This window comes from Hypanus sabinus, chromosome 15 (assembly GCF_030144855.1).
Source record: "Hypanus sabinus isolate sHypSab1 chromosome 15, sHypSab1.hap1, whole genome shotgun sequence".
Lineage (NCBI taxonomy): Eukaryota > Metazoa > Chordata > Chondrichthyes > Myliobatiformes > Dasyatidae > Hypanus > Hypanus sabinus.
The window spans coordinates 35332196-35476374 of record NC_082720.1 but is presented as its reverse complement, the minus strand read 5'-3'; the positions used below and the strand labels follow the sequence as shown (position 1 = coordinate 35476374).

Genomic DNA, 144179 nt, shown 5'->3' with positions numbered 1-144179 from the left:
ATTTTATGTATTATTTTTTTCTCTCTCTGCAAGATTATGTATTGCATTGAACTGCTTCTGCTAAGCTAACAAATTTTATGTCACGTGCCAGTGATAATAAACCTGATTCTGATTCTGACTCTGGCTTCAAGAGGAACTGGCAAAACTGAAATTAATGGACACTAAGGAGAAAATCCTCCTATCCTTTGATTCATACCTTGCATAAAGGATGTTGTTGGAAATCAATCATTCTAACACTTCACTGGAGCACTCCACCAGATAGGAACTAAGAGTTCAAGCAGGCAGCTGAGCATCTCCATCTCAAGGACAATTAGCATCGGCAATCAGTGCAGTCTTTGGCAGAGATAATCACTCACAGGAAATTAAGTAAATGGAGATAAATCATGCTTGTCATTTTCAGATCACTTAAATCACATATACTTTTTAGCAACACAGTCTTCCCTCAAGGCTTCCAGCTTAATTTGAGACTCCTACAGGTGTTTTGACAGTAAGCAGCCTTCTTCTGAGCAGTGTCTAAAGCATGGTTGATCCCAGCCACTATGGATACTTTTCAGAGATTGTCTGCCTGACATCAGTGGTCGCATAACCAGGGCGTGTATTGCCATCCGCCACCTGCTCCCATGGCTTCACATGACCCTGATCAGAGAGGCCAAGCAGGTGCTACAGCTTGCCCAAGGGTAACTTGTCGGCTAGGGGAGGGAAGGAGTGCCTTACACCTCCTTTAGTAGAGATATATCTCCACCCCCACCACCCAATCAGTAATTCTTTCAAATACAATAGCAAATTGTTATTTCTGTTCTCATCCATTATTTTTTTGTCATTACCACTTTGATGTTTGCTTTACATTGCATATCTATCATTGATGGATAACAGCTGTATTACAAAATTTGGTGACAAGACTCTTACACTTTAACCAATGCAGTAGGAAATGGTTTTGATTATGGGCTTCAGAAAGAGCCAGATAAGGAACACACACTAGTCCTTAGAGGGATCAGAAGCAGAAAAGGTGAACAACTTCAAGTTCCTGGGCCCAATGTATCAATGCAGTTACAAAGAAGGCATGGCAGCAGCTATATTTCATTAGGAGTTTGGGGAGAATGTCACTAAAGACATTTACAAATTTCTACAGAAGTACTGTGGAGAGCATTCTAATTGGTTGCATCACCAGTTGATATGGGGGGAGGGGTGGCACACTGCGCAGGATCAAAATAAGCCGGAGTAAGTTGTACACTCAGTCAGCTCCATCATGGACACTAGCCTCCATAAACATCCAGGACATCTTCAAGGAGCTGTGTCTCAAAAAGGCAGCATCCATCTTTAAGGACCCCCCTCACCCAGAACATACCCTCTTCTCATTGCTACCATCAGGAAGGAGGTACAGAAGCCTGAAGGTACACAGTCAGTAATTCAGGAACAGATTTTTCCCCTCTGCCATTTGATTTCTAAACAGACATTGAACTCTTGAACATTACCTCACCACTCTTATTCTCTTTTTTACACAACTCCACATAACAACAAATTTCCTGACATGCCAGTGATAATAAACCTGATTCTGATTCAGGGATGTACTATGTTCAGTAATTATTGTTGAGGATCAAACTGAAAGGTAATAGAACCACTGGATTCAACACTTGCCCCACAAAATATTTAAACTAAAGTTCTGATTAATCAGGCTATATTGGTGAGATATTTTAATTTTCCCACCCGTTAAGGAGCCAAAACTGGTAATCTTTTAAACTTACCACTCCAGTATTTACTATGGTTGAGAGTGCAGGTACCCTGCTCCCACATCAATACACCACAGCACAGACCTGAAACACAATTAGGTGAGTAGACTACACCATTAATCATTTTTTAAAATAGTGTTACTAAGGACTTTTAAAATCTATATATGGTTTCACTGTTTCATTAATCATGTACTTTGATGATTAGAACATTCAGCACAGAAAGAGACTTTTCAGCACAGACAGCTGTGCCAGAACCTTCTCCTCCCATTCTTCAGCTAACCAGGATCAACATAACCCACCACTCCATTCTGTCTTGTCTGTATATCTTCCCCATTAATGCGTTTCATTATCTTTCTCAAATTTCCCTATGCTAGAGAGTTCCACGTTTGCACTACCCTCTCTAGAGAAATAATTTTCTGCTGAATTCCCCAAGTAGAATTATTGCTGAGTGTTTTAGTTTGATGATTTCCAATGTTGCTTTTCTCCAAAAGTGAAAGTATTCTTCTTCTTTGGTTAATGACTGTAAGATATTCTTCTACAATAATCAAATGTCTTGTTTATGTATAGATTTCATAAATTCTATTATATTTCTTTACTTTCCTGTAAATGCCTGCAAGAAAATGAATCTGAAGATAGTAGATGGTGACATATACATACTTTGATAATAAATTTACTTAGAAAATATATAATTATTGTCACACCAGAATATTTTGAAAAATAGGTCAAATTTATTTAACCATTTTAAATTAAATTCAATAACACAGATAATGAACTGACTAAACGTTTGTCGCAGCACATCCCACATTCTCTCAAAAGCTCACCAATGGCAGTACTTTTTGAGGAGACTGAAGGGAGCTGGACTACGCACAACAATACTCACGAACTTCTACGCATGCGCAGTAGAGAGCATCCTAACCTGCTGCATCACTGCATAGAAACTGCACAGTGGCGGACAGAAGGGCTTTACAACGGGCAGACAAAACCGTCCAACACATCACCAGCACCAGCCTACATGCCACCAAGAACATACAGTATATACAGAAGGGTGCTGGAAGAAGATCAGGGAGAAGGTTACGTGGTATCCATGCCAGAACCACAAGACTTAAAACAGCTACTTTCCCCAAGCAGTAAGGCTGATCAACACCTCCACACACCCTACCACCACTAATATATCATTTCCTTATGTACAGACATTCAATCAATCTATGTATAAGCTATCTTATATATTTATATTTATTGTTTTTCTTATTATTGCGTTTCTTGTGCTGCTTGGGTTCCAGAGTATCAATTACCTCATTTTCCTTTGCACTTGTGTAGTAGAAATTACATTAAGCAATCTTGAATCTTGAATGCCAAAATTTTCATCAAATACTTCAAAATCACAATGACAAGATTATACTCCACTTTCCTAGAACTCTGACTACCAGAGTAATAATGTCACAATAATTAATCATTTTTATCCAAATGTCCCTTACTATGTTTAAGCACATAAAGCTTCCAAGCTAGGACTATGAGCAGTGACATCAGTATCTGGCAAACAGTACAGCTCAGAACATAGCTTACTGCTTAGTCAAAATATTTAAAAGTTCCTGGCTAATTTTATCATAATTAATAATTTCTAGAGCTGTTTTCAAAACTATTTGGCTCCCACTAGCCATTGAGGGAGGAGCAACATCAAGTTGCTTTGTTCAGTGCCATTTATTTTCACTTGCAGTGAATTAGCTTATCTGGAATTCTCTGGCAGAAAATCTGGAAGCAGATTCGTGAAAGCAAACTGGACAGATACTCAGGGGAGAAAACGTTTCATACTCTTGAGAAAGAAGCGGGCAATAGAACTAATTAGACAGCCCTTACAACGAGGCAGTCCACGCATGGTGGAATCAATGGCTTTACAGAACATACAACATGAAAATAGAACCTTTTGCCCACCAAAACCACCCTGGCACTCAGGCACACATTGACAGTGATCTGTTTTAACCTACCACTCATCCACGTACTAAGAGTAATTTTCAGTGGCCACTTAATACACCAAGCCATGTCTTTGAGAGGTGGGACGAAGCTGAAACACTGAGTGCCAGAGACCAGGAATGAATTCAGGTTATTGCAGCTGGGAAGCAGCAACTCCTGGCTACGTCATTCTGCTACCCTCCTTTCATGTTGATTCCATGCTGGAATTAGAGTTTTCACTGAAAACCATGTCCTCGTTCAGTTTTGAACTTGCTCGCTTACATATCATTACATTTGGGAGGCCATTCAGCCCATCAGGTCCATTGCAACAAAGCAGTGCTGTCATCGGAATTGTGCTTCTCTTTCTCTCTATACTTAATCCCTCACAAGCCATTGTCTCTATTTACCTAGGCCAACGGTCTTTTGCATAGCCACTTAGCCCAGCAGCTAGTTTCTAGGGTGCAAGAGGAAACCAGGGTCACAGGAGAGTGCACAGAAATCAACACAGACAGCACTTCAGATCAAGTACAGGCCAAAGTCCCTGGAGCTGCAAGACAACAGCATCAACTGCAAGTACCACAGTGCCCTTCAAGCTCTTTTGAGTTAGTAGTGGAGAGGAGGTCACTAAAAATAACTTATCCATGATAGACAATCTGACACATCCTCTCCAGGACCTACTGAATAAGCAGTGGAGCACCTTTTCAAACAAACTCATTCAGCTCTGCTGTCACAAAGATCACTACAAAAAAATCCTTCCTACCAAATGCAATAAACGTATAGAACAGTTCATCTCTGTGTGTCAGGAGAACACATATCATAGGACAATAGTCTCTGTTTTATTATTTCATACATTATTATTGCACATTGGTACGTTATTATTGTGTGTATTATTATTCTGTATATTATTAATTAAGTCTGCACACATCTAAGTGTGTTTTTAAATGTTGCTGCTGTAATGAAAGAACTTCCCACTCGGGATCAATAAAGTACTTAAGATTATTATTATTATTATTATCATCATCATCATCATCATGTCTCCTACAATTGTTGAGTTACAATGCAGCTTCCTTCATCTTATTTTAAACAATTGATGTAATTATTGTTATGATGCAAGAAGGTTGAGTCAAAAGAAAGACTGGGACCTCAAGTAGACAACAACCCCTACACCCCGCACTCTCTACCATTCAACAGTACCACCACATTTTCTTCCCTTATCTCCAAATATCCCAATGCCTTCAGCTTCCAAAAACAAACCAGGGATTCTGACTTGAGTATATTGGGGACTCCAACTTTTTTTAAGAATTTAAGAATTTGAAAGATTCTTAAATCTTCATGTAAAGAAACTTCTCATCTTAATTGTAAATATCTAGGGAGAAAAAGTTTCTCAGATTCCAGCCTTCTAAGAATATCATAGGGTACTTTCAGAGTGATATCTAAATATAGGAGCAGGGAATAGAAATATTGAACATATAAAATATAGAGCTTATGAGGTTTAATCATCAACACACATTTCAGCTTTCAACTTTAGGATCTACACATCAATATTTTACATTGTATTTTCTAAAATGTTCAAAATCTACTGATATGGTGGATAGATAAATGTTGAAATGTAGTTTTCAGATTTAGTACAAATGCTTAAAATCCATGATAGATACCGGCATGAATGGTAGGACAACCAAAGCACCCTTCTGACTTTGAATGACCATTCAGGAAAATCAGGGTCTACTACAATTTAGTTACAGTATTGCCATATGGATAAATTTGGATAATTATTTGAAAATTCTCTCTCCAAGATAAGATTTTTGCAACATTTAACTTTCATATAAAAGTGCAAGAGGACAGCAACCGGGAGATTCATCAAGAGTGCCTCAGTAATAAGGAGTGATGAGATAGGTTGGTCTTACTTTCCTAGGAATGGAAAAGATCAAGAGGGATTTACAAATTTATGGGAAGCATAGATAGGATATATTGTAGTAAGTGTTCCCCTGTAGCAAAGACGTCTATAAGCAAGGAGCATGGATTTACGATAAGTAGTAAGACATTTAGAAGGGAAACAAGGAGGAATTTTTTTCACATAGAGAAGGCTGGAATACACTGGTGATGGAGGCAGAGGCTCACACAATATTTAATTTGTATCAAGATGAATGCTCCAAAACAGAAAAGGATATGGATCAACTGCTGGTAAAAGGGATCAGTATAGATGGGTAATTTGTGGTCGGCATGGACAGGAGGGGCCAAAGAGCCTATTACTATACTGTATGACTCTATAACTCAAAGAAACTTCATTGAAAGCAGGGAAATTATACAGTCCAAGCAAAGTTCAGGAGAAGTTAAGAAACTCATGTACTATGAAGATCTATACATGGAACAGTATCCTCAGAGGCCATATAATACAAATGCCTCAGATACACAATCACAGGCAAGTTAAACCAGAAAATAGATACATGTAGCTTCTCAAGGAAATCAGCGGGTGAGTAGCTATCTGTTTTCCTGTTTAATTTCAATTGCTATTACGGCAATAGGAACATCCGGCATGCACAGTCACCAAGAAATCAATACATAAACACCACGCAATTTGGCAGTAAAGAAGTACCCCCTACTATGCCGCTGAATGGGATTGTAAAGGGGTGCCTATTTAAAACTCAGACAAGGAAGGAAACCAGAGATCCATGAGTCACACTGTCAAAGAGAGATGTGGGAATATAATCCTAATACACATTTAAGGTTGACAGAAATAGATTTCTAATCAGCACGGGATTCAAAAGTTATGAGGAAAGGGCAGGGAAGTGGGCATAAGGAATATCAGATTAGCCATCAACCTCATGAATGGTACGTGTGGATTACAATTTGATTATATTTCTTCATTGACATACTTTTAGTTATATTTACATACTAATAGGCTAGAATGCCACCTGGACCTTAGTACAAATTCTTAGTTCACCTGTTGAATAGCATACAAAATTTAATTTGCATACATGAAATAATAGGGAAACTTAAGGCAAATTATTTGAGTTTTCACAATTGAAATGTGTTTTTAAGCATCAGACATGTGTTTCTGAACAGTATAATGTTCACAGATATTTCAATTACTTTGCATATTTACATCTTACTGGACTCATTTTGCAACTGAGGTACTACAGATACTTTATAATTGCTCTGCATACTGCCCATTGATTTTGGTCAAGAAGTAAAAAGGTAAAATTATTTACAATTTTATGCAGAATAAATCAGATGTTTACCTGAAAACATAGATAAATGCAGAGGTGACATAGGTGTGGTTGCAGGTCCCTCTGGTGAAATAAAGGAGACAAGATCATAATGACAGATCATTGAGATGGAAAGGATACAACTTGAAATGCTTTGAAAGAGCCAAATAGGAATTTATGATTCGTAATCTATGTTCTGACACACTATCTACTGTGGTCCACAAGGCATAGGAGGTGATAAGTACTTAGACTGTAGAAATTACAAAAGCACACAAAGACAATAGCTTTGGTTTTTCAAGTATATAACTGGATGTGATGGTAGGGATTTAGATGGGAATGGTAAAGGAGCTGTGGGTGGGAATGGATATCATCAGCTTTCATATGAAAACAGACTCCGTATCTGTCCTATCTCTAGGAGCAGTTGGCAGATTGAAAGAAGTATAACAGTAGATCCTTGGGGAGCTCTAAAGGTAGAAAGAGACCATCCTAACCATAACAGAATTGGTAAGACACAAATCAAGCTGTGGCATAGAAGCCAATTTATGTTTGAATGCATCAGAGATCTAAAAAGAAGTTAATTCATCCTCACTATAAAATAGTAGAGCACAGAATTCAGAAAACAAGAAGATTTTGGATATATTTAATATATATTTTACAAACCATATTATAGAAGTGCATTAATCCAGTTCACAAGATTGTTTTTGTGACACGTATCTCAGTCAATCTTTTCTCACAATTGTCTATCAATTATCAGTGTCAATTTTCTTTTAAGAAAAGCACTTAAAAGCTTAAAGACCTTTTAAATTATCATCACTATCAATGTGAGTCCCATTCCAGAATTCTTAAAGTTAGATCATGCCTCTTTGAGCTGTTTTGAGAAAATGCATTCCACTTAATATACCCAAGGGAATAATGGAGCGACAATTACTCATGCTATAGGATGCCAAAAAACAACTATCGCATTCCATTGAGTACTCTTGTTTACCCTCACATGTAATCTTAACACAAGTGACCTCATTTTAAAACAATACTAAAACAGGATATAGAATTAGCCTTGTCAGGAGACAGCAAATGAACAAGATGACTGAGTAAGACTAAAGGGGTCAAGGCATTTCCTTTAACATAAATTAGACTTTTCTGTGCATATCAGACAGTCTGTATGCATGCCAAGCTCCAGTTAATATCAAATACTTCCACCAAAGCACACAGTCTCATTAAGCGTTTGAAAAAAAAAATCTCCGTTCAACTGGAAGATTTAAAATCTTACTTTTGATAAAATTTTGATCATGTACACTGATTTCAGCTGTCATTCATTACATAGTCCATTTTACATCTGAGTCAGCAGGTTCAAGCTCCGTTCTAACATATAAATGGTAGAATATAGGCTGATACCATGAGATTGTTGCAGTATTCAGAATGGTGTCTTTTAGATGAGGCAGTAAACCATGGCTTTGTCTACTTTCTTAACTCCTGAACCCCTGCGACCATTTTGAAGAGATGAGGAATCATTCACTATTTACACCTTCATTATTTCTAAAACAGATTATTTCATTAACGTTATTATTTTTTGAGAGGTTATTGGGCACAAAATGCCGCCACCTTGGTTACATTATAACTATTACTATTCTTGTTTATTACTTGTTGGTTTTAAAATGGTTTCGAAACTTGTGTAAGTGGTGGTAAAGATGAATGTGAACACAATATGTTATCCTCCTTATTACTTAAAAGTAAGAAGATTCACTTCCAAAGTTTTCCAGGAAATAGTTAGAATAAACTAAATTCAAATAATGGTAATACTTTTAAATGACTGATCTGTTACTACTTGTATACACACTGTGCTTAATGGATTGAAGCTCCATAACCAGCAGAACCCATTTCAACCTATCTGACACAAAACAGTACATTGAACTTATACAAACTGTTAAAAGTATCCTAACTAATTGCATCTGATGTGGCAGTTCAAATGCACAAGAAGTAAGAAACTGCAGAGTGCAATGGATTCTGCCCAAAGCACCATAGCATATCCCTCCCCACCCTTGGCAGTGTCTACAGGAGGGGCTGCCTCAAGAATGCAACTTCTATCATCAAAGATTCAGAAGGTACAGAAGTTCCACACCACCAATTTCAAGAACAGCTACTCTCCTTCAACCACTTGGTTCATGACCCAACCAGCAAAACCTCAATCATCACAGCTTAGCAACTCTATGACTACCTGGGTAACTTATTTTGCTAGTTGTGTATTTTCTTATAAAAGTAGTGTCTATGATAAGTGTTTGATTTTCTTGTGAACGCTGTTATATACAGTGTGCCTGTGATGTGGCTACAAGTGCATTTTCCATTGAACTGTGCATATGTGTGCTTGTGCATATGACAATAAACTGGGCAAGGAGCTCTCTGGGAATTAATGACCACTATTCTAGCAGTACATTCAAGTGTAGCTGCTAAGCAAAATTAATTTCTCCGCTTATTGTCCATAAGACCAGAAGGAGCAGAATTAGGCCATATGGCCCATCGAGACTGCTCTGCCATTTCAGCGTGGTTGATTGATTTGTTCTCTCGGCCCCAATCTCCTGCCTTCCCCCCACCTATCCCTTCAGGCCTGACCAATCAAGAATCTATCAACCTCTGCCTTAAACCTACATAAAGACCTGGCCTCCACGGATGCCTGTGGCAACAGATTTCACAGATTCACCACTCTCTGGCTAAAGAAATTCCTCCTAATCTCCATTCTAAAAGGACACCCTCTATTTTGAGGGTTTGAGACATTCCACTCTATTGAGACCTTCGACATTTGATAGGCCACCCTCATTCTTCTAAATTCCAGTTAATACAGACCCAGAGCTATCAAACACTTTTCATATGACAAGCTATTTAATCTTGGATTCATTTTTGTGAACCTCCTTTGAACCATCTCAAATTTCAGCACATTTTTCTAAGATAATGGGCCCAAGACTGCATACAATACTCCAAATGAGGCCTTATCAATGCTTTATAAAGTCTCAAAATTACATCTTTGCTTTTATATTCTAGTCCGCTTGAAATGAATGCTAACTTCACATTTGCCTTTCGCACCAGAGACTCGACCTGCAAATTCACCTTCAGGGACTCCTGCACAAGGACTCCCAAATCATTTTGCACCTCAGATTTTTGTATTTTCTCTCCATTTAGAAAATAGTCAACCCTTTCATTTCTGGTTGGCAGCTGATGCACCATCAATAACTCTCCGAGACATGAGGCAAGATATAGGCTTTTATTGGCTGGAAGAAAGAACAAGCAGCAATTGACCACCACACTACATCCTGGAGACTAAGCCCGGGCTCAGGCTCCAAACGTATTTACACTGGGGTCCGTGGGAGGAGCCACAGTCAGTGGGAGGAACCACAGGAACAGTGAGCGGTGGGGGGGGGGGGGGATGTCCAGACAGGTATATGTAGTTCACCACAGCAGCCAACCAGAAAAAGCTCCCTTTATTGCCACTCTTTGCTTCCTGCCAATCAGCCACAGCTCTATCCATGCTGGAATCTTTCCTGTAATTCCTTGGGCTCTTAGCTTGTTAAGCTGTCTCATTTGTGGTAGCTGGTCAAAGGTATTCTGTTGATCAAAGTATACATCAACCAATTCTCCTTTGTCTGTCCTGCTTGTTATTTTTTCAAAGAATCCCAACAGATCTGTCAGGCAAGATTTTCACTTAAGGAAACCATGCTGACTATGGCCTGTTTTATCATGTGCCTCCAGTACCCCGAAACCACATCCTTAACAATTGACTCCAGCATCTTCCCAACCACTGACGTCAGATAACTGGCCTATAATCTCCTTTTTTCTGTCTCTCCCTTCTTGAAGAGCGGAGTAACGTTTGCAATTTTCCAGTCTTCAGAACCGTTCCAGCATCTAGTGATTCTTGAAAGATCATTTCTAATGCCTCCACAGTCTCTTCTGCCATCTCTTTCAGAATCATGGGGTGTACACCAACTGGTCCTGTTGACTTACCTACCTTCAACCTCACATTTTCCCAACAGCCTTCACTCTAGTAAAGGCAACTACACACACTTCATGACCCCTGACACTTGCTGCTTTGGTGGACGTTGTGTACTTGCATTTTCAAAAGACTTTTGACAAGGTGAAACACATGACATTTCTTACCAATATAAGAACCCATGGAATTACAGGAAAGATACTAGCTTGAATAGAGCATTGGCTTATTGGCGGGAGGCAAAGAGAGGGAATAAAGGGAGCCTTTTCTGATTGGCTGCCTGTGACTTGGAACTGGTTCTTTTTATGTTGTACGTCAATGATTTGTTTGATGGAATTGATGGCTTTGTGGCCAGGTTGGTGGGTGATATGAAATTGGTGGAAGGGAAAGTAGTGTTGAGGAAGCAGGGAGGCTGCGGACTTGGACAGATTAGGAGAATAGGCAAAGAAGCAACAGATGGATTATGGTGTGAGGAAAAGTACAGTCATGCACATTGGTAGAAGGAATAAAAGATTAGACTATATTCTAAATGGGGAGAAAATTCAAAAATCTGAGGTGCAAGAGTCTTGGGCATCCTTGTGCAGGATTCTCTAAAGGTTGACTTATAGGTTGAGTCTGTGGTGAGCAAAGCAAATGCAATGTTAGCATTCATTTTGAGAGGACTAGAATATAAATCAAGCATGTAATGCTTTTTATGCACTGGTGAGGCCTCACTTGGAGTATTTTGAGCAGTTTTGGGCACCTTATCTGAGAAAGGATGTGCTAGCATTGGAGATTGTTCAAAAACAGGTCATGAAAATGATTCCTGGATTGAAAGGCTTATCAAATGAGGAGCAATTGATTGTGGAAGCCAGGTCATTGAGTGCATTTGATAGATTGTTGATAAGTCAGAGCATAAAAAGTTACAGGGAGAAGATAGGAGAATGGAGTGAGAGGGCAATGGATCGGCCATAATTAATAGACAGAGCAGAGTTATTGGGCTGAACGGTCAAATTCTGCTCCAATGTCTTATGGTCTTGTTAAGTTTCCTTTTTTTGTGATGTGTTGCTGTAAGTTAAACGTAATACAAAAGTATTAAATTTACCAGAACAAGATGCACTAGCAGAAAATGGGTTTTCTATAGTAGATATTAAATGACATTCAAAGCTCATTCCTTTAGAATTCACATTTCATATCAAAGTGGGCATAATTTTAAAATGGTTGGAGGGAAGTGGAAGGTGTACGTCAGAAGTAGATTCTTTACTCAGAGAGTGGTGGGTACGTAGAAAGTCCTGCTGGTAAAGGCAGATACGTTAGGGGAATTTAAGAGACTCTTAGATAGGCACATAGACGATAACAAAATTGAAGGTTATATGGGAGGGAAGGATTAGATTGATGTTAAAGTAGGTTAAAATGTCAGCATAATATCATGTGAAAAAGGGCCTGGACTGTATTGTAATGTTCCATGTTCAGATGTCACCACTAATAAAACAAGTGCTACAGACTGAAAAGCAAGAACGTGAGCCAAAAAAATTCTGAAGGCTCTTATTTTCCTTAACGACAGCAGGTATGAATTGTAGCATGTATGTGATTGGTAAATCACCATTTCCAGATATTATTGCGAATGGAAACAGTCTCGCCAAGGCCTCCAGCAAAAACAAACACACTTGGAAGGAGAGATCCGCCAAAAGCAGAACTTCCTGGTTGTCTAACATTTTAATTCCGATCCCCATGCCTGTTCCAACATGACCGTCCATGGCCTCCTCGTGTGCCAAGATGAGGTCACCCTCAGGGTGGAGGAGCAACAGCTTATATTCTGTCCCGGTAGCCTCCAAGCTGATGGCATAAATGTTGATTTCTCCTTTTGGCAAAAAGTATCTTTCCCTCCCCCTACTATCTCCTTCTATTCCCTGTTCTTGCCTTTTACCTCCTCTCATTTCCCCTGGATTCCCTCCTACTTCCCTTTCTCCTATGGTCCACTATCCTTTCCTGTCAGATTCATCCCTTTCCAGCCCTTGGCCGTTCCCACTCACGTGGCTTCACCGATCACCTTCTAGCTAGCCACCCCCCTTGTTTTTATTCTGGTGTCTTCTCCCTTCCACTTCAGTCCTGAAGAAACGACTCAGCCCAAAATGTTGATTGTTTGATGTTTCCTGACCTGCTGTGTTCCTCCAGCATTCCGTCTGTGTTGCTTTAGATTTCCAGCATCTAGGGATTTTTCATGTTTATGTTTAGTGAACACTGCCCTGAGGAATTGCTTCATTAGGTTTATAGCAACCAACACGAACTCAAAATAATTGACTTTCAATGACTATAGCAATTTTTCTTTGTGCAAAGTATAACTCAAGTCAATGGAAGGATTTTCACTTCATTTTACCTGACTTCAGTTTTCCTAGGATACCATACATACCATACAGGACCAGACGATGCCTGATAAGAAAGCCATCATCCTTAACGTACTCCTGAAATTCTGTACTTTTGTCAATGATGATGCATTGTTGTAATGAGATATGACAGGTACAGTGTATATGACGACAGGATACAAACTGAGCATTAGTGAAGGGATTAAATTTGAGTATCTGTGGAAAGGTTAAAGGTGAGCAGGTGCTGTAGCAAAACTGGAATGATTTGGACAGAGGGTATATCTGGATGAGTTAGCAAAGCCTAAAACTTGTCAGCTCCCATTTCCATAAATGTTCACAAATGAAGTGAAAGAACCATACAACCTTTGTTTAGGTTCATGAGAATTTTTTGGTGAATTGTTAACTTTCAACTACGTCATTAACAAAATTGAGAACTACATTTTGAAATTTCTGGTTTATTCTTTCCTCACGAAGGCACGCGGAAAATTTCGGAGTGTTCAAAGATTAGAAAACAGCGCCCTCTAATAAGTGCTGGTTACATGACCAAATCCTCCCGAAACCAAATAGTTAGCATTGAAAAGTTTTGGAAAATTCTGAACTTTGGGTAAAATTTCCCCTCCAACACAGTTTGAATGTAGCCAGATCAGCATTAGTGTGAAACCTAACAAGAGGTTAAATTCAAAGTAAAAAAAAATGGAATGAAGCAACATATCTACTTAAAAGAATAATGTCCCACTTCTGTGCCACAGAACAATGCAACACATCGTTAGCTTGGCAGTGCCAAATGAAAACATCATGATTCCAAACTGATGTGAAATTTGTACATTTTATGAAATGCGTCATAAATACTTCCCACCCATTTCGAGAAGCTTTTCCTTCTATAGAGAAATGTGAATCACTGAGTTAAAATTCCTGCATCTTTGAGCAAAACAAAACAGCAGTGCATATGATCCTAATCAGCTTGGAGTTGTACCTGTGCCATTTCAAAATTGTTTCAAGGAGCTGGAATTAGTCAACAGCTCTCAAAAAAAAAAAAAAAAAATTTAAGAGCATTCAAGACCATACATGTTGTGCTGGTACAATATGTATTAGTTTAACAACTGAGGAAACATGACCTCACTCAATAAACATGAGTGGAATGCTGATCCCCAAGTGCATCCAATTTTTCTAGAGTAATAGCAACATAGCCAAAATCTTTAGGTCACTGTTTTTGTTATCCTTCTTCAACCAAATATACTTTCAACAAAATCAACCAATGCATGTCATGTTCCTAGAAAATAATGAATCTTTAAATCACAGAACTTGTTTGAAAATATAAGTTTACATGACGAATAACTCCAAAACACTTTGGTGCAAAAGTAAGACTTCAGTTGTAGTTAAATCATAATGTGTGTAAATCTATTCCTTCCCCCAAAACCATGAAATTTAGAATCACTTTGCAAAATAGGCCTCAATTTAAATAAACACATTACTTATTTTCAAATGATCCAGCACAACGTTTTTGTTTTACAATAGAAAGGCTACAGATTTTGAATTGCAGTAACTCCTTGTCGAGAAAGTATTATAAAATAAAACTTTAAATGATAACACAGAACTACAGGAAGTGCTTACATACATGACATTAACATAATACATCTCATTTATTAATTGAGAAAATATATAAAATATCTCATCTATGAATGGTTTTAAACAACATCTGTAAAATAAATAGTTAAATACATTTGAATCTCAGTATCCTAAACTGTAGTTCTTTACAATGGATATTTATGCCTGTGACTTTCTGAATAATCCCAGACAGCTGTTTTGATTTGGGGGAACATTAGAGTATATCCCTTCAAATAGGAAATTAAGTGAACAGAATAGATGTGTTACTGTGCCAAATTTGAGTAATGTTATTAAATAACACCATGAACAATGTCAATAGCTTACATCACTATCTGCATCTTCCAGTCCATGTAGTTCACCACCCTGACATGATATTGCCATTACTCCATTATAAATTGCTCTAATTCTTAGAACTCTTAATCAGCTGCAGTAATTCAACAATATGGTTCACTAAGATCTTAAGGACAAATGAGAATTCCTGCAACACCCACATCCTAAAAGCAGAACAACTGCTACATCTGCCCCTACTCCTCCTCCCCACTACCATTCAGGGCCCCAATCAGTGAGGTGAGGCAACACTTCACCTGTGAGTCCGTTGGAGTCATTTACCATATCCAATGCTCCCGGTGGGACCGCCTGTATATCGGTGAGACCTGACGTAGATTGGGAGACCGCTTCGCTGATCACCTACCTTTCCACCAGAAAAAGTAGGATCTCCCAGTTGCTACCCATTTTAATTCTACTTCCCATTACCATTCTGACATGTCAGGCCATGACCTCCTCTAATGCAATGATGAGGGCACATTCAGGTTGAAGGAGCAACACCTTATATTCCATCTGAGTAGCCTCCAACCTGATGGCATGAAGATCAATTAATCAATTTTCCAGTAATTCCACCCCCCCTACCCATCTCCCATTCCTGATTCCCTCTCTCACCTTATCTCCTTACCTGCCCATCAACTCTCTCTTGTGCTCCTCATCTTCCCTTTCTTCTCTGGTCTTATACTGACTGCTATCAAATTCCCTCTTCCCCAGTCTCACCTATCAACTTCCCAGCTCTTTCCTTCACCCCTCCCCCCTCCCCGTTTCCCCTGTCACCTACCACCTTGTACTTCTTCCTCCCCTACCCCCCCCCCCGACTTCTCATCGTTTTTTTCCAGTCCTGATGAAGGGTCTCAGACTGAAACGTTGACTGCTTACTCTTTTCCGTAGGTGCTGCCTGGCCTGCTGAGTTCCTCCTGCAATTTGTGTGTGTGTTGCCTGGATTTCCAACATCTGTAGATATTCTCTTATTAGTGAGATCTATTTTACAACTATGTCTCACATTCTTAGCTTCAATGCATTTAAACTGCAATGTTCGCTGCGAATACTGTTCTTAAATGTCATTCCACTGAAAATGATTTGAATCTAGGATACAAGTGTAAAAGATGACTGCCTTCCTCACTTCTGTTTAACTGTTATACTTGACATTCCTCTCATTTAAAAGGTAGGAATGACAGCCAATAATCTACTTCAGTGCATTAAAAAAAAATCTGTTGCCATTGAGAACAAATAAATAATTGCACATTGCACATCCTGAAATTTGTTAAGGAGATGCAAGCCAGATAAAGTGGAGATGTCTGCAATTCATTTTTGTAGACCTTGCTGTTCAGCTGTACACTACATTTCACTTGGAAATTTTTCTTTCACTTGCACAACCGTGACATTGACGCTTCAATTATCTATTAAAAGAGAAGTGAGTTATTTTTGGCATAGAGAACATCCAGTTAAAACACAGAAATTAGGGTCAGCACATGTTCAGGATTGGTCCTTAATGCATTCACAAAATAAAGAAGTGATTGTATGTCAAAGAACAGTGGGACTAAACTGTCAGTTTACTTGGAGGTAGAGAAAGTGCTTGAATGTTGAACACTCCATTTTCAGTGCAATTCATATTCCACTGTTAAGGGTGGTTAGCAAATGTGATATTCCTATATAATTTACTTAAATCCTGTATTCATCTCCAACATATTCCAAGGAGGCATTCCTCAAGATGCATTTTCAATTATATATTAATTTTTCCACCAGTTCTAGTGTAAGCAACAAGAAAAACTGCTTTATGATTCATACATGTTACACATCTGCTCCACCCAAAGAAAGAACTTTCAGACAAGTGTCAACTAATTATTAAACATGCTAGTGGTTGTGACACAAAAGCAGGCCAAGCAGCATCTGTAGGGAGAAGCACTGTCGACGTCTGAGGAGAGTCAGTCAACACTGACGAAGCGTCTCAGCCCGAAACGTCGACAGCGCTTCTCCCTATAGATGCTGCCTGGCCTGCTGCGTTCCACCAGCATTTTGTGTGTGTTGCTAACATCAATCTAATCTTTTCCTCCAGCATAGCCATTTTCTACCATCCATGTCTATCTAAGAGTTCCTTAAATGCTCCAAGTGCATCTACCTCTACCGCCACCCCTGGCAGGATAACCCATACACTACCACTTTCTGTGTATAGAACTTACCTCTGAACTTGCCTTCATCCAGTCACCTTAAAATTATATCCCCTTATATTAGCCATTTCTGTGCTGGGGGAGAAAAATCTCTTGGTATCCACTCTATCTATGCCTCTTACCATCTTGTACACCTCTATCAGGTTACTTCTCATCCTCTTTTGCTCCAAAGAAGGAAGACCTAGCTCACTCAATCTACCTTCATAAGACATACCCTCCAGTCTAGACAGCTTATTACTCAAGCTAAACAAAAGAAATGCGTGGATTAAAATTTAATGGAAAATGTCAAAGGATTAGCATTGGATTTCAAAGGTAACTGCTGAAATAACGCTCCTATTGATTTTTGATCTGGAAGATTTAAATAAGAAAAGAAAATGCATTAATTTAGTTCAAACCCCTCATCCTAAACTATTTTGTAACTTTTCTGGAAAATTGTTTTGAGTAGCACATTCTCAAAACAACTTTATCTGGTTTACATCATGATTTGTATAACTGGAGAGCTGAAAATGTCCATTCCTACTTCATCTGTAAAACAACCATGCTACACGTTAACCATTTCCTAGCCAATTAATTCACAGAAAAAGAAGCAAGGCTGTATACCATATTTAAAATTCAGAAGAAGATAGATTGCTAACAGCCCTATTTAAACATTATTACAGAGATGACATTGAGGAAATTAAAACATACACTCTTCCTTGGGTAAACAATTTCTGTATATTTCTTTCTTGGCCTGATAGAGAAAGAAATATTTCCTTTTAGAAATGTTTCAACATATAAACACTTATAACTCATTCTGAAATCAATCAATAGTTTAATCTGTAGCCAACATCAGAGGCCAATTTGGGAATAGCATTTGCAAATGATGTAAAAATGCATGTGAAGGCCAAAAAGCAGATGCTTTATTCCATAATCACTCATTTGAACTTTTGAGTGGAAAGAATTTGTTTTATCTTTTGAGAAAGTGCAAATGCATTTATTTCTTCCAGTTTCTTGCTTTAACAAGCTGACACATATATTTGGTTAGGATTGTTGTTAATAGGTCAAGTAACTAACTTGATATTCACCCAAATCTCTTTTCTTCATGCAAGAATCAATATGAGTGACATCGGTTAAACAGAAACTTCCCACTTCTAAAGATCATCTCTTTACATTGTGCAACTTACTGAATTGATAGAAATGTCAGTGAGTGGAGTTAATCACTAGTTATGTATCCAAGGTGAATTTCATGATAAAAATTATAATATTCCTATCAAGATGTCTGCTTCCAGCCATTAGTTCAGAATCATTTAAAAAACAAAATGTTTTCTTACAGCTCCTTCATAACTTCCTGGTGCCCCCAAATATTTAAAGCAAATGAAGTATTCATAAAGTGTATATAGGCAGCAAACCCCACATAATTCATTTTCAACAATATGAAATGAGTAAAACTCAGAGTGAGCTCGTGGCCAGCCAGGAAGAGATGCCATGTGATCATTTTTATCTGGTGAGGTAGGGATGTGTTCCTATTTTCCAAGGATCATGTAATATTTTGACCCCAGCAAATGGCCCAAGAAGTGGCCTGCAGAACTCTTTCAAACTTATCCCTGATAGTTCAGAACCGAGCTGCCCGTAGGGGAGCTGATTGCTGCTACTGTCATATAGAAGGTCCAGAAACCTAAAGTCCCATTTAAGGAAAAACTACTTTCTGAAACCATGAAGTCCTTAAATCTACATGCACAAACCTAACCCTACCTCAGAAATGGAATACTAAAGACATCTTCTTGCTCTTCTGTCCACTTGTCTTCAATTGCTTTTATTCATTTTTGCAGTCTGTTTTCATTTTTCACTTTATGGTATAATTTACATTTTGTGTGTGGTTTCTGCCTACGTGCCTGCAATGCTGCTGCATGTAAGGTTTTCATTATACTGTGCCTCATCTTGTTTGTGCACATGACAATAAACTCAATTAGATATGACTTAGAATGTCAAGAATGTTCTGTTGTGCTTCTGAGTATATAGCTTACCTCTTCCTCCTGACACCAGTACGTCATCCTGACTCCATCCTGACAAAGCCGAGCACGTACCAAGCTGTAGGCGGTGACAGTCTCTGCCTGTTACGTCTAGTCTGGAAATTGGTAGGGGAATAATGAGGGGAATGGGAAATCAGAAAGGGAACGACGTCAGACAAAAGATGGTGCCGGTTTTGTAGACCACTGCAACTTCTTCCAGTTCATCCTCGAGGCAGCTTATTCTTCTTTTCTCATGTCTTTCTTATCTTTAGAAGGTGGGTGGGGTCCTGATGCTGACTGAAGCTTTGTTGGAGACTGAAGCATCAAAACAGCAGGTGGTGTGCCCTGCTGTCGGAAGAAGGTGTGTATGTGTGAGGGTGAGAGTGTGTGAGAGAGGAAGAGAGAGAGAAAAGAGTGACGTGGAAGATTGTAATATTAGAACAGCAAACTGCTGGTCTCTGCTCTCATTGTTGCAGGACTGACCTCTCTCACTCGCCGGTGAGAAGGAGCCTGCCTGAGATACCAAGGTGCTAGGCTATGGGCTAACACGAGGAAATCTGCAGATGCTGGAAATTCAAACAACAACACACACAAAATGCTGGTGGAACACAGCAGGCCAGGCAGCATCTATAGGGAGAAGCACTGTCGACGTTTCGGGCCGAGACCCTTCGTCAGGAAAGATAGTAAGAGATTTGAAAGTAGTGGGGGGAGGGGGAAATGCAAAATGATAGAAGACCAGAGGGGGTGGGATGAAGCTAAGAGCTGGAAAGGTGATTGGCGAAAATGATAAAGAGCTGGAGAAGGGAAAGGATCATGGGACGGGAGGCCTCAGGAGAAAGAAAGGGGGAGGGGGGAGCACGAGAGGGAGATGAAGAACAGGCAAACAACTAAATATGTCAGGGATGGGGTAAGAAGGGGAGGAGGGACATTAACAGAAGTTAGAGAAGTCAATGTTCATGCCATCAGGTTGGAGGTTACCCAGCCGGTATATAAGGTGTTGTTCCTCCAACCTGAGTTATGGGCTGTAGTTTTTGACAGACTCTTAGTCAAGGTCTCTTTGGGGGTCTTTGCTACTGGTGAGAGGAAGGTACTTTTGCTGGTGCAAGTGGGGGAGGGGTGGGTGATACTACCACTGCTGTTTGTGTGTGGAGGGAGGGGGGCATTGTGATTCCAACATTTCTGTCATTTATTCTTCGGGGTCCTTTGTTTTTTGGATGTCTGTGGAGAGTAAGAATTTCGGGTTATATACTGCATGCATTCTCTGATATTAAATTGAACCATTAAGCCACTGAACTTAAGGAAAACATGTTAGACAGATAAACAGATGTCAGTAGGGACACAGAATAGGAAATAAGAATGGGAAAGAATATAGTAGTGTGAGAGGCAAAAATTAATGTGGATGAGATGAGATTTGAGAGGGAGGAGAGAATTCAGAAGTGGTCTTTTTTTTAGCATATGGAAAACGTTCTTTTACAATTTGATGCCTGAATTGAAGGTGATGTGAAATTGGTACTCATTGTTAATGCCAGACAAACGTATCATCACCGAGTCAAAGATGACCCATGAGGTATCTCAAGGAGCACACACATCCAGACATTTGTCATTATGGCATTGCAAATTGTGGGCAACTTAATACAATGTGTTTTCTGTAATTACTTTGTAAACATATTGCAAGAAAGTCAAAGAGAAACTGCACATGCTGGGAATCTGGAAAAAAAAGCAAAAATTCCTGGAAATACCCTCTTATTCCAGCTAGGCAAGAATAGTTTCCTTTTGTCCTTTCTTCCACCCCCATCTATCGTCATATTCAATACACTACCCTTTTATAATGTTCCCAACCTTCAACAAAGTTTTGCACTGGACCACGTCTACCCTTTCACTCACTATTACCATTCTAAAGTGACCTGTCCCTTCTCATTTTCCTAGACCATACTTCCATCTCCTCTAATCATGCCTATTCCCATAGTACTTTTCCTTGCAATTGCAGGGTGCAACTCCTGACTTTGTTACCTCATCCCTTCTCACTATCCAAGTATACAAGAGTCCTTGCGCTTCTTCAAATTTAGTGCACAGCATTTAATGCTTACTATACAGTTTAGTGCACAGCATTTAATATTCACTATATGGTCAGCTGTCATCCAAACACTGAATGAGTGACCACTGTATAGAACGTCTCTGTATAATTATCACGGGTAACCTTGAGCTTCCAGTCACTTATCACATTATTCTCTCTAGTTAGCCTTCAAACAGATGGCATGAACATCAATTACTCCAACTTCTGGTATTTTATTCCCTGTCCCTCTTCCTTCTTCATTTCCCCTCTCTGGCCCTTTACCTTTCCTCCTCACCAACCTATCACTTCCCTCTACTGCTCCTCCTCCTTTCCTTTTCTCAATGATCTACTCTCCTCTTCTATCAGATTTCTTCTTCTCCAGTTCTTTGCCCTTTTCACTTATCATTTCCCAAATTCTTTCCTCATTCCCCCCTCCTCCACCCACTTGGCTTTATCTTTCACCTTCTATCTGATCCTCATTCCCCTTCCCACTTTGTATTGTGGCTCTGTAACTCCAGCAACTGCACAATCTCTTGTATATATCACATTAATCCTTTGCCTCCTACACTGCTCCAATAGTCCAATATTACAGTATATTTTGTCATATTTCATATTTTGTTTGGACACATTGCAGCCCATGAGATTCAATACTGAGTATCAAATAAACAGCTTCTCAGTTGTATGGAACTGACCAGTTCTGATGTAAATGTCATCTGCCTTAGCCCAGGTTTTAGTCACTGCCTGATATGATGGGTATTTCCAGCATCCTCGTGTTCTGCCACCCACTATTCCCACATGTTCTTTCTCCCGATGCGGCCTCCTCTACAGCGTAAATTAGGGGGCCGCTTCGTTGAGCATCTCCGCTCCTTCTGCCAAGAGCGGAAATTCCTAGTGGTCAAACATTCTAATTCCAGACAGACCGACAGACATACTTTATTGATCCCGAGGGAAATTGGGTTTTGTTACAGTCGCACCAACCAAGAACAGTGTAGAATTATAGCAATATAAAACCATAAATAAGTAAATAATATTAAATAAATTATGCAAAATGGAAATAAGTCCAGGACCAGCCTATTGGCTCGGGGTGTCTGACACTCCGAGGGAGGAGTTGTAAAGTTTGATGGCCACAGGCAGGAATGACTTCCTATGCCGCTCAGTGTTACATCTCAGTGGAATGAGTCTCTGGCTGAATGTACTGCTGTGCCTAACCAGTACATTATGGGGTGGATGGGAGACATTGTCCAAAATGGCATGCAACTTGGACAGCATCCTCTTTTCAGACATCACCATCAGAGAGTTCAGTTCCACCCCCATAACATCCATTCCCATTCTGACATGTTGGTCCATGGCCTCCTATTGTGCCACAATGACACCACCCTCAGGGTGGAGGAGCAACACCTTATATTCCATCTGGGTAGCCTCTAACCTAATGGCCTAATGAATATCAATTTCTCCTTTTGGGGAAAAAAGTTTCCCTCCCCGTCCCCTCTTCTTCTGCTCCCTACTCTGGTCTCTTCCTCTCCTCACCTATCACCTCCCCCTGGGTCCCCTCCTCCTTCCCTTTCTCCCATGGTCCACTCTCCTCACCTGTCAGATTCCTTCCTCTCCAGCACTTTGCCTTTCCTACCCACCTGGCTTCACCTGCCACCTTCTAGCTATCCTCCTCCTCCTCTCCCATCCTTTTTATTCTGGCATATTGCCCCTTCCTTTCCAGTCCTGAAAAGGGTCCTGGCCCAAGCGTTGACTGCTTAATCAACTGCATAGCTGCGGCCTGACCTACTGTGTTCGTCCAGCATTGTGTGTTGTGGCATGGACTCTGTAGACCAAAAGCCCTATTTCCCTGCTCTATTTTTTCTGTGAGTCTACGGTTTAAAAGCTCTTCATGTTCCCTCTCACATCTGCAAAGTATGCTGTTAAGTTAATTACCACAAATTAATATAAAACACACTGGTAAGTTTAATTGGCCACTGAAAATCAGGTAATGCTAAAAATAAACCAACGGAGAGTTGATTGTCATGAGAGTTAAGAGGTTGTGGATCTACACTGAAATGAGGAGAGAGGAAATGAGAAAAATGGGATTGCCCTGCTGGGAATCTGCTCTTGTTTCTACCATTATCTTCATGAAGGGGCAATTGACAGAGGCCAATTAAACTACCAGCATGCTTTGGGGATGTCAGAGGCAACAGGAGAAGCTTGAAAACCATAGACTCATAGAAACAGTCCACAGAGTCATGCTGACCCTTATGTCCAAACATCGAGCGTTAAAGTTCCAGCTTAGGAACCCGTCAAAACCAGAAAAGTACAAAAGAAGTGTATTTTAAGTTGCAGAAAGGTCATGGAATACAGCATAAACCAAATGGCCAAACGATCTGTGTCATAACAGTAACTACGAGCCCACTTGCTGACTATAGTCCACGAATGGCAACTGATTCTTTCAGCTAATCCAGAAGGCTGATAGTGACAGCCTATGAGGCCAAAGTACAAAGAAGAGATTTCAGTTGTACAAATTTGAAAAATGAGGGAGAGTAATGTCAAAATGTTTCCTTATTTAATTGTTCTTATAGGAAATTTAACAGGGAACTTTGAGGGCATTTTTGGCAACAATGGCCAGACTGCAACTGTTATAGAGCCAGCTGTCTTTACAGCTCTCCTCTTTCACAGTGGTCAGCGCTAACTTATTAATTCATCTGCTGAGAAGAGCTGTGCTGGACACCATCTAAAACAGTGATAATGGAAATAATGTGGCTCATACTTTTGTGCAAACTGGAGTGGTTTCTCATGGGATCAGTGTCAGATTGTAAGATGGCTCCAGCAACCAACAGCAGCATTTTGCAGATAACTCACCAAACTACTAGATACTCCAGTAGTAGATAAAACTCTTCTGAACTGTGGCCACTGCAGTCTGCAATTTCCCTTTTAAGGATGTTCTCCTGAACTGACTAAACTCTCTGGTGCTTTTGCCATCTCCTGGGGGATTCAGCGAACTCAACTCTTGAGAGTGGCCATTGATGGGGGTGGACGCTGCATCGAAGCCTGATGGTGGAAGGCAAAGCCAGGCCAATTCCGTAACTGCACACTGATTAAAGTGTCGAGCAAGATTAAAATTGTTGAGGACAAGAACAGAAAATGAACAGGTGTTCAGCGCCTTCTGCCTGTGTTTGACTGGTCTTCCTCTTGTTACTACCACCAGACAGGAGGGGCAGGAGTCTTCGGTCCCACACCACAGGTTCAGGACCAGATGTTGCCCTGCTTTTATTGGGATCCTGGACGGGCTTCACTCATCTCGATGCTGAACAAGCTCTGCAGCTGTGGACTCACTTTCGGAGTCTCTGGAGTTCTTGTTAATGTGTTTTTCCTCAGTTTATTTTCGTATTTTCAGTTTGTTCAAGGTGTCAAGGCCGAGGCCAAAGGATAAACCAGTGTTCAGCTCAGGACCGGCTTCACTCACCTCAGTGCTGAACTGCCTCCGTGTCTACGGCCTGCAGCCATTTGGTTCTTGAAACAGCTTCTCTCACCACTGCGCTGAAATGGCTCTGTGGCTGTGGACTAATTTCTCTGCGGTTAATGTCCTGTGTGTTATTTGTTTACTTTTTTTATTGGTTGCACGATTTTTTCTTTTTTTTTGCACATCAAGTGTTTGACAGTCTTTGTTGAGTTTTTTACCTGGGCACTGTTGTGTTTGTTTTGTAGCAGTCTACAAGAAGACAAATCTCAAGGTTTTATGAAGAATACATACTTTGATAATAAATGTACTTTGAACTTCTGAGTGCAGCACTTTCTTGCTTTCAACAAGTAACACGTTGGCTTTCCTGGAAAAAGGAGCCCTGGATTGTTGAATTCTACAGTACAGAAGCATCACAAACATTCCTTGGGAGCCTGTAACTTTAGGTTTTACCACCTTTGCATGCCTACAGATGGTACTTTTGACATGATTCTTCCCCTGAACTTGGAATGTAGTATCAAAAGCATCTGTGACCCAATCTATCCTATTAATGTCTATTTAAAAACCTGCAAAACATCTTATTGTAGAATTTTTATTGGCATAGAAATTCATACTTTTGCCAGTGGAAACTGACCAAGCAGCTGTAAAAATCAGCCTTCACTGAGATCAGATCATTTGACTTTTTAAGAGACACAACATTGATGAGCTACTCTAGACTTTAATGTATTGGAAGGAATATTAAAATCAATTGGAAACCCCCAACATTTCCATGTCACTTCATCATGAATAAACCAAACTACATTAAGTGGCACCTCATGCTAAAATTTCCCCCAGTCATTTAACTAGTGTATTTTCAAACAAAATACAAAAACTGATAAATTGAGATACGTTTTGCTGATCCGCATGAACAAATGATCATGCCAGTGGGTGATGATCATTTCCCCTATTTAAAATTGACAGAAGATGGTTTAAATCCAGTTTCTTCTATGTTTGTTGATGGCCACTGTTGATTGGGGTTAACCATGGATGGTGTGTCCTAGATGTTGAAGTTGATACACAAATCAGGGCAGATTTTTCCTCAGCATTTACTCCTGAGGCCTTCCTCATGACTGGGTGTAGCCGCAAGGCAGCCGAGGTTTGAGATCAGTTATCCTTCTCCTAGATGAGCTGCCTCATCTGCCCGAAGCAATTCGTTTCAAAGCGCCAGTAATCCACTCTTTGCCGCTCTTTCCATCAGTAGAAATGGTTCTGTCTGGCGTAATAACAAAGCCACACATGGAGGCCAGGAGCTGGATTTGGTTGTCAGAGGCTATTTGAGATGCATGCCATAAGGAGCATTTAATAGGTAGTGAGAGCTTGTCCCTACTACACACACTCCTACACTGGCTATGACAACCTTAAGGAACCTTCTAAATTTACTTCCTGCTAATCTCCAATCTACAATTTCTTAGACATTAAATCAGCAGCCACAAGGAACTCTTGTTGAGGCATAGCTTAGGGAAGGCAAGAGCAGGAATTGTATCTCTAATGGTTCCTTTGAAACTCTGGCATCAATAACGGAGGCGAAGATATTCTCCTTCCTCCAAGGGAAATAAAGCATCCATCCATCATCAACTGTGGGACAAAGTTGCCAGGTATTACATGAAAAGAAATTGCTCTAATTTCTCAAAAATATTGAACCACACCAAAATGTGACATCGGTTATCTTCACTCCTGGCTGTCTCAGTTACTGCATCAAATAGACCAGGAGAGAGTTGATAAGTGGTCTCGTGTTAGAAAAAGGTGAATGGATGAAGAGCTACCAACTGAAAGGCTGAAATCAATAGGAAGAGGAGAGTATGTTTCCATTAGTAGGAGAATCCAAGATCTGAGTGCATAGTATAGTATCAGAATAAAGGGACCTCTCTTTAGAGCAGAGATAAGAAGGAATTTCTTAAACCACAGGGTCATGAATCTGTGGAATTTGTTGACACTGTGGAGGCCAAGTGATTAAACATATTTAAGGCAGAGGTTGATAGGTTCTTCACTGGTATGATGATTAAGGGTTAGAGGGAGAAAGCCATAACATTGGATTTAAAACAAAAATCAGCCACAAAAGCAGACCCAATGGACCAAATAGCCTAATTCTGCCTCTATACCTTACCATGGAATTGAGGTCATACCATAAAGTGGATGGCACAGCTACAGATGAAGAGGAGGATTCAGTTGCAGACTGCAAGCTCAAGATCCCAAAGGTTAAAGGAATTAATTGGAAAAACCTTGATGTACTGGGCAGTTTTCCAGCGAAAATGCAATAAAGCACTGAGAGCTATGCTTTTTTAAGTCATCTGAAGGCCTTATTCAGAAGATGGAGGTAATTTGACCCAACACAGTCAGATCCATCAACTCTATTATGTTACCTACTGATGTAAGAACCCACTAATATAATCTCCACAGCAGTAGAATTTGGGTACAAAATTTCATTTAGCTATTGCTGCAGCTCATGTTTCTGGCAATGGAAGCCCGCTATCGCCTAGGGGTTCATTGTTGACAAGTGTTTTTTGAACTCTCGGTTAAAATAAGGTGCAGAGGTATTCGTTACCCAGTCACTCTGCCAGACCAGTGCCCAAGAATGTTCTACAGCTAACTGGGCCAGACCACAGCAGTCTATACGGAAATTGTACAGACTGCAAGCCAAGACCTGTCTATACAGATTTGCTTGAAGTTATCCACAAAAGTTATACTACATGTCTCCAACATCAATCTCCCACAAAAGTGATTTTCAACAGGCTTCAGTGTATTTGCATGGGTGGGTAGTATAAATATTGAACTTTTATCAATTAACACTGACAGATGAAAATACATCTCATGAATTTGTTGCCAATCTCATGCTGGTTTAGTTTTCTGGTGAAATGAGGGAAAAACTGCAGATATATGATGAGTATAATGGCAGGGCTGGGTTAATTTTTGCTCGTCTCAGCCTTCAGAAGAAAGGTTTTTGCTGGATGCTGCCTTGCCCCTCCTTTGATACCATTCACATCCTGGTGTGAAGTTATATTTGTAGCTCGGCAGCTGACGCAGCTGACTGATAAAGGCCAAAGCACAAGAGGAAATGCTCTTTGAATCGCCCCTGTGAATATATGTTGTGACATTCTCAAAGGTCCTCGGTGGTGCCTTCCTTCCTATTTCCCTCCACCGTCCAGCTCAGAAGACAGTCTATTTTCAAAACCAAATTTCTCTGAAGCAAACAAAAATGCAAGACCAGCAAAGTATTTTATGAAAACAAGTGTTAAGTAATGCAAGAGGCCAACTAACTGTCTGAAAGACACCAACAAGCACAATATTGTCTCTTTAAATAACAGCAGTGAGAGTGCGCTGCACTGTGTGTACGTTCAGCAAATAGTAAATGAAAGTGGGATAAAAGCGTTAAAATGTAAAATGTTTGCAAGATGTGCAGAATCTGGGTTTCAATATTATCACCAGTGTGTGCTCCTGCTACTGACAAAACCACCTTTACCAACAGGGCAGACAGTATTACCTTCTTACTTCATAGGGAGTTTGAAAGGCCAGTTAGTGCCTGATAAATGTATGTCCAAGAGTCTCATCCAAAGTACCTCAAACTGAGTTTGGTAAGAAATTAAACTATATGTATTACACAGAGTTTCTTTGACACTTCAAATGATCAGGCTACGTCACAACCGTCAGTTCCCTGTATTATTGTGTATAGCAGATACTATATTGGCCTGGCACATGAATTAATATAAATGTGGCAGAGCCACATACAATGTATCTTTATTCACACGCTTATTTATATCCTAATTGCACTAAGAGTATGTCCATCTTCAGAGTAGAATTAAATAAATTTGTTGTTAATTTCTTTCATCCCTTCACGTACTAAAGTTAACTTGCAATGGCTGAAATTATTTATCTGTACATGTTTTGGCTTTTTCAGCAATTTTAAGTAATCTACAATTAAACTGACATAGTTTGTTAATTAAAGGCATTTCTCAAGCCATAAATATGCATGTTTCAATATCTGTGTGAATATCTGTCACAAGTATGTGGAGAAATCTAAATAAGTATTGACTGTTTGTAGTTAAGAATCTATTACTGTATAATATTCATAAATTTCTCCATCCTTTAATGTGTCCAGTTACATCATGGAGTTAGAAAATAACATTTTTCTTAAAAAAAACAAACTATAAATCATGAGCATTCTTAACCATCCTTCACATGTAGAGAAAAACACTAACAGGCATATTGAAATATAACTCAAGACTATCTATTTGGAACAATTAACTCAACTTATATTCAAATAAAAATACGAGAAAATCTGCAGATGCTGGAAATCCAAAGCAACAGATACAAAATGTTGGACAACTCTGGAGGTCAGGCAGCATCTATGGAAAAGAGTAAACAGTCGATGGTTTGGGCCAAGACCCTTCAGCAGGATTCATGAATGGTCTCAGCCCAAAATGTCGACATTCTATGCTTTTCCATAAATGCTGCCTGGCCTGCTGAGTTCCTCCAGCATTTTGTGTGTATTGCATTTCATTAAAAACACTAACCTTTCACATATTTGCAATGAGTAATGTCAATACAAAGCGACATAGAAACTCAAGTTTATCTGAAATTGCCAAACATCGACCGATTAAAGATCACTATATCTAAAATGCAGTAAGTCATGATGGAACGTTTGTGCTTGGGAGCATAATTTGCTCATCAAGTTTCACAACTCTCAACAAGCCTGGAGGCTTGGTAGCCAGCACAACTGGAGAATGTTGTCATTATATGCTTCTTGCCTTTATTTAATGGTCATTTATGCATTAAGTTCATGCATGAATTGAGGAATCCCAATTTAGACAGTCAACAGTGTAATGGTTGGGCAGCAAATTGGCTGTTAACTGAATGCCAAGAGTTCATTGGAATGTTCTAATGTATTTTGTGCTTTCAGTAGTGGAATCAATATAAAATAGACAGAGGAGAGTGGAAGTTAGCAATAAAGGAAGCTATTTGGGCAGTGATTTTAAGGGTGACATTTATTAAAATGTATAATATTTTACATGAGCTGTGGCTCAGTTCATAACACTCTTGCCTCCAAGTCAGTAGGATGCAGATTCAAGCACTGAGCATGAAAATCCAGGTGAAAATATTGTGAAATAATGAGTCAGTACAATACTATTGGACAAAATCACTTCTTTTCAATAGAATAATTTCATGGAACACTTGAATATTACCACATCCCTGGCCAAAATTTATCCCACAAGTAAACCATTATTGTGTGCAAATTGTACTTTCAGAAACATGGCAACCAATGTACTTCAGTGGTCTTAAAGCAGCCAGGGACATCCTGAGTGCGACTTGGAAAAGCACTTTGATTCTGACACTTTGGGGGAAAGAAAGGGCTTTAACACCAGATTAATGCAGTTATAATTGAGAATGGATGTGGAACAACTTCCAAAGCCAACAGTTGTTATAAAGCAGAGTATGTCCTTCTGAGTTCTAACCAGCGGAGGAGTCTGTTAGGTTTTGTGACAGATTTGAGTTTGTGTTAATAGTGTTGGTGACTCTGACCAGGCTGTAGGAGAGAGCTGGTGGGCCACATGTTGTATACCACAGATCTGTAAACTGCAGTTATTCACCAAGGCTACTTTGAAAGATCTTCCAAATCCATAACCACCTTGAAAGGGAAGGACAGTAGGTGCAAAGAAACACAAGTGCAAGTTCCCTTCCAAGTCACACAGTGTTGCAATTTGGAATATATCAGTGTTTTTGACCCAGTGACTTTAGTAATGCATTCAAATTTTCCAAACCTTTCTAACCACAGTGTGGAATAATTTGAGCAGAAAAACTGTAATATTTCAAGGAGGCAATTTGTCATCTTCTCAAGGGTAATATGAGTTGGACAATAAATGCCTTGAGTAATCAAAAAATAAAAATATTTTCATTATATGTTTTAATGAATACATTTGGCATTAAAGATATGTTATTAATATACAATCTTCTACCCCCTATCCCTACAAGAACAATTAGAAGGCTACTAATTTAACTAATAATTAAACTGATGACATAAAAATCATGACATTTCTTCATACTATTTGCAGTAATCTCTACCTGCAGTGTCAAACCTTCTGACACTTTACAGATTATTCTGAAGTTTTATCGAACAAAGCTGCCAGACTTCACTAAGAATGGCTTTCTCTGCAAGAAACACAACACACTGATTCAACCAGTCACTATGGCCTTTCTGTGGGTGGAAGCCACAAAATGAAGTTGGGACGAGGCAATTTTCCACTGAAACCTGGAAGAAAATCAAAATTTAGTTCCCACTCTCAGCTTCTATGGTGCTTGATTTTTGCTGGCAATCACATGGGAGTCAGCCAACAGTCTGCTTCCTTACCAGAAATGACTACAGGTCAAAAATGCAGAGAGAAACTTTGAACAAAAATAAAGACAACTAAGCCATGCAACGTAGTGAAATAGTTCAAGTTTTATTTATTGTGGTCACATTAATTATTTAAACATTTACATAATTGGATTATACAGCCTTTACATGCAGCATACCTCATGGCGACTGGCAGTGGAAAAGTACAGGAAGAGTCTGGCCTTTGGAAGTTGACGCTTCCCTTACAATATAATCTCCACTCATAAGCATGGCCTTTTATACGGATTGATGCAAATTCAAAAATGTATCCCCCTTCAAAAAAAAGTCACATTGCTACGATAGAAAGAAATCATCCGAAAGCCATGTAGATGGAATGCTGATGAATCAGTGTAAAACTTGTGTGAAAGTATTTGGATTCCTGAAAAGGAATTCAGGTATCATCTTTGATACTATCACGAGGAGCTTCCACACCTACCGCTCGTTCAATTAGATTATGAATAACTGATGTGGAGATACAGTAGGCCAAAATACTGTTTCTGTCCTACATCTCTCCACGAATGACATTCCTCCAAGTGATGCACATTTTGTAAGGTTAAATGTGGTAGGATTAAACATCCCAATAAAATTTCAGAGATTCTGTGAAATTTTATAAGTATATTTATTGTCATATATTGTTTCCCTTGTAGAAATATTACAATTTTACAGAATAGCAATGATATTAGAAACATAAAAAGCATAGAAAACCTACTGCACAATACAGGCTCTGCGGGCCACAAGGCTGTGTCGAGCATGTCCTTACCTTAGAAATTACCTAAGATTACCCATAACCCTCTGTTTTTCTGAGCTCCATGTACCTGACCAGGAGCCGCCACGACCACCGTCACCGGCAGCCCATTCCACACACTCACCACTCTCTGCGTAAAAAAACTTACCCTGACATCTCCTCTGTACCTACTTCCAAGCACCTTAAAACTGTGCCCTCTCATGTGGCCATTTCAGCCCTGGGATAAAGCCTCTGACTATCCACACGATCAATGCCTCTCATCACCTTATACCCCTCTATCAGGTCACCTCTCATCCTCCGTCACTCCAAGGAATAATGGCCGAGTTCACTCAAGCTATTCTCATAAGGCATGCTCCCTAATCCAGGCAACATCCTTATAAGTCCCCTTTGACCCTCTCTATGGTTTCCACATCCTTCCTGTAGTGAGACAACCAGAACTGAGCACAGTACTCCAAGAGGGGTCTGACCAGGATCCCATATAGCTGCAACATAGGCTCCTAAACTCAATCCCATGATTGATGAAGGCCAATGCACCGTATGCCTTCTTAACCACAGAGTCAACCTGCGTAGCAAAGGAAAATAAAGTTGATGGAGGGAACCACTGCATCTGAAAGAATCTTTCACTTGATGAAAATATTTAGAATTTAGAATTTATTTAAATCTTACATCCATCCCACAACATGAGGGAGTAAAACTCTTTGTTTCCCTTGTTTGACTTAAACTCCACTTTTCGACATGATACCAGTCATCCTCAAATTTCCCAAGGCCTTAAAATGTATCTTTGAACATAAAGCCCTCTGGCGCAGAGAATTCCAAACACTGCAGCCTAACCAGAGAAAATTCTCATCTTATTCTCCAATGCCTGAAACCATGTACCATAGCTTCAGACTTTCCACCAGCAGATAATTTGTAAAATCTATGCATGAGTAGAAATCCTAAATCATTTCCATTTATGGAACAAATTGAAGAATAATATTGAGAAATAAGACCTTGTTAAAGTTTTGGTCTTGTGCACCTTGTCTCCAAATTATGATTAATATGACAGAACAAATCACTATGTCATTGCTACCAATATGTGCCCACACATCCTATGAATCTTCTAGAGCTTACTTCACTTCTCATTTAAATAAGCCACAAACGTTCCCCGTCTGATGAAACAAATACATTTACATTTAGTTGGCAACTTATTCAGTCGCCAAATAGTACATATAGTTCCATGCAGTCCACTGAATTCACACTTAATGAAGCTGCAGGCGACATCTACTGCTAATATTTATACAAGAACACAAGTCCCAAGATTACCATGGTAATTTCTTTAATTAGATATAAATTTTGTTCATTTTAACAATTTCAGGAAGCAAAGGATCAAAACTCCTATCAAACTCCAAATTTTGCCAACAAATAATGCAGTATAATTTCTGATTTTCTTTTGTTTAATAAGTGCACAAACTTAAAAAATGTAAATGGTAATGTAAAGGAGGGGAGTTCAGAAGGGAAAGATAAGCTGTACAGCAATTTTCATCTGTGCTTAATCATTGCAGCCCTTAACAAGACGGAAACACCCATAAAGTAAACGGATGTCTGAATATCCTCCGGGAAGAGAGAAACTTTCTTCAACATTTGTCCTTTCATCCAGTTGCACTGCTCTTCCCCTGATTAACCCATCTACTGCAAAATGCTGTCATTAAAATACTTTGATCAGTAAAACACATACAAATGTATTTTCCCAGTGTTCATTATTAAAGTGGAACTTCTGCAATATTTAATAAGATGGACTATTTTATGTCAGTGTTGCAAGAATGGCATAACTTAAATGAAAAAAAACAGATACATCGTCAATGCAGTTACACCCAGAGGACACACAGCTGTAATTTTCAATCCAATTTGTTAGAGGATGATGATGGAAGTATGGAACAATCTCAAATCTAAAAACGTTATTTTGTGTTGAGTATAATTTAAGTTCATTGCTAAAAATGTCATTTGGCACTGCTGCAGCTCCAGTAAGCTAGCAGATGGCATACTTCTTGCAGCAATGCAGAACAGAAGCAAGCTAACTTGCTCATGTTACCATAACAATACAAAAGGAAATTGTTCTAAAAAGTGGCACTGCACATTCTTTCAAGGTGTGACCAGGTAGCTCCTATTCGATTTGCATAAATGCTCAAATAAAGCATACACAAATGAAAGTAATTATTCAGACAGAACCAAACCTTTGTGATGCATGACACTTCAGATGTTTTGTCTCAAAAGTCCAAATTTGGCCTTCAAACAAGAACCGCATAAGCAATGAAACAGGATTATACCTAAACAGTAGGAATTATAACAGAAGACAAGAAATCTGTAAATTTCAGGAAAATATTTCTTCCTACTATATTATACCATTTCAATTTTCAAAGATTAAATCAAAGTTTGTAGAAACGAACAATTGAACAACTTACAGATGAACACGGCTTCCAGGAAACATTCACCTTCAGTGGTGCCAGGCTTCAGCATGTGTTGGTAGGCAGTGGGCTAAATTTGCCTCTTGTATACTACCACTACAGGGAGCTAGTCTCAACCAAAGTGAATCAATACACAGAACATTAACAAGGAATTGAATGCACTAGATTATCAACACTCTGGCCCAAATAACATCTCAGCTGTAATGCTGAGGACTAGCGATTAGAATTAACCATGTCATCAGCCTATACAAGGTATGGCATAACTCAAACAGTAGACAAGAATAGCCCAGCCATTACAACGGCATCAATCTACCCTCGACCATTAACTTAGCTGCTCACTGAAGTATTACCATCAACTCCTGGTGCCATTCACTCTTGGTTACCTTGCTTGACAGTGCTCAGTTTGGATTCCATCAAGACAAGGAAGCTCCAGCACTCGGTATTACACTGCGGCCCGTATCAGGAATGAAGCAGAATCCCAAAGCAAGGTGAAAAAGTCCTTGATTCCATGGCAGCAGCTGATTGGACTTCAAGCTGATTGGAACTAGTGGGAGAAAAGTAAACATTATGCCTGGAGTCACATCTCATATGAAGGCAGTTGTAGTTATCAGGGGTTAATCATCTCAGCCTCTGGACAATGATGAGCTGCTTGCAAACACAGCTACCTTAAGATATTTCATCTTTGGCCTTTACCACATATTAATTTTCAGCTAAGCTTTATTAAATCATATTTATTTATTTATTGGCATGCAGTGTGGAGGAGGCCTTTCCGGACCTTCAAGCCACGTCACCCAGCGATCCCCCGGTTTAATTCTATTGTAAGCGTGGGACAATTTATAATGCCCAACTGGAATGTCTCTGGACTGTGGGAGGAAACCAGAGCACCCGGAGGAAACCCACGTGGTTATAGGAAGAGTGTACAAGCTCCTCGCAGGCAGAGGCAGGAATTGGGCCTGGATCACTTGCACTGTAAAGCATTGTGCTAACCGCTACACTATCATGCCACCAATGATGTGACTTCTGAGAATGGCAAATTATTGTTAACACCACCACCTACAAAATTCCCCCCTTACAAGAAGGACATTTGAAGGTCTTTCAGGACCATTGAAATAATATCCTAGACACACACATAACCCAGAACTATTGCAATGGTATCTTCACCCTGAACTTCAGAGGTCCAAGAAGGTGGCCACTCAAGAGCATTCCCATGAATGAAAAAAAAAGACTTTTCACAATTCTGAATAGTATTTTTGAAGAAACATATAGTTTCAGTCATTTTTGTAAAATGAATCATACTATTATTCAAGATATTTGGTATGTATGCATTGTTAAAATAAAACAGCAACATTTTATTATTCATTCTTTTTCATCAGCATTTTTAAAAAATATCCTTAAAGCTATTTTTCTCACATGACAGCTGATCTTCTGATAACATGGCTGCTGATACCTTTTATCAATTGAATTAGCTGCTTCATGAGTGTCACTAAGTTTTTAATAACCTTACAAAGAACGCATCTTCTATTCTTTTTAACTATTTCAAATAACTTCAGCTTACAGAAGTAAAGCACAGGAGGAAATTCATCTTTGGTTGCTTGCCCTAAATGTGTGGAGTCATATGGACAACAAGTTTCACTAAGGTTGATAATCAAAACTGTGGGGCAAGAATATTCAACAGCTATACTAATAAACACTGGAAACCAACTACATATTTTCCTGCTGAGCCTTTCACCACCACATTTTCAACTAATTTCTAGATTTTTACCTAAAATCAAGCATTAATGTTGCATCCAGTAAGCTTTCAGATTTAATGTGCTGAGTAGGTGACTATACTGATAAGTAACAATACCAAAATGGCACTTAATCTGAACACAGATTATAATTTTACAACACCCTCATAGCTTTCACAATTTACATATATGCAACACATTCTTTTAAACACTTACAATATGCCAGTTAATCTTTGCCTATGTGCAGAACAAGGCATAGCATACAAGATAGCTTAGGATACCAAACAACACAAATATGGCATTTTCACACATTTTATTAAAAATCAAATAATTCATGAAATTATAACCCATCATTTGCATGACAATACTACTTTCTCTGGTTGAGATCATCAGAAATCTAAAGACAGAGTCAACTAATGATTAAGTAGTACGTTGATCTTTGTTAAAAGAAACTAGAAAAAAATCTGATTACCCTCAACTTTCATCAAAGAGGCATAAAAATGTGAAAGAAACAGGTGGTTCATTGTCCAGTGCTACATCCGTGACTAAAGCTAAAATTAGTAAATTTGTCTTTCTCAAATCCTTCCCAGTCTTTCTTCAACCATTGTCCTGATTTATTTCCAAATATAACTTACTACCAGCAAAGAGAGAAGTGCAGAATAATATTTTTCCATTCAAGAACATTTTCATTTTCGATATGCAAACTTCATTTTTGACAGTTTTCTATTTGCAATAATGCAGATGTAAAAAAAACAAATTGCCCAAGATCTAGCTAACTTGGATGATGGCCTGACATAAATAGAAAAAAAGATGCAAGAGAATTTAAACCAGTTACTGGCAAACCAGGCTGGCTCGGCGACTTTATATGTTCCTGTTAGTGCATTTTGCCCAACTGAATCTTCTTCCAAGCTTCAGATGCTGTAAAAATGCAGGAGTCTATGATCCCGGCAACTGTAAATGTTCCTCCAATGATTGCACAAATCTAAGGATTAAAACACATATAATGAGTTAGACTGTACAACTGAAACCTCATCATCTACATGCATAATATTTGGCAAACAAAATTCACTTTAAGGATTGGTTCCAAAACAAAATGTAAAAGAAACAGGTGGCTGTTCAAAGAAACAGATGGCTGTACATGCAAAGTTACATCTCTGTATGTCACAGAGGGTGGGTTTTCAGCCCATCAAGCTCATGCCATCTTTCAACAGAGCAAACACACAAGTCCCATTCTCCCTTATTGTGTACTTAAATTATTCAGATATTCAGTTTAAAAAGGGCCCTAATTAATCTACTTACTGTATTTTGTAGCAACTTTTAACTCTACAATATACAACAGAATAACAGTTTCATTTTGTCCCTCAATATTATTTCCCCAATATTTTATGCAAATTTCTGAAATATTAAATTGTACAACTGTTGCCATTACAAAGGTCGGGCTAGCATTCAATATAGTCTATGGTCCAGCACTATCCATTTCTACTACGCAATCAGAGATTACTGCTCAGTATCTTGTCCCACAAAAGTATGACCTGGAGTTCCAACATTGAAAACTGGATATTATAGAATCTCAAATGCTTCAGCCTGTGCACTTCCTTCATCTTCTTTGAAGTAAATCAACTAAGCACTTAGAAGAATTTCCTCAAAGCCAACTGCAAAACTAAAATTAATAGCAACTAACACCAAAAACATCTCCTTGGTCAGCTGCTTAAAGTGAAATCAGAACTGTTAGGAGGGAGAAAAGGCCAAGCAAGACAATCTTACACTACTTTGGTAAAAAATCAATGTTCAATTGTAGCTACATTCAAATAATAAAGCTAGGTAAAATTAGAGTAACACACACAAAAATGCTGGAGAAGCTCATCAGGCCAGCAGAATCTATGGAAAGTAATAAAGAGATATTTTGGGCCAAGACACTTCAACGGGACTGAAAAGGAAGGGGACAGAAGCTAGTGTAAGAAATGGGAGTGGGGAGGAGGAGGAGTAAAAGCTGGAAGGTGATATGTGAAAATATGTGAGTGGAAAGGTAGCTGGGTGGTTAACGGCTATGAAATGAGAAGCTGGGAGCTGACTGGCAGAAAAAGTAAATGGCTGGAAGAGGAGGATCCTGATAGAAGAGGAGAGTGGACAATGGGAAAAAGGGAAGGAGGAGAGACACTAGAGGGAGGTGGTAGACAGCTGTAAAGGGGTAAGGTGGGATCCAGAATAAGAAATGGAAAGAGAGAGAAGTGGGAGAGGGAACAAATGATTGGAAGTCAGTGAAATCGATATTCATGCAGTCAGGTTGAAGGTCACCCATTTGGAATATGAGGTGTCATTCCTCCAAGCTGAGCGTGGCCTCATCATGCAACTACAGGAAGACATGGACCGACATACCAGAATGGGAATTTGAATTAAAATGTTTAGCCATCAGGATATTCGGCTTGGTGCAGACAGAGCAAAGGTACTCAACAAAGCACTCCTCTGATCTATGTCGGGCCTCACCAATGCAGAGATGGTCACTGCTGGAACACCAGATACAGTAGATAACCGGACAGATCTGAGGTGAACTGTTGTTTCATCTGAGGGAATGCTCAGGGCATTCCTGAGCAATTGTAGAACTTGTTCTGCTTGCAGGGTATGTGGCAGGAGGGAAGTCAGTGGGGAGGGATGAATGGACAACAGAATCATGGAGGAAGTCTCTTTGGAAAGTAGAGAGTGAGGGGGAGGTAAAGATGTGTGTAAAATTAGAGTAGCTACAGTGCAGTAACATTAAAACATTTTTCAGTATCAATAGTAATTCAGCAATGATTCAACAGAGAGTGGTGGACATGCAGAACGCCCTGCCAAGGGTGCTGATAGAAGCAGATACATTAGGGACATTTAAGAAGCTCTTAGGTAAGCATGTGGATGAAAGGAAAATAGAGAGACATGCAGGAAGGAAGGGTTAGATTGATCTCAGTATAAGTTAAACGGTCAGCACAACATTGTGGGCCAAAAGGTCAGTACTGTGCTGTAGAGTTCTATGTTGAGCAGCATCACACCCATGTCAAAATCCACTGGGCTAGTCCATCTACTTAATATTGAAATCTTGGAAGTATAAAAAAGATTCTGAATAACTTCATACAATTAAGAAGAATATTACAGTGCAGTAGCAGAAGAGATTCTAGTCTGAATTGTTCCAAAACTTTTAAACAGGAAGCATTTCTTTCAGTATTGTTCCCACTAAGTGCTGAACTAGGTACTCTGCTTCATTGATCTACTATTCAGGTTACATAAAAAACAAATCAAACATCTTTGGGTTAGAAAGTAGGTAAGGACACAAAAATAAGTCCGTCTTCTAAATACTTAAACCAAAATGGGGAAAGAAAAACTGATCTTGGGTACTTAAGTAGCACATACCTTAAAGAGTGCAAAGAGACATTTTTCACATTCAATGCAGTTTGTAATGGCCTCTCATATTATCCCATTGTCTGTTTATTTGACAAAACAGGATGCTTAATGGATACCTCACAAGCAATATTTTGTGGTTCTAAAACGATGCATACTTATAATTTCTAACTTTCAAATGGACTGTAAACTACTGGATCTCAAAGCTGTTTTCACATAAACTCCCAAAGCTTCTTAAGAAGAACATAAATGAAAATAGATACACCACATCATATATCAGGATATAAATAGTTGATTCTAATGCTACTCGAGGAGATCTGGTAGGTTTTCGTACTACTATTAATCTTTATTGCATTTTAACAGAGGTTAGGTTAAGTAAGGTCATCAGATTTAGATTAACATGCTTAATTTTATAAATGCTTTATGGATAATTGCAAGTTCATATCTTGACAATTTTATTGGACTAAAATTATGACCCATACCATTTGATGAATATGTACTTGCTGTGTAAGTGTGAAAATGGCATCTTTATTCCCAATGTTTGCTCCATGAACAATGTACCATCTGCCATCCACCAGATAATCTCCCTAGAAACAGTCCTGGGTAACTTTCAGTCAACTACGATGATTCATGTAAATCCATAGCAACAATGATGCAAAGTCCTCAGGATTAGCACCATCAATCTCTAAATTTGGCCTATACGAATTATATCCTTTGATTACAGGTTTAAAGTCTAAAGTATCACACTGGAAATCTTCAATCAATGGAAGCTTATCACTCTATTTCACAAGCCTTTCATTCAGAACAATTAAAATACATTTTGAAATGCATATTGAAGTAGAGCAGATCCTGCACAACATTGTGGGCCAAAGGACCTGTATTTTTTTCCACTTATATAAGCTCTATAAACCTTTACGAGTAAATTAAAAGATAATGGCCACTCCCTTAAATTCAATCATTCTTAATGGCTCACAGGTTGGAACAATAATGATAGTGAAACTTCATATTGTGAAATCACTACACTTAAACAGAAGGAACTTTGCAGTATTTTCATGCGCAGATAAATGCAGTAATCAAGATGTTGTTGAACAAACACACAAAATGCTGGAGGAAGACAGCACCTATAAAAAGGAATAAAAAGGAAGTCAACATTTCCAGCTGAAATCCAAGATATAGGTGTCAGTGATTTTTTGCTTCAAATTAGGGAAGACAGCTTCATGGCATGTGAAGTAAGTTTTCAACAGTTTTCTTGCCAAATTTACTGCATAATATTTCTTCAGCCAAAAATGGTGTGGTATCTCATTCTATGAGATAAATATTTGAAGTTTTTATGATTTTTAAATCAATTATTTGTGATATTTCAACCTTTCTTTTATACCCTTATGTACCAAAAAAAATTCAAAGTTCTCAAAAATACTGTGTCTTTTTTCCTTCTAGATATGTTAACAGGGAATGTTCTTTAACGTGATCCATTGCTCAGTTGGTCAATGTTCTGCCTCAAGAGACCATTGTTCATTTTGTACAAACATCATTTCCTTTTTGTAAACCGTCTTTTTTCATCATTTCTGCTGCAAGTTAATTTGGCTTTCGACTTGGAGGAAACATGATAGAAATACCTCCATCTCCATCCTCTCTTTATTTGCCTTTGAAACAGCAATCTGTGAGTCTTAAGCTTTTTTAATATTGATAAGCATTTAGTCGATGTACTTTGAGGGAAGTATTACGCTTATCATTCATTGCTATTAAGCTATCGCTGTGCCACAAGTTCACTGTAATCCACAGCATAGCAATAGAATGTTGTGCATGTGTATTACCTTGTTTAACAATGATTATAAGAATAATTTATATTAGTATATTCAGGCGCACAAAAATTTCTGTATTGAATCTGATGCACGTTTACTTCACTTTCTGAAATTTTGGGAAGATGTTTAACTCCCTGCCTATATTTGTACATTATGCACTCCAAGGGCAGTAGTAAATAAAATCACTTTGGTTAGACGTCAGAGATCTTTGTGAGTGCTGGTCCAACACAAAATTCACACCACAAACTCCACTGTAACGTTCAGGGAAATTTCCAAAGGAAATGAACAACAAGTACAAGTGTTTATTTACAACCATAAATTTTGGGCCATTGAATGTCTCAATCCGTTAATAACCCTAATAAATAGTGTTCAGTTTCAAAATACAACAACACTGTTTACTCATTCAGAAAATTACAGCTTATTCGGTGAGATGAAGGCATAAACAAAACCATCAACGGTAAAAACACGATCATTCCTGAAACAATAAGACATTACGCAAGCTTCACCTGAAGTAGCATAGGTGAGTAATTAGCTTCATTGGATTTGCAATTTACTGGCATTGGAACAAAAGTGACAGCTCACTATAATATACAGTATCAAGTGGCACTTGAGCTTCAAGCAGTGCTCCATAGGCTACTGTTTCATTGATTAGCAGAAAGAGGTTCAAGAGATTGCAGTAGAAATTAGTTAAGCTTTCAAAATAATATAAGATTTAAAAAAAAAATAAGGACCAATTTTCTCTGTCTCTGATCAAATAAGAGTAATTTCACCTTGTTAAAAGATGAGTCAATATTAATCATTCAGGATAATGAAACAGAATGGTTTGCGATGTGCTCAGCTATCACTTGAGTGATCAAATAACGAGGGAAGAATACGCAGATAAAACAAGACAAATTTGAAAAAGTGTGCTCACATGGAGGGACAGGTACAGAAAGGACTCCAAATTCAAAGAAGACTTAGCCAGAGGAGCTGAATCACCATCAGAGGACAAAGAATGAGAGGAGAGATTCTGAAGGAAAAAGAGCTCTGCTGGCTAGTGCTGGGGAGGGGTGCTGGCCAGATAACGAGAACACTAAAAGGAGAAAGAGCAAGGGAAAGCACCAAGCAAAGAATGCAGAGAAATTAAAATGGACCTTCAGAACTGTACCAAGTTTGTCTGGTTGATTAAAAAGTTTATTTTCATTTATTTTTGGGATATGGGCAGCACTGGCAAGGCCAGCACTTACTGCCAATCTATGAGAAAGTGATGGCAAGTCACTCTGCTGAACATCTGCAGTCCTTCGGGCAAAGAAGGGTGCATTGTGGTAGCCAGGAGGTAGAGGTCACAGGTTTGGAGGTGATGTCAGCAAAGATTGGACAAGAAAAAAAACTGAGTTTTGTAGATGGAGCACACTACAGCCACTGTGCATGTGGAGGTAAGGATGAATATTCAGGGTGATGGATGATGTGCCAATCAAGGGATTGCTTTGCCCTGGATAGTGACAAGTGACTTGAGAGCTGATAAAATTGTTCTCATCCAGGCAAACGGAGAGTATTCTGTTGATGGCACTCCAATGAGAGCTTCTGACCAAGTGTGCTTGTGAATCTTTCGGTATCTTCTGTAATAATTACACTCACTGTCCAGCAATCTTTAAAGGTGAAGATTTTCATGGAACCTCCATTAACCTCTTAATTCTCCATGACTGCCCTACAGAGCATGTGAGATCACTTGACTTATTCATGCTGGTTTTGATATTTAGCATGGAAGCTGTACTATTTTGCTGTTTCACAAAACTATAAGCTAAAGATCATCACATATCTCCACTGCTGTTCTTGCATTACCCTTCTGCACACATTGAACCAGGGCTGACTCTTAGTCTTGATAGTAATGGTAGAGTGAGGGATATGCTTGACAATTAAGTTACAGATTGAGGTACTGTAAATCTCTACCTTTTATGGTCCACCTTAAAGATGCCCAGGCTGAGTCGCCAGGTCTATTCTGAGTCTACCTCATTTCTCACATTTGCGGTGTCTCACCATGGAGGATATCCTTGGCGAGAATACAAGGTGATTGTGCTCGGGGTGAAAAATGCTGCTGCTACAGAATGGTGCACGTATCTTAGGCAGCCGTCGGTATTATCTAGCCAGACATGGTCATCTCTAGCTTGGTTGGATATCATATAAAACTTTCCCTTCCACTATCTAGTCTCACTACCTTTAATTTACTACCTGAATTACCGAGGAGTCACTGAGATGAGGAGGAATTTCTCTAGTCAGCGTGTGGCAAATCTGTGGACTTCATTGCCACAGGCAGCTGTGAAGGCAAAGTCATTGGGGTATATTGAAAAAGGAGTTTGATAGGTTCTTGATTGGTGAGGGTGTTAATGGATACAAAGAGAAGGCAGAAGAATGGGGGTTGAAAGGGTTAATAAATCAGCCATTATTGAATGGCAGAGCAGACTCGATGGGCCAAATGGCCTGATTCTGCTCCTGCGTCTTATGGTTGTATGGAGTTCCCAAGTATAGTTACTCTCACAGCCCTTGATCAAATTTATTAGACATCAAACCTGCTTACTGGAGAGATGAAGCCTTTTCCCTCACTTCGCCTCAGTCATTCTGGCTTGAAATCTAAACCAAGATATGAGATCCTAGAACATCAGGGATTCAACTTGTATTAAATATTGTCAAGTTCCTGATTTTTTTTTATATATGCTTTTAAACCCAACGTCACTGCATCAGGGTGCTTTTTAATTGTGATTCAATTTATTTTCATTTTTAAGGGATTCTCTTGGGCAATCCACTAAGTCAGGAGACCAACCACATGGTGAATATTGTGTCATAGGAAATCCCCATTTTCAAAGTCCCTAAAAGTTGTACTCAAAAACCACACATGGTTATTAATAACAATTTCACATAACTGGCTAGAAATTAAAACTAGGCAAAGTCTCACAAATATGCTATTTTATGTAGAAAACTTGCAATTAATTTGATTATTCATGATTGGCAAGGTCAGTGGAAAGCCGTACAATGGTCTGTGCCAGAATGGCTCAACAGAACAAATGTACTTCACCATGATTAACAAGTGTTTACTCACTGTTGTAATAAACCTGTATAACGGTTGTTTCCGTTCAACATATTTTACAGTGATTGGGCTGAGGTCATATCGGAACCAGATGGCAGGGATAATACGCCCTGTGTGGCTGTATGCAACATATTCCTGAAAGACAAAAATGTTCAGTATAAACTGGATTTTGAAAAAGGTAATTGAATTGAGTTCAGTCATAGTTTCATGAAACAAGTTCCACCTATTTTCACCCCGGCTACATAGGAGGAAGAAGCTTGCATACACACAATTATTTTTCATTTCTCTCGAAGATCTCAAATACAGCTACCTGTACAGTAAATTGTTTCAAGTCATTTTTCTAGCTCTGAGGCAGACATAATTAACAGGCAAATTTCTGTATGTTTGGTACCATTCACTAAAGGGGAATGCTGTCAAGAGGATTCATTACTAGAGCAGAATCTTTAATATTGGCAAAAACCTTTAAACCCAAGTTAAAATTTACTGCCTTAGTGTTTCAAAGGATGTCACAGCTGCCAATTAAATTTCAAAGTAAACTTATTATCAAAGTACATATATGTTACCATTTCCAACCATGGGAATTATTTTCTTGCAGGCATACTCAATAACATAATTGATGAAAGACCACACCAACTTGGGTGTTCAACCAGTGCACAAAAGACAACAAACTGGACAGTAAATATCGAGAACATGAGATAAAGAGTCCTTGAAGGTGAGTCCATAGGTTTTGAGAACATGTCAATGATGGGGCAAGTGGAGTGAAGTTATCTTCTTTGGTTCAAGAGCCTGATGGTTTAGGGGTAATAATGTTCCTGAACCTGGTGGTGTGAATCCTGAGGGAATATCGTACTCCCTCAATATTGCCCACGGGAATGGAAATCTAGTAAGTCGTCTGGCAATCCCAAAGACTGATTCAACCCACAAGCAAATAAAAGATGCAAGATATTCTGCAGATCCTCAAAACCTTTTTTCAAAAAAAGTTTTTTCTTTCCACTCTGTTCTATAAGTGTATACCTCAGATATATACTTTGTGGAGATTTGTGATATATATGATTATGTGCATGTATATCATAATGTCTGAAACACATCTTATGGAAATGTTTGTTTGATGATGAAATTCAATAAAAAAAAATTACAAAAAAAAACAGTTCAAATCCTGGAGGAACTCAACAGTCAAGGATCATCTAGGGAAGGAAATACATAATCAACATCTCAGGGTGAGACTGTTGACTGTTTATTTCCATCCATAGATGCTGCCTGACCTGCTGAGTTCCTCTAGTATTTTGTGTGTATTGCACAAGTAAATAAGTTTCACTTTGTATTACACCTATTCAGGTTACATGGAAAACAGATTTTTGTAATTTGAAGAAAAAGAACCTGAAGTACTGAACAATTTAGGGGTAAGGAAGTTTATTATTTAACCTTTACCTGTAGGCATTATTTATTCTACATTTATTGTGGTAAACGGTGAATAAAAACACCATGTCATAAAGTTACAGAACAGAACTTCTACCACCTTACCTTTTGTGCCACTGTATACTGATAGGAAAAACGCTGCCTTTCCTCTAAATCTTCATAAACAGTCGGGACTATCTTCAGTACATAGTCATGTGATGCCAGAGCTATTTGAATAGAGACACATAACAAGTTATTTTTCCAATTGGAATTCTATTCGTATTACAGTATTTTTGCTCTCTAAATTATCTCTTGGTTAAACATGATTCCAAATAATCTACTAACTCAACAGCTGCTTCTTGGCATGAATTAAATTGTGATCCTTTGCTTTGCCACTGTTATAAAAAGCAAATTAAACATTAAAAAAAAATGTAATCACTCACAAGTCAAGCACACAAGAGTTTAAGTAAAATACCATCAATACCAAACTGACAGGTACAACAAAGACTTATGGGAAGGACTGTAATTTAGCCAAATACATAAATGTAGGCACTGTTTCACCTCTGTGTAGCCGCCCATCAAACTATTCAGCACCATTTCTAAATTACACATGAGTCATGTCCCAAGGAGACATGTTGTTTCAAACAGGCAAATCATCTTCCAATTCTGATAGCGTGTTTATAGTAACCAGGCAGTGGGAACAATAATAATTTATGCTTATATAACAAAGGTTAAATATCCAAAGGCCATTTACAGATGTGTTGGATGTGAAAGAAAACATGTCAATGATTCACATGAGATGGTTCTAGGGCAGTGAGGTGCTTTTTCAAAAAGTCTGCCTTAAAGGAAAAAGAAGGCACATACTTTAAGGTTACTAATAAAATTCCAGAGCACAGAACTTTGACTAAGGAAGAGCTTGCCAGCAATAATTTTTAAAAAATCAAGGTTGCCCAACTGGCGAGAAGCAGAAACTGTAATGGTCTGCAGGACTGCATGTGATAACAATGATAGGGAGGGAGAAAAGAAGCAATGTGAAAATAAACTGAAGATTAAAAATGAACTCCCTTCATAACACAGCCAGTGTAGGTGACTGAACACACAACTGATAGTTTCTACAGGTTCTGGCTCCATAAACAATGCTCCAAAGCATTGGATGGCTTAGTGTTTATGGAGGATGAAAGAAAAGGGAGATCTTCTAGGAGTGCATGTGAATAGTCGATATTAGAAATAGCAAAGAATCGGCAAAGGTTTACGTAGGTGAATTGGGCAGGGATGGTGTGGACAATGCAATATAGCAGAGGTGGAATTAGCCCCCTGTTCAACACTGGGTCACGATATCAATGATATCAATGGATATCAATTCCAGATCATTTGCTAGGGAGACAGATAGTGACCAAGGAATAGAGTTTATAGTAAGGAACAAAGCCAGTAACTTCAATCTTTGCAACATTTCGTTGCAGGGAATTTCTAGTTATCGAGCATCAACTGATAAGTGAGCAGTCTGGCAACTTAGAGATAGCAGAAGGGGTTAATGGAGATGGTGGTGAGAACAAGCGAGAATCTAGCAGCGGTGAGAGGAAAGGGGTAAATAAGAATATTTACTGTGATGACATTGTGTACTTTTGGACTCAAAGGCAAGCAGCGTCCGTGGATTAACATTCAGGTCAATGACCATTGATCCGAACTGGGAAAAATTAGAAATAAAGCAAGTTTAAAAGATGGAGTGCATTCCCCCCACTCCCCCCCAACCCATCTGGAGACCAGAAGAGACTGAATACTACTACGGTGTTACCATAGGTAAGCCGGAAAGGAAGTGAATAACAAAAGGTACATTTGTGGCAGGTATAAATATGTAGAGACAAAGGAAATGTGAACTTGTAAGAGACGAAAAAGGTGGAAATGTGAAATATAAGGCTGGAATGGTGGTTTATCCAAAATAGTTGAATTCAATGTTATTAAAGAAGAAAACCTGACTTATACAAACCTATTGCTGGGTTAAAGTGGCACAGGGTTTGGGTAGGATGTGCTACCTTCAGGAAGCCGAACAGCTGACACCAGGGATAAATCTGGTATTCTGTTTCTTCCTGTTGTCATCTTATGTGTCCTTTGCTATTCAGGTCACACAGCAGTCTGTGGCTCATGCACAAGTCTTTCATGCAGTGGACAGTGGGTACATGCAAGTCATGGGGTCTTGGGGCAGGAGAAGAGGAGAGAAAAAGAAAAAGAAGGAATCATGAAAGGAGAAAATAAAAAAAGTCCTATTAAATTCTTAAAATATTTTAATGGTGGTTAAGACGTTAACATTGAGGGCCAAGAATTTTTCAGAACAAAATTTGTTTATAAGGAAAAAAGCTATCTAATTGTTTCATGATTAACTTTATTGATACTAAGGTTTTTAAAAATTTATTTCCAATTCATTTAACTAAATTCCCTGGCCGCCAGATGGGACTGAAGCTGTGCCTCCAGAGCAATATTCCAAGTCACTGATGCTAGCCTCTTAACTTAATCACCATTTTACCATATCCTGTCTTGTAAGTGCCACATTCTTGACAACATTAAATTAAAATGATAACAAATCTAACCACCACACACAAACAGTACACAGATACTACCTCAGTTCAGTTAATAACTTGATTTTATATTTAGTAGAATGATTGACCTTCCTGCATCAGCAGAATTTAGGTTCAAAACTGACTGATGACCTAAACATCTTCACTTACTTTTAGGAGTAAAATTAGATACATAAGAACATACAAGTAAATTTTAGCCCTGGATGGATAAAGCAATAATTGAACTTATTAACCTAATTTCCAGCAACTTCCTCCACATATGAATCATGACAGTGCTATATGCCTTATTGGAACAAGGAACTGCAAATAATTGCTTTTGTGATTCACAATGGGTAATCATTAACTAAGTCTCACAAAGGCTGAAAATCATCTTGAAGCTAGATAACAGCCCAATTATTTCCCTTAGATAAGGTTCTTGCTATTTTTAATTCAAGTTAAAGCTGGGGCAAGTGACTCAAGCAGTTACACGGGTTACTTACGATTTGAGGCAAGTTTACTTGACCCACCGAGAGCGTTAAAAGCACCTTGAACATTTTTAACCTAAAGAAATAAAATAACACAAGATCAACTTTAATATAACCACTTGGTAGCTTTACAAGATAATTTGTCATGTTTAACAGAAATTAATTGTTCCTATTAGATAATTGCAAATCTCTCCAACCGACAGCACATACCAGCCCTGGCGCCATCTTTCTTGGGTTGAGCATCTCTGAATGCATAACACGTGAAGAGGATGGGCTACAGTAGCTGAAGACCATGAACATACACTCACTAACCACTTTATTAGGTACCCTATAAACTTGAAATGTTATGCGTTCAGAGAAGTGCTTCTGCACACCAGTTGTAAGGTGTGGTTATTTGAGTTACTGTTGCCCTTCTGTCAGTTTGAAGCCATTCTCATCTGACCTCTCTCATTAACAAGGTGCTTCCACCCACAGATCTGCCGCTCACCGGATGTTTTTTCTTGTTTTTCACACCATTCTCTGTAAACTCTAGAGACTGTTGTGCGTGGAAGTCCCAAGAAATCAGTAGTTTCTACGATACTCAATCCACCCATCTGGCAACAACAATCATTCCATGGTCAAATTCACTTAGATTACATTTCTTCCCCATTGTGACGTTTAGTCTGAAAAATAACTGAACCTTGTTACCATGTATACATGCTTTTATGCATTGCGTTGCAGCCGCCGCATGATTGGCTGATTTGATTATTTGTATTATCATACAGGTGCGTGTAAAAGTGGCCGGTGAGTGCATATTTCATGCTTTTAATGAAGTGTACTGTTGACAGCATTCTGACCGGTCAACTTTTTGCGCTATTTATTTATGTTTTCTTACGGTAATTTGTAGTAACTTTAATATATTGCACTGTATTTTGTCACAAAATGGAAAAACAACTTCATGATACGTTGGGAAAACAAACCTGATTGTGGTTCTGAATTACAGGCCAGTTAGCTAAATTCACTGAGTCAATTCTGAGGGACAGACTAATCCCTCAGCTTCACCAAAGGCAGTCTGCAGAGCACAGAACAGTACAATGTGAACAGGTTCTTAGGCCTACAATGTCTGCTGAATTAAACTAAATCTCAAGCATAAATTTGTTAATGAAATATTGTATCTAACTAACTTAATTTGAATGTTTTGAAGACAAAACAAGGATGAAGGTAATGCACATGGATTTCAGCAAGGTTTTGGACAAGATCCTCTATGGTAGTGTTCACCAGCCTTTTTAACCCCAGGATCCCCTACCTTGACCTTAGTGAAAAGCGAGATCGACTGCAGAGCAATTAGTTACATACATGCGCACTGAGGCAGAAAAGACCGGAGGTAAAGCTCCACAAACCGGAAGTAGAAATAATGCATAAACACCAGGCGTACCCACCCTTTTTTTGCACCACAGACCGGTTTAATATTGACGATATTCTTGCGGACCAGCTAATGTAGGCTAGTAGCATCGGCGGGTCCCGCCGGCCAAGCTCCGGGCCAGTAGCATCGGTGGTTCTCACCAACTGCGCGTGGGTATCATTGCGTTTAGGCGACTGATGACCTCGTGTGGGTTCAAGTTCAACAGTGGGTGTGACAGTGAGTGAGGAAAGGTGCAACTGACTTACATTGTTTCCTCGTGGCCCGGTGGTTAGGGACCACTGACGTACACTGTGTAGTGCGGGGGGAACTATGCGCATGCGCACTGGGCAGAAAGAACGGAACTAAAACCCTGCAACCTGGAAACAATCTCTCAACAGTATTTGTGTATTTATTTTTCTTTTTTTTTGGGATCTACTGGGAAAGTCTCAAAGATCGACCAGTCGATTGCGATCAACGGGTTGGCGACCTCTACTCTATGGCATGTTGGCCAAAGAAGATTTAAATGCCATGAGATCCTAGATAGAATAGCAAAGTGGACCCAGTACCTGTACAATGGCAGGAACCGAAGGGTAATGGTTTATGAGTGTTTTTGTGACAGAAAGGGAATCCCACTGGCTCTATTGTTGGCCCTCTCCTGTTTGTATGATGAACAAGCCTGCTAACGGCACAACAATTGACTGCATGGTGAATAGTGAGGAAGAAAACTTTATATTGTTGGAAGATAGCAATGGTCTAGTCTGTTAGGCTGGAATTTGATAAATGAAACTCAAAGAACGCTTGAGGTAATGCACTTGAGAAGGTGCAACAAGGAAAAAGAGGAATACAAATGGAAGAATGGGGTCCTGTTATGTACATATGTCTACAGATCTTTAAAGTGAACAGGATAGACCAATAAAGTGGGTTAAAAAAAAGCATAATGGATGCCTCCCTGCTATTGGCATGACTTTAGACATAAAAGTAAGGAGATTTTGCTGGAATTGTATAAAAACTAGTTACAGCAAGGAATGCCTGCAATTCTGGTCATTAGGAAAAATGTAACTGTGCAGCAGCGTGCAGGAAATTTACAACGATGTTACCAGAAACATGTCATTTTATTTTAAAAGATTGGATTGGCTGGGGTTGCTTTCTTTGGTTACAAGCAAAAGGCTACAAGGAGACTTAATTGATGTGTAAAGTTATGAGGGAACAGTGTAAATAGTAATGATCTAATCCCCTGAGCAAAGAGTCATAAACCAGGAGGCATAAATTTAAAATAAATGACCGAAGGATTAAATAGCAAATGGATCTGTTTTCATCCAGAAAATGACAGATATCTGGTTCACATTGCATGGAAAGACAGAGCAATAAAAAAACATAACACTTCAAATTGCTTCAATGTGTATTTGAAAGGCTATTGACCTCATATTGGAACATCAGATTTCTAGATTGCATGGACATGATGGGCCAAATGGCCTTCTGTGCTATAAATTTTTGGACTCTATGACCTGATGATGTGATTCAGTGGCACTTAGATTCAAATTCTGAGGTAAATCTGTGGAAATTTATTCTTATTCACGGTCACCAGGTTATTTTTAGACATGAACTCTAGAGTCAAATTCCAGAAGATAGCCACTACGTGAAGCACATCATAACCAGTACATCACAACATTCGTCATCTTCAACTGGATCCTACTACCAAATACGCCTTTATCACCCCACCACACTCCGCTTTCTGCAGGGAATGCTCCCTCCACGATTCCCTTCTCCACATCCCTTCGCTATAATTTCCCTCCTGGTATTTATCTCAGCAAGCAGAAGAAGTGCGATGCCTGATCATTCACCTCCTTTCTCACCTCCATTCAGGGCCCCAAAAAGTCCTTCAAGTGAGGCAGCACTTCACCTGTGAGTCTGTTGGGGTCATCTCCTGTATCCTATGCTCCCAATATGGCCTCCTCTACATTGGTGAGTCCGGCATAGATTAGGGGACCTTTGCTCCATCCACAAAGGCCGGCTATCCTGGTAGCTAATTATTTTAATCCCAATCCCCATTCCATTCCAACATACCGGGTCCATGGCCTGCTCTACTGCCACAATGAGGCCACATTCAGGTTGGAGGAGCAACATCTCATAATCTGTCTAGGTAGCCCCCAACCTGATGGCATGAGCAACAATTTCTGCCCCCACCTTCCTATTACCTCTTCTCTTCTGTTCACCTGACTACTCCCTCAGGTACCCCTCCTCCTTCCCCTTCTCCATGGTCTACTCTCCTCTCCTATCAGATTCCTTCTTCTCCAGCCAATTTCCTTTTCCACCTATCACCTCCCAGCTTCTTACTCTGTTCCCCCTCCCTCACTCACCTGGCTTCACCTATCACCTTTTTGCTTGAACTCCTCCCCCTTCCCCCACCTTCTTCCTCCTTACATTACTGTACTGATGAAGGATCTTGTCCTGAAACATCAACTGTTTATTCATTTACATCAAAGTTGTCCAACATGCCGAGTTTTTCCAGCATTTTGCGTGTGTTGCACTACAATAATGACCATCCAGGTGAACATCGCATGGGACATCAAGAGAAATGCTTTTTTGGCCTCGGGTAAAACTGCACGGTCTTTGTCATTGGGCCAAAGGAGCATCCCAGACAATACCATATCAACTTAATAACTCCTCTAAACTGATCCTCTGATAGTATGTCACTCGTTAAGAGTAATGCATTGAAATGGAACTTACTGCCTGAAATAATAAAAAGAAGAAACCCTGATCAAATTGAAAACTACTTGGATGTGCAGGTGAGGGGCTATGAACATGGCAAAATGCTTCTCATTTGATCACTTTTTAACAGAACAGATTCAGAAGGAAATGTGAAAATGCATAGAATCATCAAAATCAAGACCAGACTCAGGAACATAGGGAACGTGTCTGAATCAGGCCATTTCTCAAGCAGTATATTATTTTAGAAGAGGGGTGGAAAGACAGAGCTTGAAATGTGGGCATCCAACACATAAAATGCTAGGCACCTCCATATAAGCTTGTCCCTAGAAGAGACAAAAGGAAGTTGTACAAAATGAACTTAATCAGAATTACAGTTACTGTTACAAGTCATGAAATGTGTTGCTTTGTGGCAGCAGTACAGAATAGGCATAACAAATTACTACAAGTTACGCTAAAAATAAATAATGTGAAGTGGAATAGCGTGGTGGTGCTTATCGGTCCGTGGATGGCAGAGGAGAAGTGTGGGTCTTCAGGCTCCTGTACCTCCTCCCTGATGGTAGAAATGAGAAGAGGGTATGTCCCGGATAATGAGGATACTAAATCATGGGTGTCACCTTCCTTAATGGTGGGGAATGGTACATCTGTAGAAATTGGTTTTGGTCAGCTACCAAATCTCCTCAAATTCCTAATGAAGTATTGCTGCTGACATACCTCTCTGTGAAAACACCCATAACATGGGCCCAGAGTAGATCCTCTGAGATGTTGATACCCTGGAACTTGAAGCTCCTCACCCTTTCCTCTGCTGGCCCCTCAATGAGTTTTCTCCTAACTTCTCCTTCCTGAAGTCCACCATCAATTCCTTTAATAATAAATGTTTACCTTCACAAAAAACTTATAACCATTGGAACCTTTACTCACCTGCACTGACACCCTACAAAACTGGTCTGTTCAGTCAGAAACAGGTTCCAAAGATTAATAAAATATTCAGCAGACAAAAATATCGATACTATATTCACACTTGGCTGATGGATATCTGACAGAGATATAACTCTTGTTTGCTAGTTGAACAGGGTTTTTTTAAAAACTCAGTCATACTATATAAAAAGTGCGCTTACCTCTATTATTTCTCCAAATGTCAATTTGTTAATTACATGAGTCATATCTGGATTATCTGGTTGTGCTGTAGCACTGTGTGTGGATACATGGAAGTTTCCTGGTACCTAGTAAATAAATTTATATCAATGTAAACAAATAATAACTCTAGAATTCCACATACAGCGATTTAGAATCTTTGATGAAATAGGAAATGCTTAACACAAGGAAAAATGTTACACTAAATTTCAAATAATGTTACCGACAACAAATTCACAGTCAGTGTCAATAGACAACACTAGCCATTGCCCATAAAATTTCAGGGCTCTAGGGAAATGACTTATTCCAACCTGGCATCTGAAACATCTCAAAGGGGCAGTTGTGTTTAGGCTCCAGATGAGAACAAACTGAATCATATTCACACATCAAGACTTTTAGAGTGAGACAGCTCAATGTTATTCTTTGTTTCCATATATGGAGAGAATTAACCAGCCTGACTTATTTGTGCTAGTGTTCATAATGGAGTCCATATTTTAATGTTTCCCATCTTTCTCTCTTGAAGTCATTGGTCCACAATCATCATGTCTAATAAAGCAATGATTAAGGAATGTCCTGCAATCATCGCCTCCCCTCACCCAATCAGTATCAGCCCGTTTTCCCTCTGAACAAATCTCACTGAAGAATGATGGCCGACAGCTGGCAGAACTCAATAGCTGGTTTGCAGCAGAATCCATAAATCAACATCATAAACAATTTCAATAAATGTATTATCTTCTATGTTGTTTAAGTTATATATAAGAACATAAGAAATAGGAACAGGAGTTGGCCATCCGGCCCATTGAGCCTGCCCCACCATTCAATAAGATCGTGGCTGATCTGTCCGTAAACTCAGCTCCATCTATCTGCCTTTTCCCCCGTAACCCTTAATTCCCCTACTATGTAAAAACCTATCTAACTGTTTCTTAAATATATTTAGTGAAGATGCCTCAATTGCTTCCCTGGGCAGAGAATTCCACAGATTCAGCACTCTCTGGGAAAAACAGTTTCTCCTCATCTCCGTTCTGAATCTTCTCCCCTGAGTCTTGAGGCAATGTCCCCTAGTTCTAGTCTCACCCACTAATGGAAACAACTTTCCTACTTCTAGCTTATCTATCCCTTTCAAAATTTTGTACGTTTCTATAAGATCCCCTCCCATTCTTCCGAATTTCAGAAGTTATGTTGTTTAAGTAGATTATTCCCCCTCAGAGAAATGAATAGGCCTACTAAATTCTGAAAATTATTGTGGTCAGTAATACTTCAGTATTATTTTCTACAATTATGTTGCTCTTAACTGCAATTTGGCTACAATATTTATTAGAAACATAGAAAACCTACAGCACAATACAAGCCCTTTGGCCCACAATCACCTCGGGTTACACGTAGCCCTCTATTTTTCTAAGCTCCATGTACCTATCCAGGAGTCACTTAAAAGACCCTATTGTATCCAATAGGTTTGATTGGATAAAAGGCCCTATTACTGTTTAGGTTTACTATTGTAATGGTGAGATTATGGCATTGTATTTTTCACCATTATTTGTTGCAATCACAGCTCTATATTTACCGGCAAACGTTACCTATTCAAGTACATCTCAAAATAACATTGACCAGAAATTGCCACTCCCTAACAATAAGCAACTTTATAATCCACTTAAATGTGATTTGAAAATTGAAGACCTTTACATAATTCTTTGACTTGGTCAAAACAACAGATACGATTTTAAAGCAGCAATAAAGGATTTTAAAACCTATGAGTCAACTTCCTTTACAAAACAAAAACAAGTCACAATGAAGTGATTAAAGAAATAAAGGTACGTTTTGCAGTATCAGTAGTTGGAATGGCATTTGTAAAACAGACAATTTCAAATGAAATACGGGAATCCTGATACAATGAGTCACAGCTGAGTCAAACTGGTAACCATACTGAGCAAAAATGCCTTACCTCACTATCTTACATAACGAGTCATACTTCTGAACATTCAATCCAAATCTTTTGTTCCAGTTTAAATTGTGATTTTATTTTACTTTCACGTAGTATTTTCCATAACAAAAAAAATACATTAAAGAATGGTGTACTGGAAAGAATGGAAGATTAAAGGTGTAAATACAGTAGGTGATCTCTATCAGAATGGGATTTTTATGTCGTATGTTGATTTGCAGAGGAAACATAACTTTGTAGATAAAGGGAATTTCTGGAAGTATTTACAAATAAGACATTGCGTTAGTAGCATATTCAAGAATGGTGGCCCACAAAGTAACCCTTTAACTGAATACTTTACATTACCACAGGAAATTCATAGAGCATCAGTGTTTTATAAAACGTTCAAGCACTCTGTGGGTGAACCATGTAACAATCTCAAAGCAGTATGGAAGAAGGATCTTGGAAGCGATATTGAAGATAATGAGTGGTCAAATATTTTATCAAATGTGGGTAGACATATTAGGGAAGCGAGAGGGAAATTTATTCAGTGTAAGATAGTACACAGATATTATTGGACACTAACTAGACTCTACAAAATGGGGATTGTTGATAATCATTTATGTTGGAAATGTAAAAATGAGGTGGGCACATATTTTCACATGATTTGGGAGTGTTCCATGGTTCGTCCATTTTGGTGTAAAGTTCTTGATTTGTTGGGGAATTGGTCAGATCCTACACTGCCCTTGTGCCCACGCCTTTGTCTCCTGGGTGACAGGACAATGATAGCTAATGTAAACAATGACAAATTCACTATTTTAAAGGTGGGTCTCATCACAGCTGCAAGAATTATATTGCAAAACTGGAAAAAACATGTCCGACTATGAGGGAATGGACTGAGGAAATGGTTAAGATTTCATCATATGAACACATGTTGGGAAGAATTAACGTGAGGGAGAAGTGCAAGACGCGTGGGATCAATATTGGTTGTATGTTAATTTAAACTTAAGTTAGAAGTTTTTTTCTGTTTCTTAGTTTTATATGTTTTCCTGTCATGGGATGGCTGTGTAAATATGCTGAACTGTATCTGCTCTATGATACGCTGTGCTGCTTTGTAAAATAAGAATAAATAATAATAAAAATTTGAATTACAAAAAAAAGATATATTTTATAAATCAATTAAGTTCTCTAATAAACTGAAGGAATGAGTGAAACATAACAACTTAGAGCATAAGGGAGATTACAATAACAAAATATTCTGCTTTTATGTGTGAATAACTTTTATTATTATGTAGCCCTTTTATTTTTTTTTGCTAACTGCAAGAACAAGCTGGTCAACTTATCTTTTCTTCGATTAATTTCAACAAACTTTGCATAATATACAGATCTAATGTTAAAATCATTCAGTAACTTCTTTGACCTTACTTTCAAAGCAATTCAAAAATAATTTACCACAAGTAATCTCTATACCCATGTTTACAGAGACTGGAAATCTGAAGTTTCTCTAAACTAAAAGAAAGAGGAGAGAGAGGCAGAATAAAAAGGTGCGAGGAAGTGGTGGAGCAGGAGCTGGTGGGTGACTGGTGGACCCAGGTGAGGAGGGCAACAGGCAGGGGAGAGGGGATGGGTATGATGCAAGAAGTTGGAAGATGAATGCCATTCCCCCTTGTTCCACCTAGTATCAGCCCTTGCTCCATTCCTTTCTTTCCAGTCTGGATAAAGGGCCTCAGTCTGAAACACTGACCTCACATCTCTCTCCATGGATCCTGCCCAATTCATTAGATACTTTGGCCGCTCCCTTATGCCAATAGTTCAAACTCAACTCAGACCATTATTATACAATTTGCTTTAACTGTAGTGTGTCGTGGAGAATTCTTCAAAAATTACTGACTTTTCATCTTCTGAGCTAGAGAGTTCCTGCTTTGGGTCTTGTCAGAACATTATACTCAAAATACATTTTGAACGTACGATGGAAATCTTCCAAGTCTTAGTAAAGTTAGGAAGTGTTAAAGAAACTAATTGTGTTTTTCATTCTTGATATGTATGAGGGTGGAAAGCTGGCAATTCTATTAATTAAATATAGATGTAATCAACTAAAACAGGCTTACCTTAAGTAAGCTTGCCCTGTGGGTAATAAAAAGATCTATGAAAACAACTTAAATCATAATGAATTATTAGTTAATTTAACTGATATACACTGGTCAGTTCATTAGTACATTGACCTCTTTTTTTTCAGAATCTTCCAAAACCACATCCTGAAGATGGGTGGATTAATTGGCCAGTGTAAATTGCCCCCATAGGTAAGAGGAAGAACCTGGTGGAGCTGATGGGAATGTGAGAATAAAACTGAGATTAATTTCAGAGTAGTTTAAATGAGTGGCTGATGGTTGGTGCAGACTCAGTGGGCCGAAGGGCCTCGTTCAATACTGTATCTCTCTATGACATACCAGTAAGAGAAAGGAAAGTTTGATAAAAACATGCGCACACACACTTTAAGCCAGTACAACTGTATCAATGCAATGTCATTGCATAGCCACTCAAGTAGGCAGTCCCAGATCCAAGACAAGGTTCTTGAGCCAATATAAAAACATCACCTACTGATTAAAACTCTCATTCTTTTCATGTCAGCAAGTCCCATCGTTCAGCAATCTGGGTGCAAGACTAGCTGTGACTAAAGAAATGCCCAGCCCTGTGCGCTGTGACCACAAGATACTTCCCTAAACCAAACTCAAGCGCAAAGAAAGATACATCACAAGCTTAACTAATGTTTCAAGTTGCTGGATCATCTGATCATAATCAGAAAAATTTTCAACATACAACTACATGAAACATAGAAATAGGAACAAGCAACATCTCATTCAGAGCCAAACCTGCCATTCAATAAGAATCAAAATTTAGGCTTTGCCCTACTTTCTTTCCTCTTGATCAGATTACCAGATTTCTCCACGGATCAAAAATCGGTTACATTTCAAATGGACCTAATCTGCACAAACTCTCATCATAACAATGCCACTTTGTCTCAGGAATCAATCCAATAAATCTTGAATCAACCAAACAAATGAAAGCATTTTACCTCCTTAAGGAAAGTGTTTTCCAAAGATGTAAACATACTTCAGATGAGATCTTCTTCACACATCGCAAGGTTGTAGCAAGATTGCCCTAGTTTCCCTAACTCCAAATCTTTTGCTCTAAAACATACTAACAGTATGTCAACATACTGTTTGCCTTTCTGGCTTCTTCCTCTACCTCAACACTAACTTTATATTTCACCTTTCAAATTTCAATAGAAAATATTTTGAAGACCTTGGCCTTCTTTGAACTTACCTTATTAATGCTAAACTGTCCTTCAAATCTGCAGCCTTGGCCATTATTTAGAGGTAATTTCATGGAATTATCAATATGGCCAACTTCATGTCTTCCCATTTCATCCTGGATGTCCAGTCCAACAACTGAGAAAGATTTTAAAATTAGTAATCTACTACAAGATTCAAAAGAACACAATACCTCCAGAACAACTGAGAATTTCAAGACTAAACTTTTAATTTCCTTCCGACAAAGCTTTGACAAATGTTTGACAAATCTTATTGAATTTTTTGAAGAGGTTACTAGGAAAGTTGACAAGGGTAAAGCAGGGGATGTTGTCTATATGGACTTCAGTAAGGCCTTTGACAAGGTTCCACACGGAAGGTTAGTTAGGAAGGTTCAATCATTAGGTATTAATATTGAAGTAGTAAAATGGATACAACAGTGGCTGGATGGGAGATGCCAGAGAGTCAAATCAAGTAAGTCCATTTTATTGTCATTTCAACCATAACTGCTGGTACAGTGCGCAGTAAAAACGAGACAATGTTTTTCAGGACCATGGTGTTACATGACAGTACAAAAACTAGACTGATCTATGTAAAAAAAAACAACAGAGAAAGCTACACTAGACTACAGACCTACACTGGACTGCATAAAGTGTACAAAAACAGTGCAGGCATTACAATGAATAATACAGGACAACAGGGCAAGGTGTCAGTCCAGGCTTCAGGTATTGAGGAGTCTGATAGCTTGGGGGAAGAAACTGTTACATAGACTGGTCATGAGAGCCCAAATGCTTTGGAGCCTTTCCCCAGACGGCAGGAGGGAGAGCAGTGGTGGCTAACTGTTTGTCAGGTTGGAGGCCGGTGACTAGTGGTGTGCCTCAGGGATCTGTACTAGGTCCAATGTTATTTGTCATATACATTAATGATCTGGATGATGGGGTGGTAAATTGGATTCCTAAGTATGCAGATGATACTAAGATAGGTGGCGTTGTGGATAATGAAGTAGGTTTTTAAAGCTTGCAGAGAGATTTAGGCCAGTTAGAAGAGCGGGCTGAAAGATGGCAGATGGAGTTTAATGCTGATAAGTGTGAGGTACTATATTCTGGTAGGACTAATCAATATTGGACATACATGGTAAATGGTAGGGCATTGAGGAATGCTGTAGAACAGAGTGATCTAGGAATAATGGTGCATAGTTCCCTGAAGGTGGAATCTCATGTGGATAGGGCGGTGAAGAAAGCTTTTGGTATGCTGGCCTTTATAAATCAGAGCACTGAGTATAGGAGTTGGGGTGTAATGTTAAAATTGTATAAGAGTGAGGCCAAATTTGGAGTATTGTGTACAGTTCTGGTCGCCAAATTATAGGAAAGGTGTCAACGAAATAGGGAGAGTACACAGGAGACTTACTAGAATGTTACCTGGGTTTCAGCACCTAAGTTACAGAGAAAGGTTGAACAAATTAGTTCTTTATTCTTTGGAGCGTAGAAGGTTGAGGGGGGACTTGACAGAGGTATTTAAAATTATGGGGGGGATAGATAGAGTTGACGTGGATAGGCTTTTTCCATTGAGAGTAGGGGAGCTTCAAACAAGAGAATGAGTTGAGAGTTAAGGGGCAAAAGTTTAGGGGTAACACGAGGGGGAATTTCTTTACCCAGAGAGTGGTAGCTGTGTAGAACGAGCTTCCAGTAGAAGTGGTAGAGGCAGGTTTGATATCGTCAGTTAAAGTAAATTTGGATAGGTATATGGACAGAAAAGGAACGAAGCGTTATGGGCTGAGTGCAGGTTGGTGGGACTAGGTGAGAGTAAGCATTTGGCACGGACTAGAAGGGCCGAGATGGCCTGTTTCCGTGCTGTAATTGTTATATGTTTTTATATATGGTTAAAGCAACACCAAGGTGTACACCACACCAACACCGCCTTCATCCCCTCACCAGGGCGTACGCATCATTGACCTGATCCACCAGGGGTCCAATGGCAAAGCCAAAAGGCAAACTCTGGGAAATGGCAATCTTTTGTTAGCCAGATCCAGGGTGAAACAGACCCTGGGGGTTTCTGACTTGGAGATTAGGAGGAAAACTGCTTTTTTTTTTAAATAAAATATGTCTTAATTATTTTTACTTTTCTAAATTTGACAAAAGAATATCATTGATATTTAAATGCCTGCTAGCCTTGAAGGACATGTTCTACGGAGTCAGCCTGGGTCCAAATGGTTCCTGTGAGATGATCCAGCATGCCACCAACACCCACCCCAATACAGTTCCCAAAGTTACATCAATCACTCGTTGCTCTGTGGTTCCACTTTCAGAATCTGTAACTAGTTCAAAGTCCTTTAACCCAGAAAGCTGTTATCTGGGCCAAAGATGGGGCACGAGATCTGCTCCCAAAGAATAGTAGGTCACCGTTTGTGACCTACTTCACAGCCTCAGCAGCCAGGTTCAAGATCAAATGCAGAACTAATGGAACAGTAAACAGAAAAAAACACAAAATGCCGGCAGAACTCAGCAGGCCAGACAGCAACTATGGGAGGAGGTAATAATGACGTTTCGGGCCGAAACCCTTCATCAGGAGTTAAATGTCCAAATTCTTTTCTGTATCAATTAATATGCAGTCTATCTGTGATAAAATGAGATCCACTGTAACAATGACCAATTGTTTCTGACCAGCTCCAAAACTTTGTAATTTCAAACACTGAATACCGGTCCACTAGCTTGAAAGTAGGTGGTTATGCTGTGTTCTGCAAATTAACCCATTTATATATGAAAATCAAAACCCAAAATACGTCCCAATGAACTATAAAAAGAAATAACCACACAAATTTAGTATAATTTTAAACTGCATAGTTCTTCCTTTTGTGGACAGCAGTGAACTATAGAAAAGGAATTTGGAATTTTTTTGGAGAACTAGTATCAAAAATTTCTTAAGGCAACATGAGAATTGAAGATTACTTCCTAATATTGTAGAAACATAGAAAACCTACAGCACAATACAGGCCATTACACCCACAAAGTTGTGCCGAATATGTCCGTACCTTAAGAAATCATTAGGCTTACCTATAGCCCTCTATTTTACTAAGCTCCTTAAAGCTACTAAAAGCTTCTTAAAAGACCCTATCGTATCTGCCTCTACCACCTTTGCTGGCAGCCCATTCCACGCACTCACCACTCTGAGTAAAAAACTGGCCTGACATCTCCTCTGTACCAACTCCCCAGCACCTTAAACCTGTGTCCTCTTGTGGCAACCATTTCAGCTCCGGGAAAAAGCCTCTGACTATCCACACGATCAATGCCTCTCATCATGTAAATGAATTTAATCTTTAATCCATTTCCAAATTTTGAATTACTTTCCATCTTTGGTGGGCGCTAGTATCATGAAATTAGCAGCCTCTGTGATTTTAAATAATTGAATCCTGAAATGGGTGCAGAGACTTTAAGCAAACAACGTAATACAGCGCATTCCCATTAATTGGGCCAGCAATTAATCGGGTCTGCTGCTCACTTGAGACAACTCTTAAAGAACAAAATCTACTCGAGAGAATTGCCAGGATTCTCATTGTTTATTTGGGACATGATGCCACTTAATTAGGGCTGGAGACTGTAGTTGAAAAGTTTCTAAAGAGAGTCAGATACATGCACTTGTGTGGCCGTTAGATACTACACTGTGCTTAGAGTGAAGTTTTTCAATAGCATCAGTTACATGTCATGGTGCTCAGAAAGCACTGATTTTTGTCACTGATAGTTGGTGTGAAATAAGCAGTAAGACAATTCAGAACTGTTTTGCTCACTGCAATTTTAAGTATTCAGGCTTGGAAATGCCAGAAATGGCTGGGAGTGAAATTGAAACTATTATGTTCTGTGACTTCAAAACATTGAACTACTTCTAAGAAAGATGCAGGAGTTCAGGATTGCCGGTCTAATTTCATGTTTACTTTAGGCAACATATGCACACACCACCCGGTAGTGTGGTGACATATGCAGAGATGCAACCTTGATCGATAAGCAACAGAACCTGGGCCTCTGTACCTCCCTCTGCAATTGGAACCTCATCTTTCTAACCAGAAGACCACATCTGTGTGGATCTGTAATAATATCTTCTCCTTGCTGATGATCAACACTGGCACACCACAGGGATGTAATGCTAAACCCACTGTCCTACTCTCTCTATACCCATGACTGTGTGGCTGAGTATAGTTCAAATGCCATCTATAAATTTGTTGATGACACAACCATTGTTGGTAGAATCTCAGATGGAGAGGGCATACAGGAGCGAGATATACCAGCTGGTTAAGTGGTGTCACAGAAACATCCTTGCGCTCAAGATCAGTAAGACACAAGAGCTAATTATGGACTTCAGGAAGGGTAAGTCGAGGGAAAACAAACCAATCCTCATAGAGGGATCAAAAGTGGAGAGAGTGAGTGATTTCAAATTCCCGAGTGTCAAAATCTCTGAGGATCCAGCGTGGTCCCAACATATCGATGCAGCTATAAAGAAGGCAAGACAGCAACTATATTTCATTAGGAGCTTGAGGAGTTTTGGTTTGTCACCTAAAACACTTGAAAACTTCTGCAGATATACCATGGAGAGCATTCTGACAGGATAGTGTTCTAAATTGTATTGTATTTCATTTAAATACATAATCTGTTACTCAGTAAAATGGTAGTTTCTTTTTTTTTTAAATACCTTTTTAACTATTTCCATGAAACTTTGACTAATTGCGACTAATTGGGTCAAAATACACTGGTCCTGATGTGTCCCAATTAACCAGAATCCACAGTGTATCAAATAAAAGTGACACTTGCTTTTTGCACAGGGATAATGTAGCTCCCGGCTGACAGTGATGATTGACATACTTGTATTATTACTGTATTTACATTCCTTTTATTACAGTCACTGAGCCATATTCTTTCATCAGATCACATTTTCAAACTATTCTCAGAACAGAAATAGAAGTGAAATAAGATGCCAAACCATCAGGAAAACATGGCTTCTACATGCAAGTTCTTCTCTTACGTCTACAAATGAGAAGGCCTTTTTAGATCATTTTGATTAAGAAGAAATACTGGATCAACTTGATTGGGCTGCACACGGAATAAGGCCATCAATGAATAAATCAGCAAAAGCTATTCCTATGGCACCTGAACCCAAGAGCTTCTGATCAGAGGGACAGAGGGTAAACTCATAAACAAAATTATCATGTTTAAATTATATAAAAAGAAAATTAATGAGAAGGATGTAAAAATATTTTATCTAGCTAATCAACTTTCTAAACCAATCACATAGGAAGTTAAACAAAGATGCAACTTAAAATTGGAGAATGATTTCACGTTTAGTGCACAGTAAAAATAATTAACCAAAAATTCCAATGGATCAGCACCTAGCTCACAGGGTTGTGCTTTTCCTGCTTGCTTTATACCCACTGCAGCCCTACTTCTCGCCTTTGCTATACTCCCCACTTCCTATATTCCCTTTAAACTCATAAGGGCCCCATCTCTCACACTCCTTGGCCTCTTTATTCCCTTTAAACTTAGCAGAACTCTGTTTCACACCTTGTCTACAAGTTACCCCGGTCACATTTTCCAAATTCCTATTAAACTATGTTCCCATGATCCCTTTAAACTTATTGGGGTCTCATTTCCTACACTTGCTTTAAAGTCATCATGGACCTGATCCTGAAATTCCTTTGAACTCACAAGGTCACGGTTCCAATACTCACTACAGCACCTTTACCATGTCTCATTTATAATCATCTGGAAACTTTATTATGGTGCTGCTATATAATATGTTTTAAAAACGGAGTGGTAAAAGGAAGATCTGTTATTCCAGCACCGTTAAAATCCCGAGGGTGCTGTATTATAGTAGTTGTACTGTAGTTTAATAAAGCAACTGTTCTTATTCCATGGCTGTAAGACAGGTTGAATTTAAACACTCGGAAAAACATTGCAATGATTTTCCTCGTCCAACAAGCAGCAACGATACTGACTTGAAACCAACTGTAAAGGAGTAAAATGTAATATCAAGGCTTTTAAAAACAAGGCTGAGCCTTATATTCTTTTATTCCTTCCCATTATTTTTTATTAAAGGTTACATTAACTCACCATCACACGGAAGATTAGGTAAGCTTATATTTAGATTTACTTCAATTTTTCCTCCACTATCTTTGTCAGGATCGTCCACGTACAATTCATTCACTCTGCAATAAAACAATAACATTTAGTGATGTGAGAACGTTAAGTATTTTAGCGGACATTGCCACAGAAAGGAATTCAGCTTTTCCTCCGCTATTCCTAGCGCTTCACAGGCCAGTTTACTCCTTTGGATGCCATCTCACTATTGAGCAGCAGATTAATACAATCTATTTCAGCTCTGACCCGCAATCTGCGAGTATGAAGTCCATAATAACATGAATCCTATGAATTCCAACACAACCAGGTCAATCCAGCCTTTACAATGATGCAGTATTCTGTGATAATGCTACTTTTCTGAGAACTACATAAAAAGCACTGCACACAGTCTTAGGCTCAAAATGCAAAAGCAGGTTCTACAATAAGAGCACAGTATTAGCTTAGAACCCATTTGTGAGAAAATAAAAGCATGGGGGATATTTCAAGAAAGAATTTAAGTCTCATCACTGATCAAATATACATTTACATTCAAGATATCAAGTATAGTGACAAGTGCACTCTGTATTTGTTTTAAGGCCTGCTAATTCTCCATCCTTTCCTTTCTCGGTATTTAGATTACTGAACTTGTTCCCATCAAGTTTGATTTACAATTGCTTATTTAAATGAATTATTTCAGTTTCCATTCAGATATTCAAAATCATCTCATTTAATCAATCTTAGGGTTTTAAACCAATAGCAAGAGCGGGAATTAAAGACACGAGGAATTTTCATGTTGAGTGCCACAATAATCTGGTTTACTATTGCAGCTCTGTCAACAGCTGTTCTGTTTTAATCCTCAGTAGTTGCACTTGGACACATCTGATGTCATAAAGTCCAAAAGAAATCACTCATTGCAGAGAGTGAAATAAACTGCTGCTAAGCCAAAGCATCAGATGTTCCCAGAATGCAAGCACATTTGCCCACTTATTATGAAGTAAAGATGCCCAGGTTAACACATGCTTGGGACTTGGGTCTTCAAATACCACTAAATAATTATCACTAAAATTATTGCATTGGAGGTTTGATTGCAGGCTAATACAAATAGAACTTTCTGCAAACAATTTCCTGTGAAGACCGGTCGGTACCTCTTATATTTTGTTCAGTGACAGTAACTGCACAAGGGAGGGAAAATACAGAAATCTTAAAATTGTAGCTAAGTCATTTAGAGGTTCTGCTGCAGACTAGCAGATTTTGGATCAGTGGGGTATAATCTTCCAATTTTCAGAATCTGCAAAACCAGCATTTATTGCTGATATTTAACTACCATTGAAACAAATAAAAATGCAGATAGTTTTTTGTAGAATTACTAAGGATTTATCAACTGAACTAACCTGAAGAAAATAAATTGCAGACTAGCTATAACACAAGTAAAATCAGAATATGCTCAAAAGGGACTGAAACTGGCCGCTCTCCATTCATCCTGCTTTCTACTTCTAAAACACATCCATTGTTTGCAAAACTTACATGACAAGCTCTTAGACCTGGTACTTTAGAATGGTCTGAAGGATGAAAGGCGAAGGCAAACTTCCCCTCTTCCCCTAGGGTAGAGGTCGCCAACCTTTTTAAGCCCAAGATCCACTACCTCGGCCATGGTGAAAGGCAAGATCGACCTACTAAATTGTTTAGACACAAGCATGCACACTGGACAGAAGGGACCAGAAGTGGGGCCCCACAGCCCCAGAAGCAGTCTCTGTTTGCAGGCAGCTTTTCATAGCAGGAGTATTACTATGTTAGCATTATCTTAATTGGAATTACTTGTTTTTATAATGTTCACATTACAACAACCTTAATTCTATGTTTCATTATTTAATTTTATTTCAACACGAAAAATAAATGAATAAAAATTGACCGTTGCACTCGGTGTGATGACTGGGGCTGAATACTTTCTGCCAGTTTGCTGAAATTTGGCTCATAACTACAGACAGCCAGTCTGAGAGGTAAGTCAGTAAGACAGGTCCTGTACTTAGATTTAATAATTTTCATCTGTTGCAGCACAGCCCCCCTCACAAACCTCCTGACAGACTGAATATTTGAATGGACAGTTTCCTTTGTTAGACTGAATGTTGAACCTGCCACGTTTTTCAGGTGTTTTGTATTGGTGAACTGTTACTGAGACACTACTATAAGTTTCAGAGGTACGCAAGCTAATGACACCACTGATTTTGTTTCCCAGTTCTTTTACATTTGGGGAATGTTGGAATTTAAAGGAGGAGAAGTGTTGTAATGTGAGCATTATCAGACATCCCACCCTGCAAAAACTCATTTCAGGGAGGTAGCACCATCAATTTGCGGGAGACTCCCGGGAGAGGTGGGATGTCTGCGGTAGAGTAGCTCCCTAGCAGCTCCAAGCTAGTTTAAATAACGTTAGCTATGATAATGAACGAATGACACCTGTTAAACTCACCTCAACATGTCCTTTACATTTTAACCCACAGTGGGCAATAGAAAAGTCACTGTTGCAAACAGTGCAGTGAGCAACACTGTCATTATTTTTGACCCCTATTAGGCAGGGGTACACTTTAGTGTAGTCTGGGGTGAAGTACAGTTTATATTTTCTTTTTTCTTCGAACACTCTGCCTCTCTCTCTCTCTCTCTCTCTCTCGTTCTCTTTCTCAAAAAAAAATCGATTTCTGGGATATTGTATATAACTTGTGGGCATCAGGGTGCCACTATTAATATGCAGGAGACTCCCGAAACTTCCAGGAGAGCTGGGATGTCTGCATTATAAAGATAGGTTGATGCCGATTAGGATAACGGTGATGTGGCGGTGCTCCCACTGTTCGTGGGGGGGGAGGTTGTTTCCGGGTATTACTTTCGGTCTTTTCTGCCCGGTGCACATTTTTCATTTTTTTCCAGGATCTACCGGGGAAGTCTCGAAGATTGACAGGTCGATCGCCGCCGACTGGTTGGCGACCACTACCCTAGGGCAAACGAGGAGCACTGGGAGAATACTCTATGCCTGCTGAGAACTCAAGGGCCTAGCAAAATCAACAGTTGTCATTTTAGCAGAGCCTATTGCACCTCATTTTCCAGTTCAGTTACACACAGGGGCCAAGAGGCATGCTGTTCACTTACATTTCAGTGGCAATGAATCCAGTCAGTTCTGACAAGAAAAGGAACAGCATGAATATGCAGCAGCAAATGGAAACTGTAAAACAAATGAAAGTGTTTAAAGATAAGATCCAATGCTTATTGCTTGAACTATGGTCAAAATCTGTTTTACATAAGAGTTGGAATTGAGTAAGTGGCTTTGAGAATTAAAGGATCCAAATGGAATGATCACAGGCATTGGACAGAACAAACAGCATAAGCTAAAAAAGATGATAAAAAAAATACAACTGTACTTAAGTTATCTCCAGTTAGCTTGTTAAATTAGGAGAATTAAAGCACCGATTAACAAGCAACAGCATCACAGCTTTGATTGGAGGCAAAAGTCCACATAATTCACTTGTGATGGTGCAATGATTCATTCGGGTAATTAAACCATTATAGTGAGTTAATGCAAAACGGAATTTTCCACTACATGATTTAGATAGCTGTAAAGCCTAGAAACAAAATTAACAGAGCAAATTAATATAAACTGTGATACATCAGCGAGAGAAACTGATGCCACGAGGGAAATGGATTTTGTTTTCAGAACATCAGATCTACTGAGCAAAACATGCTTTCTATCATGATTACCTTCAGCTTCTTTACACATTACAGTGATCATGGCATTTATAAATAGGCTGAAGAGGACTTTGGTACTTGGCTGTCGAGGATCATGATTGACACTAAAATCACAGAAGTCGCTACCCATACACAGATCTTCTTTCCCTTTTCTTAACCACTTCAACAAATACCCCATTTGTACACCTGTCAGATTCAGCAATAACTGAACATCAAGTGTCCTTTCCTCAAGTCCTAGTTCAATGATGAAGTGTTCGTTCGTCACTGAAATGATCCCACAAGCTATGGACTGACTCACTTTCAAGGACTCTTCACCTCATGTTCTCGATGTTTATTGCTTATTTGTTTATATTTTTGTTTGTTCTGATTGCATTTACACAGTTAGTGGTTTTCTGCACTCTGGATGAATGCCCTAGTTGGGCGATCTTTCATTGACTCTGTTACAGTTATTATTCTATACAGTTGCTGAGTATGCTCACAATAAAATGAATCACTGGGTTGTATATGGTGACATTTTGTACTTTGATAATAAAACTTACTTTGAACTTTGAAGTTTTAATTCCAATAGCCTACCTAGGTAAATTAACATTTTAGTTGAAAATAAAAACCAGTAAGTTCCATTAGTCGAGCAAAATTTTCATTAAACCATTAGATATTTATCAGGCACCATAATGTACAGTCTACAGCACTAAACCTGGACATTCAGTTAAGATTCCCAATCTAAAGTGTTTTCTCATAAGAAGGTATATATAAATAAAATGTCATTTGGCCTCTCGACCTGCTTATTATTATCAATCTGATCCTCAACTTCATTTTACCTACTGGTCCTCAAATTCCCACTCGCCAACAGTCTATCCCAACTCTGAAAATATTTAATGAATCACTCTCCAGGGAGCTGAGAAAAGAACTGCAAGCTTCATAATTTAGAAGGGATCCTTCCTCATCTCCAGCTGAAATAAACATCTGAACCAAGTCCCCTACTTCCAGATCCCAACTCCCTCAAAAGAGAAAATTGCCTCTCAAATTCACCCTGTCAAACATCCCCCAGAACCCTGAATGTCAGAATCAGAATCAGGTTTAATACCACTGGCATATGGTGTGAAATTTATTGTTCTGTGACAGCAAATATATATGTGAGAGAGATAGGTCAGTGTGGACATAGTGGAGGATTACAAATACTTGGGGATGTGAATAGACAATAAACTGGACTGGTCAAAGAACACTCAGGCTGTCTACAAGAAGGGTCAGAGCCACCTCTATTTCCTGAGGAGACTGAGGTCCTTTAACATCTGCCAGATGAAGCTGAGGACGTTCTATGAGTCTGTGGTGGCCAGTGCTATCATGTTTGCTGTTATGTGCTGGGGCAGCAGGCTGAGGGTAGCAGACACCAACAGAATCAACAACCTCATTCGTAAGGCCAGTGATGTCGTGGGGGTGGAACTGGACTCTCTGGCAGAGGTGTTGGAAAAGAGGATGCTATCCAAGTTGCATGCCATCTTGGACAATGACTCCCATCCACTCCATAATGTACTGGTTAGGCACAGGAGTACATTCAGCCAGAGACTCATTCCACTGAGATGTAACACTGAGCATCATAGGAAATCATTCCTACCTGTGGCCATCAAACTTTACAACTCCGAATGAAATATAGCCTCTGTCAAGTCTTCTTTGTGATTGCATCAATATGTTAGGTCCAGGATAGATCTTCAGAGATGCTGACACTCAGGAACTCGAAACTGCTTACCCTTTCCACTGCTGACCCCTCAATGAGGACTGGTGTGTGTTCCCTCGACTTCCCTTTCACATCAATTCCTTAGTCTTATTGATGTTGAGTGCAATGTTTCAACAAGACTACCATTCTTCCCAACATCATAGAGTATAGGTCTAATCTCTTCAACCTTTCAGAACAAGGCAACCTCTTCTTCCTAGAAATAACATGTTGAACCTTCCCTGAACTGCTTCCAATGCACGTGTATCTCTCTTCAAATAAGATCAAAAGGATGAGGTATACTCAACCTCAAACATTAATTATGTTTTTCACCCCACAGAATCTATTTGATTTCCTAGGCGTTTCCAGCATTTGCTGTTTTTATTCCAACATTCCATTTGCTTTCCTAATTACTTTCTGTGCCCTCTTCCTGTGCTTCATGAATTTCATCCAAAACCCTCTGTACAGCAGCATTCTGTAGTCTCTCTCTACTTAAGCAATACTCTGTTCTATTACTCTTCCTACCAGAGTGGATAACTTCATATTCCTCATTATATTCCACCTGTCAATTTGTTCCCTACTTATTTAACCCATCTGTACTCTTCTACACAATTCATATTCTCTTCATAATTTGCTTTCTCATTAAATTTTGTAGCATCAATAAATCTGGTGGCAATACACTCAACCTCTTCATCGAAGTCACCAATATAGATTATAAATAGTAGAGGTCCCAGTATAAATTTCCACGACAACAACCTGAGAACTTTTTTCACATCTGCTTTAGGTCAGTTAGCTAATTCCCTGTCCAAGCACATGTATTATCCCAATCCCTTATTCTTATCATTTACAGTAATCTTTTACCCGATTACAAATGGACTTCCCCCTACACCTGAGTCCTGCCGAAGGGTTTCAGACTCAAACGTCAACGGTACTCTTTTCCTAGATGCTGCCTGGCCTCCTGAGTTCCTCCAGCATTTCAAGTGTGTTGCTTGGATTTCCAGCATCTGCAGATTTTCTTTTTTTTTACGTTAAATCAGTTTCTCTTTATCCACCCGTAACTTTTTCCGTAACTTCCGCCACCTCCAACGGGATCCCACTACCAAGCACATTTTTCCCTCCCACCCTCTTTCTGCTTTACACAAGGATCTCTCCCTACGCGACTCCCTTGTCCACTCGTCCCCCGTCCCCCCCATCCCCTCCCACCAATCTCCCTCCTGGCACTTATCCTTGTAAACAGAACAAGTGCTACACCTGCCCTTACACTTCCTCCCTCACCACCATTCAGGGCCCCAGACAATCCTTCCAGGTGAGGCAACACTTCACCTGTGAGTCGGCTGGTGTGGTATACTGCGTCCGGTGCTCCCGGTGTGACCTTTTATATATTGGTGAGACTCGACGCAGACTGGAAGACTGTTTCGCTGAACACCTACGCTCAGTCCGCCAGAAAAAGCAGGATCTCCCAGTGGCCACACATTTTAGTTCCACATCCGTTAATGCCCCTCCTCCCCTTCTTACCCCATCCCTGACATGTTTAGTTGTTTATCTGTTCTCCATCTCCCTCTGGTGTTCCCCCCACCCGCTTTCTCCTGAGGCCTCCAGTCCCATGATCCTTTCCCTTCTCCAGCTCTGTATCACTTTCGTCAATCACCTTTCCAGCTCTTAGCTTCATCCCACACCCTCCGGTCTTCTCCTATCATTTCGCATCCCCCCCCCCCCCCACTACTTTCAAATCTCTTACTATCTTTCCTTTCGGTTAGTCCTGACGAAGGGTCTCGGCCCGAAACGTCGACAGCGCTTCTCCCTATAGATGCCGCCTGGCCTGCCTGGCCTCCACCAGCATTTTGTGTGTGTTGTTGTTTGAATTTCCAGCATCTGCAGATTTCCTCGTGTTTGCTCTTTATCCACCTGCTAGTTACATCATAAATAATATATAATAGTCAAATACTATTTCCCTTTCATAAAATTATGCTGATAATATTTAATTGTATTATGATTTTCCAAATTTTCTGGTGCTTCTTCCTTGATCATAGGATTCAAGCATTTAGACTAACTGGCCTGTCGCCCTCTGCTTTCTGTCATCTTACGTTCTTCAATGAGGAATCAGTTTTATCAAGGCAACTTGATGCCACACACAATTAAATGCTGATTCATGCCAAGAGCATTCATTCTAAATTCAGCAATTTAGCTTAATGGTCCATATTCAGAGTAAGACTGTGACTGAGGTCTGGGGGCACAACTCTCCAGGTGAACTCCAAACTGGACGTTGATATGTCATTGGCAAGTAACTGCCACTTGATAGCACCAACGACAAGGTTCCCTTCACACTGCAGACAATGAGAGTAGACTCCTTGGGAGAAAATAAGCCAAAATCAATCTGTTCCACTTTGTAAATAGGTGGTTTACCAAATTATTAGGAAGATTCCAGTTTTGTAACTACACTAGAACGGCACAGCTAATTCTGTAGCACAGGTCCTGAGTACACTGCAAGGCCTCACTGCAAACGATAGTTAACCTAGTGTTATTTAATTATAGGGAGAGTGGGGGAGAAGGGCAGGGGAGGTGGAAGGGGCAGGGAGAGAACTATTGAATTGCTTCCACATCTTTGCCTTTTAGTCCACAAAGACGTATCCAACTGCCTTTTGAAAACTACTGCCCAACATGCTTCAGTTCCAGCTCTAGATTATAACTGCTTCCAAAACAAAAACATGTTTGTCTTGCCTTTTCCTGTTTTGCTTCTGTCTACCAGACATTTGTCATTAGGAGTTTATTTTCTCTTTCAAAATATTTTGTGTCGAGAGAATACAGTTTTAAGGTGCTTGGAAATAGGTACAGAGGGGATATCAGGGGTAAGTCTGGTTTTTTGCACAGGGAGTGGTGAGTGTGAGCTGCCGGCAACAGTGGTGGAGGTGGATACAATAGGGTCTTTTAGGAGACCCCTGGATTGATAAATAGAGGGCTATGGGTAACCCTAGGTAATTTCTAAAGTAAGTACATGTTTGGCATAGCATTGTGGGCTGAAGGGCCTGTATTGTGCAGTCGGTTTCCTATGTTTCCTGTTTTTGAACCTCTCTACTCAATTTCATTTTGAACTTCTATACAAAAGGTGCACTCCATTAAAGTGTGTAATTATCAGAAATCAGCCTGCAGCTGAATAGCATGAGCTATAAATTGCACTTGTATGTAATCATCTAAAAATAGTGTGGACTTACATATGTACGAAGACTTTAAAAACCTACGATACAAGTTATTAACTCAAAATGAAACCGAACAGTACTTCCTTCAATCATCAAGAAGTCCCAAATCAAATAAAGGAAACCTCCGGGCATTTGGTAACATTTCGACCACCCTATCCATATACTTCATGCATTGCCATTGTGAGCTGAACACTGTCTGGGAACTCCCCCCTGGTGTGGCTTCCTGAACTTCCCCTTCGGTGACATGAACCAGCACAGTGAGCCGTGGGCAGGGACCTTCATCCATGAGATCACTGGAGTGGAATTTCTCGAGCACAATAGGAAGAATTTCAGAGCCAAAAAAAAATGTCCGATCTCACCTTCCTTTTCCCACTTAACTCTCAAAATGGTTTCAGAAAATAAACTGTGTTATTGTAAATATGTGTGCCCATGTGATTATGCTTTATAAATCAACCTAATAACCAAATGAAAGGCCCAATCCCATAAGAAGTACACACTGAAATAGGAAATGAATCCCAATAATATAAACTATGCTGAAATCATTAGAAAATTGGCATTCTGTCCAATCTCTCTGTGGGTGATGTTCATTCTTGACGAAAAGCAACCTTAGTTGCATGTGCCCACTCAGTTCGTGTGTCTTTTTATTCACCATTCCTACAAGCACCTGGCTGCAATATTCTTAAATATCTGCTTTTGTTAATTTCACTCCCCACCATCTCTTAACATTCAAGCACTTCTCCTGTTTGCTCCCTTTAATCTATTGATTTTATATACAAATCCCCATATTCAACACCTCAAGCCTTTCTGATACCATATGTCCTGCATAATCCATTGGTCACTTCTAATTCTTCATGCTCCCTACAAAGAAATAGCCCAACTTGCCCCGTGGCTTCCTTAAAATCTACAAAGAGAAAAGATTAAAGGAACAAACCAGAACACAATAAATTGCCAAACGTTGAAATGGAGAAACAAATGTTTATCTACTCTTGTTGATCTGGAAAAAGATTTATTTCAACACATTGAGTATAATATAAAAAGAACTAAGGAATGCTCTATTTTTATATTATAACTCACTTCATGCTATTAATAATCAATTTCTTAATAAAAGTAATTGGAGTATTTATTGAGTTCATTCTAAAGACATGGGAATCGCAACAATTTGCTGTCCAATCATAGATCGCGCCAGAATATTTAAGCAGGTCAGGTTCAATGTTTCCAGCAACTTCTATTTTTATTTCAGATTTTCAACATCTGCAGTTTCCCCACTTTCATTTACATGTTGCCTTTGGGAAGGTAGTAGTGGGTTGCTCCCTCAAACAACTGCAATCAGGTGGTGATGGCACTCTTCTATGGAGTAGGGCATTCAGTTCAAAGGTCTTGTAACCAGCGATGGTTACAAGACAACAGCATATTTTAATTTAAGACTAGATATAAAACTTCTACTATATTAATGCGGGACAAAAATCAGTAAGACCAAATTCAATGTCTCCAATGGTCAAAACAGCACTTGAATTTTTTTCAATTCAAGTTTTTTTTGATATCCAAAAGAGAAAAACACATGGCAAATGACACTTTTGAGTGTATCTTCACACAAGACAGGAGTAGCCATCATAGTAACTATGTCATGATCACTCCTACTAAGGCCAGATTACAGGTAAGACAAGGTGAAGTAGTTTATTTCTATTTGCCTATCATACACCACATTCCACAAACCCTCTACCGGCTGAGAACTTAATTAGTCCAATTAGTACTTAAACAGAATCTTGACTGGGGGTTTACAGTGACTGCTGCATTCACTGCCTCTAAGGAGTGCTCACCAGAAAGGAAGTATTGAGGGCAAGTTGCTACTGGTGATCAGGTGTTTAGAAGAAATCAGAAACATTAAATCCAGTTCCCTCCCCAAACGGGGGAGAGCGTGGTAACGTAAGATGAACCAGGCAGGAGTTAAAGGTAGAGTGTGGGGAGAGGAGGTCTGAGGGAGGGCCACGGACAGAACTGTCATCAAAGTGGTTCAGTATAACATGCTTTATAACAATGTACTACTGAAACATTCTGAATATTTGCTTATAATAAAAAATAGATCAGGTAGTTTTTTTAATCTATGGCTTGTAATTCTACTCTTTGACTCTACATTCTTCATCTAGACTTTTATTTTGAAGGATGATACACTTCACTGTGCTTAACAGCAACTTGTAAACTGTATCAAAATCATTAACTCTAAATTACCTCTACTAATTTAAAGGCAGGATCTTGAGACAATACTTCCACCGTTTCCTCTTGGGCAACAAATTTTCAAATTATAAATCTATCCCAACAATTTGAGATTTTAGTCCTGATGAAGAGTCTTAGCCAAATATTGGCTCTTTATTCCTCTCCATAGATGCTGCCTGATCTTCTAAGGTCCTCCAGCTTTTCCTGAGTGTTACTCTGGATTTCTAGCATCTGCAAATTGTCATGTATTTGTGATTTTAGAAGCATCTCTACAACAGTGTAAAGTGATCATCATATTGCGAGACAGATGAGGGTTACGAAATATGCCAGAAAAGAGGAAACACGTTAGAACTCTCATAAACGTGCAACTCAAAGGAAGTGCTGAACAATTCTGACTCATCATTACTAAACTACAAAAGTGATTAATCTATGTATCACCCAATCCAATTACAGGTCTTGTGACTTTTCTTAAATATTTATCAGAAAAACATGGTTACACCATCCAACCTTAACTACAAAACATTGCATTTGTGCAACAATACAATAGAGGCAATGGAGGCTCATTCAGAAAGTAAGGAGGCATGGGATCCAAGTAGACCTTGCTTTGTGGATCCAGAATTGGCTTGCCCACAGAAGGCAAAGAGTGGTTGTAGATAGTTCGTATTTTGCATGGAGATCGGTGGCCAGGGTTGTTCCGCAGGGATCTATTCTGGGACCCCTCCTCTTAGTGACCTTTATAAGTAACATGGATGAAGAAGTAGAAGGGTGGGTTAGTAAGTTTGCTGATGACACAGAGGTTGGGGGTGTTGTGGATCGTCTGGAGGGTTGTCAAAGGTTACAGCGGGACACAAACAGGTTGCAGAACTGGGCTAAGAAGTGACAGATGGAATTCAACCCAGATAAGTAGGAGTGGTTCATTTTGGTAGGTCAAATCAGAAGGCAGAATATAGTATTAATAAGACCATAAGATACAGAAGCAGAAGTAGGCCATTTGGCCCATCAAGTCTGCTCCACCATTCAATCATGGACTGATCTAATTCTTCCAGTCATCCCCATTCCCCTGCCTTCTCCCTATACCCTTTGATGCCCTGGCTAATCAAGAAGCTATCTATTTCTGCCTTAAAGATACCCAATGAATTAACAGTAAGACACCTGGTAGTGTGGAGGATCACAGAGACCTTCTGGTCCGTGTCTGACCTTATGGTGCCCATAAGACACTCAAACTGCTGCGCAGGTTTACAGTGTTGTTAAGAAGGTTTGTTGGTATTCATCAACCATGGGACTGAGTTCAAGAGCCATGAGATAATGTTACAGCTGTAAAAGACCTTGGTCAGACCCCACTTGAGAATGCTGTGTTCAGTTCTGGTCATCTCACTACAGGAAGGATGTGGATACTATAAAATCAGTGCAAAGGAGATTTACAAGGATGTTGCCTGGATTGGAGTGCATGCCTTATGAGATAGATTGAGTGAACTTGGCCTTTTCTCCTTGGAGCAATGGAGGATGAGAGGTGACCTGACAGAGATATACAAGATCATGAAAGGCATTGATCATGTAGATTGCCAGAGGCATTTACCCAGGACTGAAATGGCTAACACGAGGGGGCATAGTTTTAAGGTGCTTGGAAGTAGTTACAGATGGGACGTCGGGGGTAAGTTTTTCACACAAGAGAGTGATGGGTGTGGGGAATGCACTGCCAGCGGCAGTGGTAGTGGCGGATACAATAGGGTCTTTTCAGAGACTCTTAGATAGGTACATGTAGCTTGGAAATATACAGGGCTAAGCGATAGGGTAATTCTAGGCAGTTTCTAGAATAGGTTACATGGTCGGCACATGTGGGTCAAAGCGCCTGTAATAGGCTGCAAATTTCTATGTTCTATATTCTAATACCATGAGTTGACAGGTATTTAAGACATATTCAAAACCATAACATAATTATATTATTCGTGTTAAATAAAATATATCAATTGGGTTTTACAAATGACGGCATAAAAAGTAGTGTTGCACAAACAATGACAGACTGTAGCTGACATATTGTTTGCTAATTGCAGGCACCTCATTAAAGAACTAAGAGAGCAGAGTTCCTAACCTTTGTTATGCCATTAAGCAAGGGGTCTAAGGATCCCAGGTTGGGAACCCCGCTCTAGAATGAGTAACACTGTATACTCTCTCTATATACTGAGGAATGAGAAAGAAAAATTCAGTGCCCATTTCCACGAGAGCAAAGAAATTAAGATTGGTTCCTACAGAAAAGCATTAAAATTATGGCTTTACAGTAACGTCCATATCCTATGGATAAGAAAATGAAGCATTTCACTCACTGCCAAGTCACCAAATACACACAACACCAGGGCATTTTTTTTTAAAGAGTAGTGTTTATTTTAGTGCAAGTAAAAGCAGCTAATTTTCACAAGGGAAAATGCTACAAACAGCAGTGGAGTCATGACCATTTCTGCGATTTTGACTGAGGGATAAGTATTAGACTGGACTTCAAAACAGGCAATAGGATTGCATACATCTGCTTCAGAAAGCAAGTAAAATCCGCAGGAGAGAGTGAAGACCAGCAGAGCACACGGCAAGATGATTCTCCATATTTTATCAAGTAGTTAGATTGAGGCAGAAGGCAGTAGAAGAAATGTACCACAAAATGTAGGAGGTTCAAATAAAATTAGAATGACAAACAGCAGGACATAGACCGAGATGGGGAGGAAATGGCTCCAACTTTGTAATATTTTATCATATTTGTACCATGTAATTTTGGGAACAGATTACAGTGCGGAACCTAGAATACACTGGCTTGGGGAACAGCAGAGTGAAGAAAATGAGAAAGGTTGAAGTTGGGCCCAGTTGGCAGAGATGGTTAAATAACAAAAAGAACACTGACAAAGAGCTAAAAGTGGTAAGGGTTTGGTAAAGAAAAACTTGTCCAGAGGATACATCTAACACACTACCCTAGTAACACTTTGAGCAACATGCACAAAATGCTGGAGGAGCTCAGCAAGTCTGGCAGTATCTATGGAGAGGAATAAACAGCTGATAACTCAGGCGGAGACCCTTCATCAGAACTGGAAAGTGGCGGGGGGGGGGGGGAGGCAGAAGGAGAATAACATGGGGGTAGAAGAAGGAGTACAAGTGTTAGCTGAGACCAAGTGAGGGGGAAGGTGGTTGTGGGAGGGTGATGTAGTAAGAAACTGGATGGGATAGGCAGAAAAGCTAAAGGAGGAGGAATTGAAAAGGAGAAGATGATGGACTATGGAAGAAAGGGAGAGGGGATGGATAGCCTCCAACCTGCTGGCATAAACATCAATTTCTCTAATTTCCAGTAATTTCAATCTCCTCCTTCTCGCTTTGTCCATTCCTCATTCCAGTTACCTTCTTACCCCTTCTCTTCTCCTCACCTGCCCATCACTTCCCTCTGCTTCTGCTTCCCCTCCTCCCCCTCTTTCTTTCATGGTCTACTGTTCTCTCCTATTAGATTCCTTTTTTAGCCCTTTACGTCTTCCACCTGTCCCCTTGCAGCTTCTTAATTCAACCCATCTCTCTGACACCCTCATCTTCCTCCTCCACTGGTCTCAAGCATCACCTGCTAGCCTCCTCTCCCCCCACCCCACACCTTCTTATTCTGGCTTTAGCCCCTTCCTTTCCAATCTTGATAAAGGGTCTCAGTCTGAAACACTGTGTTATTCCCCTTCAGAGACACTGTCTGACTTGCCAAGTTCCTCCAGCATTTTGAGCATGTGGTGCTCCAAATTTCCGGCGTCCTGTGTTTATACTAATACTTTCGATTTATACTTCAGCTAAAAGTTTTAAAGTTTTTGTGATCTTCATCTTCTGTGTTACAATAATATCTGAAAATAAATTTAATTACTAGTTTAAGATTCACGGTATATGGCCAGTCACTAAAAGCTCCACCTCAAAAGATATGCGCACGCAGTGGACGGCCTGATGGGAAATGCCACACTGAAAAGTATCATTGCTGATCCTGTGGCTCGTTGTTCGGTCAAATATTTTGCACAAGACTCAAGCTTCAGATCAATGACAATTAAGTACCACAGGTGGGAATGGGATGCATAAGGAGGAGAGAGGACTGGGGCTTGTTTTACTCCTGCTGTTTTATTGTTTATTGTGTTCCTGTTGTTCTGTGGGGCATCATAGGCACGGCATATTGGTTTTGGAATGTGCGGCCACACTTGCAGGCTGCCCCCAAGCACATCCTTTGGTGTTTTAGCTGTTAGAACAAATGACAAATTTCACTGGTAATGAGAACATCTGCAGGTGCTGGACATCCAAAGCAACACTCACAAAATGCCCGGGTAACTCAGCAGGTCCGGCAGCATCCGCGAAAAAAGAGGAAACAGTCCACATTTCGGGCCAAAATCCTTCTTCAGGACTGAGAAGTAAGAGGCAAAATGCCTGAATTAGAAGGTGGGAGGGGAGGGGAAAGAGGCCAGCAGGAAGGTGATAGGTGAAGCCAGGTGAGTGGGAAAGGCCAAGGGCTGGTTAAAAAAAGAATCTGATAGGAGGGGAGAGTGGACAATAGGGGAAAGGGAAGGGGGGGACCCAGCAGAAAGTAATAAGCAGTGAGTAGTAAAAGCTCAGAGAGTGGGGAATTGGGGGGGGAGGGGGGCATTTTTGTTTACTCAAAGGAGAAATCGATATTCACTGCATCAGGTTGGAGGGTACCCAAACGGAATATAAGGTGTTGCTCCTCCACCCTTAAAGTGGCCTCATCTGGCACAAGAGGCCATAAATTAAAATGTTTGGTGGATGTTTCAATGTAGATGTGATAAATAAATCCGAATCTTGAAGCTTGTGAAAAAGCCAGATTTGCAGTTGTCAATACATATGGAGGCCCATATTGCACCATACTGTCGTTGAAGCAGCGGATTTGATTTGATTTTTCACTGTGTTGCCAACACAAGATTGCCAAATTATGGATGCTGTTGAACAACATCTACTGAAATGTACATTTAACATCCTGATTCTTCATGGTGGTAGGGTGGGGGAGAGGGGGTCACAAAAGAACAGGAGATCTATTTCTGTGTCAGCAGAAAAGTTGCATTGTGTCTTGGACCCTCCCCAAGGATAGGCCTTCCCTTTGAAGTATTTTTTAAAACATGAATACTCGGAAGAACTAGCATGCGATTAAGTCTTTAAAAATGCAGGATGTAATACAATACTTACTGAAAGCTCCTGTATAAGTGGGCTGTGTAAGGTCTTTTGGAACTTTCCTGTAGATATCAAATCTAGAGAAAAATATGGAAATATTTTAAGATAGATTTAATGCAACCTTTGCACCATCAAAATTTTTCAACAGCTTAAAAAAATATTATTATACAAATTTCTTATAGAGGGAAATCTATTATTTAGGTCTCTTTACATTTGCCATCGAATATAAAATGCTCTTGGCCAATCGATAGCAAAATATCATTGATGTTGAAAATGAATGGCATTTTGCAAAGTACAGTTAAAAATGAACCACAACATTGGCAAGTAAATACATTTCAGTTTAAATCAGTCTGGGGAAGATTTCCCAGAGTAGTGGTGTTGCGTCATTCAGAGCCCCTGGTGCGGGTGGAGGAATCAAATGTTAAGAATTGAAGATCATGGGATAAGTTTGGAGCATTTGATTTCAGGATTCAATTATCTCACACTCAAAACAGGAACTAGCAAGAACAGGAATGAAGATGACACATATCTGGGACTCAGTGTGTGTCAGATGTTTGTTTTCTTGAAATTCAAAAAATAAAGAGTCAGCAATGTTGCCAAAGGTGAGAACAATCCATGAAGTTACACGAGCAAGGATAAATCTTTCAGCAGCAGAAAAGGACAAATGCAGACAAATTTAAATAGACTGGGTTAAAGACTGGGTGAATTTTCTGAAATTCAGCTCAGGGGTGAACAAAATGTTGAAGCCTTGCCTGCTCTAAGTTAGCATACATTCAGTAAGGTGCCAAGTTCATGTCAGAGGTGAAAGTTATGCTTACCAGACTCCAATAATTCACTGTTCAACTACTCAGAAATCCAAATAGTTCAACAACCAGCACACTATTCAACATTTGCTATGCTCCTCTTCCAACTAGTCCATGGTAAGGAAAGCAAATGGAATGTTAGCATTCATTTTGAGTGGACCAGAACATGAGAGCAAGGATGTGAAGCAGTGGCTTTATAAGGCTTTGGTCAAACCACACCTGGGAGTACTGTAAATAGCTGTGGGCCCCTTATCGAAGAAAAGATGTGGAGAAGATCCAGAGGAGGTTCATGAGAATGGTTACAGGAATGAAAGGGTTAACATAAGATGAGCGTTTGATGGCTTTGGGCCTCTACTTAATTGGAATTTAGAAGAATGAGGGGTGATCTCATTGAAATCTTTTGGACATTGAAAGGTCTAGATAGAGTGGATACGGAGAGGATTTTTCAGATAGTGAGTGAGTCCAGGACCAGAGGTCAGAGACTCAGAACTGAGGGATGCCCATTTAGAACAGAGATGTGGAGGAATTTTTTTTAGCCAGAGGGTGTTGAATCTGTGGAACTCATTGCCACTGAGTGTTGTGGAGACCATTGAGTCAGGGCATCAAAGGCTACAGAGAGAAGGCAGAAGAATGGGGTTGAGAAGGATAATAAATCGGCCATGATGGAATGGCAGAGCAGAAAAGATGGGCTGAGTGGCTTAGTTCCTGCTCTTTTGCCTTATGATCTTTTTAATGATATTATGTGGTATAATAAATTTTCCAGCAAACTAGATAGATTGAATAATGTATTGACTTAACAAACCCTCTCGGATTCACCTAAGAAAAATTCTGCCTAAACTTCTTGCATCAAGGAGGCCTCAGCTGATATTAGGGAAGTTTAAATCAGCCAACACTGTTGTTTTTACACCTTTCCCTAATCTGCCTGCACTTCTCTTTCTCAATGTTCCAGTGGATGGGGGGGGGGGGTGGAAGAGGGGGCTTCTGTACTATAATCCCATCAGCGTAATTATACTTTCATTTTCTGAGTTCTCCCCCATAAGGAATCAGTGGATGAACCCTACATGATGTCCCATTGAGTGCAGCTGCAATAGTGTCTAACAGTACTGCTTCTCTCTCCACCCTTTTACATACTTCTCTATCTTTTGTAAAACATCAAACCCTGGAACATTAATGATCCATTCCCATCCTTTTCATAACCAAGTTGATGTTATGGCTACAACATCATAGTTCCACATACTGAGGGGGGGGGGGTGTACATACATACACACATATATACACGATAGATAGATATATCCACACCATTTCCGGAGCCCCGATGGTTGTAGGGTAATAACTAAACAGCAAACAGACATTACAGTTACCATGCCAGACAAGGGAATAACAAAGAGATTTTTGCATTTGGTTTCAGAGGTCAAAACATTTATGATGGGAGAATGAGACGAGTCATGATAGGGAAATGAAATTACAATTACTTGTCGTTTTCCTCATAGGTTTGGAGAGTGGGTGATGGTGGTGAGGTTTATCACTTCCAATTTAAACAAGCCTGAGCTCATACAGAATGGCACAGCCAAATACAAGTTAGTCGAGTAGGAGCTGGGGTCTTTGAACATAAAGGAGAGGACTGTAGTGAAAGCAACAGTCCAAGAGGTCAGGGGATCAAATAATGATGAAATTGTTAATTAAAACAAAGCGGCTCACAAAATTAATTTGGGGAAGGAAAACATATCTTGATCAGTACTCATTAGAAATAACAATTAACAATTCAGAAGTACAGAGTATCACACATCATGGAAATGTGATGCAAATAAGAAAAAGCCATCAAACCCTTTGCCTTGGGAAACAAGATGTGGATTCAGCAGTGTACCTAAGGGACATTCACAGGAAGCAGATGCAAACACAAAAGCATTGTAATACCAAGAAAGGAATAATTCCCTCCATTTTGAAATAATAATAAGAGACCATTAGGCCTCTCCAAGCTACTCTGGCACAGAAACAGTAGTGAGAAGGCAGAGAAAATAAATTGAACTTTGTTAATATTTAGTTCATGATAAATATCCACAATATTAGGGCAATATTCACAAATTTATATTTATTTTCCAAACCCAAAGTGATTTTTAAAAGGTAAAGCAGCTACTATGAGTTTTGTGAATGAGGCTATAATTGTATTTATTACATCTTGTCTCTTTACAACTCATGGCAGCTGATTATCAAAAGAACGACATGAAACTCACAATGAACACTTACCAATTACCTTGTGACTTATTCAGACATATAATTTTCTTTATTTTCCCCACCTACACATGATGTAACTATGTCAAATTTATGACTGAAGTAACAAGCCAGATTGGAAAGGTCAGGGTGTCGGGGACCAAGGGGAGGGACAGGCCGGTTCAGCTCACTGATCCACGAAGTTTAGTCAGCTCTGCACTGAACTGTGGGTCTGGATGATCTCTCTTTTGTGCACTTCAGTTCTGACCACTATCAGTTTGCTTTTATTGCTTGTATGATTTGTTTTTTTCTCTCTCTGCGCATTGGGTGTCTGACATTCTTCGTTTTTAAATGGGTGCTTAAACCATATACAAGCTTGCTGATGACACCACTGTTGTGGGCTGGATCAAAGGTTGAATTGAATTCACTTCATTACTTACATCTTTCATATAAAAGTCTTTACGTAACATCGCCATCTAAATGTGCAATTTATAGTAACTTGTAATAAATAGTATGTACAACAGTCAATAGAGCATGGAGATACAGTTGCATCAATATGAATTAATCAGTCCGATGGCCTGGTGGAAGAAGCTGTCCCGGAGCCCGTTGGTCCTGGCTTTTATACTGCAGTACCATTTCCCAGATGGCAGCAGCTGGAACAGTTTGTGATTGGTGTGACTCGGGTCCCCAATGATCCTTCGGGCCCTTTTTACACACCTGCCTTTGTAAATGTCCTGGATATTGGGAAGTTCACATCTACAGTTACGATGGGCTGTCCGCACCACTCTCTGCAGAGTGCTGCGTTTGAGGGAAGTACGAATTCCCGTAACAGGCAGTGATGCAGCCAGTCAGGATGGTCTCAATTGTGCCCCTGTAGAAAGTTCGTAGGACCTGAGGGCCCATACCAAACTTCTTCAACTGCCTGAGGTGGAGAGGTGGTGATGAATCAGCATACAGGAGGGAGATTGAAAATTTGGCTGAGTGGTGTAACAACAACCTCTCACTCAATGTCAGTAAGACCAAGGACTGTCGACTTCAGAAGAGGGAAACCAGGGGTCCATGACCCAGTAGGCATCAGGGGATCAGAGGTGGAGGGTCAGTAGCTTTAAGTTCCTGGGTGTCGCTATCTCAGAAGACCTGTCCTTGTGGGCCGAAGGGCCTGTAATGTGCTGTATTATTCTATTCTATGTCCTGGACCCATCATATAAACATAATTATGAAGAAAGCAGAACAGTATCTCTACTTCCTCAAGAGTCTGCCATGATTCAGAATGTCATCAAAAACCCTGGCAAACTTCTATAGGTGTGTGGTGGAAAACGTGCTGACTGGCTGCATTATGGCCTGGTATAGGAACATTAATGCCTTTGAGTGGAAAGTCCTGCAGAAGTTAATGGATTTGGCCCATATTTATTTATTGATCTTTATTTCTATTTGCATTTACAGAGTTTGTTGTTCATTGATCCTGTTTATAGTTACTGTTCTATAGATTTGCTAAGTATGCCCATTGGGTTGTATGTGGTGACATGTATGTACACTGATAATAATTTTTACTTTGTCTTTGACTTTCTTTTGGGTTTCTTTGTTTTGTGGCTGCCTGTAAGGAGACAAATCTCAATACTATATAACGTATACATACTTTGATAATAAAACAAGTACTGTACATCAAAGGGTGGCTTCCCGAATATCATGATGTTATACATCAAATTACAGTGCATAATAAATATTTCATTAGCAGTGCCAATCTCCTAACTGACATTATTATTGCCATTTTGATTAGGGCAATGAAACAGGCACGGTAGCAGTTGCGGACAAATAATACCCTAACAGAATCAGCTCTAAAAATTCCAGCACTGAGACAACCTGACTGTGGCATCATTTCCACTCAATAATCAGCATTATGTCATATCCACTGTTAAATGCTGTCAATCTGTTCTTTCAATTGTCATTAAAGGCAACATTAAAAAGGGATTAAAGTACTGAAGTGGGCACAATATCATTGTGGGTAAAATAATATTCCTCCGTCCCAAACAAGTCTTTATACTGTATGTCGCAGAATTCATTAAGGGATGAGAAAATCCAGCATTCCTGATGTTATTTTGGGGCTGGAAACAAGCACACTGAACAACAAAAATAATTAGAAATTTAGTTTTGTACTGCATCTGAGCTGGCTTCATAAGCTTGCAGTTGCAAGGGGAACAATAAACAAGTTCAATCAATATTATAGAGCTTAATTCTGGAAAACATAAAAAGGTGTTAACTTTATACACTTAATTTTAACACACATCAATTCCCCAATAAAATTTTTAAATGAATCAAAATACCATAAAATGTTACTTAATAATTATAAAATGCTTAAAGAGCTTGCTGGTACTTACATTTATTTCCTTTAAAATACAAAGTTTGTAAATACTTAGCCTGAAACACAAGCACACTGGGTAAAAACTAACTTTCCCATTGACGCTTATCCCAAAAATCTCTTTCCATTAGTTTAAAAAGGGTCATACCAGTCATAATCAGAGGCTCAATTCCAATCTGCTGCAAACTGCCAAATCATGGGAGATGAGGATCGATGCGGGGAGGAAGTGTAGCTCCCAGAGGTGGTGCAAACCACACTTCGGTCAGACATCGTACTGTGGTCCACCAAAGACAAGAAAATCATCCTGGTGGAGCTCACACTACCATGGGAGGAAGAATGCCGGGAGGCTCATGGGGTGGTAAATTGGATTAGTAAGTATGCAGATAATACTAAGATAGGTGGCGTTGTGGATAATGAAGTAGGTTTTCAAAGTTTACAGAGAGATTTAGGCCAGTTAGAAGAGTGGGCTGAAAGATGGCAGATGGAATTTAATGCTGATAAGTGTGAGGTGCTACATTTTGATAGGACTAATCAAAACAGGACATACATGGTAAATGGTAGGGCATTGAAGAATGCAGTAGAACAGAGTGATCTAGGAATAATGGTGCATTGTTCCTTGAAGGTGGAATCTCATGTGGATAGGGTGGTGAAGAAAGCTTTTGGTATGCTGGCCTTTATTAATCAGAGCATTGAGTATAGGAGTTGGGATGTAAGATTAAAATTCTACAAGGGATTGGTAAGGCCGAATTTGGAGTATTGTATACAGTTCTGGTCACCAAATTACAGGAAAGATATCAACAAAATAGACAGAGTACAGAGAAGATTTACTAGAATGTTACCTGGGTTTCAGCACCTAAGTTACAGAGAAAGTTTGAACAAATTAGGTCTTTATTCTTTGGAGCACAGAAGGTTGAGGGGGGACTTGATAGAGGTATTTAAACTTGTGGGGGGGGGGGGATAGATAGAGTTGACGTGGATAGGCTTTTTCCATTGAGAGTAGGGGAGATTCAAACAAGAGGACATGATTTGAGAGTTAAGGGCCAAAAGTTTAGGGGTAATATAAAGGGGAACTACTTTACTCAGAGAGTGGTAGCTGTGTGGAATGAGCTTCCAGTAGAAGTGGTAGAGGCAGGTTCAATATTGTCATTTTTTTTTAAATGTATAGGTATATGGACAGGAAAGGAATAGAGGGTAATGGGCTGAGTGCAGGTCAGTGGGACTAGGTGAGAGTAAGCGTTTGGCACGGACTAGAAGGGCCGAGATGGCCTGTTTCTGTGCTGTAATTGTTATATGGTTATATAGGAAGGCCCTGAAGTACCAGTCCTTAGTTCAGGAGTGCAGGGTCAAAGGATGACAGACCTGGCTGTAGAGGATTCCCAGCATGGAGGCTGCTGTCTGTGCTGGGCCTTGATAAGAAGAGCAAGAATCAAGCAGCTTGAAAGATGAGGGAATGAAGCAGAAAGATCCTCCTGCTGGATATGGAGCAGGCAAGAGGAGCTGAGCTGGTAGTCGGGAGCAGTGACTTGGCCACACTGCTGTCCCACCTGCTGAAGAGTGTTGTGGTTAACGGTCCAAACACACCATGAAGGTTGGGCACCACCTGACGACATCTGCCCCTGGCCAAAGGCTACAGTTACCTCATGAAGTAACTATAGAGAGTACCCTGGTGTAAGATGCAAGTGATCACATCCATAGAACCATAGAACACTACAGCACAGTACAGATCCTTCAGCCCTCCATGTTGTGCCGACCCATATAACCCTTAAAAAAAGTACTAAATCCACACTACCCCATTACCCTCTATTTTTCTTTCATCCATGTGCCTGTCCAACAAGCTCTTAAATACCCCTAATGTTTTAGCCTCCACCACCATCCCTGGCAAAACATTCCAGGCATTCACAACCCTCTGTGTAAAATAACTTACCCCTGATGTCTCCCCTAAACTTCCCTCCCTTATTTTGTACATATGCCCTCTGGTGTTTGCTACTGGCGCACTGGGAAACAGGTACTGACTATCCACCCTATCTATGCCTCTCATAATCTTATATCAAGTCCCCTCTCATTCTTCTATGTTCCAAAGAGAAAAGTCCCAGCTCTGCTAACCTTGCTTCATATGACTTGTTCTCCAAACCAGGCAACATCCTGGTAAATCTTCTCTGCACCCTCTCCATAGCTTCCACATCCTTCCTATAATGAGGTGACCAGAATTGAACACAATACTCTAAGTGCGGTCTCACCAGAGATTTGTAGAGTTGCAACATGACCTCTCTACTCTTGAACTCAATCCCCCTGTTAATGAAGCCTAGCATCCCATAGCTTTCTTAACTACACTATCCCTGCCCCCTGCCCCTCCCCTTACCCCATCCCTATCTATAATTTTAGTCTGGTTCTCTTTCCTTCTCTTTTCCCCCCTCACTAATATCTCCCCCCAGCCCTACCTTTCTTTCTCTTTTATTTCTCCACCTTCCCCCTAGCCAATTTCCCTTCAGCCTATCACTTCCCAGCTCTCTACTTCATCCCTCCTCCCACTTCTTATCCCTCCTCGACCATCCCATCTTACTTCACTCCTGATGAAGGGTTTCGGCCCGAAACGTCGTCACTCCCTCCTCCCATAGATGCTGTCTGGCCTGCTGAGTTCTGCCAGCATTTTGTGTTTTTGTTAATAAATTAGGAATGCTTTATAAACAAAATGATCTCCCAATTCAGTAAAAATGATGGACTAGTTATTTAGAAGCTTTATCGTTAGATGTTCTGACAGATGGGACTTCATCTAGAATGAAAAGTCTGATCTCAAACTTCTGCTGACATGATGCTGCTGCTGCCAACTCTTTCAGATTCTGCTGTTACTTTGGATTCATTAGCTGCGTGGAGAGGGGGAGTCTGCTACATGGAGCTTGCTCTCCATTTCGTACTGCTCTGGCTTGCGTATCATGTAGACAGCTGGGACGCGACATCCATGGTTGACCCCAACCAACAGAGGGCCACAACTCTTAGCCGATAAAACATCAACCCAGATTCCCTGCTCTTCAAGTAACGTCTAGCACCAAGTAGGCAGAACCTTACTTTCTTCTCTGATGTCTCATTGTAGACAGTGTTTCCTTTCTGTCAGCGATGTCTTGGTGGATCATCCCAAATTATAGAGTTGAGTTCTACAATGATGACTGAAACTCTGACTCTCAAGCAAGAAACAGCAATGTCACAGAATTTAGTATATAATTATTTTCTAATTTTTTCCGGAGATAATTTAAAAAAATGTAACATGTTAAATATCAAGGCCAATTAAGTCTCAATAAGTATGAAGATTCTTCAGATACATAAAGTATAAAAGAGAGGCAAAAGTGGATATTGCACTGCTGGAAAACAACACTGGAGACATAGTAAGGGGGGCAACAAAATGGTGGACCAGCTGAGTAAGTATTTTGCATCAGTCTTCACTGTGGAAGACAGTAGCAGTATGGTGGAAGTTTCAGCTGTCAGGGGGCACAAAGTGTGTGAAGTTACCATAACTAGAGAGAAAGTTCTTGGGAAACTGAAAGTTCTGAGGGTAGATAAATCACCTGGACCAGATGGTGTACACCCCAGAGTTCAGAAAGAGGTGGCTGAAAAGATCATAGAGACATTAGTATTGATCTTTCCAGAACCACTAGATTCTGGAATGGTTCCAGAAGACTGGAAAATTGCAAGTGTCACTCCACTCGTCAAGAAAGGAGAGAGGCAGAAGAAAGGAAATGATAAGGCAGTTAGCCTGACCTCAGTGGTTGGAAAGATGTTGGAATCAATTATTTAGGATGAGGCCTCAGGGTACTTGGAGGCACATTATAAAATAGGCCATAGTCAGCATAGTTTCCTCAAGGGAAAATCTTGCCTGACAAATCTGTTGGTATTCATTGAAGCAATAATAAATAGGACAAAGGAGAATTGGTTGATGTTGTGTACTTGGATTTTCAGAAGGCCTTTGACAAGGTGCCACACATGAGGCTGCTTAATAAGCTATTAGCCTATCATGTTAGAAGAAAGATTCTAGCATGGATAAAGCAGTGGCTGATTGGCAGGAGGCAGAGAGTGGGGATAAAGGCATCTTTCCGTGGCTGCCTGCCGGTGACTAGTCGTGTTCCGGGGGGGGGGGGGGGGGGGGTTTGTGTTGGGACCAATTCTTTTTACGTTATATGTCAATGATTTGGATAATGGAATTGATGGCTTTGTTGAAAAGTTTGCAGATGATAAGGTAGGTGGAGGTAGTTTTGAGTAAGTAGAGAGGCAACAGAAGGGCAGGTAGATTAAGAGAGTGGGCAACAAAATGGCAGATGGAATACAGTGTTGGGAAGTATATGGTCATGCACTTTAGAAGAAGAAATGAAAAGGTTGACTATTTTCAAAGTGAAGAGAAAATACAAAAAACTGAGGTGCAAAGGGACTTGGAATTCATTGTACAGGATTCCCTGAAACATAATTTTCAGGTTGAGTCTGTCTAGAGGAAGGCAAATGCAATGTTAGCTTTCATTTCAAGAGGATTAGAATATAAAAGTAAGGATGTAATGGTGAAGCACTGGTGAGGCCTCACTTAGAATATTATGAACAGGTTTGGGCCCCTTATCTTAGAAAAGATGTGCTGAAACTGGAGAGAGTTCAAAGGAAATTCATGAAAATGATTCCAGGATTGAATGGCTTGTCATATGAAGAGCATTTAATAGTTCGGCGCCTGTATTCACTAGAGTTCAGAAGATTGAGGGGTGCCATATTGAAACCTATCGAATGGTGAAAGGCCTTTATAGAGTTGACGTGAAGAGTATGGTTCCGGGGGGGAGCGTCTATGAGAGTCTTTCAAATGAAGTAGGTGGGAAGGAAATTGAGTTGTTGAGTAAAACACGAATTAGTGACAGTCACACAAGATGATATCCGTTGTATTAAAAACATTTTGTTAGAGTGGAAATTACAGCTGAACCAAGACTTCAATTTTGACCAACAAAGAGCCACAAAGAGATGGAGGCAAACTTCAAATGAATGATAAAAATCTGGGTTTTGTGGGGATAAAATTATGTTGCATCTCAGCAAGAACAGCTAGAGAAGTGTACACACTAAATATGTGAATTAGTAAATTGGGAGCAGGAGTTGGCCACTCAGCTATCAAGCTGGTTCTCATCATTTATTGAGATAATGGTTGATCCGTCACCTGAGATCTCTATTTGCAGCAACCCATGTAATCCCTTAACCCCCTGCATTTCATTGAACACCTTTGGAATTGTGTGCAATGTTAAGCTCCCTCTAATAGGATGCTGAAGCAAAAGAGGGGATAGCCCAGATTCACTCAGTCATTGCCGGTTGAGGAAATAACAGTAAAAACAAACCAAAGAAATTGGGATAATTTGGAGTGGGTGGATGACAGTTGCTAATGATTTGACAGTGGTGTGCAAAATTCGGAAGGAATAAGACAAAAGTTAATAGGTGCAGACTGAAGCAGCAAAAACCAACCACTGCCAACAGTTGACAGGTTTAAAACAAGGGAATACAGAATGAAGTCAGAAATAATTAGCCAAAGAAACCAACACTGAAAACAGTGAGAATGGAAAACACTGCTAGAAACAATGACACCAGCCATGTTAACACTTATGATGAGTTGAAAAATTACAACAAAAGCGATGAAGGTCCTCCATTTCTGGCAGTGTTCATGGCTTCCTTCATGATGTCAGTAGCTTCCTCTCAGTTTTCACTACTGTCAGTCATTCAAGTTCCAGGTGGAGACTCAGAAATACCAGCTCACTCAAATGGAGAAGGATTTTTCATTGCAGTTTCCATAACAATTTTGTTTTACTGGTCAAGGTTGCTAGCCCTGAGCTGAACTTCCAAACCTGGTGGACCATGCTTAGTCTGGACTCTACCCTTTGACCTGTTCGGCATCGGTGACCCTACCAGAGCCAAAGCTTAAAGCCCTCACTCCTGCTAACATAGTGCTCTGGGTCAGTGAGGCATGCAGCCTCCAAACGATGACAAGGTTATCGTCCTCTTGGAGGATTGACTGTTTAGGCTACAGGAAATGCATCTCAGGGTTGTATATGGTGACATATATATACTTTGATAATAAATTTGTTTTGAACTTTGAACATACCTTTGATTTGCAAAGTTATTTTTCTATAATAAATACTGTGCTTCTCGTTGATGCACATGACTGCCATGATACATTTTGCCAGACTTTTTGACTTATAAGTCTTCACTTTCCAGGAAGACATTCCTTATGTAAATCTTGGAATGGCTATAGTTATTAATTTCTTAGATGAAGGGATTTAATGTATTGCAACCAGATTTGCAAACCAAAGATATGAGGAAAGTATAGAGACTTCAGAAAAATAGAGAATTAAAGGAGGGGCCAAAAGTTTGGCAAATGGAAGCACAGAGTGAGAAAATGTGAGATTGGAAGGAACTGATAAACACAATATGGTTAAGTGGACAGAGATTTTAAGGAACAAAGTCTATACAAAGTTTGGTTATCCTGATATACGAAACACAAACTAGTCACACAAGCAAATTTGGAAAACAAGCAGAACGTTGGCCTCTATTACAGTTGGAATTTTGAATAAAAATAAGTCTTACTAGAACTATACAGACTTTGAATGTAGTACAGTTGGCCCTCCTTATCCGCGGGTTCCGCATGAGCGGATTCAACCAACCGCGGATCAAGAAAACCTGGAAGTTCTCTCTCCAGCCCTCGTTGTTTGAGCATGTACAGACTATTTTTTCTTGTCATTAGTTCCTAAACAAAAAAGTATAACAACTATTTGCATAGCATTTACATTGTATTAGGTATTATAAGTAATCTAGAGATAATTTTAAAGCACAAGCAGTCCCTAGGTTATGAATGAGTACCGTTCCTGGGTCTGTTTTTAAGTCGGATTTGATGTCGGAACAAGTACATCCAGTATTATTTAGCGTCAGTCAAACGTTTCTCTTATTATATAGTATATATTTTACCTTTCTATGCATATAAAACACTTAAGAAATGTATGTATTTCAATAATTAAACCACTGCATTGCTTAGAAATAATTGTAGCTTTCATCGGGGCAGGGCCTTTCACGTGCTCCATTAAAATTGTTCTGATCGTTGACCGACTATAGCCTAACACTTTTTCAATGACCAATGGCGTTTCACCTCTTTCTGGTCGCTTTATTACTTCCACTTTATTTTCAATCGTGGTCGTGATTATTTTCGTAAACAGAAACACTGCAGATTCAAAGCTGCGCCGGGTCCTAAAGTCCACCACACTGAGACAGGTTAAATAAGGTCCGGGCTTCCGCTGGGTTCTAAAGATCACCGTACTGAGACTGGTTAAATAAAGGACTTGAGCATCTGTGAGTTTTTGGTATCCGCGGGGAGGGGTCCCAGAACCAATCCCCCGCGGTTAAGGGGGGGCCGACTCTACTGCTAGATATAGTCTCACAATTTATCTTTATTCAGGAAAGAATGAACCTATGAACACTACCTGACTATTTTTTTGCTCTCTTTTCTCACTACTGACCTAATTTAATTTTTATGCATATTTCTTCTTGTAATTTATCATTTCTTATCATTATACATTGCAATGTACTGCTACCACAGAACAACAAACTTCACGACATATCCCAGTGATATTAAACCTGATTCTGATCATGGTCTTCCTAAGGCCAGAGGGAACCAAAACCTGAAGCAGAGAGGAGGGTAAAAATGTCTACAAATACTCCTGACAGCTGACCCTCACAGGCTCTAAGTGCACAAGTAGGGACACCACCAGGACTGATCTTTCCACAGGCTCCCCTCCAGAGGACTGATCTCATATCTGTGATGCTGACTTTAGATTCCGAAGACTGTCAGAGTGGGTGGTGACATACCCAACCCCTTCTGTTCAAACTGTGCATAAAATGTGTTAAGATCAACAGGAGGGATGTACTGTTGTCGGCAATGCTGCCCAACTTAGTTTTAAGCCACAGCAGATGCTTGGACTGAGATTTGATTTTAGACTGGTACTGTCTCTCAGCATCTCCAATAGCTTTATAGTGGTCATATTTTGAATCGTATAAGGGTCAGGGTCACCCAATTTGAATGCTGCAGATCTAGATTTCAGTAGTGGTTCTCCCAGTTTATCCAGCTATTGTCCTCTTTTTGCACACAGTCAACACATCGTTGATAAAGTCTGTGATAGTAGTGACATAATGATCTAAACTGACAGCTGAGTCTTTGAAAATGGGCCAGTCCTTCCTGTTCTTGATATTAGAATATACACTCTATAAAATGAGCCAAGCAACGTACTATGTGAATAAATTAGGATTTCTGGCATGTTTCCAGTACTCTCCCAATGTGATTAAAGGTCCTCACAAGTTAGGTACGCCTGATGCTAGGACCATCGCAGGTCACTCAGGCTTACATTTTAAATCTCAAGTGGATAAACTTGCAGCTTTGTAATATACTTAAGAGATGCATTAGACCAGCTGCAAGTGACTTTGTGAGACACACGTCACAACCTCACACAATCCTGTCAGACAGGATACGTGATCAGGTTTCAGTGACAACATCTACGGCATCTCACTTGCAATAACTGAATTCTCTTTCTGTCTGTGCAACTCCAAGCTTACTTGTGAAAGATGTACAAAAGTTTGAAAGAGTACATCGAGTACTCCCAACCATGTTTACAACATGCCACAATATCTTCACTGCTGCTGATCATTTGATTTTTTCTCCATCCATCATCCTCACTTCCCCATAACACCAGAAAGATTAACATTTCCATTTTAAAACAGTAGCTTTCAGCTTCAAATTGACTGCTGCTTTATTCCAGAGTGCCGTCGTTCTACCACATTAATTTGGTCTTTGCACCTGAAAACAGAACCATATCTGTTTTCCCAAAAGCAATTTTCTAATTCATTGCTGCGGAGCCTTCAACGGGAAGATTTGCTATCCCAGGTGACAGTTAAATGTCAATAATAATCTATTTCCGTGGCCAACTGTAAAAACCCACCATTTGATGATAAATTAATGAGTATTAATAAAACTACTGTGCAAAATGTCAAAGTTATGGAGTGCATTTCATTTGATGTAATATTTTGGGACAATGCAAACCCACTGGCCTAAAATATGAACTAGTAGACTTTCAAAGACTACATACCTCTTGGAAATCTAAATATCCTGTAACGAATAATTCAGAATTAAGCTCACACTAAAATGACAAACTCTAATAAGCCAAACTCTTCACTAAATGTGATGCAATCCTGGCCTTTATCCATTAAAAGGAATCAGCCAATGTGAAACTCTGCTATTAATTCCACGCAGCTCCACAATAATTTAAGTGTAATTCGCTGACTTTTAGCCAGCAATATTAATTTTAATCAGGCAACACACAGCTGGCTTAGGGAAAGCCATGGCCTCTTCTGCTCTTTCAGCTGCTGAAGTTTTCATCTGTTGCATGGTGATGCACAAACACAAGGAAAACACTCTCAAAGAGCTTTTGTGGCTGTAATACCACAAAGGCAACTTTCAGCTGCCAAAAACAAACTGCTGTACTCAAAAATTAAACACCAAAACCACATGAATGCCACACATCATAGTGTCCCATTTACATGCTTCTTCAGCCTTGTATAATGACAAGGGAATGAGGAAAATTATCAACAGGAATATTTAACACCTCCCATTATTAACTCTTACCAGGAAATTGAGGGTGACTTGCTTCCACTCTGGTTTTGAGAGTCCCAAGGTAATTGATGAGACTGCTTCCCTCAGATGAGGAAGAAGGAGCGTAACCGGAAAGTAGGTGGGACATTTTGTGGTACACCCCTTCTGCTAATATGCTAGTCTTCTATGTACTGGACATCTTCACTATCAGCCCAGATGTTTCTTTGCTGAATCTAGTAGCTATAGGCCAGGAATTCCCAAGAATTGAGAGGAGTGATGGGGAAGATGTTGTTTGTTTTAAAAAAATAAGGAAGCTTCGACCACATCCTTGAACTGTTTCATCTCTCTTTCCAATAACCTTTCTCCATGACAGGGCTAAGAAAAAAATAGTATCTGTCAGGCTTACAAACAAAATGACCTGTCCAATGGACTGATAGGAATTTGTTTTAAATTCCAAATGCTGTAAAGTCTAATGACAGACTCAATGCTGGGGATGGATGTTGACTTGGAAAAGGGTACTGATATTAATTGATTTATTCACCCTGCAAATGTAGGGGATTTTACCATGACAATGTTAGTAGTTTCCAATCCATTGTGAAATTTGCTGTAGTCATTTCTCGTTGCAGAAGGTTATTGGAAGGCAGGAATCATTGTCCACTAAATAACAAGTTCTGCATCAAAACATCTTTCCTCACTATTGTATAAAGACTACCATCGCACAACAAATATATGCTGAATTTCGTCATCAATATCTACCTTTGCCTAGAGGTGTTGCCAAAGAAACAAGAAGTGGTCTACGATCTCCTGACTCTCAACATAAACATTTAATGATAATGGAGATTTGGAAAATGAGGACAGGTTAGCTGATTATTTGCCTTACAGATATTGAGTGCAAAGATTACCCTCACAAACCCTTCACTCAAATAGTCTACAGTTTATTGGAGTTCGGCTTCTAAGCACTTGCAAGTACAGTCAGCCCTCCGTATCCGCGGGTTCCGCATGCGCGGATTCAACAAACCACGGACCGGGAAAACCCAGAAGTTCTCTCTCCAACACTCATTATTTGAGCATGTACGGACTATTTTTTTCTTGTCATTATTCCCTGAACAATACAGTATAACAACTATTTACATAGCATTTACATTGTATTAGGTATTAGAAGTAATCTAGAAATGATTTAAAAGTACAGGCAGTCCCTGGATTATGAACGAGTTCCATTCCTGAGTCCATCTTTAAGCCGGATTTGAAGTCAGAATATATACATCCAGTATTAATTAGCGTCAGTTAGACACAGACTGATACAGGACTTTGTGATATGGTGCAACTCAAACTACCTGCGTCTCAATATCACCAAGACCAAGGAGATGGTGGTGGACTTTAGGAGACCTAGGCCTCATAAGGAGCCAGTGATCATTAATGGAGAATGTGTGGAGCAGGTTAAGACCTACAAGTATCTGGGAGTGCAGTTAGACGAGAAGCTAGACTGGACTGCCAACACAGATGCCCTGTGCAGGAAAGCACAGAGTTGACTGTACTTCCTCAGAAGGCTGGCGTCATTCAATGTTTGTAGTGAGATGCTGAAGATGTTCTATCGGTCAGTTGTGGAGAGCGCCCTCTTCTTTGTGGTGACGTGCTGGGGAGGCAGCATTAAGAAGAAGGATGCCTCACGTCTTAATAAGCTGGTAAGGTGGTGGGCTCTGTCGTGGGCACAGAACTGGAGAGTATGACATCGGTGGCAGAGCGGAGGGCGCTGAGTAGGCTACGGTCAATCATGGAAAACCCTGAACATCCTCTGCACAGCACCATCCAGAGACAGAGAAGCAGCTTCAGCGGCAGGTTGCTGTCAATGCAATGCTCCTCAGACAGGATGAAGAGATCATTACTCCCCAACGCCATTCGGCTCTACAATTCAACCACCAGGGGCAAGACATGTTAAAGTGCCGGGGTTAGGACTGAGCTTAAGTTACCACTCAATGCACTTTAGCAAACTATTTAAGAACTTTTTAAAAGCTATTTATTAAAGCTTTTTGGGAGGGTGATTTTAGATGCATATCATATTTATACTGAGTTAAATACTGTATGTAATTAGTTTTTGCTACAATAAGTGTATGGGACACTGGAAAAATGTTGAATTTCCCCTTGGGGATGAATAAGGTATCTATCTATCTATCTATCTATATATCATACATATTTCTATGCATATAAAACACTTAAGAAACATATGTATTTCAATAATTCAACCACTGCATTGCTTAGAAATAATTGTAGCTTTCATTGGGGCAGGGCCTTTCACATGCTCCATTAAAATTGTTCCAATCATTGATCGACTATAGCCTAACACTTTTCCAATGATCGATGGCGTTTCACCTCTTTCCGATCGCTTTATTACTTCCTCCTTATTTTCAATCGTGATCGTGATTATTTTTGTGAACAGGAACACTGCAGATTCAGAGCTGCACCACCAGGTCCTAATGTCCACTGCACTGAGCATGTTAAATAAAGTCCGGGGTTCTGCTGTGTCCTAATAATCACCGCACTGAGCCAGGTTAAATAAGGGACTTGAACATCCATGATTTTTGGTATCCGTGGGGGGGGGGGTCTTGGAACCAATCCCCCCGCAGATCAGGAGGGTCGACTATACACGGGTCATCTACATAAAAAGCAGCTCAACTGCAGATGCTGGAGTGTTATTTGCCAGAAGTTAAATAGTTTCTCATTACTTCCAAAGATTATCTCCACTCCTGCAAAGTTTGAGATGTGGTGCAACATTCAGGAAAGAGAGATTTCTTAAAATGCCAGGACTCCAAAGCTGCTTTTTTTGTGATTTTTCTTCACCAAGATTGATTCTGATGTAAATCCATTTGCTAGAATTGTCGCTTACATCATTAACTATTGCAAAAAGTGCAGACACTTCTCAGTTCCATTTCCTCCTCCTCTCATTTTATAATCCTAGCCAAAAGCAAGTACCAAAGGGCTGAACTCAACATAGTTTTAAATGCTCTTGATTTGTAGCTTAATTCAGTGCTGTTATTTTAACAAACTAAGCTTCATTTCTCAAACTAAAACACCCGTTGTTACATAATTTCTTCTTTCACTGTAGTTAATTTATTGTGTTTGTCCATGAGAGTTAACTTCTCATTCAACTGCACTTTGAACCAACTGTCTGGGTTTTCGTTAAAGTTTCTTTCCTGCCCCAGGACCTGATCCTTTTTAATACATAACAAAGTTACAATGACGTATGCCATTTCTAAACTGGTTAAGATGTTCAGTGAAGTTAACCCCAAGGGAAAGAACTAACTTGCAATACAGTATACAACAACCAGGAGAAGCACAGGAAAATGGATCATATTTCACATAAGAAAGTAGGAGTGGACCACCACGTCCTTCAAAGCTGACCCACAATTCAATGTAATCTCTGCTGATCTATGCTGGCTTCAATCTTGTGCACCATCCTCAATTTTTCAAATACTAATCTGTTGCTACATTAAATATACCTCCAGCACCCTCAGGGACAGAGAATTTCAGAAATTTACAAACTCTAAGAGATGAAATTTCTACATGCCTCAGTTTTAAATAATTGATTTGTAGCCAGTTCCCTTATTCGCAACTTTCCCACTAGTGGAAACAATTCAACATACACTGTCAAGGTCCCTTAGTGTGTTATATGTTTGAATAAGATTACCCTTCATTCTTCAAGCTCCAAGAAATCAGACCCAAACTGTCTGCCATCTCATCTCATTCCAGGAATTGACCTGATGAACCTCCTTTGGACTGACTCCAATGCTATCACACAATTTTGTTTCAGGCCAAACCCATTGACAACTTCCTTGCTTACACCAACAGCTGTGGCTGGCAGTCACCAACAGATTCTCATAAAAATATAAGAGCTGGGCAAAAGCAGAACTGCAGCAAGCAGACTTCATTCCGTAGAGACAGACTCTACTTGCTGTCTATTAATGAACTGCAGCCTTGCTGGGAGTTCCCACCAGTTCATCATTACTTCTCCAATCAAAGCTGGCTTGGCCTCAGAGATTCCAAATGATTCAGAGGAGAAATCTCAGTTTAGGTAATAGTAAAGTTATTATTATTAGCACTGGATCCTTTTTAATGATTTTTGTTCATTGTAGGAAGTACATTGCAACACATAACTTTACAATTAATTTCATAAGTTAAGAATTTTTAAATGCTTCTCAATGATAGAGACATGTAAACGGAACTAAAAATCTATGACATTTCATCACCACTGCATCGTGTCAAATGATGCCAAGGCATTTTGAGGAAGGCCTTTCACATTTCACAAGCTGACATCAGTTCTCAGAGGCCAGTGAGATCAGTCCCCTACATTTGGCCTCAATGAGCAAGCTTTGGCCTTAATGAGCGAGCGTAGACCGCAGCCCTGCCCCAGAAAGATGCATAAATATTTGCATGGCATTATCAACTGAGATTTTTCCAGAGATGTCAACTTACGACATGATCTCAACATCCAAAGTCTTAATTCCAAAGTAGGTCATTTCACCTTTTAAAATAAAACAAAGAAAAAAAAGACCAGTGTTCCAGTCAAAGAAAAACAAGAATCATTCCTGCAAATGTCAATGCAACAATCAGAATGCAAAGAAGTTTGGGTTCAACAGCACCTCTTATCTGCACACTCAGGAATCTTGAATTTCTTGTTCACTGCTCTTACACCTGAAAACAAAATGCTAGGCCTCTACCCCAGTGCCCAGGAAATGTATTTCTCATCCACCAGTCCTGAAGGTGGAATGCATCTTCCGGTGGTAAGATGTGATACCATAATGGAACGTTATTTCAGTTATTGGATTAACATATCAGAGTTCACCTTGGAATTCAGATGATGTGGTATAGCCAGTCTGCGACCTTTTACCCTACGACAACAGACGGATTGAAAGGGGAGGCCCCATTGCCATGTCTTTATTTTGTGTGTAGTTAACCCTAGTCCACTGGTCCATTCAACTAACTATATATCATTGTTTGGCCACCTTCTTTCCCACTGGTGTAAACATGCATATGATAAGCATTTTAGAAGCTTATCTGAATAGTAGGACTGAGAAAGACACCAATTTTCAATTATTTCAAACAACATTGGAAGAAGGTGGGGAAAGAGAAGCAGAATTTCAATGGCAGAAAGACATCATTTTCACAATTTGCAGAAAGCAAGAGGGAAGCCCAGCTTGTCAGATGCCTTTTGCAAGGTTAATATTTTACAGATTTACTGCCATCGTATAATTTCTCTGATGATTTAGTGAAAAAATAATGCTATTTCAAGGTAAAAAGAGTCCAAATTCCTTAACAAGTAGCTAAAATACATTATCCAACCAAGATAGCACTTTTCACACATGTTTAACTCAAGTTAGCCCAAAAAAAAACATTTGTCCTCAGCCTGTCATTTGCAATGCAAGTGCCCTTTCATCATGGGAACAGCATGATGTCATTTGCAGTATCTTCCATTTGGCTTTCATTCAGTCATTCTTAGATATTATCACAGTTAGGCAAGTTAACTTTCTTGCCGTGTAATTGTATCACAGCATCTTTTGAGTACCAGATGTGACTTGCAACTTCAGCCCACTCCAGACCCAATTAAGTTATCAGGGAGGTAGAATAAAATGACAGAATATCCTGCTGTTCGACACTCATGTTAACACAACTCAGAAGTTTCTAATCAACTGTTGTATTTATTGCAAGCAAAGGTGAAACCACATTTCTTATAACTACACAATTTGTGATTACCTATTCAAAGTTCAAAGTAAGTGTATTACCAATTTACGAGGGGTGATTAATAAGTTTGTGGCCTAAGGAGTCAATTTTAGATAACCTAGCACATTCATTTTTCAACATAGTCCCCTTCTACATTTACACACTTAGTCCAGTGGTCGTGGAGCATACGGATCTTGGACCTCCAGAAAGTGTCCACAGGTGGTGATTGATAAGTTCGTGGCCTAAGATAGAAGGAGATGAGTTATTAACTTCAAACTTTCTGCATAATAACTCAAAGAGTTGACCTGCATGTGCATGTAACGAGAGCTGTATAACTCATCTCCTTCTACCTTAGGCCACAAACTTATCGATTACCCATGCTGTGGACACTTTCTGGAGGTCCAAGATCCATATGCTCCTAGACTGCTGGACTAAGTGTGCAAATGTAGAAGGGGCCTTTGTTGAAAAATAAATGTGATAAGTTTTCTAAAATTGACTCTTTCTACCCTATAGGCTAAGAATGTATCAATCACCCCTTGTACATATATGTCACCATATACCCTGAGGTACATTTTCTTGAGGGCATTCACAGTAAATACTAAAAAACACAATAGAATCAATGAAAAACTGCACACAAAGAAAGAAGGACAATCAAGTTGCAGAAGACAATAAAGGAAAATTACAGAATCCAGATTGCAGCGATAGTAATTCAGAACTGTTTCTAAGAGTTTTATGAGCAGCCCACAAAACGTCACTGGGTATTGCGGGTGTCAGAGTGACCAACAAAGCATCCAAAGGACTCCAAGTTCATAATTCTGCCTCTCATCTTCCCATTCCCCCACAACTTCTTCTGGAGCCATTTCAGGTGTTATGCCATCCCTCTTGCTATCCTTCTTCCTTACCACACTTTAAAGTAACATAACATGATTCTACCAAACCTCAAACAAATATTCAACTACATTCAACCTTCGGTAAAAGAATTCTGCCAGTCTTCTCACCTGATACATTAAGTCAGCTCGTCTTCCAACAGGAATGGCCTGACTTGCTGCTCATAGTAAATTTCCCACATTTTCTGCTTTTATTGCCCTTGAAGCTACACTGGTTAGGTCACATTTCATGTTTCAACAGAAAATCATTTGCATAATTGTAAACAAATTCAGCAATGAAAGAGGGTCACTTTGCACCTTCCCCCGGACCTAATATAGAAGCAGAAAAAACCTATACCCATCCTCTTGATTGATATGACATTGGCAACTGTGAAACATGCAAAACAATTGCCAAATTGCATCCATCAATGACAAAAAATAAATGCCACTTAAAGAACATTCTGGAACCAGCAAATTTATCCCGAAGACTTAGGGTGCATTGCAGCTACCATCAAAGTCGAGGAAAATCGAACTTTAAACCAGCAAAAAGATCACAAAGCAATTACATAGCTGAGCCTTCAGTTAAACATCCCCAAACCCTGGACTAGTTTGGAAACATTCTGCTCCGATTGTGCCAATGTTACACGTAAGAGTGTCTGACTACAATCCATATTACTTGTTATTTCCAAATATTTCCTACTTCTCCTTGCCTCTTACCACAACTGCTGATGAAACCCTCATTAATATGTTTGTAAACCTCAGGCTTGATAAAGATATTGCAAAACCTAAACTTTGAAGTTCATATCCTTGTTTCAAAGTCCATCCAGTGCTATATTCCATCCCATTTCTAATAACAGCCAAATATCTACCCAACTCCAACTTGGAGCTCAAGTATTACATTTATAACTGCTCATGACATAAAGGAGGTCAGTAAAGCTACACCATTCGTGGGTCCAAACTCTAAAATTCTCCACGCATTGATTTTTCTGGAAGTTAATGAAAGGAAAGTCTGTTCACCTGAAGACATCTCATACTGAGAACCACCATACAATGAAATTCCACCTTCCAGAACTAGTTACATAGGAACATAGAAAACCTAAAGCACAATACAGGCCCTTTGGCCCACAAAGTTGTGCCGAACATGTCCCTACCTTAGAAATTACTAGGCTTACCTATAACCCTCTATTTTACTAAGCTCCATTTACCTATCTAAAAGCCTCTTAAAAGAGCCTATCATATCCGTCTCCACCACCGTTGTCGGCAGCCCATTCCACGCACTCACCACTCTCTGAGTAAAAAAACTTAACCCTGACATCTCCTCTGTTCCTACTCCCCAGCACCCTAAACCAGTGTCTTGTGGCAACCATTTCAGCCCTGGGAAAAAGCTTCCCAACTATCCACATGATCAATGCCTCTCATCATCTTGTACACCTCTATCAGGTCACCTCTCATCCTCCTTCGCTCCAAGGAGAAAAGGCCGAGTTCACTCAACTTCAGGTTACAGCTCTGTAAGTGTTCATGTAATGAGTATTTCTACCTTTACCACTCATTTTGATCGCAAGTTAGCTAAGTTAGCTGAGTGATTCCTTTTCTTCCCTCCTTCTCAACCGCAATCCAAATCAGGTTGGCAATAACATCAAATCTGCACTTCTTGGTTTTTGACCCTTCTCCGAAGGAAAATAGGTCACTTTTTTTTGTTGTGTCAAGGCCCTTCTGTTTTATATATTTCCCTTAATCTATTTCTTTTCCCCTAAAAATAGTAAGCCTAGCTTATCCAATCTTTCCTTTTGATAATATTTTACAGTACTGCCAACATGCTCATAACTCTCCTCTACACCCCCTCCAATATGATGATCGGAACAGTACACATACCCATGCTGTGACCTAGCAAGTGTTGCGTACAATTCCAGCATAACCTCCTCGTTTATATTTAACACTTGACTAATAAAGGAAAACATCTGATGTGTCTTTTTAAGTTAATTTTTTATGACCTGCCTTGCTAGCTATACCTAAGGCCTATCCACAGGCATTCCAAATCATTGTGTCTCACAACAATTTACTGCATCCGCCTGGTTAATGTGTATTCCTCCTAGTTTTCCACCATGTTGCCAATTATTGTATCACTGATGCACTTTTTCCATCATTCCCCTTACATTTTGAAATGTTCTAATTTATAATAAGCAGCTGAAGAATGAAAGCTGTGAAACCCCGCCTGGTAACAGCCATCCAGTAACATTTCAAACCTTGCTCATTTCTTTCTGTTGCAAATTTGGTTACAGTTGCCACTCTTCGTTGCATCTCATGAGTTTTAACTTTTTTTTTCTAGCCCTGTCGTCCATAAAGACAAACTGCTGGATAAACTCAGCCAGAGTTTGTGAAGAATCTGTGAAGGGAAATGGACTGTCAATGCTTCAAGTTGAGGCCCTTCATCTGGGCCAAAATGTCAACTGCCCATTTCCTTCCATAGATGCTGCCTCAGACATAAAGTTACTCTACATTCCAGTACCTGAGATACAAAAACTGTACTAAATAGGAGTGATACAGAACTAATCTAGTACCTCAAAATGTAAGAAGTGACATAGACAATCAGTAGCAGACATGTACACTACCATAATCTGTAACCTCAGGGCCCAGGATCTCTCTTCTACCATATGAAAAGAAAACACAGAATAATCCCGGTTCAATGGGATGAGATCTTCATCTGATACACCTAAAGCAAAGAGATGCCAATTTGGGGAAGATACCAGTCAGGACTATATGCATGCAGGTACGTGATCACTCAACCAGTCAGTCAGATTGAAGCCCTACAGATCTACCACAGCTGGTTGTGACCAATTAAAGAGCCAACTGAATTCACTGAAAGCAGGTAGATCAAACCAGTTGATCTTCAGAGTGAAGCGAGAGGCTGCTCTTGACATCTAGGTAGATGTGACCACACATCAGGTAAGCCTGGTAAAACCGTTCAATGTACCTCGAGAGGAACACAGAGTCCAACCCAGACAGGAAAATGAGTGTGATTTTCAGTGGTCTACCATCTCAGTATGAGGTCTACACCGCAAGAGATCCTCAGGACTGTTTCCTAGGCACAACCATCTTCAGCTACTTCATCAACAACCTTCCTTATTTGTCAATGATTGCCCAATGTTCAATTCTTTTCAAATCTCCAGTATGTCTTGCATACAGGCGGTATGACTAGGATCCATTCAGGGTTAGCCTGACAAAAAATGATCACACCACAACCTGGTAATGATCAACAACCAGAAATACAAATAGCCATGCCAGTAAATCCTGTGACTATAATAAGGAGTCAGATGCCATCTGTCGCAAGATGGACAAGTAAACCCCTGATATCAAGGCTTTACAGCATGTACATGGTTGTGATGGAATGCTTTCCATTTGCCTGGAAGAACACATTTCCAAAACAATAGAGCTGCTTGACTCCATTAGGAGCAAACAGCCCACTTGATTGCCAACCCAACCACAGTCCTAAACTTCCACAGGAGAGTGGTGCAGAACGTACAAAATGTTCTACAAAATCTACAAAACGTACTGCAGTTATTCACCTGAGGTACCCTGCTATCACTTACAACATTTCCACCAGGGTTCCAAACACCCCCAGTTGCAAACTATTGTGACTTGGAAAAAGATTGATGATCCCGCAAGATCATGGGGTCTAAATCTTGGAACTCCCTTCCCAGCAGGCTTGTGGGAAAACCGTAACCAGAAGGACCGCAAGACTAGATGGTGGCAGTTTACTGCCAACTTTTCTGCAGGTTCAGTGGCTGACCTTGCCACTAAGCCAAATATCAAGAAATTGAAAATAAATTGGTTTGATTGAGTTGTTACTAACATATTAAAGCCTGTCTTTTCAGATGTGCACTTAAATAATTCTACTAGGGAAGAATGGTTGGTTGTTCATTTTAAACCCATGACTGATTGCTTAAGCTCCTAATGGATTTGTGACAATAGCAGGGGGCCATGAAATGAAATTAAAATTGAGACAGTTGGGGAGCCAAGAGGCCTCTTGTGATATTGCAGTACAGTATTTATTCTTCAGACCATGGCATATACGAAATGAATGTATTTTGTCTGTACAACACAATGGAGAAATTGTCACAATAGCAAGACCTAAATAACTGAACTTGTCAATTCTTGACAACTAATTGCAATATAAATAAGCTATATAATTTCCCATGTCAAAACAATCAATATATGTTTATAATGCTTTTAAGATTCTATTTTGTTTGCAGGAAAATGTAGTTTGGAAAGAATCTTTAAAACGTCAAAACATTTTCTTGCAAAATTATGCACTTTTGGCTGCATCATCAGCATCATCAGCGTGAAGAAAAACAATACTACACAAGAGATTAGGTCATCAGATATGACACAGAAAAACCAGTATCTGCATTACCCAATTGTCCATAGCAGCAATGAGCTTGATAAACCTTTTCCTTTTGCACTTCTCCTTCCCAAAACAAACGAGAACAGTTGCAAAACATTAAATCAGATGATAAAAGCAGAAATCTCTCTCACACGTACAATCTCACACACATCCACTCAAACTGTGTATTCTTCCCAAACTACATTCTACTGGAAACAAGATAGAATCTTAAAAGCATTATAAACATATAGTGATTGCTTTGACATGGGAAATTATATAGCTTATTTATATTGCAATTAGTTGTCAAGAATTGACAAGTTCAGTTATTTAGGTCTTGCTATTGTGACAATTTCTCCATTGTGTTGTACAGACAAAATACATTCATTTCGTATATGCCCTTATCCATGAAAAATAAGTATTCTCTTGGAACAAGGAACTTATTTTTAAGTCCACTGAGTGTACATTATAAAGTTTGTTGCTTTGTTGCAAAACATAAAAATTACTACAAAATACAAAAATAAATAAATAGGGCAAAAGACAAATAATGGGGAGATATTCAGGGAGCATTCAGAAATCGAATGACAGAGGACAGGAAGCTGTTTTTAAAATTTGAGCGTGGGTCTTCAGGCTCATGTACCTCCTCTCTATTGACAGTAACAAGAAAACGGCATGTCCCAGATGGAGAGTGTCATTATGAGCAGAAGTAAACTATTCAGCACATTGAGTCTGCTCTGCCATTCAATCATGGGCTGATCCAATTCTTCCAGTCGTCCCGACTCCCCTGCTTTCACCCCATACCCTTTGATGCCCTGGCTAATCAAGAACCTACCTATCTCTGCCTTAAAAACATCCAGTGACTTGGCCTCCACAGCTGCTCGTGGCAACAAATTCCATGGATTTACCACTCTCTGACTAAAGTAATTTCTCCACATCTCTGTTCTAGAAGGGTGTCCTTCAATCCTGAAATCATGCCCTTTTGTCCTAGAATCCCCTAACATGGGAAATAACTTTACCATATCTAATCTGTACAGTTCTTTTAACATTTGGAATGTTACTATGAGATCCCCCCCTCACTCTCCTGAACTCCAAGGAATACAGCCCAAGAGCTGCCAGACTTTCCTCGTATAATAACCCTTTCATTCCTGGAATCACTCTCGTGAATCCTCTCTGAACCCTCTCCAATGTCAGTATATCTTTTCTAAAATAAGGAGCCCAAAACTGCACACAATACTTCAAGTGTGGTCTCACAAGTGCCTCAACATCACAACCCTGCTCTTATATTCTATTCCTCTAGAAATGAATGCCAACATTGCATTCGTCTTCTTCATGATGGATGCTGCTTTCATGAGGCACAGCCTCGTTAAGATGTCCTCAGTGGCAGGAGGGTTGTGCCCATGCTGGAACTGGTTGAGTCTACAACTCCCTGTAGCCTCGAGACCTATGTATTGGAGGCTCCACACCAGGCTGTGATGCAAAGAGTCAGACAATCTTCACTGTAAATCTGTAGAAAGTTGCAAGAGTCCTTGGTGACATACCAAATCTCCTCCAAGTCCCAATGAAGTAGAACTGCTGTTGTGCCATCATCATGATTATATAATGTGTTGGGCCCAGGGCAGACGCTCTAAGATTTTGACACCCATGAACTTGAAGACACTAACCCTTTTTACACTGACCCATCAATGCCAACAGGTTGGTGTTCCCTCAACTTTCCCTTCCTGAAGTCCACAATCAGCTCCTTTGTCTTGCTGGCATTGAATGCAAGGTTGAGACCAATGACATACAGTGGTCAACCCTTCTTTTAACTTTCATTTGGTCACACTTCTTCACACCCCAGTTGCAACCAGAAACCTACCCTCATTCCTGATCCCTGGTGTTTTCAACCCTCCTCCTCCACACACTAAATATTGATGTTTCAGTACCTGCCTACAGGAGGCATCAACATAATATCTCAGCACATCACCAAAGCGGGCTCTAGAGAAATGCACTGTTGTCTTACCTCTTGGTAAATAAACAGCTCAACAGATGGTAATGAATTGGTTCAATGTCAACTGCTTCCTCCCTCCACAAATGTTGCCCTCCATACCCTTCCCCTTCATGTATTTATCCAAACAACACCATCTTTGCTTCAGATTCAATTTACCCAAGGATTATTTTTAAAAACTCTCTCCCTTTGGCGGAGAGAACAAAGAAACCAATTTTAACAGTATGCAGCCAATTTCAATGTACTACCAAAACAACCCAATTAGTGAAGCTGTACCCTGCTGTGCAACAGAAGTAGCGCATTGCAAATTACCCTTGATCTGCCTGGCACTCTGCTCGATTATTAGTTGCTAATACTGGAGTTCTGTTGGGAAACAGATGCTTAGATAAACCAAGATATTTTCTTTAAAATAAAATTAAACTTTTGCTAAGCATATGCTGTGCTTACTGAATAGCAGCCAGAACTTGATTTCTATTGAAATTCTTCATTGTCTGTAAAACACTTGCAGGAACTTTGTTTCAGTCATAGCACAGCACAGAAACAGGCCATTCTGCTCATCTAATCCATTCTGAACTATTATTCTGCTTAGTCCCATCGACTTGCATCCTGACCATAATACTCATTGCTCCATCCATGTACTTGGAAAAGCAAATTTTGCAGAGGATATGTAGAGAGATATAGATAGGTTAAGTGAGTGGGCAAGGGTCTGGCAGATGGAAAATAATGTTGGCAAATGTGAGGTCATCCACTCTGGAAAGAAAAATGAAAGATCAGACTATTATTTAGATAGTAAAAGATTACAGCAGGTTGCTGTGCAAAAAGAATATGGGAGTGTGCGTGTATGAATCGTAAAAATTTGGTTTGCAGGTGCAGCAGGTTATTAAGAAGGCAAATGGAATGCTGTGTTTCACTGCTAGCGTGAATGAATTTATGAGCAGGGAGGTTATGCTGCAAATGTGCAGGGTACTAATGAGGCCACATCTGTAGTACTGCATGCAGTTCTGGTCTCCTTACTTGAAGAAGCATAAACTGGCTTTGGAGGCAGTGCAGAGGAGGTTCAGCAGGTTGATTCCAGAGATGAGGAGAGATTGAGTCACCTGGGACTATACTCACGGGAATTCAGAAGGATGAGAGGAGATCTTATAGAAACATATACAATTATGAAAGGGATAGATTAGATAAGATAGAGGCAGGAAAGTTGTTTCCACTGGTATGTGAGACTAGAACTAGGGGACATAGCCTCAAGATTCAGGGGAGTAAATTTAGGACAGAGATGAGGAACTGTTTTTCCCAAAGAGTGGTGAATCTGTGGAAATTTCTGCCCAATGAATTAGTAGAGGCTACCTCAGTAAATAAATTTAAGACAGGGTTGGATAGATTTTTGCATCTTAAGGGAATTAAGGGTTATGGGGAAAAAGCAGGTAGGTGAAGTTGAGTCCACGGTCAGATCAGCCATGATCTTATTGAATGGCCGAGCGGGCTTGACGGGCCGGATGGCCTACTCCTGCTCCTATTTCTTATGTTATCCAAATTGCTCTTAAATGCTGAAATCAAACATCCATCCAACACGTTCACTGGCAGCTCATTCCACACTCTCACCACCCTCTGAATGAAGAAGTTCCCCCTCAAGTTCCCCTTAAATATTTCACCTTTCACCCTTAACCCATAACATCTAGTTCTAGTCTCACCAAATCTCAGCGGAAAAAGCTTCCTTGCATTTACCCTATCTATACCCTTCATAATTTAGTACACCCCTATCAAATCTCCCCTCATTGTCCTAAGCTGCAGAGAATAAAGTTCTAAACTATTTAAGCTTTTCCTCATATAACTCAGTTCCACAAGTCCCGGCAACGTCCTTGTAAATTTTCCCTGCAATCTTTCAAACTTCATTGATACATTTTTCCTGTAGATAGGTGAAGAAAATTGCAAACATTACTCCAAATTAGGCATCATCTATGTCTTATACAGCTTCAACGTGACATCCAACTCCTGTACTCAATACTTTGGTTTACAAAAGGCCACTGTGCCAAAAGCTCTTTCTACATCCCTATCTACCTGTGACGCCACTTTCAAAGAATAATGGATCTGTATTCCCAGATCCCTCTGTTCTTCTGCACTCCTCAGTGCTCTACCGTGCACCATGCAAGTCCTACTCTGGTTTTACTTCCAAAGTGCAACACCTCACACTTGTCTACATTTAATTCCACCTGCCATTTTTCAGTCCATTTTTCCAGCTGGTCCAGATCCTGCTACAAGCTTTGAAAGCCTTCCTCACTGTCCACTAAGTTCCCAATATTGATGTCATCCACAAATCTGTTGATCCAGTTCACCACATTATCATCCAAATCACTGATATAAATGACAAACATCATTAGACCCAGCACTAATTCATACAGCATGCCGCTAGTCACTGGCCTCCAGTCAGAGATGTGTCCACCTACCACCATTCTCAGTCCTCTTCTTTTAGGACATTTAGATTTACAACCTCATCTTTCCTGGTAACCTTCTTGAAAGATTCTGTAAGATTGGTTAGACATGACCTATCACACAAAAAGCCATCTTGACTATCCCTAATCAATATCTGTCTATCCAGATATAAATGCAGTCCTGTACAATACTTACCAGTAAATTACGGCTTACAGTCCATAATTTTCTGGCTTATTCTTACAGCCATTCTTAAACAACAGAGAAATAAATCCTCCAGTCCTCAGGCATCTCATCTGTGGTTAACCATGTTTTAAATACTTTTGATAGGCCCCCTGCAATGCCTCCCAGAAGATCTGCAGGAACACCTTGTCAGGCCCTTGGGATTTATCCACCCTAATTACCTCAAGACGAACAGCACCTCCTCCTCTGAAGTGCATATACCGTCAATGAACTTGCTGCTTTTGTCTCACATCAATGGACTTTGTATTCGTCTCCCGCGTAAACATAGATGCCAAATATTCCATTTAAGATTTCCCCAATCTTTTTTGCTTCCATACACAGATGACCACGCTGATCTTCAAGTGGGTCAATTTTATCCCTTGCTATCCTTTTGCTTTTAATATATCAGTAGAAGCCTTTGGGATTCTCCTTCACCTTGTCTGCAAGAGTAACCTCATGCCTTCTTTTAGTCCTCCTGATTTCCTTAAATGCTCTGTGTTTCTTATACCCCTCAAGACCCTCATTTGTTCCTTGCTGCCTATACCTGCTATGCACCTCCTTCTTAGCCAGCCTCATTAGATCTCTAAACCCTGTTAACCTTGCCTTTTGTTCTGACCATAACATATAAACTCTGTACTCTCAAAATTTTGCTTTTGAAGGCCTCCCACTTAACACGCAGAGCTTTGCTAAAAAAAACTATCCTGATCTACACAGATCCCTTCTGATACCATTAAAAGTGGCCTTTCTCCAGTTTAGAATCTCAAGCTGAGGACAGGAAGAGAAAGAAGATAGTTAAGAACAATGTTGGGCCCTTGAAGAATGAATTGGGTGAAATTATTATGGGAAACAGAGAAATGGCAGAAGAATTTAATGAGTACTTTAGATCTGTTTTCACTAAGGAAGACACAAGCAATCTCCCCGATGTATGGATGGGCCAAGGACATAGGGTAACAGAGGAAATGAAACAGATTGACATTCGGAAGGAAACGGTGATGAGAAGACTGATGGGACTGAAGGCTGACAAATCCCCAGGTCCAGATGGTCTGCACCCTAGGGTACTAAAGGAGGTGGCCCTGGAAATTGCAGATGCATTGGTAATCATTTTCCAATGTTCCTTAGATTCAGGATCAGTTCCTGAGGATTGGAGAATGGCTAATGTTATCCCACTTTTTAAAAAAGGAGGAAGAAAACAGAGAACTATCGACCTGTCAGCCTGACATCGGTGGTGGGGAAGATGCTAGAGTCCAGTATTAAGGATGAAATAGTGGCATATTTAGATAGCAGTGATAGGATTGGGCCGAGCCAGCATGGATTTACCAAGGGTAAATCATGCTTGACTAATCCGTTGGGAGTTTTTCGAGGATGTAATCAGGAAGTTAGACGGGGGAGATCCAGTGGATGTAGTGTACCTCGATTTTCAGAAGGCATTTGATAAGGTCCCACATAGAAGATTGGTGGGTAAAATCAAAGCTCAGGGCATTGGGGGGAAGACATTGACATGGATAGAAAACTGGTTGGCAGATAGAAAGCAACAGGTAGCGGTAAATGGGTGTTTCTCGGAATGGCAGGTGGTGACTAGTGGGGTGCCACAGGGCTCGGTATTGGGACCACAGCTGTCTACCATTTACGTTAACGATTCGGATGAAGGCGTAAAAAATAAGAACAGCAAATTTGCTGATGATACTAAGCTGGGTGGCAGTGTGACATGTGATGAGGATGTTAGGAGAATTCAGGGTAACTTGGATAGGCTGGGTGAGTGGGCAGATACTTGGCAGATGGTGTTTAATGTGAATAAGTGTGAGGTTATCCACTTTGGGAGTAAGAAAAGGAAGGCAGATTATTATCTGAACGCGACAGAGCTGGGTAAGGGAGAAATACAAAGAGATCTCGGAGTCCTTGTTCATCAGTCACTGAAGGTGAATGAGCAATTGCAGCAGGCAGTGAAGAAGGCTAATGGAATGTTGGCCTTTATTACAAAGGGAATTGAGTACAAGAGCAAGGAAATTCTCTTGCATTTGTACAGAGCCCTGGTGAGACCACACCTGGAGTATTGTGTACAGTTTTGGTCTCCAGGGTTAAGGAAGGACATCCTGGCTGTAGAGAAAGTGCAGCATAGATTCACGAGGTTAATTCCTGGGATGTCTGGACTGTCTTACACAGAGAAGTTAGAGAGACTGGGCTTGTACACGCTGGAATTAAGGAGATTGAGAGGGAATCTGATTGAAACATATATTAAGGGATTGGACAAGATAGAGGCAGGAAATATGTTCCAGATGCTGGGAGAGTCCAGTACCAGAGGGCATGGTTTGAAAATAAGGGGTAGGTCATTTAGGACAGAGTTAAGGAAAAACTTCTTCTCCCAGAGAGTTGTGGGGGTCTGGAATGCACTGCCTCAGAAGGTAGTGGAGGCCAATTCTCTGGATGCTTTCAAGAAGGAGCTAGATAGGTATCTTATGGATAGGGGAATCAAGGGATATGGGGACAAGGCAGGAACCGGGTGTTGATAGTAATTGATCAGCCATGATCTCAAAATGGCGTTGCAGGCTCGAAGGGCCAAATGGTCTACTTCTGCACCTATTGTCTATTGTCTATCCTTCTCCATAATTATCCTGAAACTAATGGCATTATGATTACTAGATCCAAAGTGTTCCACTACACACACTTCAGTCAACTGCCCTGTCTCATTCCCAAATATCACACTCCCTCTAGTTGGGACCTCTTGTGTATTGATTAAGAAAACTTTCCTGAACACATCTGACAAATTCGATCCCATCTAGCCTTTTTTACAGTCTGGGAGTCCCAATCAATATGTGGAAAGGCAAAATCACCTATTACAACCTTATGCTTCCTCCAACAGTCTGTTTGCATCTGTTTCCTGTTGCAAACTGCTCATGGTTCTCTGGTTCACACTAGCAATAATTTTATAAACATTGAAATGTAAACAAACAAGGCTTCATCACTGCTAGCAATTAGAGATTCTTCATTAGTCTCCATATGCACCAGTTGTATCATGAGGTTATGCAAAAAATATCAACAACCTCCACCTAAAATCTCTTCAAACAATGCCCTTATTGCTTTTGGGATACTGTAATACCGTTAGTCACAATGGAATTTTGTTCAAAAATGGCAAAAGTGGATTTTACCCTTGACCCATTTTTGCCATTTTTGGACAACATTCCATTTTTGAAATGGAACAAATTGAACAAAGTGGCACCATATCAAACATGACATCGTAAAAAAGTTTGGGCACTCATGTTAAACGTCCTTTCTATTAGCTAAACAATCATCCAAAGGTGCCATTTTTTTTACATATATACCAGCACAATTAACTTCATGGTATAAATAGTACTGTACTGTATCTATACAGACCAATCAGTTCATGTCAGTAAATTCATGCAAAGCAAATACTCCAACGTAATGCACAAAAGTTTATAAAATTAGTGCACATTCATTAAATTCAAATTGTCATATCTCAAGATCGCTGATGCAGTACAGATCAATTCATAAAATATATTCCATGACCATATAAAATGTTAATTGTATTACCATTTTAATATATAGATACCAGATAAAGGACCCCCCAGAAGTATCACTTTCTAAATGGGTGGTCCTCTGGGAGCCCTTGTATTACAAAAAAAAGCATTAAGTGCCACTCAGACCTTCGTAATGCATTTAATACCTCCTGAATAACTGTGCTGAATCATGGAAACCAATTCTACTCCAAGAACCCAATCGTATTCTCAGAAATCAGAAAAAATATGAAAAACTATACTACTTAAATCTGTTGGTCTGCTTTGCTAGGCAAATACATGTAAGAATAATCAAAGTATGCTGAAGCGAACGACAAACAAACTCACATACCATAAATGTTAATGCTATTTAACCACATTAAATCCTGAAAGCTTTTCACGACTGTCACCCAAAGGTAAAATTATTAGACATTATATATAATTAATGAACCAGAAAAATATTACACACTAAAACAAGCGTCCATTGCAACAACATAAAAACTAGTACAGATATTACAGAATGAATAATCTAATCCAATGCTAGGTTTCACATTTTTTTATCTTCTACAAAAACACTATAAGATTGCTATATCTTTTCCCATTGAATGACATGGCATTAAAATGCAATGCAGTTCTATATTCAATAATGAAATATAGAAATATTTTACATGTCATTATGATGCCCTTTTTCATGGCAGAACTGCTGAAAATTTATTACTGTATATTTTTTCCTACTTAAGTTGCCTATCCAAGAATTACTTGATGGAAGGATTCAACAGTGGCTAGATGGGAGATGCCAGAGAGTAGTGGATTCAACAGTGGGTAGATGGGAGATGCCAGAGAGTAGTGGTGGATAATTGTTTATCGGGATGGAGGCCGGTGACTAGTGGGGTGCCTCAGGGATCTGTTTTGGGCCCAATGTTGTTTGTAATATACATAAATGATCTGGATGATGGGATGGTAAATTGGATTAGTAAGTATGCCGATGATACTAAAGTAGGAGGTGTTGTGGATAATGAGGTGGGTTTTCAAAGCTTGCAGGGAGATTTATGCCGGTTAGAAGAATGGGCTGAACATTGGCAGATGGAGTTTAATGCTGAGAGGTGTGAGGTTCTACATTTTGGACGGAATAATCCAAATAGAATATACAGGGTAAATGGTAGGCATTGAGGAATGCAGTGGAACAGAGAGATCTAGGAATAACAGTGCATAGTTCCCTGAAGGTGGAGTCTCATGTAGATAGGGTGGTGAAGAAGGCTTTTGGAACGCTGGCCTTTATAAATCAAAGCATTGAGTACAGAAGTTGGGATGTAATGTTAAAATTGTACAAGGCATTGGTAAGGCCAAATTTGGAATATCGTGTGCAGTTCTGGTCACCGAATTATAGGAAAGATATCAATAAATTAGAGAGAGTGCAGAGACGATTTACTAGGATGTTACCTGGGTTTCAGCACTTAAGTTACAGAGAAAGGTTGAACAAGTTAGGTCTCTATTCATTGGAGCGTAGAAGGTTGAGGGGGGATTTGATCGAGGTATTTAAAATTTTGAGAGGGATAGATAGAGTTGACGTGAATAGGCTGTTTCCATTGAGAGTAGGGGAGATTCAAACGAGAGGACATGATTTGAGAGTTAGGGGGCAGAAGTTTAAGGGAAACACGAGGGGGTATTTCTTTACTCAGAGAGTGGTAGCTGTGTGGAATGAGCTTCCTGTAGAAGTAGTAGAGGCCAGTTCAGTTGTGTCATTTAAAGTAAAATTGGATAGGTATATGGACAGGGAGGAGTGGAGTGTTATGGGCTGAGTGCGGGTAGGTGGGACTAGGTGAGATTAAGAGTTCGGCACAGACTAGGAGGGCCAAGATGGCCTGTTTCCGTGCTGTGATTGTTATATGTTATATGGTTATATGGAAGGACATGAAAGACTGAAAACGAATGTTCACAAAAATACAATGTAAAAGCATATACATAACACATTCACTTATGGAAGTTTAATAAATTAGTTGTGTGGCATATTCATTTCAAGCTGCAAGCAGAATATTTTCCCAATCCTTAGCCAATATTTAAGCAGCCATACTTTCTCGTATCTTGTATGGCACCTGATGAGTGTTTGATGACCCTGGGCCTGTATTCACAGGAATTCAGAAGAATGAGTGGTGTCCTCATTGAAACCTGTCGAATGGTGAAAGGCCTAGATAGAGTGAATGTGGAGAGGATGTTTCCTACGGTGGGAGAGTCTAAGTCCAGGGGACACAGTAACTCAAAATAGAGGGGCATCCCTTTAAAATAGAGATAAGGAAGAATTTCTTTGGCCAGAGAGTGGTAAATTAGTGGAATCCTTTGCCACAGGCAGCTGTGGAATCCAAGTCCTTATCTATACTTAAGGCAGAGGTTAATAGATTCTTGACTGGTCAGGGCATGAAGGAATATGAAGAGAAGGCAGGAGACTGGGGATGAGAGGGAAGTTGCATCAGCCATGAGGAAGTGGCAGAGTAGACTCAATGGGCCAAATGGCCTAATTCTGTTGCTATATCTTATGGTCTTATATTAAATGCAACATCCTTTTGCCCATCATCTGTAGAATTCAAAAGGTTTTAAATGCCTTTTTGAGAGCAATGTATCTTTGTTTTGTTCTTATAATTTGATCATTCACTGTCTGTACTTTCACCATTATTAGGGTTTAGATCATCTACATTGCTTAACAAAGTGTAAATTTTGGAATATTTAGCCTTTGCTATAAAACTCTGGCCCAGGTTATCAGCGTCAAACGTGGCTCTTCTCATTCCATTCTACACTCCCACACTCTATTCCCACATTGACTGCTCTGGATGCCCAATCTGCAAGGAGCATGAAAGGCAATTAGGGCACAAGGAAGAACCATGTGGAGGTATTGGCACACAAAGGGTCAGGTGAATAAAGGAAACTGGTGGACAAGGCAGATTGCTCACAGCGGTCCAGGGAGTCAGTCTGCCTTACCAGTAAAAGACATCAGTGGGCTGCGGAGATCTGTTCTTGGAGTTGACAATAGGTCAAGGACACCTTTTTAGTCCATTTTGACAAATGATAACTAGCAACTGGAGCAAGATAGCAAATGGTTCACACCAGAAGCTCCAAGATAATATCATTTTAGCAGGTATGAAACAATTTTGTTAAATATTTATGTAATTTAAGACGTTCATCTCACTCTCCCAAAACAAATATGTGAGTGTATTTAGTAAATGCTAGTAACAAATAGGTCAGTATTACCTTGTCAAAATGCTGGTATCCTTATCTGCAACTCTGCCATTTTTAAAACAATACCACAATTTAAGTACTTCTAATTGAAACATTATATGTCTGCACTGTGAATATAATAATAATAATCCAAAATACGTTTTGAGATTTCCAGACAAGTTTGTAGGAAAAGCGATAAATTTAAGGAGCAGAATCAGGATCAATTCTAATCCTATTTTACCAACAGAGAGAAAAAAATCCAAAGTAAAATACTATAGAACTAATATAATAGATTTTAACCAAATGGATATTAAAGCATTACAGCTGAATCCTTGCCAGTTAAAGCAAAATTCCTACACTACCCAGCGACTGTCAACACGTTTCCTTTCTGAAGCTGTGATTTCGAGCGGAGAAAAATATGCTTCCGGGTAGAGCCGGACCCTGCTTAGAACAAATCAATGTGTGCCACGTGTTGTAAATTAAACCTGCTCTTATAATAATAAGACTTTTAAATGTAATCAACCTCAAAGATCACCCGCAAGATGGAGAAACAATTCATTCTACTAAACACCAGAAGTGCACCATTCTGTGGAGTGTATTGTTATTTTTAAACCCAGGTGATTAAAATGAAAGGAATGCGTTTGCTTGAATGGTCACATATCTGGGGATAGGTGACCACTCAAGCAAAAGAACCGTTGCAAGGCCATTGATCACATCTCAGAAATAATCCTGAAGGGTGCATTGCCTGGCTCGAAAATCCCTAGTGAAGCCCGGCTCAGGGTTGCAAGCAGAGGAGTGCAAAGCTAATTCTAGCCGCTGCTTCCCCCGCCGGGCTGCAGCAAATGAATCGTGCAGGAGGGACAAGGGAGCAACTTGCCCCGAATTCTAAAACTGAGGCAATATGCCTTTGCATCCTTTGCCAATCTCGCTTCAGCAAGAAATAAATACCGATGCACTCACCTCCTAACGTCGAATGCCATCACGGAGGCTTACGCTGGAAATCAATTCAATAAATGTAAATTCCTACGAGTGGTAAAGTGAATAACTTTCTCGGGAACCCGCCGGCAATCGCCCGGATGCACCGTCACTCTTGGACGCTTTGTATTTTGCTATTGGCTGCTGAGAACCAGGTCGCTGGTCTTATTCCGGTCTGAAAATACAATCCAGTTGTTTCATCAATGGGAGGAATGAACAGTAGCCGTTTCGGGCCGAGATTCTATTGTTCATTATTTCCCTTAGATGCTGCCTGACCTACTGAGTTCATCCAGCATTGTATGTTTGTTTCTCTAGAGTTCCAGCATCTGCAGAGACTTGTGTTCATGAGCTGTTGCATCTGATGGGAATTCCAAGAAAAAGTGACCCCAATTTCTACCAACACGAGAAAATCTTGACACCCATTATTTTAACGGAATGCATTATAACTCAGACACAATTGCAGAGTTTTGAAGTAATATAATGCAAACACTTAGGTTTGGTAGAATTCAACTTTATTTTGGTGAAATGTAGTTGGAATTTTCCTCTTGTAGAATTCTCGTAATTTATGTTCTTAGGATGAGTAAAAAGGTGAACAAGTCTCAAATTTTTTCAGTGTTTTTGAGAGTCATGATTGATTAACAAAACAAATCTTAGAAACTTAGAAAACCTACAGCACAATATAGGCACTTCAGCCCACAAGGTTGTGCGGAATATGTCCCTACCCTAGAAATTACTATGCTTACCTATAGCCCTCTATTTTTCAAATCTCCATGTACCTGTCCAAAAACCTCTTAAAAGACCCTATCGTATCTGCCTCCACCACCTTTGACAGCGGCCCATTCCACACACTCACCACTCTCTGAGTAAAAAAACGTACCCTTAACATCCCCTCTGTACCTACTCCCCAGCACCTTAACCTGTGTCCTCTTGTGGCAACTATTTCAGCTCTGGGAAAAAGCCTCTCAACATCTTATACACCTCTATCAGGTCACCTGTCATTCTCCTTCGCTCCAAGGAGAAAAGACCAAGTTCACTCAACCTATCCTCATAAGACATGCTCCCCAATCCAGGCAACATCCTTGTAAATCTCCTCTGCACCCTTTCTTTGGCTTCCACATCCTTCCTGTAGTGAGGTGACTAGAACTGAGCACAGAACTCCAAGTGTGGTCTGACCAGGGTCCTATATAGCTGCAACATTACCTCTTGGCTCCTAAATTCAATTCCATGATTGATGAAGGCCAATACACCGTAAGCCTTCTTAACTACTGAGTCAACCTGCACAGCTGCTTTGAGCATCCTATGGACAGACCCCAAGATCCCTCTGATCCTCCACACTGCCAAGAGTCTTACCATTAATACTATATTCTGTCATCGTATTTGACCTACCAAAATGAACCACTTCACACTTATCTGGGTTGAACTCCATCTGCCACTTCTCAGCCCAGTTTTGTATCTGTCAATGTCCCGCTCTAACCTCTGACAACCCTCCACAATATCCACAACACTTCCAACCTTTGTGTCATCACTTAAAATTAAGGATAAAAATGTAGTTCCTTAGCATAAGTTGGAGATGAAAGCCATAATTAAAAGTCTATTCAATTACTGTGGCTACAAAGTTGGCATAAGGAAAAGAAAGGACACCATTTATATAAAATTCAGAGGATGGTGGGAACTCAGCTGGAAAATGGATATAAAAAGAGAGAAGTTGTTATACATTTATGAATTAGAGATACTAGGTTGAATAATTCCCTGTTCAGAATTGATATGCATAACAATGGCATCTCTAGGGAGTGTACTTGTCAAGAAACGGTTCTGCATATGTTGTTTGAATGCAGTTCCTATGAGGTGCAAAGGAAACATCTAATTGCTAAATTGAGACTATTGGGACTGACAGAGTTTAACCATTGAAAATTATTAGGATATCACTGCCACCATAATGTATATAAGTGCATATTTGACTTTCTGAAAACCTTTAAACTTCTTGATATTATTTGAGGTTTTTTTTTGGCGGGGGGGATTTAGTAGGTATACTTCCTGTCTCATTGCTCCACACTCCAACCCAGTAGGTGGTAGTAATGCCATTAAAATCTACAAGAAGGTGGCAGCTGTGGTGTGAAAAAGCTGGATAAGTGGTCCTGGTGCTTAGAGTGAGAACAGGAGTTTTGAAAAGGCAAGTCTCAATGATTGGCTAATTAGCGACATTTCATTCAATAAAAGGAAGGTAAGGTGAGGTGGAATGACCTTAGAGAGCAGAAGTTGTGAGATTGGAGATTTGAGCCCTTATCTTCAGAAGATTGGGTGAAAGGGCACTGATAAAACGAAGTAAAGCTTATTTTGCCATTCATTCATTCATTCATACTTGATTCAGTGTAGGTGGTTTTTCAGTAATGGTAGTAAAATGCTTCTCCTGTAAGATATGGGCAGTTGGCGAACCTCATGGTCTCCTTGATGACTTCATCGGTGAGAAGTGCTTCCAGGTGCAGCTCTTGATAGATCCAATCAAGGAGCTGTAGCTGGATTTGAATGTATTCAGGACCATCTGGGAGGCTGAGAACCTCATCTTCATAGATAAGACTCTTACTGAGGGAATTACACAAAAGGTAAAGGCATCAGATAGGTGAGTGACCCCCCCCCAAGAAAAGTAAGGGGTATAGACAGTCCCCTGAGTCTATTTCCCCCACTAACTCTTGAATATGATTGAAGGGAATGTTCTTTCAGGGGCTAACAGTCGGGTCCCTGGCTCTGAGGCTCAGGGGGGGAGGATGCAGTTAGACAGGGTGTTAGTGACAGAAGAACTGATAATAAGGAGGATAGACAGGAGATTCTGATACTGCAGGAGAGTCACCAGGTTGCCTCCTGTGTGCCGAGGTTAAGGATATCTCTGAGCACCTGCAAACAAAGCTTGGGGGTGAGAATGAATAGCTGGAGGCCATTGTCATATGTACCCATATCTACAAGAATGGAATAAGGGCTGAGGTCCTGCAAATGAGTACAGGGAGTTGGGTAAGAAGCCAAAATGCAGAATCTTGAAAGTATTGATCACTGGATTACTACTCATGTCCCGTGTTAGGAAGGTCAGAAATAGATGGGCCAGATGAAGTTCCAGTTGAGGAGCTGGTCCGAGGGCAGGGCTTCGGATTCTTGGACCATGCGAATTCTTCTGAGGTAGAGGTGATAGGTCCAAAGGGACAGTTGGCATTTGAACGAGAGAGGTATAAACATCCTTGCATGAAAATATGTTAGCGCTACATAAGGTAGTTTTAAACTAGATTGACAGAGAAGTGTGACCTGTGAGCAGCAGCAAGTTATGAGATAAAGCAGCAGAGAGTGGCAGCAAGTCTAGTGATCAGGAATACAGTAAAGGCAGTGAAAAGAATAGCCCGCCAAAAGTGATCTTCATTCTCTAGGTTGTACGTATGCGGGGTGACCTCATTGAAATACACAAGTTATAAAAGACTCAACAAGGTGGAAGTTGACTGTAAGCATCCCATAAATGAGGAACATAGAACCAGGAGTCAGTCTCAGATAAGAATCAGAATCAGGTTTATTATCACCGGCATGTGACGTGAAATTTGTTCACTTAGCAGCAGCAGTTCAAAGCAATATGTAATATAGAAGAGAAAAAAGTAATAAATAAAATAATAATAATAAATAAGTAAATCAATTATAGTATATGTATATTGAATGGATTAAAAATGTGCAAAAATCAGAAATACTGTGTATTTAAAAAAAAGTGAGGTAGTGTCCAAGGGTTTAATGTCCATTTAGGAATCAGATGGCAGAGGGGAAGAAGCTGTTCCTGAATCACTGAGTGTGTGCCTTCAGGTTTCTGTACCTCCTATCTGATGGTAACAGTGAGAAAAGGGCATGTCCTGGGTGCTGGAGGTCCTTAATAATGGATGCTGCCTTTCTGAGACACCGCTCCTTGAAGATGTCCTGGGTACTTTGCAGGCTAGTACCCAAGATGGAGCTGACTGGATTTACAACCTTCTGCAGCTTCTTTCAGTCCTGTGCAGCAGCACCCGCCCCCCCCACCCCCCACCATACCAGACAGTGAAGCAGCCTGTCAGAATGCTCTCCACAGTACATCTATATAAGTTTTTGAGTGTATTTATTGACATGCAAAATCTCTTCAAACTCCTCATGAAATATATTTGCTGACTTGTTTTCTTTATAACTACTTATACAGTATATGTTGGAACCAGTTTTAGATCCTCAGAGATCTTGACACCCAGGAACTTGAAACTGCTCACTCTTTCCACTTCTGATCCCTCGGTGAGGATTGGTATGTGTTCCTCTGTCTTACCCTTCCTAAAGTCCACAATCAGCTCTTTCATCCTACTGACATTGAGTGCCAGGTTGTTGCTGTGACATCACTTCACTAGTTGGCAAATCTCACTCCTGTATGCTCTCTCATCACTACTTGAGATTCTTGCAACAACAATTGTATCGTCAGCAAATCTGTAGATGGTATTTGAGCTGTGCCTAGCCACACAGTCATGTGTATATAGAGAGTAGAGCAGTTGGCTAAGCACACACCCCTGAGGTGCACCAGTGTTGATCATCAGCGAGGAGGAGATGTAATCACCAATCCATACAGATTGTGGTCTTCCGGTTAGGAAACTAGGATCCCATTGCAGAGGGAGGTACAGAGGCCCAGGTTCTGCAACTTCTCAATCAAGATTGTAGGAATGATGGTATTAAGTGCTGAGCTATAGTCAATGAACAGCATCCTGATATAAGTGTTTTTGTTGTCCAGGTGATCTAAAGCCATGTGAAGTGCCATGGAGGTTGCATCTGCCATTGACCTATTATGGCGATAGGCAAATTACAATGGGTCCAGGTCCCTGCTGAGGCAAGAGTTCAGTCTAGTCGTGACCAACTTCTCAAAGCATTTCATCACTGTTGATGTGGGAGTTGGTCATTCAGATTGGGACAATGTCTGAGGGCAGTGAATCATGCCATTATCTATCTAAATAGCTCAGGAGGTTTATTTGCTGGGCTGCTTCAAAGTACAAACTGATACATTTCCTGAATATTAAGAGAATTGAGAGAGATGGAAATAGTGTGGGGAAATCAGAATCAGATTTATTATTACTGACATGTTATGGTTTCTGGCAGCGGGATAATGCAAAACATAAAAATTAAAGTTACAAGAATAAATAATGTAATAGATGAATAACGAGCAATGCAAAATGCTGCAGAAACTCAGCCGGTCATGCAGCATCTATGGAGAGGAATAAACAGTTGACGGTTTTGGGCTGACACCCTTCATTGGGACTGGAAAGGAAGGGGGAAAGAAGCCAGAGTAAGATGGGAGGAAGGGAAGGAGTACATGCTGGTGTAATAGTTGAAATCAGATGAGGGGGAAGGTAGGTGGGTCGGGGTGGGAGTGGGAGGGGGTGGGAGATGAAGTGAGATGCTCAGAAGTGATAGGTGGAAGAAGTAAAAGGCGTAAAAGAAGTAGGAGGAATCTGAAAAGAGGGGAGCAAGGAAGAAGGAGGGACACCAGAGGGAGGCGATGGACAGTTAAGGAGGAGAGCAGTGGAAAATAGGGAATGGAAAAAGAGAAAAGTGCGGCAGGAAAATTACCATAAACTGGGATATAAATTTCAATAGAAAAGGAATTTAATGACAATTTTATGGTAGCCATGGGATACTTCAATAAGCAGATTGGTGGTGGATCCCAAGGAAATATGTAGAATGCCTCTGAGATGACTCTTTGGAGCAGTTTGTGGTTGAGCCCACTAAGAGAAAGACAATTCTGCATGGGAGCAGTGTAATGAACCACATTTGATTGGTGAGCTTAAGGTAAAGAAAACCTTGGGAGACAGTGTTCATAATATGATAGAATTCACCTAGTTTGATAGGGAGAAAGTACATTCAGATGAATCATTATTACAGTGGAATAATAGGAATTACAGAGGGACGAGAGAGGAGCTGGCCACCATTGATTGGAAGGAGACACCAGCAAGTATGGTGACAGTACAACAATGACTATTGTTTCTGGAGGTAATTCCAAAGGCACAGGATAGATACATCCCACAGATGAAGATGTTTTCTAAAGTGAGGATGAAGCAACAGTGGCTGACAAGGGAAGTCAAAGATAGCATAAAATCAAAAGACAGTGCATATAATATAGCAAAAATTAATGGGAAGTTAGAAGATTGGGAAGATTTTAAAAACATTGTAAGGAGAGAAAAAATGAAATATGAAGGTAAGCTAGCCAATAATATCAAAAAGGATACAAAAAACATCTTATAAATATATAAACAGTAAAAGAGAGGTAAGAGGTCACATTAGACTGCTGAAAAATTACACTGGAGAGGTAGTAATGGGGGAGAAAGAGATGGCGAACAAACATAGTAAGTATATTGTGTCAGTCTTCATTCACTATTTGTTGGCTCTGGGTCTGCACTCACTGGAGTTTAGAACAATGGGAGGAGGGGGATCTCATTGAAACCTACCAAATACTGAAAGGCCTAGACAGAGTGGTTTAGGAGAGGATTATTCCTATAGTAGATGAGTCTACGACCAGAGATCACAGCCTCAGAATAAGAGGAGAGTCCACTTAGAAAAGAGATGAGAACAGATTTCTTTAGCCAGAGAGCGGTGAATCTGTGGAATTCATTGCCACGGATGGCTGTGAGTATATTTAAAGCAGAACTTGATAGGTTTCTGACTAGTAATAGTATCAAAGGTTACTGGGAGAAGGCAGGACAATGGGATTGAGAGGGATAACATATCAGCAATGAAGGAATGGCAAAGCAAATTTGATGGGCTGAGTGGCCTGTTTCTGCTCCTATGTTTTATGGTATCATGGTCTAAGATAAGATCATCAATGTTCATGCTGTCATGGTGGAAGCTACCCAGATGGAATATGAGTTGTGGCTCCTCCAAAACTGTGAGTGGCCTCATCATGGCGGTAGAGGAGGCCTTGGACCAACATGTCGGAATGGGAAGAAGAATTTAAAAAGTTGACTACTGAGGAAGCCCACCTTTTGTGGTGGATGGAACGAAGGTTATATTTTATGCCACTGAATAAATTGGATGTGGATATACAGGTACGTCTGAAATAATGGCAGGAAGTTAAAGGTTGTGGGAAGGATGGGAGGGGACTTTGACAATGCTGGTATCACTTCTGATACACTCTGTATCCACTTTATTAGGTACACCTGCTCATTCGTGCAAATATCTAATCAGCCAATCATGTGGCAGCAACTCAGTACATAAAAGCGTGTATACTTGCTCAAGAGGTCCAGTTGTTCAGACCTAACATTAGAGTAGGGAAGAAATGTGATCTAAGTGACTTTGACCATAGAATGGTTGCTGGTGGTGGGTTGAGTAACTGTTGATCTCCTGGGATTTTCACACACAACAGTCTCTAAATTTTACAGAGAATGGTGTGCATAACAAAAGAAAAATATCCAGTAAATAGCAGATCTGTGGGAGTAAATGCCCTGTTAATGAGAGAGATCAGAGAAGAGTTTCCAAGCTAGTTTAAACTGACAGAAAGGTGACAGTAACTCAGATAACCAGGCATTATAGCAGTGGTGTGCAGAGCATTTCTGAAGGTATGCCCCCCCCCATCAAAACTTGAAAAGGATAGGCTACAGCAACACAAACATACATACAGTGGCCACTATGTTAGATGAAGTGGCCACTGGGGGTGCATGTTCTGAATGGGGGGGGGGGGATGGAAGAGACACCAATGATATTTTCAGCAGTCCTCACTATCTGTTGCAGGGTAGTCGGGAAAGAGGACGGGCAAGTGACTTAAGAATCTATGCAGAAATTCTTTGGCAACAGTGACCACAGTTTGGTAACTTGATCTACTTCCATGGATACTTTGTACATTAAACTATGGTCGTTATTTCCAAAGGATATTTACGTAGATTCTTCAAATCACTCATCTGTCCTCAATCCCCAAGATAAAATCGAGTATAGCCTTTTCCCGTTCTGCACTCTACGCACTGCTTCAGGAAACACCTTGAATGCATTTACTTATTGCTCAGTAAAGCAATCCTGGTCAACATCGGAAAAGTTAAAGTCTCTTACTATGACTTTGCCTTTACAACTTTTATAACATGTAAGACATAAAATACAAATTTTAGGCAAACTGGGTACTCAAATATTTTTGTCTTTTGCTATTATTACCAGTTTTGCACATTCCTTCATCTCTCCCCCCCCCCCATACAGACATCAATAACATAATATTGAATCAAGTACAGTAATTGTCAGAAGTCAGATCAGACACAGACTCTGAATTGGGGTTAGCGTTAGCTTAACGCCATTACAGCGCCAACGACCCAAGTTCAATTCTTGCCACTGTCCAAGGAGTTTGTACGTTGTCCTTCGAGTGCTCCGGTTTCCTCCAGCGTTCCAAAGACACACGGGTAGATAGGTTGGTTAATTGGTCACATGGGTGTACTTGGATTGGGCGGTGCCGACTCGTTGGCCCGGGAGGGCCTGTTACTGTGGTGTACTGTACATCATACGTAATTATTTAACTGTCGCAAAGACCATGAATCCTTAAAAGGGTGCAATTTAATAAATTAAACTGCATAAAACCTAAAATTAGTTCTGTATTGAAGTTTTAAAAACAAATGATTTTAGTTTTTAATTAGAATAATTATTTTTAATCTGAAGTCGCTTATAACGCTCGAAGATATTCACGCTCGTTTTGAATAGTTAATATTATTGGTGACATCATTTCTGCAACAGCAACTTTATTCGAAGTTCACAAATCAAAAGCATGCCCGCAGTTGCTTCATATACTATGAAGAGCAATTGACACATTTAAAATAGAACTCATTTCATGTTTCCGTGGGAAACGTTTCTTTCAACCCTTTTGGGTTGCTCTCCATTCAAAAGCACTTGAATTGCGTGATCGAACTATCCATTCAGAACGTGTTGTACTTTAGCTTACGTACGAAATGTTTTACTTCAATCTGTATTCAATCTGTAGATCATAAAGATAGCCCAGTCAGTTTTGAAAAATGTGCGATTAGTGTTTTTGAAAATTTTGAAACATTTACTTTAAGAGCCTGCAAATCTGAAAGCTGCGGAAATGGCAGGTAAATCCATACTTGTGCGGTGAGTACTGCATTATCTCATTCCTTCAGTGCCTGAGGACATTTGCGTCGACTGGACGGTATGTATCCAATGCCGTTAAGTCCACCACCTCGAACCGCACACATGATTAAAGTTTAACACCGCTCATAACCCACACCAAAATTAATGAACTAATCAGTAAACGAATGTTTACTTCCGATAATTATGTAAAAGGATATCTACTGTTAATCATTACAGAGGTTTAAGGACGTGTGATTTAAATTGATAGGTTTAAATGTCTACAATGTTTTCAATAATAATTTACTAATTACTATACATAGTATCACAATGCATTAACTTCAAAGTACTCTGCTAGTTGCCATACTGGCACGGCAGGGTTCGGGTCAGCTGGTTTGAAGTCACAGTACATTATTTACAATTTAGCATTGAAACGGGCGTGACGTGCCTCCTTGGCACACGTCAAGGACAAGGCGTGTCAAGTCCATCAGGCGCCGAGTGCGTCACGAAATTGTATCACGTGACACGGATCGCGTCAATTTCATTCACAAAATCCTCCATAAAAAGGCGGCCGGGACCGAGCAAGGGCAGAATCTTCAGTTCGGAAGCAAAGCGTGAGGATAGTTCAAGAAGCAGCTTTGCTATCAGCAGAAGCGAGGCTTCTTGAGGATCAACTGTGTTAAGTCAGCAATTATGGTCATGATGGAAATCTCAAGTGTTGATAATGAAACTCTGGGACAGCTTCTGAAAGAAGACGCCTCTAAATGTTTGCTACTGGATTGTCGCTCTTTCTTCGCCTTTAACGCATCGCATATATTGAATTCAATCAACGTCCGCTTTAGTACTATAGTTAAACGAAGGGCTAAAGGAGCGATGGGACTCGAACACATTGTACCTAACGAAGAGTATCGCAATAGTTTGATCTCCGGCCGCTATTCATTCGTTGTTATATTTGATGAAAAGACTTCTGAGTTTAACATGCTCAAAAAAGATAGCACAGTTCACCTAGCCGCCAGCACGTTGTGTAGAGAATCCTATGGAGCAAGGATCAACTTTCTCCGAGGTAAGTACATTGAGAGCACCAACTTCGCTTTATTCGAGTAACAACATTTTAAAAAAAAGCCTGAAGCACTTTAACAACCAATATGTTACTCAAAACCTTCTCGTCTTTGCAATAACATGCCTATCCGGCGAACACATTTTTCCGCGTAAAGCATTTACAACTTAAACGAATTAGAACGTATAAAATGTGTTGCGTTATATTTTGGTGGCTCGAATTCTAAATGGCTTCAGTAAATTTGAAACTGTTTTAAGTTTACAGCGAATTAATTAGTTTCTCTATGTTTAATTTCAGGAGGCTATGATGCATTTTCATCGGAATATCCGGATTTTTGCACTAAACCCTCGCCCCCTCCACTGTCGCTACCTCTGAGCTCTAACAGCCGGCCCAACAGCGCGGAGCCAAGCTGTAGTTCCTGCGACACTCCACTCTATGATCAGGTTAGTTTTTGCTAAACCTCATAAATTGAGCAAGAATTATCAACCTTTTAACATAAAGGTCTCTGTAATATAGATTACTTATTAAAGAGGCTTTTCCACAAAATTAAATTATGGGAATTTTTTTAAAGGAAAACTGACAAGTGCTTGTTTTTCTGCAGGGTGGACCTGTTGAAATCCTCCCTTTCCTCTACCTCGGAAGTGCCTATCATGCGTCAAGGAAGGACATGCTGGACGCCCTTGGAATTACGGCTCTAATTAATGTCTCTGCTAACTGCCCAAACCACTTTGAGGAGTATTATCAGTACAAAAGTATCCCGGTGGAGGACAGTCACAAAGCAGACATCAGCTCCTGGTTCCTCGAGGCTATTGACTTCATCGGTAAGAGCTTGTGCTTCTATTCATAAAAATAAACAGTTAATCCCAACAAATTGAAACGTTATAACTTCAGCCTACCAAAAGAGTCTCTAATAATGATAAAAGATGGGTAATCAGTATCTCCCTATCACTGAATACACGGAAGCGAAATCTGAAGATCGTTAGCAGTAGTTCGTCCCATTTTGCCCTCTACCTTAACACTTGTGTTTATGATAATTTGTTATAAAAAATCCATAGGATTATTTAAAAAATGAACTATAAAGATTTTATTGCATATCTGCTTTTTGGTACTAAATCGGGCGTTTATTTTTGTCTCTCTCTAGACTCTGTGAAGAACACTGGTGGCAGAGTGTTTGTTCACTGCCAAGCTGGTATCTCCCGATCCGCTACCATCTGCCTGGCTTATCTCATGAGGGCCAACCGGGTGAAGCTGGACGAAGCTTTCGAGTTTGTTAAACAACGTAGGAGCGTCATCTCCCCCAACTTCAGCTTTATGGGACAACTTTTGCAGTTTGAATCTCAAGTATTCACTCCTTCCTGTTCGACAGAGGCTGCCAGTCCCTCACATAATACCTCCAATACTTCAACTCGATTTGTCTTTAATTTTCCTGTCACCATGCCCGTGCGTTCGCCAGCTAATTCCTTGGGTTATCTTCAGAGTCCCATTACGACCTCCCCTACATATTGACGTGCGGAAAGGACTATTTCTCCGGAATAAATAAAGCACAATAAGCTAAGAGGTCGTGTCCGCACCCTTCCTCAATGCAGACATTCTCGGTTATGGTCTCCAGACCAGAAGTTTCATTATTGTAAACTGAACTTTCTCAACCAGACCATTGCACTGTGTCCAAATCTGAGGACTGTCAGGCGAAGATGCAATCGACATTTTAGCACTTTTTATACCATTTGGGGGGGGGCAATTTATAGTGATTTGTCTGATAATTTATAAAATTATTTATTTACACAATGGCCATTTTGTTGTATAGATATTTTGTACGAGTTCAATAAAACAGTTTTTTTTTACATTTTTTTTCTGCTGAACATTAGTACTACCTTGTTCTGTGCATTAATACAACACGTCATTTAACACTACAAATTGCTGGAGTGTTTAATCCTAGATTGTAATCCAATAATCCATTTTGCATAACCTTTAGCTACCATTGCATCGTTATTTCCTTTCAATACTGTGCAAAGATGGACCAGGAGGCATAGATTAGTGGTGAATAGAGTGACAGCTATACTGAGAGCATTTTGGAATTAGATAAATGGGCAAATACAAATCCATTTCACAAAGTACTGTATTAGTTTCAATGAGGCTAATGCACATTAACAACAACTCTGTTTTTCCAAAGAAATTAATTTAGAAATCGGTGCTGAATGGAGGTACAAAGGTGGTCTATAAACGTATATTTATAATTATCCCCTCCAATCCCTTTAGGATATTATTAAAGGAGTTGGAACTCAGTATGGTTAAAAGATGCACAAATTCTGTTAGAAATGACCCCAAGATGAATCTGCTTTAGAGTCACGTGCTCAAATTCTATAGTGAATAGCTGACTACTGAATCCAATCCCCTATATCATTCCAGAGTCACCAATCATTTTGTTCTGGTTATCAGAAATCTGAACTGCTTCTATCACATCTGGTAACTTAATCCATCTTTGGAAATGTTTTTTTTATAATTGTATAAATAAGAAACTGGTGGCTAAACTGAACATCGGTTGCTTGGAAGATGTGAAGTGGGAATTAGTATTGGGTACAGCAGAAATAGCTGAGGCTTTGTATGATTATTTTGTGTCAGTTTTCATGCTGGGAAGACACATCCAACATGCAAAGAGAGATAAATTGGAAGACAGTGAGTTTCAGGCCACTGTTTAAAAATGGATGAGGGCAAAAAGGCAGGTAATCATAAGTCAGATAGCATTAGCTTAACATCTCTAGTCAGGAATATGCTTGAAATTACCACTGAGGAAGAAATAATGAGATATCTAAATAGCTATCATTCCACCAAATTGGAGTCAGGAAGGCCAAGCACTGTTTGACAAAGTTATTGGAGTTTTTTGAAGATATAACTAGATGAGTGGATAGTGTGTATCTGATGGATATTGTACACTTGGATTTCCAGATGGTATTTGATAAAACGCTAAGTAGAAGACTTATCCATAAGATAAGAATGCATGGAGTTGGAGTTAGGGTATTTGCATGGATAGGGGATTGGTTAACCAATAATATGCAGATACTTGAGATAAATGGGGTTTTCTCTGGTTGGCAATAAATTTTGGACAGACGTGAGGAGTAACTACTTTTTTGGAGAGAGTAGTGTAGATGGGTCATATTCTGCATAGAGATTGGTGACAGGAGTGTCCCTCAGGGATATGTTCTGGAACTGCTTTTCATCATGATTTTTATAAACGACCTGGATAAGGAAGTGGATGGATGGGTTAATAAATTTGCTGAAGACATAAAGGTTGGGGGTGTTGTAGATAGCATGGAGGGATGTCAGAGGTTACAACGGGACATCAATAGGATGCAAACCTGGGCTGAGAAGTGGCAGATGGAGTTCAACCCAGATAAGCATGAGGTGGTTCATTTTGGTAGATCAAATATGATGGCAGAGTATATTAGATGTAGTGTATATGGATTTCAGCAAGGCATTTGATAAGGTACCCCATGCAAAGATTATTGAGAAAATAAGGAGGCATAGAATCCATGGGGACCTTGCTTTCTGGCTCCAGAATTGGCTTGCCCACAGGAGGATCAGTGGGATCTTGGGTTCCAAGTCCATAGGGCACTCAAAGTTGCTGCACAGGTTGACTCTGCGGTTAAGAAGGCATACAGTGCATTGGCCTTCATCAACCGTGGGATTGAGTTTAAGAGCCGAGAGGTAATGTTACAGCTTTATATGACCCTGGTTAGACCCCACTTGCAGTACTGTGCTCAGTTCTGGTCACCTCACTACAGGAAGGATGTGGAAACTATAGAAAGGGTGCAGAGGAGATTTACAAGGATGTTGCCTGGATTGGGGAGTATGCCTTATGCGAATAGGTTGAGTGAACTCGGCCTTTTCTCCTTGGAGCAGCAGAAGATGAGAGGTGACCTGACAGAGGTGTATAAGATGATGAGAGGCATTGATCCTATAGATAGTCAGAGGCTTTTTCCCAGGACTGAAATGGCTAGCATGAAAGGGCACAGTTTTAAGGTGCTTGGAAGAAGGTACAGAAGAGATGTTAGGGGTAAGTTTTTACACAGAGATTGGTGAATGCATGGAATAGGCTGCCAGTGACTGTGGTGGAGGCAGATACGATAGGGTCTTTTAAGTGACTCCTGGATAGGTACATGGAGCCTAGAAAAAGAAAGGGCTATGGGTAACCTTAGGTAATTTCTAAAGTAAGTACATGTTCAGCACAGTTTTGTGGTCTGAAGGGATTGTATTGTGCTGTAGGTTTTTCTATGTTCTATAATGTTAGCCATTATTCCCAAATATCCCACCCAATGGTGGACATGGTAAAATACTTGAGTCTGTATTTGTGTAGTAATTCAGAGAGGTGAATACCAATAATCCTGGGCACATAAACTCCTCTCATCTTGGAACTTCAATTCAGCTGTAACATTCTGCAAAGTGACCACAAGATCACCCAATTGTTAAATCCTAATAGTTTCCTTTGAGTATAGTGGGGAAGGAACCCTGGGTGAGCTCTGCTCAAGCATTTGTGTGGGTCTCATTCTGGAGATTACCAAGTGTTATATCTGGTTTTTTTTTCAAAAAGGACTGTCAATTTAACCAAATAATCTACATCCAGGGAATAAATAGAATAGTGAATTTATTCGCTAAATGGATTTCGATTAACTACCTAACTCCTATGCAATCCTACAAGATGAATTAACCTGCTGTGAATTTCCAGATTTATTCTAAAATATATTTGATTCAACATGTTTAAATTTAGAAATATAATTATAACATCTATGGAAATACTTCTAATGCTATGATGTTCACCAAAAACTGCAACTGGGAGCAACAAAAGGCAATTATTAACTGCTTTCGTTTTTGTTGAATTTTATACTGCATTCAGTTGTAACATTTTGCGAGCATACGGAACTCTCTAAATGTATATGACATGTACAGTGTGTTTATACATAGACTCGAAAGTTCGGGAATTAAACCGAAGTAAATAAATTGAGACGAAATCTCCATCTAAAACCTATCCAAAATGCTTCAAAAGTTACGGGACGCTTAGGTCAAATGTAGAGATTAACCAAGTTATTTGTTCTGGCATTAGTTTAATCGTAGTTCAATAGCGTTGCTAAGTTACACAGAGGAGTTGTTCCTCAGAAGTGTACGATTAATTGCGTCTCCATGGAAACCATTGGGAGTTTCCTCAGTCACACAAGGATGCCGTGCGTCACATCTGAGCTTGGACACCAGCCCAGACCCTTCTGATCAGACTCTGTTTATATGAATGGTCTCCAAGTCTAGCACCCGAATACTTCTTTATACTAACATATCCTCCGGCAAGCAGCACGTAAAACACTATTTCCTATATTTGCTTGAACACTAATACAGTATATACTAAAATTCCTTGCTGCTAAGGATTATTTACACTGATTACCCATGTGTGCGTGTCCAGTTAAACTTCTCCCGTTTACCTTGTTTTCTTGCTATAATAAACATAAATAGGAATATAAGAAATAAAACGCAAGGCACTGGCTCCATCGCATTCGCTCTGCCATTTAATATGGTTTATCGCTGACCTCACTGCTATGTTTCTGTACTAAAGCCACTGCTATCGAAACCCTTAATACCCTCCATTCTGCTAAATTGTTGCAATCAAATATTTGTGGAATAGTTAATTCCGCAAATGATCGAACGGAACAATTTGCATCAACATTAAATAAGCATTCGCTGTGCTCAAGGAAGATGACAGGCTGATTGCTGCTGCTTCCCGTTGGATATGTCACTCTAAAGCAGATGATGGGTGCTGGACCTGGAGACCATTTACAATGCATAAACTGAGCTTGGACACTCTAGCAAGTCAAAACCGAGCAGCCAGAAAAGGCAAATGGACAATCGAAACCCTTCATTGGTTCATTTCTCTCCACAGATGCTGTCTGGCCCATTGAGTTCCTCCGGCATTTGTTTTTCTATTGTTCCAGATTCCTGTATCTGCAACCACTTTAACATGGGGAGTCTAGAAATAACATTTAATCAAATATCTGCAGACAAGCAAGACATGCATTGATTTATACCTCGTTGTTTATAATCACTAAGTGCTTTAATTGAATGTCCGATTAGATCATTGGATAACATTTAGCACGTCATAATTGATAATACAATTGAAACATAAGTGGAATCATATGTAATGCCATTCAACAAATGTCAAATCGGACAACAATGAGATACGTCGCCAGTAAGGAACTGCAAGCATGTAGTCTGCTAAGGTCGGGTTATAAAAAGCACACCATGAACAGGATCTGTTAGGAGCTGTTGATCAGCTGTATGGCAGCATTTCGCTTTCCTGATGATTGGTGAAATAACTGATCCCGAATGATTCTCCTAAGGGTCACCTTAGGAAATAACGCCCTCCCGGCGCCAGCCAAGTCCTATTTTTATAGGACCCCCCTTGCAGTTTATGCTGTTCTATTGTGGAAAATTACCACATTCAAACTGAAGTACATGTATGGCCCATGGAGCTGTCACTCAAGTTACTTTCCATTACAAGACGGCAGTGGCGCGTCTGGGGCGTATTTTCAGGATAAGTGCGCATTGACGTTGAAGCTTAAGAACAGCGAGATCCAAGGACGTCGCGTTCCCTTCATTCTTTAATATGCGTGCAGCACGTTTCCTACCCCACAGTGCTGTTGGAGGTCATGCCGGATATGCTGTAATACTATAATTGGAAACATTTATGGATCGAATTGCATTTCATTTTTCTAACTGGAAATAGCTTTGCAAGCTGAAGGATTTTACATCCTGTTCTTGGTATCCGAATATCTCAGTCCATTTCTGAAGATAGATCATTGTAACTTCCGCCAGTATTAGTATTTCAGATTAAGTAAATAACTCACTTTGCACATTCTGTTTCGAACAAATGCTGGAACTGCATTTTTTTCCCTCTTTTTTACTTTAAAGCTCGTCCCGGTGTCGAAATTTACTTTGTACAAAATATTGCCGCAGAGATAATTTGAATCCGGTTTATACACTATTAGATATATTAATTCTATTGCAACACACACGAAATGCTAGAGGAACTGAGAAGGCCAGGAAGCATCTGTAGAAAAAAGTACAGTCGACGTTTCGGGCCGAAACCCTTCGGCAGGACTGGTGAAAGAAAAGTAATCCCGAGGAGTAGATTTGAAAGGAGGGGAGCTAATTCTTTTGACTCATTTTGTAAAAATGACATTTCTATTCACTTTCAAGCATATCATGGATCATTATATATATTTAAGTTTCTTGAAATTGGGTCAGCCATCTGTTCAAATCGCATTATTTTTGACAATTAAATAACTACAAGTTTCAATCATGATATTTCAATACCGGGAGCACAAAGATGCACGAGTGGGAAGATGTGCTAGTTCTTCCGATGTGTTAAGAACCACATGATTTAAAACAAAACAATGTATTACATGAAGCTTAACTACAAATCAGGACATTATGGTTCCAAATAAATCTGTTCTCAGAAATCGGAAGAGTGCCGGATGAACAATTCTGTTATTTAGTTGGTCGTCAGCTGTATGGAAACTATTGTAACTGGTTCCAAAAGCAGCTTCTGGCTTGACCTCCGACCACCATTTAAACACATCCTGTAGAAGTGTACCTGCTTTCAAGATATGCCGTGTAAAATCTATGAGCCAGTTGACTAGAGCTCCAGAAGATGAAGTACACGCATAGGAATTCTATGCAGTTCAGTTATCAGACGTGTCGCACATGCACGTTTGCTTTCATTAACATTGTAAAGAGTACTATACGTTTAAATTCTTCTGCTCAAAGTTTTGTGTCATGCTTGGGAAAAGCACAAAGAAGGAGAAAGATTCAAGGAGAGGAAGTTCAGCGAAGTTCCAAATTCATCTTTAGAAAAGGTGGCAGGTATTCTCTCTCTGAGTTTTACCAGTCATGCTAAACCCAAGGCCAAGATAGAAATGATAGTTAATAAAGGAAACAAACAGTTAAGATGTAGGAAAGTCAGAATTGGGAGTCTAGATTCAAGGCCCAATAATGGTCGTAACATATTTAAATCGATAGAGTTGTAAATGACCATTGAAGTATGAAGTGAACTCCGTCTACCTATTCCAGCATACAATACAGTCACGACTGAACTCACTTCAAACCTTTAGCCTGGAGAAAATTACCCATCTCATAAAAGAGGCCTTAAAGTCAACATGACCTCCAATAAAAGCGCAAGGTTCAAAATATGAAACGGATTGTTAGAAAGGGGAACAGATGAAAGAGAGACTAGAGTGGGAAAAGCGGATGCTCCAGATTTGATGTAGTATTTTGAAAGGCGAGTTTCTAGATTCATATAGCATATTTCTTTTGGTTGCTAGCCACAGAACCTGTAGTCTGTTCGACAGGGGTCTTCACTACAACACTCGATTTTCCTGGATTGAGAAATGGAAACCGCATGTGTGCTAATGGGGGGGGGGGGGGGGAATCATGGTTCCGGATAAATTTCAGCTGTGCCAAATAAATACACAATCAATTTGTCGGCCTTCTGCTGTTGTGGAATGTAGTCGAAAGAGCTCCAAAAAGTTTTATTTCACAACTTGATCCATTCTAATTGTTACCATGTTCCCTCCGATTCGACAAAATTCAGCCCACATTTGGCGCTGGATTCCTCTGTGTTCTTTGCATTTCTCGAGGTAGGGAGAAATTCCTTGCTAGCGCTAAGTATGTGCCAGAGTATTTGACCGCCACTTATATACAGAGGTCAATCTAATGTCAATCTAATCAATACACAGAGGTCAATCTAATGTGTAGGAATGAGTGTGGACTGGTAAATAGTATATAATTCTGTTTGCTTCTCGCGCTCGTGACCAAAGATGAATACTCTCACCAACAGTCCCCAATTCACCACGATTTCACTATTTTTTTTAACCTCATTGGTATCTTATGCAGATAACCGTTCTCTAGGCAATTGATTACTTCAGGTGGCCAATAACCTAACAATGAAGGTTCTTTTAAATTTTTACCAACATTTTGATTATTCTTAAGATTTTTTTGTGATGTTTGAATCGTTATCAATTTTAGTAGCGCAATATTGACTCGTAATTGTGTGCACGTGCTAATTAATGAGCTACGAAAACTATTGTGTGCATTCGAGCATTTAAAGCGAGGTAAAGTGGAATAAAATTTAATTGCAAAGTAAAATCTTTAGTCTTTGATAGTGAGAGATGCCAATTAAATTTATTCAGTACCTGAATTTTATGTTTGTTCTTTGACTTTTTGTGACATCTCTGATGAAAACAACAGCAATTTGGATTAATTTGAAATGAAAACTCCCCCTTAATGTTTCTGGTGGAATATTTGTTTTCAAGGTGAGTGTTGTTATGTTGGACTGACTTGTGTGAATCTGAAGCTTAATGTGGACTGAAGGAAGAGAAGAAAAAAAGGTCTGGCAATTGGTTAATATGTGGTGTGGAGGTATAAATTGTATAAATCATATATCTAAATATCAAATTAAAAACGCATGGTATTTTGATGGTGCTTTGATGGTGCTGATCATAAAGGAAAGAATTGGTACTGGAGAGTGCATTGTAAGTGCAAGGTTGAGATGAATTGCAGGTAATAATAGGTTACAGGTTGAAACTTGAGGGATTCAAGAATGTAATGTATTGTAAAATGAGGAGGATGAACAAGTAGAAGGTCATAATAAATGTGATTCTAACTACTTTATTAGCACTAATATATGGTATATTGTGAAATTTTTGTACTAACAAAATATTATATATAATATATAATATAAATAATTTTTATTATAAAAATAAAAAAATGGATAGCAGAATTTTAAGAAGAAATATCTTGGCCGAAGTTCATTTTTAATTTTGATGTTGAAATAAAAACTGTAAGGTTTTATTTCTGTCAAAGACCTGTGATGGTTATTCACTGTCCAGTACTGGGGGTGGGGATGGGGGGTCTTTTTGCCAAGTTCATCTTTCTAGTACAGCAGCTGACTCTTCTAGAGCTTAAGTAGTTATTATTGAGTAAGTTAAGCTTCCAATCAATATATTTTGTTCAGCTTCCTGTTGTAAATGAGAGCCACTCTTCAGTTAATGTAAATTGCAAGCAATAATCAATCTGAAGTTAAAAGGACAACTTTGCATACAAACCGCACTGTCTGTAGAGCATAGACAGCAGGCGCACAGCATAGGCTGCTTAAGAGATGCAGAGTAAGACATTGGGGTTATGTTAATTAACCTTCATCAAACCAGACCACACTGGTTAAGCTATCTAGTTCAAGTAAGTTTTCAGACCAGATTGCTACTATCACTTGCTAAATCAAATAGCTGATCTATCAATAATTGGAAACTTTGTGTATAGTCGGCATTCACTACATTAACTTTGGGTGGTTGGGATATTTGTCCCGGAAGCTGTTAGATGATCTGTGTGAGAAAGTATTTGTAAAAAAAAAAAATCACATTCATGTGAAGTCACCAAGTGGTAGAAAAAATTGTAAAAACATTAGACAGCAGATGGATTTGATATGAATGGTCAAGGAACCATAAGAAGAATGACAGAAAGAGGGTGAACTAGAATCCATTCCTCTCCATTGTCTGTCAGACAACTCGTTCATCTGCAACTTGTTGGAATCTCTTTTTAACTTGTAGGAATTGTACCTGTGTTTTGGAAATCTTGTGTCCAGAAATCTGTAGTAATTTGGAAATCTTTTACTAGATGGAAATCCTGAGTTTTAAATGTTTTAAGAATTTTATGTAAATTTAAACATGTACACTAAAAATAAATGAACTGTGGTTGAGATACTTTGGAAGTATCTCCTCCTTGGTTGAGAGGGAGGACCCACTGCTTAAATAGTGGGTATTAGCAGCTAAACTTGCTGTGGAAAATAAATAGAAGTGATCTAGCCTTTGATGTGGCTGCAGTTTAACCTCCATTTATTGAGGGTAACATGGCGACTATATCAGATAGGGTTTAAGATCTTTGAGTTTGGAGCTTTTCAGACATCAAACCCAAAACCATCACTTACCATTGATTGCTTAATTGTGTTACTTTCTGAGATCTTGAGTATTCTCAGCATTTTCTATTTTTATTTCCAATTTTAATCTGCAGTAGTCTGCTTTGTATATTGCCTTATGGTTGCTAATGTTCTATATTACAATTAAATGGAAGATGTGATAGGTTTTTGGGCATTGTTTTTTATTAAATTAAGAACATGGTTTTGAATATACTTTGAGTAAGTATATTGAATTGTATAGGAAATACAGTAGAGTAACTCCTGCACCAATAGAGATGTGGATGTCATTAACCAAGGTGTTGCATTTAGAAAAGACTGTTTGCATGAAGACAAAATGTAAGAAAGTAATGTTGAACTTGTTTACGATATTGGGGGGGGGGAGAGATCTTAGAATATTCTGTACATTTTTCGTACCCTATTAAATGTATAATATGAAAGCATTGAATATTGTGTAGCGCAAATTTGCTAGAATATTGTGATCACTTATTTCCTTGGGAATTTTCCTACACTAGGTCTGTGGATTCAGAGATGACTGATGGAGCCAATGCAAAACCCGCTAACTCTTTTATAAGTGTGGTAGGAGATGCTTGAAAGGGTGGGTGGTTTTGCACACTGGTCTGTTTCTTCTGTCAGTTATAACTTGTTTTCAAGTTTTTCAAGTTTTCAATGTGAGGTCCTCAATGCCATTTCATATTCTCCTCCTACACTTTGAGTGATTGCAGACCAGAGGTTAGACGGTATATTGTATTGTTTTTTTTTCATGGATACTCTGAGAAGAGCTTTGAATCTCTGTCTTTAAATTAGGGGCTCCAGATACACTCAGTTGTGCTGGGCAGATGATGCCATGCATGTAACCAACACCAGACTCCTGAAACAAAAATTATACCAGGAAGAGATCACTATGTGAAGGTTATGATACAGATTGGATGACTGTTTTGCAGATCACTTCTATTCATTTCACAAGGATTATTTAAAGCTTCCAATTGCCCATCACTATAATTCTGACTCAATCTCATACTGACTGCTCTTTAGCCTCTCACATTGTTCCAACAAAATCCAGTGTGATCTCCAGGAACATAATCTCATCTTCTGAGTGTGCTGTCACCCCTGAGATTTAATATTGAAAAACCAGATGACCATCATTTCCAGTTTGCATCAATTCTGATATACGTAATGTCTAAAATCTGTAATGTTAATTCATGTTTTCTCTCTCCAAAGATGCTGTTTGATACACTAGGCATTTCTGTCATTCTCTTTTGTTTCAGGTTTTCAGCAACTTCTGTATTTAAAATCTCACATTTGCAGTTTTTTTTGTTCTCTGTCTCTGTGTGTCTGTCTCGTCACGAAACATATCTCATGACATGTCAGTGATAGTAAATCTGATTCTGTCCTCTAAATGTTTCAAAAATTTGCCTGTTTTCCAAGATTTATGAGCATATTACTGTGACTGGAAAGCTTCAATTATAAGATGAGGCTGGATAGGTTCAGACATGTTTCTTGGACCTTGCGAAGCTGAGTGATGTCCTGATAGTTCCTCAAATCCTGAAGACCATAACGTGAATATTAAAAGTCTTTTCATCAGGGCTGGGTTGTCCAGAACTAGAGAGCTTTGCTTTAAAGTGAGAGGGGAGAGATTTGAAAGAGACCTAAGGGACAGCTGACTCCACAAAGAAGATGGTGAGTATATAGAGTGACAGAGGAAGTTCTAGAGGAAAGTACAATTCTGACTTTTATAAGGGAAATGGGAATATACATTAGATTGTAAAGGTTTAGAGAGCCAAACACAGGCAAATGAGGCTAACTAACTTAATTGGGCAACTTGGTTGTCGTGGAGAAGCGACATTTCCTTGTTCTGATGAAAGCTCATTGACCTGAAATATTAATTCTGTTTCCATCACAATTGACACTGCCTTTGCAGCTTTTTGTGTTTTATTGTTTCAGCATTTTACCATGTCCTGCACTCTGATACGTTTATTACATTCCTCTTTGTGATATCGCTCTACATAAACTTAACCAGTGGTGTGATCACACGCGAGAGGAATGCCGTTGATAAAGGTGCTTCAGAGGCACAGGAGCCGCTGCTAATCTCCAGCAGTGATGCTGATTCTGTTAATGGGTGCATGTTGACAGAACCATTAGCTATTCTTTGTTGATATAAACCGAATGATAGCCAGGAGACGAATGGTTTAAGTAATAAAAAGGTTCCCATTAGTTCAGTTGAGTAGCTGAGGTCACAAATCAGAAAACTATGGAGCGATTACAGCCTCTGACCTTGCAGTTTCTAAGATTAATACCATGTTATCATTAAACTTGCATAGAAGGGAGAGATTTGCTGTTTAGTGTGCTGCATCTTGCCCCACAGAAGCTGATACTTGACATCTTTTTATCTAAGAGTTCTCCAATAACAGGGCACCATTGATCACAGAGGAGGGGGTGGGTGAAATCAAAAGATATCAGAAGCCCTGGTATGGAGGGGCACACCATCAGATCAGATATAATACAATTTCAGAAATTGGGAGAATGGAATCCTTACAGGAAACGGTAGGAAGATGTGCAGTGTAGATTACCCTGACTGGTAGCAGATGTCGGTTACTAACCTATCCTCTAAAATAGAGATGGAGTACATGAGGAAGGGAAGGGTTGGAAGTGGTCCAGATGAAAGTGAGTGCAGTAATTAACACTAAAATTGATGAAGCATTTTTTTGTGGTTAGATGCACGGAGATAGCATGTGAGCTTCCATCAATATATTGGGGGAAAAGAAGTGAGAGAAAGGACTGTTCCAGGATTGTCAAAGGGACAGGCAAAGGCTGGATACACCAGGGATTCTAATCGGCACAGAAACAGGTTCTTCAGCTCATTTTGTCCATCTGACCATTGAGTACACATCTGTATTAATCCCATTTGCAAGCATTTGATGCACAGTCTTCTAAGCCTTGGGAATTTCAGTGCTTGTCTGAATAATTCTTCAATGTTGTAGGAATACATGCCTCCACCAGCCTTTCAAGTTCTGCTCTAGAAGGAAAAAAAAATTGCCCTCCTATTCCATTTGAACTTTTTACCCATTACACTAAACCCACGCTGCTGGGAATTAACACATCTGCCATATGGGGAAATGTTTCCTACTACCTACTCTACTCTATCAGAGATGGGTTCTTGCTGTCACTATTACTTTAATTCTCCATGTTGCTCTCACAATGTCTACGCTGCTCGATGAAACTTGACATTTGATGAAGGAACAGTGCTTCATCTTCTGTATTGGTAATTTAGCCCTCAAGACTCAAAACAGAGTTCAACATTTTCAGATAATCAGCAATTACACCCTTTGCATATAAAATTCAGTATTTCCAGTTGCATTTTTTTCGGGTAACCTCATTGATTTGTCTTATTTACAGATTCTGCAGACTGCGTTTTGCATTCCCCATCACCTTCCTTTCACTTTGTTTGTCACCTCTTCTGTCGGTTGTTCTGTACAG

General features: G+C 39.7%; 2 protein-coding genes across 3 annotated transcripts; one reads left to right on the top strand and one right to left on the bottom strand.

The window, feature by feature from the left end:
* Window positions 1-36381: 36381 nt before the first annotated feature.
* ergic1 (endoplasmic reticulum-golgi intermediate compartment 1) lies at window positions 36382-119715 on the bottom strand. 2 transcript variants are annotated; one of them, XM_059990204.1, is made up of 10 exons: window positions 119560-119715; window positions 81315-81376; window positions 68424-68496; window positions 65283-65377; window positions 59207-59331; window positions 53952-54056; window positions 48762-48822; window positions 45839-45939; window positions 44330-44452; window positions 36382-37067 (listed from the first exon to the last, which is right to left on the bottom strand). In XM_059990204.1, the coding sequence occupies exons 1-10, from the start codon at window positions 119577-119579 to the stop codon at window positions 36960-36962; spliced, it is 873 nt and encodes a 290-aa protein (XP_059846187.1). In that variant the 5' UTR covers window positions 119580-119715; the 3' UTR covers window positions 36382-36959. The 2 variants fall into 2 exon arrangements, with proteins under 2 accessions (XP_059846187.1, XP_059846186.1); XM_059990203.1 differs by lacking the exon at window positions 119560-119715 and adding an exon at window positions 118633-118864.
* Window positions 119716-129226: 9511 nt separating this feature from the next.
* dusp1 (dual specificity phosphatase 1) lies at window positions 129227-131544 on the top strand. Its single transcript, XM_059990202.1, has 4 exons — window positions 129227-129709; window positions 130001-130146; window positions 130305-130524; window positions 130845-131544. The coding sequence occupies exons 1-4, from the start codon at window positions 129340-129342 to the stop codon at window positions 131207-131209; spliced, it is 1101 nt and encodes a 366-aa protein (XP_059846185.1). The 5' UTR covers window positions 129227-129339; the 3' UTR covers window positions 131210-131544.
* The last annotated feature ends 12635 nt before the right edge of the window (window positions 131545-144179 follow it).

Coding starts and splice junctions, on each gene's coding strand:
- dusp1 (XM_059990202.1), top strand. CDS start 129,340: ATGGTCATGATGGAAATCTCAAGTGTTGATAATGAAACTCTGGGACAG. Junction 129,710..130,000: donor AAGGATCAACTTTCTCCGAG/GTAAGTACATTG, acceptor GTTTAATTTCAG/GAGGCTATGATGCATTTTCA. Junction 130,147..130,304: donor ACACTCCACTCTATGATCAG/GTTAGTTTTTGC, acceptor GTTTTTCTGCAG/GGTGGACCTGTTGAAATCCT.
- ergic1 (XM_059990203.1), bottom strand. CDS start 118,715: ATGTTTCAATTAGAAGTACTTAAATTGTGGTATTGTTTTAAAAATGGC. Junction 44,453..45,838: donor AGTATACAGTGGCACAAAAG/GTAAGGTGGTAG, acceptor TTTGTCTTTCAG/GAATATGTTGCATACAGCCA. Junction 37,068..44,329: donor TATACAGGTTTATTACAACA/GTGAGTAAACAC, acceptor TTTAATCCTTAG/ATTTGTGCAATCATTGGAGG.